This window comes from Bos indicus, chromosome 14 (genome assembly GCF_029378745.1).
Source record: "Bos indicus isolate NIAB-ARS_2022 breed Sahiwal x Tharparkar chromosome 14, NIAB-ARS_B.indTharparkar_mat_pri_1.0, whole genome shotgun sequence".
Classification (NCBI taxonomy): Eukaryota; Metazoa; Chordata; class Mammalia; order Artiodactyla; family Bovidae; genus Bos; species Bos indicus.
This window is the reverse complement of record NC_091773.1, coordinates 1649846-1771741: the sequence shown is the minus strand read 5'-3', so window position 1 is coordinate 1771741 and position 121896 is coordinate 1649846. Positions and strand designations below refer to the sequence as shown.

At 49.7% G+C, this 121896-nt stretch overlaps 4 protein-coding genes and 1 long non-coding RNA gene across 10 annotated transcripts; 2 read left to right on the top strand and 3 right to left on the bottom strand.

The window, feature by feature from the left end:
* Positions 1-2223: 2223 nt before the first annotated feature.
* Positions 2224-7354, bottom strand: LOC109568390 (uncharacterized). Its single transcript, XR_011570457.1, has 2 exons — positions 7282-7354; positions 2224-3118 (listed from the first exon to the last, which is right to left on the bottom strand). It is a non-coding gene; the product is annotated as an uncharacterized lncRNA (long non-coding RNA).
* A 23874-nt stretch (positions 7355-31228) lies between these two features.
* LY6K (lymphocyte antigen 6 family member K) lies at positions 31229-38413 on the bottom strand. 3 transcript variants are annotated; one of them, XM_070802310.1, is made up of 5 exons: positions 38167-38413; positions 37228-37359; positions 33794-33890; positions 32779-32883; positions 31229-31574 (listed from the first exon to the last, which is right to left on the bottom strand). In XM_070802310.1, the coding sequence occupies exons 3-5, from the start codon at positions 33870-33872 to the stop codon at positions 31288-31290; spliced, it is 471 nt and encodes a 156-aa protein (XP_070658411.1). In that variant the 5' UTR covers positions 33873-33890; positions 37228-37359; positions 38167-38413; the 3' UTR covers positions 31229-31287. The 3 variants fall into 3 exon arrangements, with proteins under 3 accessions (XP_070658411.1, XP_070658410.1, XP_070658412.1); XM_070802309.1 differs by lacking the exon at positions 37228-37359 and having other exon boundaries at positions 38167-38408; XM_070802311.1 differs by lacking the exon at positions 38167-38413 and having other exon boundaries at positions 37228-37571.
* A 7931-nt stretch (positions 38414-46344) lies between these two features.
* Positions 46345-54045, top strand: LOC109568372 (cytochrome P450 11B1, mitochondrial). 3 transcript variants are annotated; one of them, XR_011570456.1, is made up of 10 exons: positions 46345-46607; positions 46982-47137; positions 47936-48135; positions 48230-48433; positions 48705-48859; positions 50272-50438; positions 50855-50933; positions 51008-51205; positions 51337-53054; positions 53151-54045. XR_011570456.1 is itself a non-coding variant. In XM_019973621.2 (9 exons), the coding sequence occupies exons 1-9, from the start codon at positions 46369-46371 to the stop codon at positions 51448-51450; spliced, it is 1512 nt and encodes a 503-aa protein (XP_019829180.2). In that variant the 5' UTR covers positions 46345-46368; the 3' UTR covers positions 51451-54045. The 3 variants fall into 3 exon arrangements, 1 of the variants encoding a protein (XP_019829180.2); XR_011570455.1 differs by having other exon boundaries at positions 51337-53150; positions 53339-54045; XM_019973621.2 differs by having other exon boundaries at positions 51337-54045.
* Positions 54046-62707: 8662 nt separating this feature from the next.
* On the top strand, positions 62708-90962 carry GML (glycosylphosphatidylinositol anchored molecule like). 2 transcript variants are annotated; one of them, XM_019973683.2, is made up of 4 exons: positions 62708-62837; positions 83624-83702; positions 84295-84402; positions 90488-90962. In XM_019973683.2, the coding sequence occupies exons 2-4, from the start codon at positions 83642-83644 to the stop codon at positions 90784-90786; spliced, it is 468 nt and encodes a 155-aa protein (XP_019829242.1). In that variant the 5' UTR covers positions 62708-62837; positions 83624-83641; the 3' UTR covers positions 90787-90962. The 2 variants fall into 2 exon arrangements, with proteins under 2 accessions (XP_019829242.1, XP_070658409.1); XM_070802308.1 differs by having other exon boundaries at positions 62709-62827.
* Positions 90963-93624: 2662 nt separating this feature from the next.
* Positions 93625-101276, bottom strand: LOC109568377 (cytochrome P450 11B1, mitochondrial-like). The gene is given in 11 exon segments (XM_019973631.2): positions 93625-94527; positions 94625-96334; positions 96466-96663; positions 96738-96816; positions 97507-97673; positions 99098-99252; positions 99524-99727; positions 99822-99986; positions 99989-100020; positions 100485-100640; positions 101014-101276. Coding segments are annotated over 10 exon segments (1509 nt in total). The 5' UTR covers positions 101253-101276; the 3' UTR covers positions 93625-94527; positions 94625-96220.
* Between the last annotated feature and the right edge of the window lie 20620 nt (positions 101277-121896).

The following is a 121896-nucleotide window of genomic DNA, read 5'->3' as shown; positions in this document are numbered from 1 at the left end:
TTCCGCCTGTCATTGAGACCCAGATTTCACACGTGGACAGCCTCTCTTCAGATCCTGCATTTTACCGACAAGGTTCCTGGGTCCGGGATGATGGGGAACAGCAGCGTGGCCCCTGCGGCAGCCGCGCGGCCTGGGAACTAATGGCACGCTGTCCTCACGTGACCCGAGTGGAGGAGACCTGATGTCTGCTGCTGAGCGAGAAACCTGGACCCGCCCAACCCAGCTGCTCTCTGCTTTGCTTGGGGCCTTGGGGGCCCGGTGCTGGCACCAGCCTAGTCCAGGGGTGTGCGTGTTGTTGCAGCCTGCTCTGGGTGTGGGGACAGGCCCTTGGGCAGGGAGGTGGGTCCCCACCTGGGCCTGTCAGGAGTTCAGTCACAAGAGCTTAGCGGATCAAGGGGTTTGTGTCATCTTAACTTGGTGATGTTACGTAAGAGGGGAGCAGGGGCAGCCCCCTGGGGAGTAGGGGAGAACGTGACTTGTGGGGGGCCCTGGAGCCCCAGGGCTGTGCCCAGGCCAGAGAAGGCAGCTCTGAAAGTAAACCCCAGGACACATGCAGGGCTCAGGGCTCCAGGACCCCCGCTGGCCAGTGGTCTCTCTGAGCTGGTGCCTGCCCTCCCACCGTGGCTCTCCCTTAGGGACATCAGGAATAACAGGCCGCAGCCCCACCCCCACGCCACCCAAAATGCCGCTCCCTAAGCCAGCAGCAGGAGCAGGGGCTCGAGGGTGAGAACCGGCCCCCCACCCCGCTGTCCAGAGCCTGTCCTGTGGGGGCGTCTGCTGCCCGCTCTTCGGCCGCCTGCCGGGGGTCAGTCCTGCCCCCCTCCAGGTTTTTGCACCTGCCACCCTGCTGCCTTCCCGCAGTCAGGATGGCCACCACAGCCTCGCCTCTGAGCCCTTCAGCCCCGGTGGGAAACCACGGGCCCAGCTCGGCCTGTCGGTCTGTGGGCCGTGGCTCCCGTGTGTGTCAGTGTGGGGTCCTGCCATGCGGGAGGCACTCTCCGGGGGTCTGCGGACTTGAGACACGGTGGGGGGCGGGGGCGGGCAGCTGTGGACAGGGTTGGGGAGAACTCAGAGAGGACTCAGGCTTCGGTGCACCACTTGGCCCCCAGGAGCAGGCATAGGGTGGGATGGGCGGTTGGGGGCGGTCCAGAAAGCTCTGAGATCTGAGGACAAGTGAACGACTTCATCCGCAAACAGTCGCCTCGCCCCACCCCCTCTGCCGAACACAGAGGAGGCGGACACGAGTCGTGGGGTGGCGTCCATCGTGGTTTTCCGCTGGGACTTGTAGGGGTGGGGCCTGCCCCAGAGGGAAGGTTGGTCTGACAGGAGAATCAAGGAAGGAAATTTCCACTTTCCTTAAGAAGAGAAACCCCAAGCTTCTCAGGCTGGGCGGAGTGGCCCAGCCCTGAGCTCCAACTTTGCTGCGGGGATGGCCACCCTGCAGGGCCACCTCCTCCTGGGTCTCCAGCCTGGCCTGTGCAGGCAGCTTGCGCCGGAGGCTGGGACGGGCCCCGAGGGAACCCTGACCACCTTGGTTCAAGGCAGGGCGCCCGCAGCCTGTCTTGTCCTCCACACGGCCCAAGATGCAACGGCAGGAGGAAGCCCCATGAGAGGGCAGGCCCCCTACACCCCGCCACTGGCCTGAACCTCTGCTGTCCCACACGTCCTGGGACTGCTGTGACAGAATGGCCACCACTGCCCTGTGACAGGCACAGCGGCCCTGCAGTGGCTGTGGACAAAGGCCCTGGGGCCAGAGAAGGGCCTTCCTCCCTTTGGGGCAGGAAGAGGGCTCCCAGAGGCCCTGGGCAGAGGGGCTGGGGAGCAGACCATCGGGAGAACTGGAGACCTTGGGGCCTGGAAGGAGCCCCAGAGCTCTGGGCGCCTGATGTTCCCCAATCAGGGAGGTAGGGTGGGCAGGGGAGAGGGGCGCAGAGCTGACCACCTGCGCTGGGGGAGGCTGAGGCTCAGACGGGCACCCCACGGGCTGCCATGTCAGCCCCCCAACTCGGGGTTTGTTGAGAGTGTGTTTCTGCCACCCTGGCCAGAGGGCTTGGGGACACCCTGCTCTTTGAGGAGCAGAAGTGCTTCTTCCCCACCTGAGCATGTGCGCTGAAGTTCCCCCACACTTACAGAGTGTCCACCACCCGCCTTCAAGGCACGGGGTTCCCCAAGATGAAGGACGGGAGCCGCCCCCCGCCCCAGACTCAACATCTCAGACTGAGCTGAGAGCAGCCTTGCAGCTTTATTCCTTCTCTCTTGACATCCTGGGGGAAAGCCCCTGGGGAGATAGGTCCATCCCCGCAGTGGTCAGCCAACCTGGCAGGGGCTGGCAGGGGTGCTGATGACTTTCCAGAAACCCCATCCCACCCCTGGACTTCAGCACCCCGAGCCCCAGCGTGAGAGCCCGAGGAGGCAGGCCCACTGGCCCTGAAGATGTCCCCTGGGTCTGTGAGGCATGGGTGCTCCAGCTGAGCAACGAACAGGTGGACGGGTGAGCGAGCGTCCGCATGGGGCATGAATGGCCGGAGGGGCGCGTGCAAAGCCCTGCTCTCAAGTCTGCCTTCGCCTGCACAGGAACGACCAGAGCGGGGGTCGCCGTGGAGCACAGGGGACCCTGAGAGGCAGGGCCTGAGGGAGAGGGGGTCCCCAGGGGGAGCCCCTCAAGTGGGCTGGAGGGGGCTGGGGAGAATCCAGGCGCCCTTCCCACTGCTGGATGGTCAGGGGACCCCCGGAACCCAGGAGAAGGCTGAGTTGAAGGTGTGTCCAAGCTGATGGTTCCCTGTGGCGGGGAGAACTGCTCTTGGGAGGGGGCTGGTGGGGCCTGGGGGAGGCAGGGAAGAGAGACGGGGAGACAAGTGCTGTAGACAGACCCCACACAGGCTGCGAGGGCTCGGGTGAGACTGGGCTCAGCAGGCCGCCCGGAGCAGAGCCCACAGCAGGCTGGCCACAGTGGTGACCCACAGGGCGCCTGGGCCGCCTGGCAGGCCTGTGGCTGCGCTGCTAACGCACTGGCTGTCCCGGCAGCAGGAGACAGAGAGGGCCAGGCCGTCCGAGGTCACGGTGCTGTTGGGGCAGGTCGGGGCGCAGGACTTCATGACCAGGACGCCACTGGGGCTGGCTGTGGAGAGAGGGGCAAGGGCCCGTGGGTGCCTGCTCCACCACCCAGCCGGCCGTCTGGGAGGGCCTGCCGCTGGGGCCCCAGGCACTGCAGGCACAGCTGGCTCCGGGCTCCGGGCTCTCCAGTGTGAGTTTGTGTGTCTCCCACTCACACCGGCTCCTCCAGGATGCCCAGGGCCAGGGACTGACAGTGGCTCCCACGCCCTGCCTGGGACGTCTGACAGACGTCGGGGCGCTTCTCTGCTCTGGGTTTCAGGCTCCAGAGGGAAGGCCAGGCCCTGTGTTCACTGGTCTGTTTGTGGGGCTGGCAAGCCCTAGAAAAGGTGGGTGGGGGCTAGAGGACACGGGGCAGCCTGCACATTTGCCTTCAGAGCTTCACATCCCTCGTGCAGGGAGACAGGGTGAGCTGGGGCCCCGGGGAGTGAGCAAGGCATTTTGGCAAGATGCCTTCCTCCATGGACACTGGCTCAGTTTCTGCACCTGCCCTGGGGGGGATGCTGAGCGGGGCTCCTGAGATGATGGTGCTGGCAGCTCAGAGCCCAGTGGTGCTAGGTCAGCGTGAGTCACTTCTCTTAATGCACAACGCGCTGGAAACTGTGAGCCCGCCCGAAGGGGACTCCCGTTCACAGTCGGCCCAGAGGCTGGAGATTTCCTCGTCTGGAGAGTGTGGATAATCAGAGAACCAACTGTGCAATTGTTCAGGGCTAGATGGGTTCATCTGTGAGGAGCACTGAGAGCAAGCTGAATAAGCATCGGCTTTCGGCTGGCGTGGCTGGGTGCCATGTTTAGGGTGCTGTCATCAGAGCCACCGGTGCCAGGAAGGCTCTCGCTTTCTAAGGCCAAGGCCTTGGCCAAGGAGGACAGAAACGCCTGCTCCCGGAGGGTCAAAGTTGTGCCCTGACCAGGAGGGTCATAGGCCAGTGTGACCCTCTGAGGGGCATCGAGCAAAGACCAGCTTGCCCAGATGGGCAGCTGTCCCTCCCCAGGAAGCCCCTGGATGCGGGGGGCGCCCAGGGCTGCACACTGGATGGGGTGTTTCTTTATCTGTACCCCAGCAGTGGATTCAGTTAATTCAACGATTAATTGCAGCTCTGCTGAGTTATTTGGGTAAGGAGCTGTGTTTCTGTGGGCAGAACATAACAGGAGCGGTCTTGGTGAAACCAGTAGGAACTTGGGGGTCTCCTGGATACAAGCCCATTGGTGTCCTTGCTTCTTGTTTGGCCCTCCTCAAACTCCAAAGAGCAAACTCGAGCAGCTAATGATCAGGACGACAGAGCCAGGGTGGCTGGCTCCTCTGGAAGGGCCACGGATGACACTCTGATGCTTGTCCACAGCCAGTGGGGGATGATGACTACACTGACCAGAAGCACTGGACTCCAGATGGCTTGAAACCAGATGGTCAAAATTCCAGAAAATCCCGCAGTTAAAACTTCTCCACCAACCCATGACCACGCACCTTCCACCCTCGTCCCTAATGTTGCCTTTAAAATTGGCCTTCGGGAAGTTTGGGGCTTTTGAGCACGAGCTGTCCATTCTCCTTGCTAGATCCTGTAATAAATGCTAACTTCCCTTCATCACCACCTGGTGTGAGCAGACTGGCTTTGCTGCGTGTCGGTTGAGCGGACCTGAGTACTGTTTGGTAACTGGCTAACCCATTTCTGAGTTACAACCGAGAAGACACCTCCCAGTGTGGCCACGTCCTCCCCTGAAGGCTCTGAGCTCTAGCTTCCTGGCTTGAGGAATGGTGTATTAGGCGGGGCTGTCAGCGGACTGACTGAGAAGATGACTAATACTCTGGCCTGGCGCCCAGTAGGGGCTGGCTCTTTGCAGCGAGGACCTCTGCGGGGCCACGGTCTCAGGCCCCTCCTCAGCAGATCCACAGCAGTGGAGGCCCAGAAACCACCCCAACTCCCAGGGTTGCCCAGCTGCCGTCCTCATGGTCAGATGAGAAGACTGAGGCTTGGGGAGGACTCACAACCTCCTGGAGGCACGCTGGGTGACACAGGGAGCACAGAGCAGTGACCATCCCACCACCGCCCAGGCCTGACCCGGCCAGAGGGTCCTTGTCCCCCCACTTGCTGCTCCAGGCTCCCCTGCACCACCCCCTCGGGTGGGGTCTCACTGCTCCGTCCCTACTTCTCAGTCCGGGGAACCCCTGACTCAGGTTGGGCTGAGTCTGACTGCTGGCTCCGGAAGGGATACTCAGGGAGTGTGGCCTGGCCAGACAGGGGGATGGACAGACAGAGGGATGGTGAGGGGCAGGTGGGAAGTGGGGTGAAGGCAGAGACAGCAGACCTGGGGTGTCTAAGGGAAGCCCCTGACCCCGGGATGGAACTGTGCACCTTCAGGGTGTCTAGTCCTATCCAGGGTGAGAGAGCTGAGGTTCTTGGGGCGAAGGGAGCACCAGGGGGCATCCTGGGCCTGCTGGGAAGAAGCAGCGTCCACCCCCCTTATTCCTTCTCACTTCAAGGCTCACTATGTCCTGGCCACCTCTCCCTAGCAAGCCCCTTGAAGCCAGCAATCTTGTGGTCCCTGCCTCACACCAGGGCCAGAGGCAGGGGCACCTAGTGGGTACTCAGGGCCACCGGCCAGGTGATTTGGAGGGGGAGTAGCTTGCAGCTGCGGCCCTGGCAGCCGGGGCTCTGCTGGGAGCAGGGTTCGTCCCCTAGTCCCGAGACAGGGACATACTCATGCCTCTGGGTGAGGTCTTTCTCTGCCTGACAGAAGGGGAGGCTCCAAGAGGCATCAGAGGGGTGCCCTGCTCCTGCACGGTGTCTCTGGGCTGAACATGGCTGATGGCCAGCTGGGTTGGGGGAGATAGACCCCAGCATGGGTCCCAGCCCTGCTGTGCACTCACTGGGGCTCTGGGCCAGACCCTATGACCCTGTCATGTGTCCTGGCTGCAAGGGCCTCTGTGTCATTGGGACTGACAAGGGGCGATGGCCCAGAGGGTGACCCCTGTGAGGCTGCCTGGATGCCCTGCTTCATGTGGGGAGCCTGGGGGACTCTGCGGGGCCTCTGCAGACATGACCTCAGTGGCAGCAGCTACCTGCAAGGAGGAAATGGCAGACTACTCCAATATTCCTGCCAGGAGAATCCCATGGACAGACGAGCCTGGCTGGCTGCAGTCCATGGGGTCACAGAGTTGGATATGACTGAGCGACTAAGCACACACTTGCAAGGGGAGAGGGTGCCTCCTTCCCTCCCAGAATCGGACCCAGATGCCCAGCCCGCATCTCTGGGCCCTCACGCAGTGCCCACGTCTGCCCCTGCCCCTCACATCTCTTCTCTCTGAAGGGCCCCCTTCATTTCAGATCTTTACCCAATCTCTGCCACCCATCCAGGCCAGGCATTCCCACTGAGCAGACTCCTGCCATGTGACCTCCTGGGGCCCCACCTGCACCCTGACCCTGCCTGTCATTGGCACCACCCGGCCCGTGGCAGCTCAGACCTGAGGAGGAATCCCAGGAGGTAAGAGGAAGGCGTGGGCCTGCCCTGGGGAAGGCAGGGTCCCGGTGTGGCTGGGCAGGCAGGCGGGGGGCCCGAGCACAGTGCAGGGTGCCCAGGTCAGGGGTCACGGGTCCTGCAGCCCACGGTGCAAGGCAGGCAGCCCGGGAAAGGCACACTGGCTGAGCTGCCGACCAAGGCCAGGCTGTGCAGACGTCCCCTCCAGCCCCCTGTCCCTGTCTTGGTGAATCCATGGGCTGCCTGCTCCCTCCCTCCCAAATACTTTACATTGGTTTGTTCTTAGTCATTCAGTCGTGTCCGGCTCTTGGTGACCCCATGGACCTTAGCCCGCCAGGCTCCTCTGTCCATGGGATTCTCCAGGCAAGAATACTGGATTGGGTTGCCATTTCCTTCTCCAGGGGATCTTCCCAAACCAGGGATCAAACTCCGATCTCCCGCCATGCAGGGACTCACTCAAACCAGGAAGCCGGCACTGGGATCTCAGGGTGACAATGTTGTTGGGTTGCTGAAGGAGTTTCTCTTAACCAGCCCTTGCATGGACACATGAAGTCTACAAAGAAGGATGGGTCCGTCCCTTCCCCTACAGCCCTGGGTGGGCCCCACTGCTGGGTTCCTGCAGGAGGACATGGTGTCCCCGGGGTCCGGGCTGGGCCGAGAGGCCCACGTGCAGGAGGTGGGGCCGGTGTGGGTACTCACCGGCCCGAGTAATCACACAGTACTTGTCGGGCGGGGCACACTCCACCAGAGGCTCGCACTGCAGGGCCCGGGCTGGGAGGGAAGGAAGCACAGGCCCGTGGTCAGTCTGGGCTGGGGGCTCGGGCAGCCACGGGTGGGGGGGGCTCCCTGGGGGCCTGGGGCTGGGCTGGTGCCTCCTCTCCCTCCTCCTGCTCTGGGGGTGTTCCCGGTCAGTCTGGGCCAGGCCTCGGGCAGCCATGGCAGGCAGGGACCCTGGGGGCCTGGGCCTGGGCTGGGCACCTCCTTCTCCTCCTCCTGCTCTGGAGGTGTCCCTGGTCCCCTGAGATGAGCTGTGAGTTCGGGCTCTGCTTCGGGACAGTTGTGCCCCACAGGCCCCCTGCAAGTGCCAGTCTGGCAGCAGGAGTGTGGGTGGAGATGGTGGGCAGGGCCTGCAGGCAGCCCCCAGGACAGAAGCGATCAGAGTGCTCCTTCTTGGCCCCTGTTCCTCTCGGCCACAGTGTCCTCGCCTGGCCCAGGACTGCTGCCTGGACCGGAGGACCGAGGCTCTGAGATTCTGCACACAGCAGTGCTACGGGTTGCTGACTAACAGGCGGGTGGACGGGGCGTCTGCAGCAAAAGTCCTGTCCCGGCCAGCCCCAGAGTGCTGAGCGCCTGGCTTCAAGTCCCACAGACACGGAGATGGGGACAAGGCTCCCAGCCTGGAGACCCCACAGGCCATGCAAGTGTGGCCGACGAAGGGACAGCGTGTAACCCGGAGTGGGCTGGAGTGGGGCATGCACTGGACACGCTGTGGGCACCTGGCCGAGAAGGACTGTGGTCTTCATAGAGGGAGGGGCCGTCTGGGAAGGCTTTCTGGACTGGGTGGCCCCGGAGCTGGGCCGGACAGATGAACGGATTTTTATTTGTCATCCAGGGAAAGAGCTCTCGGGCAGAAGGTACAGCATGGCAGAAGCCAGGCCGACGGGGACCAGGCTGGGAGGGCCCCGGAGCTGTGACAGACAAGTGGGCAGGTGGGACCTCCGGAAGCCCCTTACTGCGGTGTGGGGGCTGTGCTGCAGGAGAGGGCACCTCTCTGCCAGGGTTTTGGGCAGGGGGATCTGTGCGGGTCCCTGGGGGTTTTCTGGGAGGGGTGCCCTATGGGGGTGTCCTTGCACACACGGATCGACTGATGTCAAAACTCTCCCCTCTACATGGAGAGTCGGGGTGCTGGGGGCTGTGCCGTGGGCAAGCAGGAAGGCCAAGCTCAGACCCTCAGAGCCCGAGGCTCGAGGCCATCCTTCCCAGGTCAGTGTTCTGGAACTCCCCAAGAAGAGGCCTCTCTGCCTGAGAGTGAGCCCCAGCCATTCCTAGTCCCCCATGTGCAACCAAGTCCTGGGTGCTGGTGGGCAGGGGACACTCTGAGGTGCCTCGGTTTCCCCCACAGGGTCCAGGTAGTCCCCATAAGCTTGAGCTGTGCTGAGCCTTAATGGGTTAATGCTCCCAGGAAACCCAAGACCAGAGGTCACCCTCCCCTCCTTGATTCCCACCGCTGAACTGGGCCTCCCAGCACCGGCTCTCCACTCCCACTTCCACCTCTGCACCAGGCTCTCTTTTGAGAAGTGAACTTGCACACTGCCTGGGCCACCGAACCAGCCTCACGTCCTTGCACAAATGTCCATCTGTCTTTCCAGGCCTCCCAACCTGGGGCTGATCCCCAAGGAGCCCCCTTCCAACTGCAGCACCCCCTTGCTGCCACCCTACACACCCGCTCACCCCTTGGCCTTCCCCAGACAGCACCACCTCCACACCCACCCCCCAGCCAAGCTGGGGGTGAGGGGAAGCTCACCCCTTGGCCTTCCCCAGACAGCACCACCTCCACACCCGCCCCCCAGCCAAGCTGGGGGTGAGGGGAAGTGTTGGGGCTAATTACCCCTGGGTGATAATTATTCACTTAATAATCACAGGCTGTATCACCCCTCCCCAGGCCCCATTTCCGGTGACCTCAAAAGCTGCAGGCACTGATGTTCAGTGTCATAAAGCCAGGTCATCAGGTAGGGGCAGAGCCGGGGCTGAAGAGGGGTGACCAGTTTCTTTTCCTGGTTTAGCACTGGAGTCCCACCTCCCAGAAATCCCAGGGAAACAGAACACTTGGTCCCCCTGGCTGGAACCCGGGTCCCCTTGCCTGGCCCAGAGCTCTGCAGCCTCAGACTGCTCGCTGCAGTCTTTTGCATCCACAGGAGGCAGATGTTCCAGAAACCATGCCCCAAAGGGTACCAAGGTCTCTGTGTCTGGCTGGTCAGGGAGCAGCCTCAATGGCCTCTCCCCCCACTCTCTAAAGCCTCACACCAGGCTGACGCCACAGACCCTCAGACTGGAGCCAGCCCTGCCCGGCGCCGCCCACCCAGGTCAGCATCCCTTACCCAGGTCAGTGCACAGCGTGGCCAGAAGCAGAAGCACCAGGAGTGGCCTCATTGTGGGGTATCTGCCAGCTAGAACTGAGGAAGAGCCAGCAGCGGGCGCCTTTATATGGCTGGCTTCCCGGCCAGAGCAGACCTAGTAATTTAGCTGGAGATGAGCTTGGGCCAGCCAGCCCAGCCTGACTCACGCCGCCTGGGCTTCCCTTTGCCCTGCCCCCACGGTCCCCAGGGGCTCTCAGAAGGTCCCCTGTGCCTCCGTTCCCCTCTTTCTGTTCGGAACCATCCATCTCCCTGTCTCTGCCATCATCACAAGGCCCAGGTTGAGCCGGGAAGAAAGCAGGAGGCGCAGGCATGGTGTCTGTGGTGACAACCCGCTCTGGGAGTCTTAGGGACAGGGTCCTTTCTGGGGTTTGGGGGACACAGTCCCCCAGAGCTCTTCCAAGTAGGCATAGCCATCTCTCCCATGCTTCTCCCCTGAGCCAGGGCAAGCAGGGAGGCTCCAGACTCATTTTAATGGAGAAACTGAGGCATCACAGGCTTCAAGCTGGCTTTGGACCACCTGGAGCTCTGCTAAATGCTGCTGTGATTAGGAGACCTGGGCGGAACCCGAGCCCGCATTCCTAGCAAGATCCTTGAGGAGCTAGTGCTGCTGGTCTGGGGGCCAACTAACCAGAGGCGAGCAGAGCCAGGGGGCACCTGACACCCTGTTGGGAGCTGTGACACTGCCCATCAGGCTTCCAGGCCAGGCTTGTGGGAAAGTGGGTGACCAGGGTGCCCTGGGGGGTGCAGCCTGCTCACAGTGGGCGGCCCGCGCTTGGCATCTGGTGGAGGGCGCTCACATCTCCTGATGTCTCACTCCACCCGCTCCGGGGGCCACCAGCCTCTCTCCCCTGCAGTCCCCTCCCCAGTGACCACAGCCACCCTTCTGGATGCAGCTCCGACTGGGTCTGTCTGCCCAGAGTCAGCGCCGTCTGCTTTGAGTAACTCTGCCCCCGCGTCAGCCCCCAGAGTGGACCCCCACTCACCTCCTGGCCCTCCCTCACCCAGACCTGCCAGTGCCCATGGCCCTCTCCCCAGCTTCCCCTCCCCGGGAGAAGTGTGTTGTCTAGAGCGCCCTCAGACCCCGCTGCCCTGCCTGTGGCCTCAAGGTGCCCACCTGGAGCCTGTGGCCTTTCCCAGTCTCCATCCTCCTGCAGAGAATGGGCTGAGCTGCTGAGCACAGGGCAGCTGTCGGTGGGGTGGGAGGTGGAGATGTCTGGGCTGGGGGCCACACGCATGCATGTTGGGCCCCTGCAGGGCAGGATGGGTCAGGGCTCCAGCTGGGGCCAGGCTCTCTCTGTGCAGCCAAGGAACCTGGAACCTAAATTCACACTAGACTGTCGTTTCTTTTCTTTCTTTGCACACGTAACCCATGGGATCTTAGTTCCCTGACCGAGGATAGAACCTGTGCCCACTGTGTTGGAAGCGCAGAGTCTTAACCACTGGACCACCGGGGAAGTCCCTGTCCAGTTTGTTTTGATGGTACATTTGTCAATGATATTTTAGCTTTTCTAATGCTTCTTTTAAAACATTCATGTTTTGGGCTCTATGGTGTGTGGGCTCCCATTTGTCCCAGGCCCCAAAAGATGAGGGTGGGTAAGGAACCAGAGCTCTCCTCACTTCCCCTAAGACTGTGGGAGACACTGGCTGAGCAATCCTGGCGTCCACTCCATCCACTCCTCCCACTCCATTTTCCCTCCTAGCTTGGTGACCTCCTGTGGCCATGAGCCATGGCAATGGCCAGGCCTTGCGCTGCAGCCCATGGCTTCCCTGACCTGAAGCCCAGTCTTGCCTGGAGCTGTCCTGACAGACAGACTGGACTCTGAAGCCTGGGTGCCTTTCCAGATTCTGCCTGAGCACTCAGCCCAAGCCTGAGCAAGTTCTTTGATCTTCTTGGAGGAGCATGTGGTTGGGAAGTGCAAGATGGGGCCCAGACTGGAGAGTTCTATTTGGAGCAGTGAGCCAGCCAAAGACCCAGCTTAGGGTCCAGAAGGCGGAGGCCAGACACGGCCTTGGGTCTGTGCACGCAGCAGAGAAGCTGTGGGAGGCAGACAGCACCTGGAGCCCCAGCCCCACTGCTGCAGGTGGCTAACAGCCACTTGTTCAGGTGTTGCTGACTACTGCTCAGTGCCAGGCTTGGGTCTGGGGGTGCAAGGACGAGGGGCTGGGGGTGGGGAACTGGGAGAGCCACAATCAGAGATCAGTCATTCGGGGCACACACAGGGCAGCCGTGTGCATAGCCTGGAACAGATTCCAGGGTGGGCTGCATTTTGAAGTAGGGTGGGGAGGGGGTGCTCTGAGGAGGAGGAGCCAGGGCAGAGCAATAGGCAAGGGAGGCGGACTCCCAAAACCCTCCGACAGGCAAGGTCAGAGGGGTCTCAGCCAGCGGGCACAGCGCTCCTCAAGCTGAGGTTGGTATTCCTGGGGACCTGTGAGAGCTCCTTTCCCCTAGTAGGTCGGCATGGAAAAGCACAGACTCTCTTCTGCAGCAAAGCCTCTGCAGTCCTGTGGGGTGGGGGTCTGAGAGGGTCAGCTACCTGTAGAGACCTCTTCCAGGGAGGGGGTCCTCTCCTCCCCACAAAGAGAGCAGGAGGGCAGAGGCTGCCTGGCCCGGGTGTGGGCAGAGAAGTGTGTCCAAGCACCTGTTCACCCAGGGGCTGGGGTAGGGGGAGAGTCTACCCAGAAGGCATCTAAAATTCACTCTTCTACAAGCTGGGTGCTCTCCTGTTAAGGCTTAGACTCTCAGCACAGGCCAGTTGACATAAGGCCTCCTCAGGCTGGCACTGCCCTCCTCTCCCCAGAGCAGCTGAGAGGAGTCTTGGAGCATCCTGCCCCGCACACCTGTGGGGCAGGCGAGGAGGCTAAGGTGACAGTGAGGCCCGAGGCTGGACACTGCCCAGAGGAGCTTGATCCCACCTCTGGGAAAAGACCTTGGCCCAGGGACAAAGCCCAGGGCCTCCCCATAAACAGGGGGCTGAGGCCTGCTCCTGCCCCTTCCCTGCTTCCTACCCAACCTCCCACCCCGTGCTGGGCAAGGGGCAGTGAGGTCCCAGGTGGGATTCGGACCCCCCAGAGTTCAGAGGTTGGGAAGAGGGTGTTCCTATGTCTATTCCAGCAAGGAGTCTCCTGAGCCCTGACCCTGGTCCCACTCTGGGCCCTGACCCTGGTCCCAGTCTGAGCCCTGACCCTGGTCACACGCTCTGAGCCCTGACCCTGGTCACACGCTCTGAGCTCTGACCCTGTTCACACACTCTGAGCCCTGACCCTGGTCCCACTCTGAGCCCTGACCCTGGTCCCACTCTGGGCCCTGACCCTGGTCCCAGTCTGAGCCCTGACCCTGGTCACACGCTCTGAGCCCTGACCCTGGTCACATGCTCTGAGCCCTGACCCTGGTCACACGCTCTGAGCCCTGACCCTGGTCACATGCTCTGAGCCCTGACCCTGTTCACACACTCTGAGCCCTGACCCTGGTCACACTCTGAGCCCTGACCCTGGTCCCATACTGAGCCCTGACCCTGGTCACACGCTGAGCCTTAGTCCTGGCCACAAAGAATGGAAACTCTTCTCGTCTTAGGGCTCATGAGCAGAGTGCTGGGAAAGGAGAGGAAGGCTGGCTTGCTCAGGGGCACCAGGTACCTCACAAAGGGCTTAAGCAGTCAGTGGAGAGTTCAGGCTGGTGGGTCCTGGAGTGTCCTGAGCAGAAAGCCATGTGTCCTGAGTGACTCTGGCACCCGCCCTGACCAGTCTCGCCTCCTCCCTCCCTTCCTTCTCACAGAGCCTGGCCCCTGCTCCCAGCACTGCAGCCTTCTGTTTTCCCGCAGCAAGGACAATTTCAGCTTCTCCATACCTATCCCTAAGGACCCCTGTCTTGGGGCGGGGTTCTCTGAGTGTCCACGTGGACAGGACTGTCCCAGATGCCTCCTTCCAAGGTGAGACAGAGCGAGCTGCAGGATGAGATCATTCCCTCTGGGTCCCCCCATTCTGGGTGGGCAGGTGCTCCAGTTCCAGCTGGTCTGGGCAGCAAGGAGCCAGGGTGCTAGGACGCCTGGGCCCCTGAGCGTGGGCAGCTGGTATTTTCCAGGAGCGGGAGGGTGATAAACTGGATAAACAGGGGTGTCCCAGCAGCTAGCATCCTGTGCGGCACACCCAGGACAGCCTGGCACTCCCTCCCTGCAGGTTGGGGCTGAGTCACGGAATGGGGGCCCTGGAGGTGGGCCAGGAAGCTCATCAACCAGAGCAGGGGCCAAGGCCTCCAGGAAGTGGTGCATGAGAGAGGCTCCCTGTCTGAGACTGTGCCCTTGGGTTCTGTTGCAGCAGCACGTCATGGAAACTTTGGCACACCCTGGGCAGAGCCTGGCCGGGGAATTTCACTCTCCGTTATCCTGTTAAATGTAATGCGAAGGAACAGCCAAGTCAGAGGCAAGCTCCTACCTTCCAGCGTCCAGCTCCTTCCAGCACCCCCTGCTGGCAAAGTGGGAGTGTGGCAGGCAGTGTGGCTGCCAGAAGCTGTGCACCAGTGGGGTGTGGAGCTGAGCCTGGTTCACCACCAGCAGTGAGAGTAACAAAGGGAAAGTCACTGAATTGGACGGCCTGGGTCGCGGTGGGGCAGGCAGCTCCTGTAGGAGCACTTGCGCCCGGCACGTCGTCTTCAAGGTCAGTGCAGGTCCTGACAGGAAGACATCTACCTCGCCTCTCTGGCGGGCGGTGACTCAGACCAGCAGGAGGAAGGAAGATTTTCTCCCCGCCCGGCAGCAGCACAGCCAATGAAAAGCCACCTCGGTGTGAACTCCCAGTTTCCTCCAGTGGACGTTTGGTTCATAACGGCCCCTCCCCTCTCCCCTTCTCCTCTGCAAAAGCGGTTCGTCTTTGGTTTTCTAGACGTGCAGTGCGTATAGCTCACCAGAGCTGCGTTCTTTGCCAATCCCAAATTGCGATCCTTTGCTGTTCCCGAATAAACCCATTTGGCTGGTAAATAATGGCTGCTTTATTGTTAGCAACCCCTTCCCCTGGCAGAGACCACACGGCCCTCAGGGTTCCATCAAACCTCGGGGAGTGGAGTGGACTGACGCTCCAGTTCAGGACTGGGAGTGTTATAGAAACCGTGGCGTCGGAAAGAGACAAGCGGCACTCAAAGATGCAGAACTGTGGGGAGCGAGCTCCGCCCATGGCAAAGGTCACGAGGAAGGAGGCTCGGCATACGCAAAGGCGGGATCGAGCCTCAGGAGTCCCCCTGAAAATTCTCGAGCATCTACCCCCAAAACCAGAGTCTGCCTACTTTCTGCTTTGTGCTTTCACCTACACCTCTGACTTTACGGGGGGCTGTCCCCCACTACCTCTCTCTGAAAAAAGAGTTAGCTTACAGCTCCAGTTAATAATTCCTGGGTCTGACAGTGTTTCAACCTACAAACTCCTTTGGAAATGCTCTAGCCTGCCTGAATAGGTTTTTCTGGCCACATGTGATTGTTCAGAGCCTCCCAACTGTGAGAGGCATGAGATGTTCTAAACTGTCTAAACACAGATTCCTTTGAGTAGTTAAAAGATTGATTAGAAATTGTATTGGTGAGGGGTTTTTCACTTATTGAGCCAATGTTTGCTGCTAAGTCTCCATACCCCTTACCTACTGTGTCCTTGGCGGTGTATTGATTGATATAATTGATATATATAGAAATGTAAGTAGTAGCCTCAATGTTTATAACCTTGGACCCTTGAGTTAATTCTTTTCTTGATTGAGCCCACCTCACCTTTGCCCTATAGGAATGCAGCTTTGTCCAATGCTTTTTTGGAGGCTGGTGCCTGACTTTGGAATAATCACCTTTAGAGAAAAATAAGTTCCTTAAAATGTTAACAGGCCTCCTGGCCAGAAGATGATGTAAATCACCTGAACTTTTGCATATGATAAGTTTGAAAGCCTGGCTTTGATTAGAACCAGGAACTGCTGTCCTTGCATGACTCCACCCCTTCCCCCATTATCCTCTATGCACAACTTAAGGTATAAAAAACTATTTTGGAAAATAAAGTGCGGGCCTTGTTCACCGAAACTTGGTCTCCCCATGTCGTTCTTTCTTTCACCTTCTAGCTGAATTTTTCATCTGAGGCGGGGAAGCTCGTCAAGCCTACTAATTTTGCCTGGGCTTCTAAGATCCGACCGGGGAGGCCTTAGTATCTCCTCTCCTTTGGGAGAACGGGAGGACGCCTGCGGCCTTCATAGGTGACGTAAATTCCCTGCTTTGGAATTTTATTCAGCCTCTTTTCTCCACTAAATTTTCTCACTGAGCTATCCTCATCCTATTACTCTTTATATCTTTGATAAAATATTTAAATAAATAAGTTGTCGACGCCATCCCCGCTTCGAATACCCTGGATCAGCCGGGGCTGGACCCCGGCACAGAACAGCAGGGTTTATTCAGCACCGGTGCCCGCTCGGCAGAGTTACTTCCAAAGGCTGAGTGTCCTGGCTTTGTTCTGGGTGTCTTTTATACACCAGAAACTTCTAGCTCAAAAAGCTCAGATCCCTCCCCTGCAACAAGCAAGCAAGATCACAGAAGCGAAAGTGGTGATTGATGAGCAGCAGCTGTTTAAAACAAGATAAGGGAAGAGAAAGCAAAAGGTTGTTACTTTCATTGGGGCCTTTGATCTCTCTCCCGTCTCAGAAGACCCCTCTGAGGGCGTCTTGGGGCTGGCCTGGAGCATACTTCTTGTCAGGCTTCTGGGACTCCAGAGGGTGAGGCCACCTAGGGGCAGGAGCAGGATGGCTCCAGGGCCACACTCCCCATCCACGTGAGGATGCAGGGGATAGCTGAGGCCACACTTGTCCAGGGAGTGGGCTGTCTCTGCCAGGTCCAGACCTTCAGCTCGTGCCCCTTCCCAGGTGGGGGAGGGTCTTGAATGGGCACCGACATGGCAGAGTGGGCACAGGGTTGCCACCTGTCTGTCCCCAGCTTGGAGGATGCCAGGAGGAGAACCTTGTGTCTTTAACGCTGCCCTGAGGATCTTCCTCCCCAGCGTTCAGATGCCCTCTCGGCTGGCGAGGGTCCTGCTCCTAGCTCCACCCCACGCAGTTCACACCACCACTGGACCCCCTCTGCCTTCCTCTGCCTGCTGTGCCCATCTTGGGGCCTGCTACCTGGATGGCCCACGTCACTGTGGGGCAGGCGGCTCCTGCAGGACCGCACCTGGGCCTGGAGAAGCCCGCTGGCCCCCCCAAGGGCGGCACCACCTTGCTGGTTCTGCTGCAGAGGTCTAGATGCTGGGCACGCAGGGCCTTGGCACCCCCCGGCCACCAGGACCCTGGCAGCTCTTCTCAGTCTACAGCTGGGAGACAGGTCAGGGAGGACAGGTAAGCTGGAGACAGTGAGGGCCACTGCACACTGTAGTCATGCATTTATTCACTCATCCCACAAATATCTGTTTATGTGCCTCCTACACGCTGGGCACTGTGCCCAGCCTTGGCCCCTGTGTCTCCGAACACACTCCGCACAGTCCCAGGGAGCGGAGAAGATCTAGAGAGGGGTCTGCATGTGGCAGGGGCAGCAGCCCAGAGGCCTGACTGCAGCTGCGGGCCCTCAGCAGTGGGGCCTTAAGCAGGCTTCCTGCTTCGCTCTCGTTCTCACCAAGGAGTCCCACCTGGCCAGCCCTGGAAGAGCTGCACCCACAGCAGCACCCACAGCTGTGCCTGAGGTTCCCAGGCCTGGTCGGCACTTCCTGGCCTGGACCGCATCTCCCCTCCTCAGTCTCTGAGGCCCCAACTACGGCCCCTGGGGTTGGGAGCCTGCATCCCCACCCCCTTGCCCAGCTGGGACGATTCTGAGGATCTCGGGCGCCCGGGACAGTGTGTGGCCTGCCTGTGTGGGCGGCAGCACAGCTGGATGGCGCCCTCCCTCCCTGCCTGCCCTGGAGACGTGCCATCCCCTCCAGAAGAAACCATCAGCCCTCAGCCCTCCTCTCTGGTCTGCTTCTGGGGGGCCTTCGGCACCTGACCCAGAGCTGACCGGCAGCCTGCAACCACAGCCCTGAGGCTCATCATTATTCCAGGAATTACGGAGCCACCAGGGAGGCCCCGGAGACCCAGACAGCAGACCAGAGGTCTGTTTGACTGCCCGCAGCCGAGGACTCAGGAAACCGTGGCTGGATCTGCCCTGGGCTGCTGAGTTCGCAGAGCCTCCCCGAGCGGGAGCTGAGCCGAGTGCGTCCCTCAGACCGTTCCTGAGCTGCTGAGACCCCATGAGCAGGGAAAGCTGTGCACTTAACTTGCTGTTTAAACTATTAGGACACAATGAATGTATTTGCTTGTTTCAGTTTAAAATCTGCAACAAACAGCAAGACACAGACACTTAAGATCTGTTAGGATCATGTCCTGACATCTCCTGGTATTTAAACTCAAATTAATGCAAATTAAATAACGTAAAATCAGTTCCTCCATCACAGCAGCAACCCTTCCTGCCCTAGGCACCTGCGGGCGGGTGGAGTGGAAGTGGCCTGGGTTCAGCGCGGTGCTGACCGTCGGAGAGCCCCAGCCCTGCTCACCGCCGCTCTCCTCCTGCCCCCACCCCCCAGCCACACACAAACCAGCACTCCCGTTGGGTGCACAGTTCTTCTGCTTGCAAAACAACCTTGTCTCTTAAGTTCCACTTGTCCCAGTGGTCCTGTGGGGGGTGACCATGATCCTGTCTTCCTCCGTTTGCCATAAGGGGACAAAGAGCTGTCCAGAGGAGCTGGCAGTGCATGAGGAGGCAGCCCTGCCATAGAACTTTCCAGCCCAGCCCTTGGGCTTTCTGTCGCACCTTCTGAAGCCCTGAGTATGTTTCTCAAAGATTTGACAAGGTAAGCAGAGCCCAGAGCGAGCCACCAGAGCCCGAGGATCAGTGCTGGTCTAACCACTTCTTTTTCCTGTAAAGTGTCCTGGAGAGGAAGAAGGTTTCTGACTTGGCTTGCTCTGGGGCTTTACCCTTGTGGCAAGCTTGCAATATGTGTTCAATATGTGTAGGCTGGAGAAGGTGGGAGTGCCCTTCTCACTGGTGGATCTGTGAGTGGTGAGCTCAGGACAAGAGCCCGCCACATACAACTCACTCGTTCATTGATCACCAGCTGCAAAGACTCAGCTGCCTTCTGATCATGGGGACTCTACTGTGAGATTTCCCTATAAGAAGTCCTGGGCTTCTGGATGGTTTGAGAAAGTCTGTATCATTATGCAGACGAATCTCCATAATGAGATTGGCTGAGGGGGAGATGGGTTGCTTTTCACCCAGCATCGTTCCCTTCAGGTTCATGCATGCTGTTGCCCGTATCACTGGTCTGCTCCTTTTTATTGCTGAGAGGTATTCCGTGACATGGATGGGCCACAGTCGGTTTAACCACTTGCCCCTTGAAGGACATCTGGGTTGTTCCCAGTCTGGGGCTGTTTTGAACGGAGCTGCAATAAACATGTATCCACGGGTCTTCTTGTGAACATGTCTTCAGTGCTCTAGAGTGCAGTGTAGGTCGTCTTGTGGTTGCATGTTGAGTCCTAGAAAAAGCTGTCAGACTGTCTCCCCGTTTCCCGCTATGGCGATGCCATGTTACCTTCTCGCCAGCAGTGTATGGATGATCCTGTTTCTATGCATCCTTATCAGCATTTGGTGCGGTCACTATTTTTAACCTTAGCCCCTTTGAAATGTGTATGGTGCTATGGCATTGTGACTTTAACTTGCATTTTCATAAAGGATAGTGATGTTGAACATCTTTTCATGTGCTTATTTCCCACCTACATCTGCTTATTGGTGACATGTCAGTTCATGTGTTCTAGCCCATTTTCAAATTGGATATTTTTTAAATTGTTGAGTTTTGAGAGTTCCTTAGAATTTTGGATGATATTTTGTTGGATATATGGCTTGCAAATATTTTCTCCATCTGTAGTTTCTCTTTTCATCTTAACAGAGACTTTAGCAGAACATGTTTTTAATTTTAATGAAGCCCACCTTATCAATCATTCCTTTTATGGACTGCTTTTGGTATCAACTCTAAGAACTCTTTGCCTAGTCATGCTACTGCTAAGTCACTTCAGTCATGTCCGACTCTGTGCGACCCCATAGACGGCAGCCCACCAAGCTCCCCCGCCCCTGGGATTCTCCAGGCAACAACACTGGAGTGGGTTGCCATTTCCTTCTCCAATGCATGAGAGTGAAAAGTGAAAGTGACATCGCTCAGTCATATCCAACTCTTAGTGACCCCATGGACTGCAGCCTACCAGGCTCCTCCATCCATGGGATTTTCCAGGCAAGAGTACTGGAGTGGGGTGCCATTGCCTTCTCCGTTGCCTAGTCCTAGATGGTACCTTTTTCCATATCTTTTTAATGTTTATAGGACCTGTAGAAATGTCATCATTTTTATTCCCTACATTGATAATTTGTGTCTTCTCTTAGTCATAATCATTCTTTCTAGGGGTTTATCAGTTTTATTATTTTTTCAAAGAAATAACTTTTGATTTTTATTCTTTTGTGCATTTCTATTTTACTAGTCTGTTTCTACTTCTTTGGGGATTGCTATTCTTTTTCTAATTCTTGAAATATATACCCAGATCTCTGATTTTCAGATTTTCCCCATTAATATATGATTTCAGATCACAAATTTCTCTTTATAAGCATGGCTTTAGCACTATACCACAGATAATAATGTGTCAGACACATTGCAATTTAATATAAATATTTTCTAATTTCTATTATTATTTTTTTTTTAGTCTTAGGCTATTCAAGAATGTATTGCTCAATTTCCAAATATTTGGGAGTATTTTAATTTTTGTTCTTAGTTTCTTATTTAATGTCACTATGGTAAAACACATACATACTCCAGATTTCAATCCATTGAAATTGTTGAGAATTGCTTTACACCCAAGCATATGGACAAATGTTTGGTGACTATTCCGTGTCCCTTGACAACATTGTTTATTTGTTGGATGTAATAATTCACATATGCTATGTGGAATTAAATCTCAGGAGAAGGCAATGGCAACCCACTCCAGTACTCTTGCCCGGAAAATCCCATGCATGGAGGAGGCTGGTGGGCTGCAGTCCATGGGGTCGCTAAGAGTCGGACACGTCTGAGCGACTTGACTTTCACTTTTCACTTTCATGCATTGGAGAAGGAAATGGCAACACACTCCGGTGTTCTTGCCTGGAGAATCCCAGGGACAGGGGACCTGGTGGGCTGCCGTCTATGGGGTCACACAGAGTCGGACACGACTGAAGTGACTTAGCAGCAGCAGCAGCTAAAGTTGTTGCTGGGACAGACCTGAAGTGGGGAGCTCTCCCCATACATGCATAATCACTTACTTCAAGGGGAACAGACAAGGGGCCTACATCCCCACAGGAACTAACCTCTGCTTACTCTCCAGCAGAAAAGACACCTCTCCGCAGCATGCAACTCAGCCAGTCTGCAGCAGCGGAACCAATGGGAAGCCTCCATCAACCATACTCTTAGTTCCTCCAATGGACTCTTCGGTGATCATTGCGGCCCCGCCCATCTCCTCCTTTTTCCTATAAAAGCAAGTTCTCCGTCCTTGTCCTGTGGGTTTGCTTAAGGTCGGCACCAGATTGCTTGTCTGAAGTCGAAATTTCTGTTGCTGTTCCTGAGTAAACTTGCTTTTGCCAGTAAACTATCTGGCTGTTATATTATTGAAGTTGACAGTTACTAGGTCAAGACTGTTAGTCATGATGTGCAAATATTCTATAGCTTTATTAATGTCCTGCCTTGTTCTATTGATGCTTTTGAACTGTGATGTTGGAGGAGACTCTTGAGAGTCCTTTGGACAACAAGGAGAGCAAACCAGTCAACCCTAAAGGAAGTCAACCCTGAATATTCATTGGAAGGACTGATGCTGAAGCTGAAGCTCCAATACTTTGGCCTCCTGATGCGAAGAACTGACTCACTGGAAAAGACCCTGATGCTGGGAAAATTGACGGCAGGAGGAGAAGGCGATGACAGAGGATGAGATGGTTGGATGGAATCACCGACTCCGTGGACATGAGTTTGACAAGCTCCGGGAGATAGTGAAGGACAGGGATGCCTGGCATGCTGCACTCCATGGGATCACAGAGTTAGGCACGACTGAATGAATGAACTGAACTGAAATTGTTCTATCTTACACAAAGAAAAATGTACTGAAATCTACCAACTTGTCTTTTGCTTCTGTTGATGTTTGCTTTAAATTTTGTGGCTATGTTAATAGACGCTTATCCATTTAGAATCATTTCAGCCTCTCGGATTTACCCTTTGGTAATTACGAAAAGCTCTCCACTATAGTAATGCATATTGTGTTGGAATCACCTTTGTCTGACATTAGATGCTCTACCACCCTTCCTTCGTTTACTATTTGAAGCCTATGCCCGTGACTAGCTTCTGATCCAACATCTGCACCAGCCCAGGACACTGCCCACCCTCCACCCCTACCCGCAACCGCCAAGTCTGGAGATCACACTGGAGCGTCCTGGTGCAGCCAAGCGGGGCTGGGCCGCTAGGGGCGCCAGAAGGAGCGGTGGGGCTGGTGCCGGGGGAGCACACACTCCTTCCGCGGTAATTCCGGTTGTGTTTGGCCTGTTCCGGGCCGAGAGCGTGTCTGCCGAGTTTGGGGCCTGAGGCCTTTGCGCAGGTTTGAGCGTTTCCGTCCGCAGTTGCTTAACGAGGCCGCGGTTGTGCTGGCCCGGAAGCCTCGGGCTCCACTCTCCCCGTGGAGGGGGGTCTCGTCAGCTCCGTGAGCTGGCCCGTTCCTTGGCGCTTCTGCGTGTTACCGGTTTCCTGAGGCCGCTTGGTGTTACAGCACCTGGGAGCTGAGAATGTCTTTCCTACACGTAAACGGTGGGGGCGCGGGGGTGGGGGAGGCGGGGCATCTTTTGTGGAAATCTATAAAATGCAGATTTCATTGACCAAAAGTAAAGGTGTCTTTGGAACGCAGCGAGGCTCGTCTGGTGTCGTGTTTACCGCCTCTCGGAGCACTGGCCCCGTGTATTGGTTTCTCGCTGACCTCTGTGCCGCTCCTGCCATAGGCAACTCTCTACACTATTGATATCATTGGGTTAACGATGTATGTAGTTCTTTATATGTAGTGACACCCCAAGACCTCATTATTACTGTTTCAGTATTCATTTAGATTGACTCACATTTGCTGCTTTTCTTTCTTTTTTCTCTGCATTTCTGGGCTTACGTTTGAGATCATTTTTCTAGCTCTTTCGTGTGTGTGTGTGTGTGTGTGTGTGTGTGTGTGTATTTAATGTGGTCCGCTGGGGATAAGTTCTTTGAGATTTTTGTTTCATTGAATTTGCTGTTAACCTTTGCGGACTTACCAAAAAATATTCACAACCTAAAAGTTGAGAGTTATATTTTATTCTGTGGGAAGTTTTAGGACTTTGCAGGAGAGAGCATCTCAAGTAACCCTGAGAGACCGCTGCGAGGGGATGCAGGGAGGAGTCAGGTTATTAGAAGTTTTGCAGCAAAGGGCAGTTAGTCTGAACATCAAAAGATTATTATTAATTAAAATAATTTTTTAAATATCCCAAATTAAGGAGTTTAGTGTTTTATTATGTATGGGAAGATGCAGGAGCCTGGGCTCACCGGAATCATTACTTTCATATGCATCTCAGCTGCCTGAGGCCAGTGCCCTGTGTCCACACCTTGAGCTTCCTCAGAGCTCACCAGCTCACCATGCACGATGGCTGCAGTCCCTGGTGGCTGGGGCGTCATTGGTTACTGATATGGCAGGAAATATTTCATTTCTCACCTTTGAATTTTGAGCAGTATTTTTGCTTCTAGATTGGTAGCTATTTTTTGCCAGTGTTTTGACGGTGTCATTGCATTGTCCCCTTTCATTGCTTACTTTCTGTTTTGGAACTCTTATTTTGTGGCTATTTTGTCTGGCTGCTCTTCAGATTTTCCTTTTATTCTTGGTGTTCATTAGTTTCACTACGATGTGCATAGATATGATTTTTCTTGATCCTACTTCAATTTTGTAAAGAGTTTCTTAAATCTATGGAGTGATATGTAATCAGTTTTGGGAAAGTTTTAGCTCCTGAATCTTGAAATGTTGTGTCTGACCCGTTCTCTTTCTTTTCCACTTAATGGATCCACATTGTCTCAGCTGCTGCTGTGTCACCAGAGGCTCCAAAGTTCTCAGAGTTAAAGCACTGACAGTCTCATCTGTGCATCTGAGGGTAGGCTGGGCCCAGAGGGTAGCTGTGCTTCTCATTCAGAACTGGGCTCAGCTGAGATGATTCAGCCATATGTGTCTCTCATCCTTCCACTACGAGGGTTATAATGAGCAGTTTCTCCTCATGATGGTACATTTGTGCATACATGCTAAGTTGCTCAGTCGTGTCCGACTTTTTGTGACTCCATGGACTGTAGCTGGCCAGGCTCCTCTGTCCATGGGATTCTCCAGGCAAGAATACTGGAGTGGGGTTGCCATGCCCTCCTCCAAGGAATCTTCCCAACCCAGGGATTGAACCCGCATCTCTTGTGTCTTCTGCACTGGCAGGCGGGTTCTTTACCACCCGTGCCACCTGGGAAGCCCCATTCATGATGGTGATAGAGGCATAAATAAGAAAGCAGACCTTAACAAATTAGAAGTTTGAGCCCCAAGTCAAGTCAAAGGAAATAAATCCAGCCTTTGGTTGATGGGGCTGCAAAGTTACATGGCAAAGTATTGGTTAAAAAATGGAGTCCACATTTACATCTGCATTCAAGCATGTTGGACCCTTCACCATGGCCCAGTTATCAAGCTCTTTCCATTCTTTAAAAGTGGTACAGTGTTCAGTCTGATGTTTTCTACCTACTGCTCTTCTCCATTACTGAAATCCCTATCTTTGCTTTTATTTCAAATGCTGCTAATTCAGCTCTTGGTCCTTTCTGTCATACTCTAGATTCTTATTTCATTAATTTTTGCCACTTCATTATTGTCTCATTACTATTTTTTAACTTTCAAAATGGAATGTGTAATTCCTTGATTTTCTGATGTTCTTCTATTATAAAAATTGAGGTTTTAAAATGCTTGTCAGTTTTCCCCCTGGAAGATGCTATAGCTTTATCCCGGTGTTCTGTTGTGTATCGTTTTGTTTTTTGTGGAGACTTTAACTGTCCAGTTCGCAGGACTTGACATTTTTCATTCGGGGTCTTGTTTTTCAGCAGAGCGCCTGCACTGACTGCTGGGTGCAGAGCTCAAGGCATGTTAATTGCGTTGTTCAGTGTTTTTACTCAACTTCTGCCCTCAGGTCTGTCTCTTGTTGGGAGAAGTGTGTCTAAATATTCCACTTTGTTGCTGGTTTTGTCCGTTTCTCCTTGTTCTAACACTTTTTACTTTATGTATTTTGGAGCACTTACATTAGATACACATAAATTTTAATTTGTTAAAAACCTTTTTCTGGTAAGTTGAACATTTTGTTATTTATGTCTGTTAGTGATTTTTGCCTTAAAGTCTGTTTGTTTAACATGGATAGTTTAAGTCTACTGTATCTTCTTCTGTCTTTTATGATGAATTTTTCTGTGGTCTTTTGTTTTGAGTATTTTTCTGGATTAAAACAAAAACTTCAATCTGATAGTCTGTCTCTGAGCTGGTGATTTGATTTATTGTGATTGTTAAGGCATACAGATGCATTTCTATCACCTATTATTTAGTACCTTTAAATTTCTTCTATCCATTTTCTCTCAAGTATTGGTTTCTTTTTTCTATTGCTAGGTAGAAGGTAGCAAACTCCATTTCTGTGACACTTTGGCATTGACCCTTTATGCCTATGGCCATCTCTGATTTCTCTGTGAACCACATAGAAACCAGAGAACATTTCATTGTTAATCATGCCTTTTCACACCATTTGTATCCAGTATGGCCTTATTTTCTTTAACCTTCCAAATGAGAAAATATTATTTTGGGGCTATCTTGTTAGTGTTATTTGGCTTTATCCACAATTGGGCTTCCCTGGTGGCTCAGCTGGTAAAGAATCTGCCTGCAATGCAGGAGACCTGGGTTGGAGACCTGGGTTCAATCCCTGGGATGGGAAGATCCCCTGGAGAAGGGAAAGGCTACCCACCCCAGTATTCTGGCCTGGAGAATTCCATGGACTGTATAGTCCCTGGGGTTGCAAAGAGTCAGACAGGACTGAGCGACTTTCACTTTACATGTCTTAGTCTGCTCCAGCTGCTACAACAAAACATCGTGAACTAGGGGGATTAAAGAGCAGACACTTGTTTCTCAGAGTTGTGTAGGCTGCACGTTCAAGATCGAGGTACCAGATGATTCATTTTCTGGCAAGAGCCCTCGTCCTGGCTTGCAGATGGTGGCCTTCTTGCCATGTCCTCACGTGGCAGAGAGAGAGAGAGAGCTCTCTGGAGTCTCATCTTCTAAGGATATTCATTCTTTTGTATCAAGGCCCAACCATTATGACCTCTTAGCCTTATTTACTTCCTTCCTCCACATACAGTCACACCAGGAATTAGGGCTTCAACACAGGAATTTGTGGGGATACAGTACAGTCCATGGCACCACATATTAACATGTTTTTTAAAAATTGGTTCTTTCTTGCATTCCGTCTTGCTGTCTGGGATTATTTTCACTCCTCTTAATGCTTTTGGGGGAGTTCCTTTAGTAATTACTAGTCAGTGGTAAACCATTTTATTTTTTACTTATTGTAAACAGCCTTTTAGTATTCAAGGCCAAGTTACTTTTTGGCTGTTTTCTTTCAGCGCTTTGAAGTTGCCACTGCCTTGCCCTCTGCCTCCCAGAGCTGTGGCCTGCGCAGGATATAACTGCTGTTCGCTTCCAGATGCGTGTTTTCTCTCTGGAGGCTTTTGTAATTTTCTCTTGGTTTGCAGTCTGGACGTTTTGCTCTGAGTGTGTCTCAGAGCAGCGGGCCTGTTGTGATTGCTTGACCTGAATGCTGTTGCATCGCTTTTGGAAAATCGCCCATTGCTCTTTGTTTGAACACTGCCTGTGCTCTGCTTTCTCTGTCCTCTTCTGGAGTCCTGCTTGTTTTCTGTATTAGCTTCTCTCTTACTCTTCATGTCTTCTAGTTTCGTCTCTGTGTTTCCCATCTCTTTTAACCTCTTGGTTGCAGTGGAATCGTTTGTTCAGCTCAAATTCCAGTGTGTTGTCATCTCGTCATCTGTGTGCGATCTACTGTTTAATTTCTCCCTTGAGTTTGTATAAGGTTACCGAGGTTACATCACTCACTCCCAGCAGTTTCCTGATTTTTTGCCTAATATTTTTGACAGTCTGTCGTTCTTTTCCTCATCTTTTCTATGCTCTTTCATTTCTAAAAGCAAATTTATTTTGTATTACAGACCTGTGATTTCCAACGTTTGAAACTTTTGGTGATCCACTTCTGCTTACTTGTTGTTTCTTGTGTTCTTGTGTCTTTTGTGAATTTTGATTTTTAGCAGATATTTATTGAGATAATACCTCTGGGACTCTATGACTTCTGAGCTGAGTGAGTATTCCTTCAGAAAGGATTTTCCTTTGCTTTTGTAGGTATCACAGGGTGAAACTCATCCATTACCACTTAACATTTATCTTGTGGCTTAGGTTTATTGGAATAAACCAGTAGTGGAAATACAAGCCCCAAGTGATAATGACCGTATCTAATTCTGAGGAAAAACTTCTCTTCATACGTTTTTCTCCATGTGGAGCCAATGCTGACATAGACAAGTTTCCTTGTGCAGAGAGAGTCTTTTCCCCTAGTTTAGTATTTAATTTAGAGCACATCCCCTCTGAAGTGCCTCATTTATGTCTTTTGCTTTCACTTCCTCTCTCATGGAAACCCAGTGCCTTGTCCGCTGCCCAACCTGAGGCTCACGGTGATAGAAAAAGAGCAAATATGCTGAAGCAGCTGCCAGCTTCACTCCTTGCTCACTGTATATGGTAAAGATTATTTTATTTCCTTTCCTTCCCCCCTTCTTTCCTTTCTTCCTCTTCTGAAATGTTCACATTAGGTTGGTGTACAGTTAAAAAGTATTCAGATTTTTTTTTTCACGCGACATTTTTAACTGGTCTGTAATAGGAGGGATTTTAGCTGACAGGGTTGTTGCTGAGAAGAAGCGTTTTTGCAGTCCTTCCTTCATGATGTGCCTGAGCCCCCACTGTCGAGGCTGACCATGTCTGACTAGCTGGGACGGTGCGTGGGCTCGTCACATCCTTGGATTATGTGAGAGCATTTGAATGCTTCGCCACAAAGTATGGTGTTTGAGCTTTCTGGTGGGTAACTTTTATTAAATTATTGACTTTTTCTGTTCCTAGGGGTCACAGCATTTTTAAAAGATCAATTAGTGAATGTTAATGATGCTGTGGTTATCATCCTTTACTTCTTGTTGGACATCATTTTCTAAGACTGAGTCATTCTTACATTTCTGGAGCAAATTGTACTTGGTCATAACCTGTTATTATTTTAATACAGCCAGTTAGGCAGTTTTTGGGTTTTGTTCACAAGTATGTTGGCCTCTAATGTTCCTTTCTTGTACTGTTTTTGTTTTGCTGTAGTTTCAGTTATGTGCTTGGCCTCTAAAAGGAGTGAGTTAGAAGGAGTGCTCCATGTGCTTGAGACAGACAACAGGTGGGTGTGCTCGTTCAGAGACGGAGGCTTTGGAGTGGAACTTGGGAGTCGCTCCGTGTGTCTCAGGAGACAGGTCCTTGGCTGGGTTTGAGGGGCAAGGTTTGAAGGCTGTACTCCCCAGCGCCTCCACGTGTCTTCTTGGGGCCCATCAAGTCCAGTAGTCCAAAGAACTGGCAGCTCATAAAGCTTCTGAAAGGCTAGAAAGCTGCCTTCTCCCTAGAAAGCTGCTTTCAATTAAAGTGGACCCTCAAATTCTCCATTTTGTTTGTTTTTAAAGCCTACATATAGGTGATAGTTTGGGCATGCATGTGTATCTTGTCACTTTGAACAAAAAATGCTGCTTTTACAGCCCCTCAGTTTCGTCCCCTCTAGAGCATGTGCTCTGCGCTGCTGCAGCGCTCACCAGGTGGAGCTTGCTCCCCCGCGACACAGCTCTGGGCTGCTGAGCACTGCGCTTTGTTTACACGAACAAGAAAGAAACACTTGCTACTCTTGCTGAGACCCCCTTGTTTGCAGTTTTCTGTCACTTGCATCACACTTGCTCTTAAAGAGCACAGTGGCCACCTTAGCAATGCCACTTAGAGTAACACGTTTCCTCCCCCTCACGTGAGCTCTCCCTCTCTCTGAATGAAGCTTTGACGTCTCCAGGGCACTGTAAGCCTCTTCCTCTCAGGCCCTTCTGTCAGCTCTGGCCAACATTCTGCTGTCTACCTCCATGTAGCCGTCCAGGCCTGGCCTGGCCCTGCTCACCTTGGTTTGCCCGCCTCTCTCCAGCTAAGTTTTGACAGATCGTTTGTTCCTCAGTTGCTCTCTTGAACCCAAGTGTAGTTCCCTCTTGCCCTTGTGACCTTGGATTGGTGAACACCTAGACCTCATAGAAAATGTTCATCACCCAGTTGTACCTGACTCCTTGTGACCCCATGGAGGGTAGCCCACCAGTCTCCTCTGTCCTTGAAATTTTCTAGGCAAGAATAGTGGAGTGTGTTGCCATTTCCTTCTCCAGGGCATCTTCTGGACCCAGGGATTGAACCCGGGTCTCCCAACTGAGCCACTAGAGGCCCTGCCATTTCAGCTCCTATTCTGGGACTGCTCCTGGGTCCTCTTGCCAGCAAGCTTTTCTGGGTCTCTGCATGGTCTCAGCCATGACCTTCTCTCTCTCTTGCCTTCAGGGCCTATTCCAAGCTGACATCATGCCCAGCTCGTCTGTGCGCTCACTCTTTAGCAGACACCCCTGTCTTCAGCTTCACAGAGAATATGTGACTGTTTGGGAATGAATTCTTTCATTTCCTGGCTGCTTCCAACATGTGAGCTTTCTGTGCACTCCTACTTGTCCCTCTACTCGCTCACAGAAGTGTTTGCTCTCCTGCTGGGGTTGCAGCCTCTGCTTTGGATCCTGTTCCATTCTGTCTGCACCAGCTGGGCCCCCGTTGCCTGTCCTTCACTCAACTGGCTCCCTGCTCTTCACAGATAAAGATTCCCAAGTCTTTACATTCTTGGTGTGGCATCGATGTTGATCCGTGATCTGTTTTTTCTAAACACTATCCTCTTAAAACTTCTTCCTTCCATAGTGACTTCTAGAAAGTGTATCTATCTGGTGACAGCATTTTCCCCAATTCACTTGAACTCCTCATCCTGCAATAATCTGATATCTCTCATCATTTAATCATTGAAAGTACTCTTCATCAGATCACCAAAGACCCACCAGATCGAAACCTAGGGAATTCTCCCTGTCCATGGGTCTTGATGTCCTAGTCATCTTACACTGCGCTAACCATCCTCCTGGTGAAGAGATGCCAGTGTCCAGTTGCCATGGCAACTTTTGAATAGTTGACCTCTTGCATCTCTTGCCTGCCTTAACAAAAGGGATCCTACTTAAAGTCTTGTCCTAGGCTGAGAGTGGGGAGTCCTAGGAATGCCGCTTCTGGACAGGGCATGAGCAGGAAGGCGGGAGTGCAATGCCTACGCTAAAGGGACACGCACAGAGCAGGAGCCGAACAGAAACTGGAAACTGTCAGCTGTGGAGTCACTGGCCAGCACTCGGGGGCCCTTCTGGTTCAGAGGCTCTAGATGTGACAGAGACAGCCCTGCTCCCTGCCTGCCCCACAGTACCCCCTTCTGGGGCCATTGAGACTCTCTGGAAGGTTTCCAGGATGCCCCAAACAGCATTCCCTGAGTCAGACTGGGTGAGGCGGGCCAGAGTATGGGAGGGAGGGGGAAGCAGGAGAGCTGCAGATGGGGCTGCACCCACCCTAGCACCCAGTCGGGGCCACAGGGGAGAGAGCATTTGTTTTGTGCAGAACTGTGGCTCAACTCTCTGGCTGTCTGTGCACGGCTACATCTCAAACAGAGACTGGACAAAGGCTGGAGCGTCAGCAGCAGCGCTGCTGTGTGCCTGCCCAAGCTTCAGATGCTGGACAAACGCACGTGCAAGAATCTGTGAGTCCACACACCTATGCCGGTTGGTGGGGGAAATCCATGCTTACTCAACAGAATTTCTCCTCTTCTGTCTCTTGGAGTCTGGAAGCAAGAGCTGAAGGAGAGAAGCCAAGGGGCCTCCCCTGTCAGAAGAGGGCTGTAATCAGGAGGGGGTCCTACTACCCCACACTGAGCAGTATTTCTTTCACTCCAGAGACACCTTATGCCCAAATCATTCTGTCTCCCCCACTGACCCTGGGCCCCCCCAAAGGTCAGAAGTGTCTGAGGTCTACTCTTCATGGGTGGGCCTCAGGCCCTGCCCTCCATCAATACCAAGGCCCCCCAAGGTGAAGAGGAGTCCAGAGTGATTGTCAGCAATAAACAGTTACAAGGTTTGATTTCAAAGAGAAACAGCGTGTAGACAAATGGCTGTGGGGAAGGTTTGGCCCTGCGGTAATTCAACCTGTGAGGCAGGGCCAGATGGGCTCATTCTCCCCACCCCACGTCAAGGTCCCTGCAAAGTCAGACACCACTGAGCTAATTGATGGAAAACAAATTTAATGCAACAAGTCCCAACCACCTGCAGCCAGTTGACCTCGTCACGGCAGCCTGAGGCCCAGGGGCGCAGAAGCCAGTGTCAGGAAAGGCATCAGCCCGGAGCTGCTGCCCCTGCCCTGCCCCTTGATGAACTTCAAGTAAGCGTCTTCTGTGTTTTCTCTGATGATTGGTTTCTGGATGTTGCACAGGCTGGATGTACAGCACGCCAGGTACAGAAAGGGTGTGGGCTTTACGAGCACGAACGACCTGGCCACCTGTGAAAATGCCTCATTCATCCCACAGTTCAGTGCACACTGCTTGGAAATAAGGAAGAACCGTGGAAATACTCCTAGTGGGAAACAGGACAGAGAGATGGGGGTCTCATGAATTGAAAGCAGCAACGCCAACACCATTTCTGCCTGAAGTCTGCCCAACCCTGACCCTTCTATTGCCCCTTACCAGAGCCCCACTCAAAGAGGGCACCTGAAAGGGATTTGGGAGCCGTCACTGCAAAGGAAGAGGGTCAGGCCTTTGTGTTCAGAGCTGCTTTTGGGGGTGGCGTGGCATCAGATGCCACCATCTCTGACCTGTCTGCACACACCTGTCTGCACTTGAGCCTGGCAGTCTCCATTTGGGAACGCATAGGTTCCCTGGGCCTCAACTTCTCAAACATGGTTGCTCAAGCCTTTGTGACCACAGACGAGACACACAGGAGCAAGGGGCACCTGGCCATCCTGGCCACTGCCCAGGGCTTGGAGCTGGCCTCTCAAGGAGCCACTCCTGCGGCCTGGGTGTAACTGCTGTGACTGTGAGCCTACTGCCGGCACGGCCAGCACTGGGGGCATGACCTGTCTTCTGACTTCACCTCCTCCCATATTTCACTGCGCAGTCATCTTTCCACACTAAGTTATCAAGTCCAGGTGAGGCTGCAGTGGGGCTTATGCCTCGACTGACTCAGTAGCCCACACGCTTCTTGGAACATGGAAGCCCCAGAAGTGGCTGATGAATGGAAAGTGAATTCTCCAGGCCAGACAAGGCCACTGTTGGGTCATGCCAGGGCCTTCAAAGTCACCCTCGGGAGAGAGTTCTTCATGAGGCCAGAAGTGCTTGGGGGAGTTACAGATGGCAGAGCAGTGGTCTCCAAATGTTTTAAAGCATGCATCCTCTTTTCAGGACATATTTTAAGCCCTGATTATATACATCTTTTGTAAAAGCTATTCTTGGTCAGACATTGAAGTCATTAAGGCTCAACTGCTCACCTAGAAGTGAATGAAAAGAACTCTCCTTTACTTTCTCCCTGCACCTCAGTATTTCAGTCTGGCCAGCGGTTGCTGCGTGCCACCCTGCATCGGCTCTGGGGTTACTTATGTAAGCTGAGTCTCCTCAATGGCCTGCTGGCACTCCTGGCTTCACAGGACTTTGCTCTTCAAATTTAAAAAAAGGATCATTTTTATGTTAGTTATTCTTTATTGAGGAAAACTCGACAGGCCCTAAGTCCTGAAAGCATTCTACTGACCTGTGTGTGGAGCCCCACTGGGACCCAGGACACTTACTCACGGCGGCAGAGATACAGTATGTAGAGCCATTGTCACAGTTTTCTGGCCCTTGGCATTCAAAACTGTTCTCCTTCTCACAAACGTGACACCTCAGGACAGCATCTGAAAGGAGGAATAAAAAGAAAGCGGAATGTGGCAGCTCTCAGATCCCATCAGAGCAACACCTGCCATCCTCTCCTTCCTCTGAGTGAGGACAGAGCCCTGGGTCCATCCATCTTTCTGGTGCCTCACAGCCTCCCCTATCCTGCAAGCTCCTCCTCTCCTCTCTGGGCTTCTCTCGTGTGCCCACTGGATGTGTCTCACAGACCCACACCACACCCATAGCATGAACACAGGCGAGCGCAGAGCCTCAGCCCGGAGACATGCACTGTCATATGGAAACAGCCGAGTCCCTGCCTCCCCCAACCCCCACTCAGGACATGCCCACATCACCACACCTCACTGGCGCCTCACATTAGCTGCTCTAGAGAAAGAAGCCCCATGGCTGTGGAGTCTGCACCCATGCACCCTGTCCACCCACCTTCCTGGCTGACCCCACTGCCTCCAGTGCCTGGCTCCACACTCCTTGGCCTGAGACCCTGTGTCCTGCCTGACCCAGGAGCCGAGGTGGCCCACTATGGGGTCTGTGTCAGGGGAGGACTTGTTCCTAGGGAAGAAGCTGGTCACACTCCAGCAGCTCTCCATTTTCAGAGACAGCCCCAGAAGGCTTGAAGATGGCTGGTTCAGGCTTGGCCTCCAGCCCCACCATCCCCAGGAAGGCAGGGCCATGGCAGGGAGAGCTGGGTGCTGGGCAATAAAACCAGCCATCCCTGCCTGCCCTTGGGGACCCCACATCAAGAGGCTCCCCAACTATGTATCCATATCAGCTGACCACCCTCCTAAGGCTGTCTTGCCCACTGAATTCTCTGGGCTACACCTGCCTGGACCCACCTGGGGCCATGGCCACCCTGTGTCTGCACAGGCATTCCAGACCTCCTCCTCCCAGCCCAGGAGGCTCAGGGCCAGAACTGACCTTGTCTTCCAGACACGGTGAGATTGCTCTCCACCTGTGGCAGGCCCAAGACCAGAAGCAAAGCAAGGAGGGTTATCATTTCCAGTGATGCCTGGTCCTGGACATGAGGAACAAGCAGGGCCCCTTGGTCAGCTCTGACTCTGGAGTTAGATTTGACCCCTGTTGGTCTAGTACCATTCAGGGCCCTCCCCACTGGTCACCGGGGCAGACCCTCTCCTCATCCATGGGCCAGGGGCTGGGTGTGGCCTCTCAATGCTGATTGGGGGGGGGCTGTCACCACCACCACCAAGTCCCCTCTGTCCCCAGGGACCCCATCACTCCCTGGAACTCTGCATTCATTCACCCATGCCCCAGCAAACTTGCTTGGCAAGTGTTCCTACCGCAGCTCCCCCAAGGCAGTACCAGGTTTCCCCCACCCCTGATTTGAACTCCTGTTCTCTTAGGAGACACCATGGGGTACTCTCCCACCCAGCGCTACCGCCCTTCCTCTTCCCTCTTCATCTTCCTCTCCATCCATGGCCAGGTCTTCACTGGTGCAGCCTGACCCCAGGGTACAAGAAGGCTTGGCTACCCCTGCACCACCCAGCCCAGCCTCACTGCCCAGATCGGTGCTGAGGCTAGCCCTCTCTCTCACAAGGCCTGCCAGCCTTATGCCCTTACACACTTATATTGTTGATTGACTCTTTTTTGGTTTGTCTGGTTAGGAATTAGAAAGCCAAATGAGAACCTGTATTAACTCTAGCAACCACAAACACAACGACAGCAAGAAGAGAAAATCAGAAAGCTGAATTTGCAATGTCACCAGGTAAACAGAAATCAGAAGAGTAGCAAGCCCTAAAAAAGTGGAATGATATACTGTGTTCCCAGATCAGAAGACTTACTGTTGCTAAGATGTCAGTTCTCCCTAAATTGATCTGTAGATTTAGCACAATCTCAAATTTCCCAGAGATATATTTTCAATGTAGAAATAATCAACTGGGATTCTAAAATTGAAGTAGAAAAGTGAAAGACCTAGAATAGCCAAAATAATTTGGAAATAGAAGAGCCAAGGACTTATACTACTTGATTTTGAGACTTACTAGAAAGCTATGATAACCAAAGACAGCATGATGCTGCAGAAAGCTTAGACATACAGTCAGAAGAATGGAATAAAGAGTCGAGAAGTAGACCTACCCATGTGTGACTGACTGATTTTAGACAAAGATGACAAGCAAAAAAAATGCATTGAAGAAATGGCCTCTCCTGTGACAAATAATGCTGAGACCTTGGAACAAACAGATGCAAAACTGATGCCCCCAAATGCAAAAAAGAAAAAGAAAGACATAAACATGACTTTCCCTTTGAAAAGTGAAAAATGAAAGTGTTTGTCACTTAGTTGTGTCCAACTCTTTGTGATTCCCATGGACTGTAGCCTTCCAGGCTTCTCCATGAAATTCTCCAGGCAAGAATACTACAGTGGGTAGTCATTTCCTTCTCCAGGGGTCTTCCTGACCCAGGGTGGTGTCACCTGGGTATCTGAGGTTATTGATATTTCTCCCGGCAATCTTGATTCCAGTTTGTGCTTTATCCAGCCTGGCATTTCACATGATGTACTGTGCAAATAAATTAAATAAGCAGGGTGACAATATACAGCCTTGACGTACTCCTTTCCCAATGTGGAACCAGTCTGTTGTTCCATGTCCAGTTCTAACTGTTGCTTCTTGACCTGCATACAGATTTCTCAAGAGGCAGGTCAGGTGGTCTGGTATTCCCACATCTTTAAGAATTTTCCAGAGTTTGTTGTGGTCCACACAGTCAAAGGTTTTGGCATAGTCAATTAAGCAAAAGTAAATATTTTTCTTTTGCTTTTTTGATGATCCAACAGATGTTGGATGTTGACGTTTTAGATAAGATGTATAAAGCATGAATCACACAAGTAAAACTGCTACAATTCATAGGGAGATAACGCTGATGCCTGTAGTTAACTTTGAAAGGAATCCAAAAGATAAAGTGAATAACGCATTGTTAGACAGATGGATAGACACATGGGAAAACTAGTAAAATGTTAAGGTGGACAAGGTGGTGGGCTTCCCAGGTGACGCAGTGGTAAAGAACTGCCTGCCAATGCAGGAGACACAAGAGACAAAGGTTCAATCCTGGCTTGGGAAGATCCCCTGGAGGAGGAAATAACAACCTACTCCAGTATTCTTGCCTGAAAAATTCCATGGACAGAGGAGCCTGGCAGGCTGCAGTCCATGGAATCACAAAGAGCAATGACTGAACAATTAACACTTTCACTTGCTTATACCGAACAGAGTTGGACACAACTGAACACACACACACACACACACACACACATCCTTGCACTCACTGTAAAATATTTCAACATTACTGCCTCAGATAATTTATATAAAATGCCAGGGATTTAAAATGTGCTCTACAGAGAATTCCCTGTTGGTAGTCATTAGGACTCCATGCTTTCACTGCCATGGGCCCACGTACAATTATTCATCAGGTAACTAAGATGCAGCCAGCCAGGTGGCATGGCCAATTTTTTTTTTTAATGTGTTCTACATTTTTTTAGCCCAGATTTAACCCATTATGAGAATTACGGCATAGGGCAGAAACTATTTGAACGAGAGTCTTAATTCACCTTCTCAGTTAAAAACTAAAGATCCAGAATTTGACTGCCTAACCCTGCGTGTAGAAATCTAAGGCTTCTGCAGCGTATAGGTTAAATGGGCTGGGAGTGATATTTAGAATGTTTTAACATTGCTAGTCACAGTCTTACAAGCTACAGTAACTTCTATGGGGGTAGAAAAAGGATTAAGAACATCATTAAATGAATGAGAATTAAAACAGGTGGCCTTTTGCATTGCTTCACTTGTCCCTGATATGGCAAAGACTGTCCAAGAAGAAAAACAGCTCATGGGAGACTTGGTCTATGAGGCCAACTTAGCTAACACCTCCCAATTCAGGCAAAAGTTGTATTCTTTGGAAATGGGACTCATCACACATTGAGTTTTCCCACAGAGGTGTTTGAATTTGCCAGCATATGTGAAAAATCGAGCGTGGTGGATCTCAAGAATGATAATGATATGACTTAGTGAGTTGCTACATTGATAACACCATGTGGATGAGTTCCCTCCAAGAAAAGTGTGATAAAGAACCTTATTTGGCGCCAACTGGAAAGAAATCATCTGAAAGAATCTCCGGAAAAAAGATCCTGGAGATTACTCAGGATCCTGGATTATTGTGACACCACCCCCTCCCGATTTTAGCTCCAGACATTACAAAAGATTGTAAAGGGCAAAGTTCAGTGGCATCCCATAACGTCATTTTCCTTTTCTTTTGGTACCACTAGCTTGGCGAAGAAAGTGATGACCTGGTTAAATCTCTGTGCTGGTCGTCCACTGATGGTGTTGACTAACAGAAAGCTAACAGAAATGTCATACCTGTGAATTGCTTTTAGCAGGAAATACCTGATCCTCCTAGGGGTGTGATTTAAATCAATGTGGACTCTGCAGGTGACGGGTATATGAGTTGGGCAGCGTCCAGCCTCAAGGTCGGAGATGCTGGGTGGGGTCCTGGTGGGACGTGGCTTTCAGTGGTGAAGATGCTGTGTGGGTTCCCACGTCACCCATCCCCAGAAGATGATGATGAATGGCCCAGGTGGTGGTGGAAAGGATACCCACAGGAAAGGCTGCCAGGTAGGTAGGGGAAGCCATGGGACCCCAGTAGAGGGATGCATGCTGTCAGAACGGATGGGGATGGTCACAGTTGCATCTGCCATCCCGGCTTCACGAGGGAAGGGCCAAACCACAGAATCTGCAGACACTGACCTGAGACTGAGTCCAAGTCTGAAGTTCTGGGTCCACCACCCTACCTCCTGCCTAGAACTTTTGGAATCTTCTAGCCACCTCCCATCTGTTCCTCCATCCAGCTGTACCCCGCCTGCCATCTCCTGCCCAGGTTTTCTAAACCACCGCCTCCCCCCACCCCCGCTCCCCGCCCCGCCACATTGTGCCCAGGCCTTTGGAACCTTCCCCAGCCCTGTGGTCTGTGAAGACCTTCGGGAACCTTCCACGTCTCTCTCCCCGCCAACCCTTCAGGGTCCTGCCCAGACCTTCTAGAAACGTCTCCTTGCACCTTGTCCTTCCCAGGCCTCCCTAACCTCACCTGAGACCCCATGTCCCGGAGGACCTTTTGGAGCCTTCTTCAGCCTCCCTATTCTGCGAAGACCTTCTGGAATCTTCCCAGATACTCGCGTCCTGCCAAGAACTGTGGAAACTTCCCCACACCCGTGTCCCAGCCAGACTTTGGGATTTCCTCTTCCTCTGCCCCATCCCCAAACCGCCCCCAACCTTGTCTTGTCTAAACCTACTGGAACCTACCAGGACACGAACTCCAGTGGGAACCCACACGAAGCTGCAGGTGTGTGAGGAGAAGTCAATTAGGCTCCGCGACCAGACTCAACCCGGAAGTACTGAGCGGCGTCTCCCATCAGGCTTTGCGCGGCTTCCAGAAGGTTTCGCTGCGGTCGCAAGTGAGAGCGCCCCCAGGGGCAGTCTCGTCAGAGGTAGTCTCGTCTGGCGGAGGTAGATGCCCGAAAGTATTAGAGGACACGGAGCGGGGAGATGGTTCCAGAAGCTCTGGGCAGGGGCAGGGGTGGCGGGGCAGGTTCATGCCGTGACATACCCCAGCATCACAAGTCTCCATGACTGACAGTACTAGCGTTCCTTCTCTGTTACAATGAAACTGAGGGAGAATCATTACTCGAGAGAACCAGCAAATCCCCAAATTCTTGGTAACTAGTCCTAAACCAATTATACAGAAGAGAGGCCCCAGTGGAAACTGGGTAACAGTAAGGTCTAAAGGATTGTGAGGTGATCGCAAGTTAAAAGTGCAGGGAAAGGAGCGGAAAAGGTGCTTAGTGAAAATATATCACGATACAGGCATCTCGTAGAAGAGAGAACAGGGTGAAAATTTTCTCAGCTGCCATTCAGGAAGTTAGATAAGCATAGATTAACTACCCAAAGAAATGAAGGAAATACAAAGAGGAGAGGAGAAATGAATAGGAGGTAAACACACAAAGCCAAAGTTGATTATCTGGAGGCATTCAAAGTATTGGTGAAACAGAAGAGACAACAAAGAAAAATTCTCATTCCCAATATCAGAAATGGAAAGGGAGGCATCGATCAGCTGTTACTGATCTTATAAAGAAAATGAGTGGCTGCGATGAGTAGGCTTCCTGTGATAAACGTCACATTCCTGATGAAATGAACTAAAACCTGAAGAACACTGGGAACCAGAGGTGACTCACAATGCAAGTGTAGGCTGAAATTATCAGACTCTTTTGGAAAAACTAGGTACCAGGTCTTCTATCGAAGTTAAATCCTTGAAACAATAGAAGGATAACCAAGTTTATGAATGCTAAGTCCCAAAAGAGTAAAGATAAATCTACAAATTCAATGCAATTTCAGTAAGAGTCTAAACAGGTGCTGTGTGTGTGTGTGTGTGTGTGTTTGTGTGTGTGTCCGTTTGTGCATGTGCGTGAAGTTGATTCCAAATATTCAGATGTTTCAGAAACGGAAAGGGCTAGGAGTAGCCAAGGCAATATACTGGGAGAAGAAAAGTACTGGAGGACTTGAGCTCCCAACTGCCAAGATATTTATATTTTCTCACTTATTGAGAGAGTATGGTGTTGGCTCAGGGTTGAAAAACAGACCAATAGAGGAGAAAGCAAAGTCAGAAAGCACAAATATCCAATTACAGGCTTTCTGATGAGGCTTCCCCTGCCTTGGCATGGGGAAACGTTCTTGTGTGCCTTGACGAATGGTGAATAGATGAGATATTATACACGGGTACCACACAAAAGAAGCAGTTCAGGACATTTGTGGATCTCAATGAATCCTCAGAAAGGAAAAAGGAAAATGTACAATGCTATCCTGGTGTCCGTTGGAAAATTAAGCATATACAAAATTGAAAAAAAATATTGCTGGTCACATAAGAAAAAGTGATACATGACAATATGTAAAAACTCACAACATCTGCTGTTCTACTGACAAGACAGTGCAAACCCAGGAGAAAGCATGTAGCCCTTATCTCCTTAACTGGTATTCAGGATATAGAACTTCTTCCTAGCAACTGGTAACTAAAATAGCAGATCATCCAATAGAAATTTGAGAGAAAGGCATAAAGGCAGTTTACCAGATAGGAAATTTGTGAGGGTACTAAATATAAGAGAAGTGGCTGAACACAATTTCTCTTGGAGCAAATGATGACCCCAACAGGGATGATTAAACATTCAAAGACAACCACACCATGTGTTGGTGAGATTTTGAAGTGTGTGGGCTCCTGAGGAGTACAAATAGGTATAATCAGTTGAAATGTCTCCCACAGCCTCTGCCAAAGCAATACTTAAGCATATCTGAGCCCCCAGATTACCACTCCTGGGCACTCAGCTCCTGAAATGCTCGCATGGCCACACCTCAAGACAAGGACAAGCACGTTCACCGCAGCACTACTTGGTGTAAATTACAACCAGAACCAGCCTTAAAGTCCGCCAATAATGCCCAACAATAAACTGTCTTCATCAGAGCATACAACTGTGAGAATGAAGAACATACAACCATACACAAAGACAGGGACTCATATCACAAACATCAGTAGAGAAGAGAAGGCAGCAACAAAAACTCACAAAGCAGGATTTCATTGTTAGTGGTTCAAAAGCAGACAAACTCACATATAGGCTCAGGAACCCAGCCCCTTTCTTCTTAGAGTTGCACGGGTCTGCTTCTACTGCCTGAATAGAGGGATGTGGGGAGGAATTTGGGGCTCTCCACCCAGTTCAGTTTCCTGAGATGGATTCTGGTAGGGGCTATGTACATTTGGTGAAAATCCGTAAAGCTGTCCACATAGTGTTATGCACTTTGTGTAGAATGTTGAATTTTAAAGGCCCCTCTTTTGAACAAGGGGGAGGGGAAAGTTCTGGGAGGTGACTGAAGCCCAGGGCATCCATCTCACCCTGGAAATGGGAATAGTGACTGTAGCATGCACCTTCTGGGAAAGCTGCCAGGGGAGGGTGAGACAACTCGTGACCCCAAACTATGGATCGCACAAGCACAGGGAGGGCTCCAGCTGTGTGGCTGCTGGGTCCCTGGGAGAGTGGGGAACCCACAATCACGCTCCTGTCACAGACTTTCCCCACCCTTGGAGCTCATGTTCCTGGAGGAAAGAAGGATGTGGGCCCCTAGCACAGACCCCATGGAGTGGGGCAGGGACCTCTCACCTTTCTGACTGAGAAGGGGCTTGCCGGCCACCCTCCCACTCCCTGCCAGTGACCCTGTCTTCTGGGTTCTCTGCTCCTCAGCTGGATCAGCCAGGCCAGACTGACAGGGCCTTGGCCACATTACTGCCGTGGCTGCCAGTGTGCCAGTGCACTCTCTGAAGTGCCCCCCGTGGGACTGCAAGCCCCCATTGGAAGAGATCTTTGTTGGCTTTGCAGAGTTTAGGTCGCAATCAAGCAGAGTAGGCGCGGTGGTCCCCAGGGTGCGGAGTGTAGCCAAAGCTTGCTGACTCTAGATCGAGCCTTTGTCTGCCACTGGTCTAGTGCCTCAGATTCCGTGTGCTCATTGCACAGTCCGTCCTCAGTCTCTGGTCGGTAACTGAAGCCCTGCTTCAAGCTGCTGCAGGTCAAGGCCGCCTGAGATTACCACTGCAAGATACACTGACTTCTCACCCCGTTTAGAAATAAAACACATGACAAGTACAGCCCGAAGTTGAAGAGGTAATAGAATGAGATGTGGAAATGGCTCTGTTCGTATCAGCTCGTGTGAACTTCAACGTGGAAAAATGCGTGAGAGCTAAAGGAGGATGGAGATTTTGCATTCAGAAGGGATTTTGAAACTCAGAGTACCTTTCCTAACTGGATTAAGCAAGAAAAGAGTCGTTTCTGTTGTTTGCAAATTAAGAACACAATTCTAGATGTCAATGCCCTCCCTACTTCCCACCCTCATCATTCCCAGTAGAAAATAGAAAATATTTGGGAAATGTGATAAGAAAAGTATTACAGAACAAAACCAGACGTGGCAGGATAAGAACGTATACAATCACACAGAAACGCTATAGACCAGGGATCTCATTTTCCAACTCCAAAAACCCGGAAAGTGACAGCAAATTCAACCCAAAACGAAGGGCCTAAAACAGAAACAGCAGAGAATGGAATGGGGACGCATTGCTATGTGTCAGGTGGAGGTTCCTGTACCCAGGGGTGGGGCTGGTAGATGGATTGGGGAAGCCGAGGGACCCCATGGGTGGGAGTGCTTTGGGGCTCGGCTGGCAGAGTTGTGTCAGCGGGATTCTGCAACCTTGTTCTAGGGGAGCAGGGTCAAATGCCAGGATCTGTCAACACTGATCTGAGGCCAAGTCTGGGGCTCTAGCCCCCCACCACCCTTGACCTGCCCAACTTTCTAGAACATTCGACACTCGCCATGTTCTGCCCAGAACTTCGGGGACCTACCCCCTCCCCAAGCCCCTGACTCACTCCCCCCAACCCCTTCCATCCTCTTGTCCAGACCATCTATAATATTTTGTCTCCTTTTTCTGCCCAGATCTTCTGGAAGTTTCCCCATGGCAACCATATCTTGCCCCATATTCTGGAACCTTCCCAGTTGTGTTTGCTCAAGATTACTGACCTTCCCTGTGGCCTTGGCTTCTGCTTAGACCTTCTGGGACATTTGCCACCACACCCTTCCACCCCTACTCCCCTGGGTCCTGCCTGGCCTTCTGAAACCTTCTCCAGGGTCTGTGTTCCTTGAAGACCTTCTGGAGCCTTCCTTGAGACGCATCCTGCCAAGAACTCTGGATCCTTCCTGTAGTCCCATATCCTTCCCAGACTTTAGAACTTCCTACCCCCACCTCCCGCCCTGTGTCTTGCCCAGACCTCTTGGAAATTTGCCTGCCCTTGTGTCCTGCCCAGACCTTCTGGACATGCAAGCCTTCACCGAGCCCTAGAACCTTGGCATTAACTCCACGTCCTCAGCAGACCTGCTTTCCAATTTTCCTTCACAGTAATCATCACGGGATCTTTCCACTCTTCAGCTTCTCAACCTATTTGAAACTGTTTTCTCTGGTGCATATAAGTGTCTAGTTCAGTCCAGATACAAAGTGTATTACAATGCTGCAAACTTCTGATGTGTGTTTCATTCATTTAATATTGTCTTGCTAGCCAGTCCTTCTGTTTTTGGTCATCCTCCTTTTCGTGTGTCCTGCAGTAATTCTGTCCATCATCGTTAGAAATTCAATTGTGTGACTGTAAGCAAAGGGGACATATTCTGTCTGTTCATATTGAGCTAAGTGTGTGAATGAAAGGTAAACCTTCGATTATGTCACTCATACAATTCAATTGGGTAAATGTCCCCCTTTGTAAGAATTGGAGTTGATGTATGATACCACTTAAGTTACAGGTGTAGGATATAGTGACTGAAAGTTTTTAAATGCATAGTCCATTCATGGTTACCGTAAAATATTGGCTCCATCTCCCGTCCTGTACAACATATGTCCCTGTGGCTTCCTGTATACAGAAGAGTCCCCCACCTCTATACTGCCCCTCTCCTTCCCTCTCCCCACTGGTAAGCACTAGTTTGTTCTCTGTATCTGTGAGTTGGTTCTTTTTTGTTGTAGTCGCAAGTTTGTTTTATTTTTCAGCTTCTGCGTATGAGTGATAACATAACAGTGTTTGTCTTCTTCTGTATGACTTCCCTCTCTAGCACAGTGGCCTCCAAGTGCATTCATCTTATTGCACATGGCAAAATCTCATTGTTTTTTATGGCTGAGTAGTATTTCCCACATAGTTCTGGTGGCTCAGATGGTAAAGAATCTGCCTGCAATGCAAGAGACCTAGATTTGATCCCTAGGTTGGGAAGAGGTCCGGGGGAAGGGCATGGAAACTCAGTATTCTTGCTTGCAGAATACCATGGACAGAGGAGCCTGGTGGGCCTCAATCCATGGGGTGGAAAAGAGTCAGACGCGACTGAGTGACTAACACGTTCACTTTCTATATATTCACATATAGACTATGCATATATTCATACATATTATGCATGTGTATATATACATATATATTTCTATATGTTCATATATATCCACGTGTATATATATGGATATACACCACTTCTTCCTCATCCAATCCTCTGCTGATGCACACTCATGCTGTTTCTATATCTTGGCAGCTGTAAATAATGGTTCTAACATCTTCCCAAATTAGCGTGTTTACTTTTCTCAGATATGTACCCAGGAGTGGCCATCCTGGCACATTGCTCGTCTTTTTCTGTTGCACACAGACTGTTACTAACAGCATGGACCTTGCAGATGCTGAGATCTGTGAGGTCCCGTGCATCAAGTAGGGGGCCCCTGCCTCCTCGAGGAGGTGCCCCGTCTATCCTGGCTGGGCTCACACTGCAGTTGGCAGTCCACTCCCCTCAGAGGACGGCAAAGAGTTCAGATATCCAGGCCAGAGGATCCTGTGGTTCGACCTGTGTGGGCATGTTGAGGCAGGGGCTGGGCCACTGCTGGGGTTCCGGTTGACTCCCCCAGCCCAGGGAAAGAGGGGAAGGAGTCTGAGAACTGTATTGGGGCGCAGGCTCTGAGCCTGAAGTGGGAATAGGAAGGACCAGGGATGAAGTGTGGAGAATTCGGTACCCAGCACGCCGGGGAGGAGAAGGGTTCTGCCTGGGAACAGCCTGATACAGATATCAGGGCTCCTGGGCACTGATCTTGCCCTGGGACGCCCACTGAGTGGTACTGTTCTCCCGCAAGACCCAGGCCTGGCCCCACCGGGGGAGACCATCAGGGCAAGGCCTCCCCTCTCAGGGCCCTGGGCCTTCTGGGGCTGGGCTGGGTCCTCAGCCACAGCTGTGCCTCGGGGGACGACAGCTCAGCTGGCCGGCCCTCAGCACAAGAAGAGGTCTGCCGGGGGTGGGCTCAGGGCCCATGCAGAGGCAGAGTCCCACCTTCGGCAACATGGGGACCAGGGGCCCTGAGAGCACTCTCGGGTCTTCCTCTGTGAGGAGTCATTGTTTGAAGATTCCCCTGGGACCTGCACCTTTCTCTGAAGCTTGGCCGGTCTAGGAAGTACCAAGAGCTCGGCCCAAGTTCAGGAGCTTTTGGTGCTAGTGCAGGCAGAGGCCACACAGACAGGAACAGGTTCAGGAGGCTGGCCAGGGTGGGCTGGGCCGAGGCAGAGGCACCCCAAGGGCAGGCTGGGGCTCCAGGCTGCGTCTCAGCCCGAGGACAGCTCTTACGCCACCTGGGGCTGAGGCCCATCGTGCATCTCGGCTTGATGAGGGACCTTGGCAGTTCTGACTCATGGCCACAGCTGAATATCGCCCAAGGAAGTGTCAAGAGAGGGAATGAGTGAAAGTAGAAGAACAAGGAACACTCAGATCTTCAGCCACCCTGCTAGAAGCCCACGCGTTCCCTGTCCTACCTCCAGAGCCTGCACGGCGGTGTCATCAGGGCACCATCCCCAAATCAGGGCTGGGGCTCCTGGGCACCTCTGCAGAGGCCCAAGCATGAGGGCCCTGGGGCCCTGCTGACACAAGGGGGGCCTGGGGAGGGCACAGAAGACCTGCTGTCAATCTCCTGCTTGAAAGCAGGGCCAGGGACAGCAAGACTGACTTCCTGGGAGAGCTGCCAGGGGTGGGTGAAACGACACAGGGTCTGAAACTATGGGTCCCCGAGCACAGGGAGGGCTCCAGCTGTGTGCCTGCTGGGTCCTTGGGAGGGTGTGGGGCCCACGACCACTCCCCTGTCATAGACTTTCCCCACCCTGGGAGCTGCTCATGTTCGAGGAAGAAAGAAGGATTTGGGTCCTGAGCACACACCCCGTGGGGGAAGGGTCCTCTCACCTTTCTGACTGAGGAGGGGCTTGCGGGCCAGCCTCGCCCTCCCTGCCGGTGACCCCGTCTTCTGGGTTCTCTGCTCCTCAGCTGGACCAGCCAGGCCAGACACACGGGGCCTCGGCCACAAACTGCCCTGGACGCCAGTGTGCCAGTGGGGTCTTTGCATCCCCTAAGTGCCCCCTGTGGGACTGCAAGCCCCCATTGGGAGGGACCCTGGCTGGCTCCTGCCTCCACCCCTGGACTCAGCATCCGGCCCTGGCAAGAGTAGGCAAAACCCGGGGCTGCAGGAGATGAGAGCCCAGCCCTTCCCACTGCTCCCCGTTAAGGTCCTTGTAGAAGAGAGACGAACATACCCAAGGTCCCCTTTCATCCCTTGCGAAGATAAGGCACCCATCCATCTTGCGCCTGTCCCATACTGGAGGGGGAGGAGGCCTCTTGCCCCCACCGCCACCCCTTTGGGTCCCTGCTCCAACCCTGACCCATTCCCAAGAGCCACCCACCAGCAGGCCTGGGTCACTGCCGGACCCGGTGCCATCGATCTCCCTCCTCCCGCTGGAGGCCTTCAGCGTGAGCGCAGCCCCAGGCTTCCTGGTCTGGCCCAGAGCCAGTCTGGCCTGTGACGTGATCAGATCGCCTGGGCAAGCAGGCCCGGTGAGATAAAAGGAAGGGGCTGAGGGGGTGGGGAGCAGCAGGATGGCACTGTGGGCAAAGGCCAGGGTGAGGATGGCAGGGCCCTGGCTGTCCCTGCATGAGGCACGCCTACTGGGCACCAGAGGTGCTGTAGCCCCCAAGGCGGTGCTGCCCTTCGAAGCCATGCCCCGGTGTCCTGGCAACAAGTGGATGCGGATGCTGCAGATCTGGAAGGAGCAGGGTTCTGAGAACATGCACTTGGACATGCATCAGACCTTCCAGGAGCTGGGGCCCATTTTCAGGTAAAGCTCTCCCCGCTCACCTCAGCGAGAACACCCTCACGTTCTGTCCCCCTTGGTGCCTGAGTCCCACTGGGCCAGGGCTGTGCCACATCCCACTGCCCACATCCCGGCAGGGGCACCCGGGCCGCAGGGAAGGGGCAGGGAGGGGGCTCCTTGGGGCAGGTGTGCGTCTCGGCCACCGCAGACTGGGGCCCTTGGCGAGCAGGAGCCCTGGGCGGCTCGCTGCTGGGAGCACAGAACGCAGACCCCAGAGGAGAGGAGGCTTCAGTGAGACCGCGGGAGGGCCCGCCTGCTCTGATCCAGCGCCTGGCTCTATGGAGCGGGGACCAGGCAGGACACGGCCCCTCAGCAGACCGCAGAGCTCTGCCCCACAGGTACGACGTGGGAGGGAGACACATGGTGTTCGTGATGCTGCCCGAGGACGTGGAGAGGCTGCAGCAGGCGGACAGCCGTCACCCTCAGCGGATGATCCTGGAGCCCTGGCTGGCCTACCGACAGGCTCGCGGGCACAAGTGTGGCGTGTTCTTGCTGTGAGGGCCGGTGGGGGTGCGGAGGGAGGGGCAGGGCGGCCTGGGTGCAGAGAGCACGTGGGATGGGGAGGGCCTCAAAGCGAGCCTGCCCGAGGCCCACCTGGGTGGGTGGGGAGACGGTGCCCACCGGCTCTGGATCGGGCCCGTGCCCCAGGCAACTTGTGTGCCCTGGAGCCAGGTAAGGGGCGGGCCACAGTGGGAACCCTCCCTGCAGGGCCAGAGGAGGGAGGGTGAAGCCTGCAGAGGCCTCCGAAGGGCCTTCCGGCTGGGTGCATGTCTCACTTCCCTCAGGCCCCCAGGCCCTGCTAGCAGCCCCCCACGGGCACTGGGCCCTGTGTGGGGAACACAAGGAGAGGCACAATTGGATTCTGCCTCAAGGGGCAGGGGCTGTGTGGGGAGGGGAGCGGGCAGCCAGTATGGCAGAGGCCTCGCCCACTCTGGGGCGCGGTGAGAGCAAGCTGGGCCAGCTCCCAGGGGCTCAGCCTCCTTCCTCACAGAAGAAGCCTCCAGGCCCAGAGGTGGCCCAGTGGGGAGGTGCGTGTGGCAGGCAGGGAGCCTGCGATTCTGCAGACACCCCGGCAGCAGTCTCAGCCAGAAGCCCCTGTCTCAGCCTGGGTGAAGTACAGGAAGCTGCCCCGAGGAAAGAGGTGCCACCGGCATCCCAACAGGGTCAGCCTGCCCCTGACGACCAGCAGGCGGCTCCCTGTGTGGCCTGTTTCGCTCTGGAGAGAGGAAGGTGGGGTGCAGGTCAGGGCCACTGCTGACTGACACCCTGACACTCCGCTCCCTACTCTACAGCAATGGGCCCCAGTGGCGTTTGGACCGACTGCGGCTGAACCCAGACGTCCTCTCGCTGCCAGCCCTGCAGAAGTACACGCCCTTGGTGGATGGCGTGGCCAGGGACTTCTCCCAGACCCTGAAGGCGAGGGTGCTGCAGAATGCTCGGGGGAGTCTGACCCTGGACATCGCGCCCAGCGTCTTCCGCTACACCATCGAAGGTGTGGGCTGGGGAGGCAGGCGCACCTCAGGGCGTGGGGGGAGCTGGCCCTGAGGCCCAGGCTGCCTGGGGCTCAGGAACCCCTCATCCCACAGCCAGCACCTTAGTCCTTTACGGGGAGCGGCTTGGCCTTTTGACCCAGCAACCAAACCCTGACAGCCTGAACTTTATCCACGCGCTGGAGGCCATGTTGAAGTCCACCGTGCAGCTCATGTTTGTGCCCAGGCGCCTGTCACGGTGGATGAGCACCAACATGTGGAGGGAGCACTTTGAGGCCTGGGACTACATCTTCCAGTATGGTGAGGGCCGGAGCCCGGGCCGTGCGGTGACTAGGGACCCCGGGGCCCCCTCCACTCACCACAGTCGCAGAAGGACTGAGGTCCCGGGAGGGGCTTGTGGCTTCGTTATGGTCCCAGACCCATCGGCAGTGATGCTGGCCTGGGCGGGCCTGAGAACTGGGGCAGGACGTGGAGAATTGGGGGTATGGAGGAGGGTAAAGGGCAGGAGGATGACAAAGAGCAGTGCTTCCCAGCGCCAGACCCGGGGCTTCTGTCGCTATGCATCCTGCAGCCAACAGAGCCATCCAGAGAATCTATCAGGAGCTGGCCCTCGGCCACCCGTGGCACTACAGCGGCATCGTGGCAGAGCTGCTGATGCGAGCAGACATGACCCTGGATACCATCAAGGCCAACACGATCGACCTCACTGCTGGGAGTGTGGACACGGTCAGGCCAGCACGCAGCCCTTCCCATAGAGCAGGGAGCTCCCCTGCCTCCAGGCAGCCTCCTCCCAGGGCAAATGTCTCCTCCACGCCCCTCCCCAATCTATGCCTCCAGCTTCCCAAAGGGAAGGAGTCTATGGTGACCCACATGAGAAACCAGGCTCCAGACAGAGTGTAGAGTGGCCGGAGGCCTGGGTACCTGCAGCATCAGAGGTCCCCAGGGTCCTGGGGGGAGGGGAAGGGCTGAGGTTCGGCTGCAGAGTCACACTAGAGACCTTTTCCAGGGACAGAGATGATCCTTAGGAGGTGACTGGCTAATGGGAGGGGCAGCAAGAGGTTCTAGCATGTGGGGGAGAGAGCAGGTGGCAGGGAAGCCAGCCCAGGGGGCGGGCCAGGCCCAGGGTGTACAGTGCAGCTGAAGTGTCCTGCCTCTAGACCGAGCCTCCCTCTGCCAGCATCTCTGAGGGCCAGGCACCCAGGCCCTGAGCTGAGGTGCGGGCTTCAGGTGAAGACACTCCCTGAACCGGGGCTGTGATGCAGCCATAAGGTGAGAGAGGGTGGGCCAGGCATGTGCCTGCTTTGGGAAGGCTTCCTGGAGAAGAACAGCTTTCGCTGAAATTGGAGAGACCACACAGAAGAGGAGGCCCGGAGGGCAGCAGGCCAGGCCCTGCAAGAGCCGGCAGCGAGGAAAGGCCATGAGGCTGAGTGGAGGGAACAGGGCAAGCGGGCAGAGGAGGGCAGACAGGGTCAGGGCCTCTGTCAGGAAGGGCCTTGCACACCCGGCCTGTATCCCAGGCTAGAGGAAGCCAGTGTGAGGAGTATCTCACTCAGGCATCGGGTCCCTCACAGGCCACAGGGCAGAGCACAGTACGGACTACAGCTCAGGGAGCCCCAGGGAGGCCCAATCTGCACGGCAGCGGATGCCAGGGGCAGGTTACCTTGGGGACGACATTTAGGAGATACCGAGCTGCCCAGGTCTCCAGCTGGATAGCGGGCACCACTCTTTGCACATGGAAATGATCCAGGAGGAGGCAATGGCTGGGAGTCTGGGTGGCCGGTTCCTGCTAGGACCCTGTGAACCGACCTGCCTGTGGATGCCCAGATAGACCTCAGCTCCTCAACTCTGCCCACTTAGTAGATGCCAAGAGTGAGCCCCTCCTGGACCCAGAGGAGGAAGAGAACCTCAGGTTCTGAGGTGGCCAGAGGAGGCCTGGGTCTCAGTGACGTTGGGGGCGCCTCCCCTGAGGGATTCAGGGAAAGCTGACGAGCTGGTTTTAGAATCTCCAGGACTCCAGGTCTGGGCTTTGTGGTCTCCGAGCATGCAGGTCCCCTGTCCCCAGAGGACCACCATCTTTCTGGGAGAGGCTCTGGAGTGGAGGGGCACGGCCTATACCTGGCCCTCTGCGCCCCCTGCAGACAGCCTTCCCCTTGCTGATGACTCTCTTTGAGCTGGCTCGGAACCCGGAGGTGCAGCAGGCGGTGCGCCAGGAGAGCCTGGTGGCTGAGGCCCGGATCTCAGAAAATCCCCAGAGGGCCATCACGGAGCTGCCTTTGCTGCGGGCGGCCCTCAAGGAGACCTTGAGGTAGGCGAGATGGACCTGGACTTCCCCACGGCCCTGGCCCCGTGCCTGCAGAGCCCTCTTGCTGGGCTTGACGACGGATCCTGGGGCTGACAGCTCCTTTGCCCAGGGGTGCACACCCCTTGTACCTCCTCTTCTTCTCTCTTGGGGGAGCCTGGTGCTTCTTCCTCCGGGATCCCACCTCAGTGTCCTGATGACCTTGTCAGTCACGTCCTCGCTGGCTTGGGGAGCTTTGGCTTACTTGGGAATTGGAAGGGAGGAACGCCTCAGGATCTGGGCTTCCCAGTGCCAGGAGTGACCTGTGAGGGTCCGGGGTTGGGAGGCTGCCCTCAGGCTATATGCACTGGGCTAGGAAGGCTGCAGAGGGTGTCCGGAGCCCGGTCACAGCTGAGGACCCTGCTGGATGCTCCTGTGCGCAGGCTGTACCCCGTGGGTATCACCTTGGAGCGGGAAGTGAGCTCGGACCTGGTGCTGCAGAACTACCACATCCCAGCTGGGGTGAGTGAGGCCCTGGAGCCCCGCCGAACTTCACCCAGGGGCCAGCTGACATTGGCCCCTTCCCGCTGCTGCAGACGCTGGTGAAGGTCCTACTCTATTCCCTGGGTCGAAACCCCGCCGTGTTCGCCAGGCCTGAGAGCTATCACCCCCAGCGCTGGCTGGACCGCCAGGGCTCTGGAAGCAGATTCCCGCACCTGGCCTTTGGCTTTGGCGTACGCCAGTGCCTGGGGCGGCGCGTGGCCGAGGTGGAGATGCTGCTCCTGCTGCACCATGTGAGTGGGCCGCGAGGGGCACGGGTGGACAGCCTGGCCGGGGACCCCTGGCTTCGTTCTGGGGCGCCCAGCCTCAGGGCCCTGGAAGGCAGGGCAGGCTGAGGCCAGGCGGAACCCTGCCTCTGTCCTAGGTGCTGAAGAACTTCCTGGTGGAGACACTGGAGCAAGAGGACATAAAGATGGTCTACCGCTTCATACTGATGCCCTCCACCCTGCCCCTCTTCACCTTCCGGGCCATCCAGTAGTCGTGTCAGCACACTGCCGGGCCATGCACGCTACAAGCCCTCTGCCGGACCCCAGCCACACCTCTTTTCTCCTACAGGCCCTGACTTTTGAGTCACACCACTGTGCAGCCAGCACTTTGCACTCATGGAACAGCACAGGCCCCCGTGGGTCAGGCTTGCTGGCCTGTGCAGCAAGGCCAGGGCAGAGCTGGGGATGAACCTTGGTGGCAGGTCCTGGTCGCATGCCCAGTCCCACCAGCTCTTTCTCCAGCAAGGAGCGCTGTCTGAGGGCCCTTGACCCCAGTCACCCCAGCACTAGCCCCAGGCCCCTCGTGTGGTCATCCAAGCGATGGGCCTCAGACCGTACCGTCTGCCTCCCTGTCCACTCTTTATACCTCCTGTGCTAAACTCTGCTCCAGTGCAAGAGCTGACAACTTGGGCGTGCCCTGTCCTGATGGCTGCCATTTCAAGTGCCGTCCCCTTTGCCTCCAGAGCTCTGGCATGGACTTGCCTTCAAGCTGGGTTGTTATCTGTCTACCTAGCCTCTTGGGCTCACCCTGGCAGTGCCAGTCGTCTGGGATTGTGGCTGAAGTGCCCAGTCCAGGCCTGGACAGGCAGGTCGTGAGTCAGGTTTCCTAGAAGAGACGCTGCCAAAAGCCAACCTGGACATCAGGGTCAATGATACTCATCTGAGAGCACGAGGGATGGTGAACCCCTCTGGCACGAGGCAGGCCGGCCATAGAGAAGCCTCTAGAAGAAGGGTGTGGGGCCACCTCTCACTCCCTTCAGTAGAGCCAGTCTGAAGTGCCCACTACCCTCTCACAGTGACCCACAGTGACCCACAGAGGGACCACCCTGATCTCAAGGCCCGAAGAGGTTTGAACCACTGACAGCCAACTGGGATCCCCTCGTTGGCAGGAGCAGGCAGTCTGTCCCATCCCACCTAGGGCCAGGTGACACCCCAGGTAGAAAGTGGGCCCAGAGGCAGGATGAGGGGCCGTGGGGTCTCTCCACTCTCCCGCCCTCGCCACCCACAGTTCATCTCTGAGGCACAGGCAGGCCGAGCAGGCAGCAAGGTGTGAGGAGTCGTGTTTCTGGCTGTACCAGCCCTGCCCCTACTGAGGGCTGGGGGGTCTCTCCACTCTCCCTGCCCCAGTGAACTGCCCCCCAGGGATCTGTTCAGTGCCAAGATCCCTGGAGGAGGACAAGAGCTGCACACCCCGTCACCACTCCAGTCCATCCGTGGCCAAAGAGGCCTGCGGCCGCCAGTGTGATCTTCTCCCACCCCAGACAGGACTGTTGAAAGGGACCCAGAGATTCATGGAGGAGGGAGGAGGTTCCAGCCTCTGTGGTCACACAGGCACAAGCTGGAGCCCTTGCCCAGCACACAGGTCCAGCCTTCATTCCCTCTGAGCCCTGAGTTCTTCCTATGGCAATTCTATAGTATCACCATTTTGCTGGGCCCCCTGAGGCACCGTGAGATGGGTTTTTGGGAAGTGCTGAGTTTTCTGGCTCAACTGGCACTCAACCTATCCGATCCTTCTCCCACCACTCAGTGGCCCTCCTCTGCAATGAGTGGAGCAAGTGTGGTGACAGGAAAGGAGTGAAAACCTAGTCCCCTCGTGGTGAGTGTGTGTCATCGTGCGGAGCTTGGCACATGTGGATGCTTGATTTTCACGGCAGCCTGAAGAGGCACGTGCTCCCTCATTCCCATTTTGCAGGTGAGAAAACCGGGGCTCAGAGAATTCGCTCATCTGGAAGAGTCTCATGGCACTTCCATGGAAGGGGTACTGCCTGAAGCCGTGAGGACCGTCCGATCTCTAAGGCCCTCGTTAAGGAACTTGGTTTGGTAGTGCTCACGGACATCGTGGAGACAAACTCCAGCTAAGCATCTCTGTCTGCTTTCCAGATCCTCTCCTGGATTTCCCTGTTTCTCCAGATTTCCGCTTTCAAGTCTATGGAGGGGCCCCTTTTTCTTGATCTGGCGTGGAATTTCCCGTCTTGCCGTGTGAGGATCTGTCCGGCTCTTTCTGACAACCTTCCAGGTTATTGCGGTCTCGAGTCTGCTGTGTGATCCTCATGATTCTTGCGCCTCTTCGGGCCTTTCAGTGTAGCTGCAGTAGTGCCTTTAAGAAGCCCGATGCCAGGAACCGGAGCGCCCTCTGTGCTCCCTGCTGCTGGGGTCTGCCTCGGGGCCCTGCCATCTCTTGCCCAGCGCTGTCGCTGTCCTGGAGCCACTCTGTGCTCACTGCTCAGCCCGGGTCTCCTCTGGGCTGACTAGTGTCAAGCCTAAACCCCCTTGAGGGCCTTGTCTCGGTTCTCGGGAGGGAATGGGGATCCGGGGCTTTGTCCTCAATCCACCTTGCAAAGCTAGGCTCGCTGCTCGCCTGATGGTGCTGAGGGCAGCTTGCCGTGTTGGTGTAGTGTTTTCAAGGTCTCACCTCCAGGTGGGGCTCTGTGACAGCCTACAGGGGAGGGAAGGGAGGGGGTGGGAGGAGGTTCCAGAGGGAGGGAACCATGTATACCTGTGGCTGCTTCATGCTGAGATATGGCAGAAGCCAACACAACACTGGAAAGCAATTATCCTCTGATTAAAAATAAATACATTAAACAATACATGCAGTGACAGGTGTTTCAAGTTCAGCCTTCTTTTAAAAGCCTGGCCTCTCCGCGGGGTTCCAGTTGCGATTCCTAATCTCACTCTTGTCCTGTGCTTCAAGCCTTTCCCTGGGAAGTGGGGCCAGCAGACCTTAGGCTCAGTGGCTTGGCCCCAAGCCTCCCCTGGCAGCACTGTACTGGCTTCCGTGCTCCCTCCTCCCTGCTCCTGGTCGCACCTTGCTTCCTGGTCCTGAAGACATCCTGCCCTTTTACAAGCACAGAAGTGCACTTTCTACATGTTCTGGATTGTGTAGAGTTGCTGGAGTGGGGGGATTTTCAGAGTATTAGCTTGAACCTTGCTCGAACCCGAGGACCCTCAGTGGCTCATTTAAGCAGACAGCTGGTGTCTGGAAGCTTTCTGTCTGTGGCTGCCCTGGGGGATGACTGAGCATCCCACAGCTGTCAAGTCTCCACAAGTGTTCCTCAGCTTTCTTGTGGGAGGAGTTGCCTACCTTGCAGGAGGGGTCTTAGGTGCTTGTAGAACCCTGGACACCAGTTGGATTGCGGGCCAGTTTCAAATGGCTAAGTATCCCCTTTCATTGATGACTTAACAGGTGCTTCTGGGACTCTTTATGTGTCAGGCACTGTGCCATACGTTACTGAATAGGACAGGTATTTGACCTCAGTGGGATTATATCCTATGAGTCTCACTATAGAAAGGGGTATTTATTTCAATCTTTTTCATAATGTCAAAAACGTATGCAACACAATTTTCTTTCAAGAGGAGGATTGTTCTCTTTTGTACGTCTTGTCATGAGAACCCTAGCCATCTGTGAAATGGGAAAGTGAGGTACTTCTATATGCAGTTGTATAGGATGATGCTCACCAGGTATCAACTAAGAAGGCAAGGCACAGAGTTCTTCCAGTGTCTGGATGTGCCCACATGTTGCAGATGCACCTGCAGCCCCACACAGACATGCAACCATCGTGGAAACCTGTATCCTACTGTATTTTAGGCAGCACATTAACAGTGAAGAGAAACAGCAAAAAGCCTCCAGAAATCAAAGACAAATGTCCAATAGATTTGTCATGACCACACTATTATGGCAGAAAACAATAGAACAGAATACATGAGGTGTTTTGGGAAAATGGCCATCAATATAGGATTTCAATCTGTTCCGTGTCCATTCGAAAACAGCAGCTAAGTGAAACGTTTTCCAAGAAACCACGAGTGACAAGAGCAGACCTTCACTGAAAGAGCTCCCCAAGACTTGCTTCAGAGAAGGAACGTGGACCCAAGACAGAGATGAGGGATTTGAGGTGGGAGTGTGAGCAAGAAGCTGGTACAATCACATGGCTACATTGGCATCAGCACTGCCTGTGCGCAGGCCCCTTGGCACAGGTCCTGTGAGGGGCAGGGATGTGAGCCCTGTCCCCTCAGGACTTAGCACTGAAATATTTGGGACATTCCCAAGACAGCTCCCTACAGTAATATGTATTCTGCCTCAGCTCTCATAACCAGCCCCTCTGAATGCTCAGCACGTGCCACGCCCCTTTTATACCCAGCACCAGGTACTCCTGGACCACGGTGGATGCCTGCAAGTATGGCCCTGCCTCCTTGCAGCCACACACTTCACTGCTGGGAAGACCCTGGCACCTGAATCTCCCTTTCAGTGATGACCTTGGAAGAGCAGTGAAAAGCGTGTGAGCCTGGAAAAGCAGTGGGACTCCTTCAGGTGCTCTGGATTTTCCTTACTCTGCAGGGACAAGGAAAAACAACAGCATAGTCTTGGTAGTGTGGCAATAACACATCAACTGCTAGCAGGCGGGGGCACTTCCCTGGGACCTGCTCTGTATTTTGTATTAGTCCCATCCAGTCGCTGTGAGTGTGGCGCTGTCGCCATTCCAACTTGTCCATCGGCATAGGGGAGCCCAGAAAACGAGGGTCTTTGTCTGAGGATTCAGGCTACTCCACAAGACAGAGGGTATTGGAACCCTTGTCCCCGGGACCACAGGGCCTGAGCTCCACCCAGCCTTGCCCACAGTGCCTAGCAGGGGAGAGGCTTCCTGTGTGTGGAGGGTCAGAGGTCAGGGAGCATGAGGAGGAACAGTCCTGGGGAAGCTGTCCCCAGGAAGACAGGCTGAAGGACAGCTAGGACCAAATCTGGAATTTGGTGAATCTAGAGGCTGAGTCCAGCATTCCATCTGTGCCTCAGCAGCTGAAAGAGAGGCATCCAGGCTCCCCAGGTCCCAGCAAAAAGGATGCTGCCCACACGATTACACTTCTCCCTGAAGGCTGGCAGCACCCCACACACACGCACAAGGAGAGTCCTGACACCGCCCACACCACGCTCAAGGGCGCTGTGCTGGGAGGATAGGCAGGGATCACTGGTAGCAAAGTCTCAAGCAACAGAGATGGCCACTGGCCTCAGCGCCTCCATCCCTGGAACCCTTTAGGTGCACCTTCAGCTTCTCACACTGGGTGGAGGCTCCAGGTGGCCCTCATCATGGGTCTGGAGCTCAGGAATACAACACTCACGGCCCTCCTTCCAACACCTGCCACACAGCCATCACCCCGAATCCTCCCCTTCAGGCCTCACCCCTCAGGCCTCCTTCCCCTGAGATCTGGGACAGCAGCCAGCACCAAAGCCCAGATCTGCCTGGAAAGCAAGTGCTCACACCCCGCAGGACATGGGGCAGCACGCCTCACCCAACACAAGCCCCTGCAACCCTGACCAAAATGCCCCATGGCAGATACCATCAGGTTGAAGACACAGCTGTGGGCAGGACTGACCTGGTCTCTGCTGAGGTGGTGCGCCTGGCTGGGGCTTGCCTAGTCATCACGGAAGATTCCAGAAGGACCCAGACTGATCTCTGTGGGAGGAGGGAAAGACACCCACGAATCAGCAGCCCTCTACTGGGGAAGGAGTGAACCCTAATCACAGGGAGCCAGATGAGCACGAGGGGCCCTGGTGTTCCAGAACAGTCCAGGCCAGGCACTGGCCTTGGTACAGGAGAAGGACAGGGTGTCCTCACAGTTCCCCACAAAGTGACCTCCCCATCTTGGGACACAGAAGTGCCTGTCCTCACTGAGACACTGGCCGGGCATGGCAGATGAGGCAACATGGACACCCTCTGGGGACCTCAGCCCTGTGGCCACCACTCTGTCCGCCTTGGAGTAGGTTTCAAAGAGGGTGACCAATGCACTCTTTTAGAGACTGGTGACCTGATGCCCACCTGGCTTTGATATGGAGCTCAGAATCCAGTGCAGCCAAGAGACTCAAAGTACTAAGTAAGAAATGTGCCTCTCATCGTTCCCCGCCCCGCCCCACCACCGCCTCCTGCAAAGCATGTGATGCCAGTGGCTCCCCTAGTCAGAGGATAGCTTCTGACCTACTTCCTGATAAATAGCATGTGCTGCATGCTGCAGACACCTCTGAGCACTTTGCAGACACTGACTCCTGTCTTCCCTTCAACCCCGCTGCTCTCCACTTGATGGGAGCAGCTGGGGCCTCCAGTCATGCAACTTGCTAAGGCTGCACAGGCGGTAATCAATCATATTTCTCTTCACTTGTAGTGACAAATCTGAACATAAAATAAAGAAATCTATTCCATCTACAAGACTGTCAAAAAGAGTGAAACAGGGAGGAATTCGTTAAGCAACAGATGTTGAAGATCTGTACTTAGAAAACCACAAAGGGCCATTGAAGAAATGAAAGGAGATATTTAGAGTTTTAAAGCATTCTGCATCCATGGATCAGAAGAGATAGATCACTACGATGACAATATTCCTCATGTCAGTCTCTAGATTTGATGTAATCTCTATGAAATTCCAGCTGCTTCTTTGTAGAAAGTGCCAAGTTGATTCTAAAATTCACATGGAAAGGCAGGAACCTAGATAGCCAGTGTATTCTTTTAAAAAACAACATGGTAGAAGGACTCATGTTTGTCGATTTCTAAGCTTACTGCAAAGCTGTATCATTCAAGACTGGATGGTACTGGCACAAGGACAGACAGACTAATGGACTTGAACTGAGCATCCAGAAATGAAATGATGTGTCTGTGGTCACTTGAATTTTTACAAAGGTGCCAAGACCCTCCAATATGGACCATTTATTTTTCAAGGAATGTTGTTTAGACAACTTTATAGCCACTTGGGAAAAAACGAAATTGGGCCTTTACCTCACCCAGACCATATACAAAAACCAACTCAAATGCCCCAGAGATTTAATCATAAGAGTTAAAATTGTAAAACCCTTAGAACAATACATAAAAATTATTCTTCACGACCCTGGATTTGGCAAAAGATCCTTAAACATTACAGCAAGGGCATGAGCTCCTAAAGAAAAACTCGATAATTTGGATTTCATCAAAATTTAATAAAGTTCGGTCTTCAGAGGACACGTCCAAGAGAGTGAAAAGACAATCCACAGACGAGGAGGAAGTGTTTGCAAATCGTATGTCTGATTAGATGCTTGCTTTCTGAATATGTACAGCATGCTCATGCTAGAAGGCATAAAGCTTTTAGAGGAAAACATAGGCTGTATACACTTTGATATACATCACTGCAAGATCCTGTTTAACTCACCTCCTAGATTAATGAAAATGGAAACAAAAATAAACAAATAGGACTTCATTAAACTTAAAAGGTTTTTCAAAGCAAAGGAAAAAAATAAGCAAGATCAGAAGACAGCCCTTAGGATGGGAGAAAATAATTGCAAATAAAACAATTGACAAAGGATTAATCTCCAAAATATACAAGTAGCTCATGCATCTCAATACAAGAAAAACAAACAACCCAATCAAACAAATGGGTGGAAGACCTAAATAGACATTTCTCCAAAGAAGATGTACAGATGGCCAACAAACACATGAAAAGATGCTCAACTATTAGAGAAATGCAAATCAAAACTACAAAGAGGTAAAAACCTCACATGGGTCAAAATAGCCATCATTAAAAAATCTACAAACAAAAATGCTAGAGAGGGTGTGGAGAAAATGGAACTCTCTTGCACTGTTAGTGGGAATGTAAATTGATACAGCCACTATGGAGAAAAGTACAGAGATTCCTTTAAAAATTAGAAAAGAACTACTCTATGAGCCAACAATCCCACTACTGGGCATATACCCTGAGAAAACCATAATTGAGAGAGACATATACACCCAAACATTCATTGCAGCGCTTTTTATAATAGCTAGAACATGGAAGCAACTTAGATGTTCATCAACAGATGAATGAATACAGAAATTGTGGTACATATACAGTGGGATAGTACTCAGCTATAAAAAAGGATACATTTGAGTCAGTCCTAATGAGTTGGATGAACATAGAACCTATTGTACAGAGTGAGGTAAGTCAGAAAGAGAAAGACAAGTACTATATACTGACATCAGTGTGTGGAATCTAGAAAGATGGCACTGATGGATCTATTCACAGGGCAGCAGTGGAGACGCAGATATCGAGAACAGACTTGCGGACACAGTGTGGGAAGGAGGGTGGGACGAGTTGAGAGTAGCATGGAAACATATACATTACTATGTATAAAATAGATAGGCAGTGGGAATTTGCTGTGCGACACAGGCAGCTCAACCCAGGGACCTCAACCCAGTGCTCTGTGACAACCTAGAGGGGTGGGATGTGATGGGAAATGGGGAGGAGGGACAAGAGGGACGGGACACATGTATACCTGTGACTGATTCACGTAGATGTGTGGCAGAAACCAGCACAATATAAAGTAATCAACCTCCAATTAAAAGAAAAAGTTTTAAAAAAAGAATGCTCAAAACTCGATCATAAAAAGACAACAATTTTTAATTGGGCAAAGCATTTGAATGGATATGTCTCCAAGGAAGATGCACTCACAGATGACCAACACACATGTGAAAAGATGTGCCACTTCATGAGCCATCAGCAAAATGCAAATCAAACCACAATGAAATGCTACTGCACACTCACTGGGAGGGCTAGAATCATAAAAAATCAGAAAATAACAAGTACTGCTGAGGATGTGGTGAAACCAGAGCCCTCATGCACTGCTGGTGGGGACGCAAAATGGTGAAGCCACTTTGGGAGCAGCCTGACAGTTCTTCCAATGGTTAGAGAGTGGTGGTAGGACCCACAACTCCTCTACTAGGCATTTTCCCAGGAGAGGTAAAAACGTAGCTCCACAGAAAGATATTTATGTAGATGCTGACAGCAGTATTATCTGTAATGACCAAAGGTGAAAACAATCCAAAAGTCTATCAGCTGATGAACAGATAAACAAAATGAGGTGTAATGACACAATGAAATATTATTAAGCAAGGAAAAGGAAATTCTGAAACACCACAACACAGATGAAGCTGGAAAGCACTGCAACAAGCTAAAAAAGCCAGGGTTATACAATTCCATTGACAGAAAATGTTCAGAATAGGGGACAGAAAGTACACTTGTGGTTGCCTAGTGCTGGGGGTGGGGTGAGGCTGGGCAGTGTAAAGGGATAACCGTGAATGGCTATGGGGTTTCAGTTCAAGGTTAAGTCATTATTGGACTATAGCGATGGTTGGCATAGCTGTGAATATAACAAAAATTATTGACCTGTGCACATTAAATGAGTGAATCCCATGGTATATAAATTAATATCTCAGTAAATTTATTTAGACACACAAATAAACAAGGTAACGACACATGTTACAACATGGAGGAAACTTGAAATATGACACCAAGTGAAGCAGCCAGGCACAAAAGGCCAAATAACGTAGGAGACCTTTTCTTTGAAATATCTAGAGTGATGGGTGATTTTGTGTGTCAATTTACCTAAGCTATGGTGTTCAAATTCTTGGCCAAACACCAATCTAGATCTTGCTATGAAGAGATTTTTCAATGTGATGAGCTCTTTCATCAAGAGACTTTGAGTAAAGCCAATTATCCTCCATAAAGTGGGTGGGCCTCATCTAATCAGTTGGAAGTCTAAAGAGTAAAGGTCCAGAATCTCCAGGGTAGAAGAAATTCTCCTTGGAAGACTATGGCACAGACCCCTGCCTGAGTTTCAAGCCTTCAGCCTTGTGGAATTCAGGCTCAAGGCTGCAAGAGAGCTCTTTGCTGAATTTCTGCCAGCCTGCCCGACAGATTCTAAACCTACCAGAGCCTACAACTATAAGAACCAATTCCTGAAAACAGTTGTCTCCTTCAAAGGTCTTCTTTTTCTCTCTCCTGTCATCACTCTCTCCCTCCCTTCCTCCCTGCATCAGAAAGCCTGTAACTGAACATTCATGCTTTCTGACTTTGCTTTTCTTCTCTATTGGTCTATTTTTCCACCCTTAGCCCAACACCACACTCTCTTAATAAAGGAGAAGGCATAAATGCTCTTGGCAGTTGAGAGAGCAAGTCCTCCAGCATTTTCCTTCTCATAGTAGATTGCATTTGCTACTCCTAGCCCTTTTCATTTTCATAAACATTTGAAATCAACTTCATGCACATCCACAAACACCCAGACACACAACACACACACACACACACACAAAATACACATGTGCACACACGTGCCCACACCACCAGCTGAGATGTGGACTGAATTTCATTTAACTTGTAGATTAATCTTCACTCTGTTGGGAATCAGCATTCATAAACTTGGTGTATCCTTACTGTCTTAAGGATTTAATTTCAATAGAAAACCTGGTTCATAGGTTTTTCAGAAAGATTCAGGGTATTTTAGTCTCCTGATCTCACTGAGTCAGTTAAAGTTCACAGTGTTTTTCAGGTTTTAGTCATTTCATCAAGATTGTGACATTTGTCACATTTATAACATTTGACTTTTCACAAATAAATAATAAACTCAGGGAAAGGGCTAATCGATGCCTCCCATTCCATTTCTGATATCGGTTTTGAGAATTTTATTTTTCTTATTTGGTGGCTCTTTTTCTGTTTTACCATACTATGATTCCCTCCTATATAACCAACTTCTCTTTATATTTCCTTTGTCATTTCTTTGGGTGGATAATCTATTCTTTTCCTAACCTCTTGAACACGACTGAGCAACTTCACTTTCACTTTTCACTTTCATGCATTGGAGAAGGAAATGGCAACCAACTCCAGTGTTCTTGCCTAGAGAATCCCAGGGATGGGGGAGCCTGGTGGGCTGCCATCTATGGGGTCGCACAGAGTCAGACACGACTGAAGCAACTTAGCAGCAGCAACAACCTCTTGAATGGAACTTGAGAAAAATTTCACCCTTTTCTCTCTTCTGCTAGATGCCTGTGATGTGATATATTTTCACTAAGCACCTTTTCCGCTCCTTTCCCTGCACTTTTAACTTGTGATCACCTCACAATCCTTTAGACTTTACTGTTATCCAATATGCACTGGGGCCTCTCTTCTGAGTAATTAGTTTAGGACTAGGTACCAAGAATTTGGGGATTTGCTGGTTAACTCTCAAGTAATAGATTCTCCCTCAGTTTCACTCTAACAGAGAAGGAACGCTAGTACTGTCAGTCACGGAGACTTGTGAAGCTGGGGTATGTCACGGCATGAACCTGCCCCGCCACCCCTGCTCCTGCCCAGACCTCCTGGAACCATCTCCCCGCTCCGTGTCCTCTAACACTTTCAGGCATCGACCTTCGCGAGGCGCTCTGACGAAGAGTGCCCCTGGGGGCGCTCCGAGCGCGGAGAAACCTTCTGGAAGCCGCGCAAAGCCCGTTGGGAGACGCCGCTCAGCTTCCGGGTGGAGGGTGGGTGCCGAGCCTGGGAGGCCTGTCCTCACACACCCGCGGCGGTCGCACTACCTATAGCCTGTGGAACCCCTTGGAGGTCGTGTCCGGGAAGGTGCCAGAAGGTTTGGACAAGACGAGGGTGGGGTCGAGAGGCAGTGGAAAGGAAATTCCACGGTCTGGCTGGGACACGGGGGCGGGGAAGTTCCACGGTTCTTGGCAGGACGCGCGTGTCAGGGAAGATTCCAGAAGGTCTTCGCTGAGCACGGGGACTGAGGGTTCCAGAAGGTCTGCCGGCACATGGGATGCCCCCGGGGAACGTTGGGGACGCCTGGGAAGGACATGGAGCACGGAGACGTTTCTAGCAGCACACGACAGTTGTAGCCCAGAACAAGACGACGGGTGGAGAGTGAAGTCAGGGGCTTGTGGAGGAGATAGGTGTCCGGAGCTCTGGGCCAGACACGGGGAGTGTTGACGCTTCTGGCAGGTTGGGCAAGGAACGGGAGGTGGGGGCTGTGCAGAGGCCCGGAGTCGGCCTGAGAGCAGTGTTGGCAGATTCTGGGATTTGGCCCTGGGCCCTAGAACAAGGATGCGGGATCCTGCTGGCGCCACTCACACCGCAGAACCCCAAAGCACCCGGCGCCCATGGGGTGCCCCAGTCCATCTAGCAGCCTCGGCCCTGGGTACAGGAACCTCCACCTGGCACATAGCACTCCCTCCCCTTTGCGTTCTCGGCTGATTTTGCTTTAGGTCCTTCGTTTCGGGTTGAATTGGCCGTCACTTTCTTGGGTTTGGAGATGGAATACGGGACCCCGGGTCTGCAGCATTTCTGATGGATGCTTGTCTCCCTACTTTTCCTGCCGGGTCTTGAGGCTGTTTAGGTCTGGTTTTGTTTTGTAATATTTTTATTATCGTGGCGCCCAAAATAGGTTGTGTTTTCTACGGGGAATGAAGGGGGTGGGAAGTAGGGAGGGCATTATTATTTTGGAACTGTGTTCTTAATTTGCAGACAGGGGAGGTGACTCCTATCTTGCTTAATATCCCTGTAGTTAGGAATGGTACTCTGATTGAGGTTCACGGTCCCTTATGGACATGAAATCACCATCCTCCTCCATCTCTTACGGTCTCTTTTCCTGTTATCTTTTTTGCCTTCAAGTTCACACTGACTAATGCGAATGAGCCGTTTCCACATCTCGGTTCTATTACACCGTCTGCTTCGGGCTCTAGTTTCACGTGCTTTATTTCTAACTGGGATGTGCAGCTAACATGTCTTGTAGTGGGACCTGCCGGTAAGTAGACAGGGGAAGTCTTCTTGTGTTGAAGCATATTCATTTTACCTTCATTTTTGAAGTATCATTTCCCTTCATTAGAGTAGAGGTCCTGGTGCACAGTGTCTTCACTCTACAGCATTTGGAAGCGATTGTCCCTGAGGATTGTGGCAAGACCAGACATGGCTGCTGCCCGGAGGTACTGCCTGGGTATCCTCTGGCTCACGTTCACATTGTCCCTGACTAAGAATCGTTTTCCACTGTTCAGCTGTGGTCCGTCTAAGATTGATCTTCCTTGTGTGAGATTTCCTATTGACCTGCCACACTGAACTTTCTGGGCTGTGGGCTGATGGCCCAAGTCATCTTGGGAAATTGTCGTGTCTGGCATTATTTCTTCAGACACTGGCGCTCTCTCTTTCCTCTCATTCCAGGACTCTGGTTAGGTGGATACTAGGTGTGGGACTCTGACCTATGAGTCCCGCTTTGGCTGTTCTGTTCATTCCTTTGTTTGCGTTTCTCTGGGTATCAGTTTGGATATTTTGTGTAAACCTTTCTTCACATTTCCTATTGCTCTGTTTTGTAGCATCTGCTTATCTGTTTGTCCCGTTCAGTGAGTTTTCATTTCAGATATTTTGTGTTTCTGTCTTAGGATGTTCGTTTCTTTCTCTTTCTGGAGGTTGTAATGCCTTCTAGGTTCCTTTGCCTGGTCTAATCAAGTTGATGTCAGCCCTATTAACAGAAGGAAAACCAATTTAATTTTGTATGTATGGAGGCCCCACAGCTATAGGACCTAAGAAGCAATCACAGGAAACTGTTTATGTGACCTTCTAGATAAAGGATTAATTATTTGAGAAGAATTTATAAGAAAGAGGGATTTTTCCCTGTGGTACCACATTAATGAAGAAGTAACAAAGTTTGTTTATGCCCCCATTCAGCCTCAGTATCTCCCTGTCTTCCACCATAAGGATGCTCTCCAATCCTCCTCACACAGGTGGAATACCTTCCCCTGGGAGTTTTGCCTCTTCCTTTCAGGGGAACAAAGTAGGATCAGAGCGTGTCCTCTTGTACTGGGTGTTTGTTAAGTCATATTGAAGCAAAGTAATCATTATGCAGAGTTGGTGTATTTTGTGGAGGCGTGCCTCGTGCCCTCTTAGTGTCCTCTTCAGCTTAACCTGGAATGTTCACACGTTAAAGCTGAGGTGGCAGGTGTCCCCATTTTTCATTGAATTACACGCTTAGTCTTGAACAGAGGTCAGGTAAGTAATTGTGTCTCATTCTAGGGGGCAGTGATGCAGCTGACGTTCTTAAGTTAGCCCTACATTGTGGGAGAAGCTGGGTATTTAATGAGGCATTGCCATGGAAAAAGAAGGAAGTAACGGTGAATGATGGGAGCCAGTGGTAAACCAGTTTCTGAGTGTTGAGTGCGGCCAGTATAGCAGAGCTCTCATGTCAGATTTGAAGTGTTTACCTAGAGGGCAGGTGGTGGCAAATTGACAGACTTTCCTGGTTTGCGGTTTGAAGGTCTGGAGTGATGGTCCTGAGTGGCCCACATGGCAACAGGCACCATGACTGTCTATACATGAGCTGTTGTGGTAATTGCTGAGAAGTTTAGACAGAGTTGTCCACCTGTATTGCATGGCTTTCAAAAAAGGACAGCTTTAGTTCTTAATGACCGCAAGTCAAGAGGGTGGGAAGAAAACAGGAAATTTTAGTTTGGAAGGATGTAGCCAAATTATGAGGGAACAGGACTAGAATTCAGGGTTTAGTCCAGTTTACAGTTCAGAAACATAACCTCAAAGGTAGACAGCAGAAGTAGAACCTGATATTCATTCAGCGGTATTACCAAAACATAATTTTTTCTCTCCTCGGATACCCCCATTTCTGTTGGAGACAACCATAGTGAGACTGCGTTTGCCAGTTAGTCTAGTTGCAGTCAACTTGGCTTGATCATTCCAATGAGTGCAACAAGAATCGAGGTTGACCATGTAAAATTTAAAACACTGCTGGAACTTTTCATGAGGAGTGACTGATTGGACTTCTGAAGCCCGCTCGAGGCTGAGGAGCCAGTTCAGTTATTTGCCATCAGATGTTGTCTGCAATACCTAAGGTTTGGGTGAATTTGTCCTTTCTCGAGGGTCCCATACCACCCTGAAGTTCCTGTGCTTGTCAGGAAGTGACCTTCCTTAGTGACCTGGGAGGACTGCCAGAAGCCTGTAAGCAAGCTGGGTATGTGCTCAGTCGCTCTGACACGTGCGACTCTTTGCAGTCCTGTGGACTGTGGCCCCCCAGGCTCCTCTGTTCATGGAATTTCCCAGGCAAGAATTCTGAAGTGGGTTGTCATTTCCTTCTCTGAGGGAAGCTTCCTGACTCAGGGATCAAACACACATCTCCTGCATTGGCAGGTGGATTCTTTTCCGCTGAGCCACCGAGGAAGCCTCATGATCATCTCTAGGTCCATCCATCTCTACTGCTGAAGATGGCATTATTTAGTTCTTTTTATGGCTGAGTAATATTGCATCATCTTTTTCACCTCTTCCTTTGTCAGTGGACATTTAGGCTGCTTCCATGTCTTAGCTATTGTAAATAGTACAGCAGTAATCATTGGGGTACCTGTGTGTCTTTGACTTACGAGTTTTCCCAAATCTATGCCCAGAAGAGGGATTGCAGGATGATATGCAGCTGTGATAGTCACTGTTTAAGGAACCTCCATTCTGTTCTCCCGAGTGCTTCACCAATTTACATTCCCATCAACAGTGTAGGAGGCTTCCGTTTTCTCCACAGCCTCCCCAGCATGTATTATTTGTAGATTTTTATATGATGGTCCTTCTGACGAGTGTGACGTGATATTTCTTCACTAGAGTTTTGGTTTCCATTTCTATAATAATTAGTGATACTGAACATCTTTCATGTGCCTTTTGGCCACCTTTATTTATTTTTTTTAAATGAATACCTATGTGGGTCTTCGGCCCACTTTTCATCTTTTAATATCTATATTGTGATGTTGATTCTGTTTGTACATTTTGGAGATTGACCCCTCGTCTGTCTCATTGTTTCCGAATGTTTTCTCCCATTCTCTAGATTGTCTTTTCATTTTCTTTATGGCTTCACTTGCCGCGCAAAAGCTTTTAATGTGACCTGGTTTAATTTTGTTTTATTTCCATTACTCTAGTAGACAGATCCGCAAGGGATCGCTGTGATAGATGTCAAAAGTGTCCTGCCTATGTTTTCTTCTGGAAGTTTTATAACGTCCGGTCTTATGTTTAGGTCGTGAATACATTTTGAATTTATGTTTGTATGTGGTATGAGAAATGTTCTAACTCCATTCTTTTACGTGTAACTGTCCCGTTTGCCCAGCACTGCTTAGTCAAGAGACTGTCTTTTCTCCATTTTATATTCTTGCCCCTTTCACTGTACATTAACTTACCGTAGATGCATGGCTTTATTTGGGGATTTTTATCCTTTCCCACTGATCTGTATTTCTCTCTTTCTGCCAGTACCTTACTCTCTCTGAGGACTGTATGAAGTATGGCTACAGTCTGGGAGTGTGGGAAGTCTGGGAGTGTGATTCCTCCAGCTCCACTATTCTTTCTGAAGATTGATTTGGCTGTTCCAGAACTTGTATATTTCCATGCAGATTTCAAACATTTTTTGTTCTAGTTCTCTGAGAAATACCATTAGTAATTTTATAGGAATTGTATTGAATACGTAGATGGTTCTGAGTATGAGAGATAATTTGACAATATTGATTCCTCTGAAGCAAGAACGTGGTCATATCGTTCCCTCTGTTTGTGTCATCTTTGATTTCTTCCATCAGGATCTTACAGTTTTCAAAGTAGAGGTCTTTTTTCTCCTTAGGTATGTCTATTCCTAGGGTTTTCACTCTTGTTTTCTCACTGTTATGTGATTATTTATTTCTGACTGTGCGGAGTCTTCTTTCCTGTGCAGACTTTTCTCTAGTTGCATCACGGGGGGCTGCTCTCACGTTGTGGTGCATGGCTTCTCATCACACTGGCATCTCTTCTTACAGAGCTTGGGCCCCTGGGCTGGATGAGTTCAGGAGTTGCCGCTTCTGGACTCTTGATCGCAGGCTCAGTAATTGTGGCACACACAGGCTTCGCTGTTCTGCGGCATGCGGGATCTTCCTGGACCTGGGATTGAAGTGGTGTCTCCTGCACAGGCAGGTGGACCATTTACTCTGTAAGCCACCAGGGAAGCCCTGGGGTGTCATTGTCTTTTTTTTTTTTAACTTTTTTTTTTTTATTAAAGGATAATAGCTTTACAGAATTTTGCTCTTTTCTGTCAAACCTTAACATGAATCAGCTGTCGGTTTACATATATCCCCTCCCTTTTGACACTCCCTCCCATCTCCCTCCCCATGCCACCCCTCTAGGTTGGTACAGAGCCCCTGTTTGAGTTTCCCGAGCCATACAGCAAATTCCCGTTGCCTGTCGATTTTACATATGGTAACATAAGTTTCCATGTTGATCTGTCCATACACCTCACCCTCTTCTCTCCCAATGTCTATAAGTCTATCCTCTATGTTTGTTTCTCCGTTGCTGCCCTGTAAAAAGTTCTTCAGTACCACTTTTCTAGATTCCATGTATATGTGTTAGGATAGGATACTTATCTTTCTCTTTCTGACTCACTTCACTCTGCCTAATAGATTCTGAGTTCATCCACCTCATCAGAGCTGACTCAAGTGTGTTCCTTTGAATGGCTGGATAATATTCCATTGTGTATATTTACCACAACTTCTTTATCCATTCATCTGTCGATGGACATCTAGGTTGCTTCCATGTTCTAGCTATTGTAAATAGTGCTGCAGTGAACAATGGGGTACATGTGTCTGTTTCAATTTTGGTTTCCTCAGGGTTCACGCCTGAGGAAGGAGTGGGATTGCTGGGTCATATGGTGGCTTCATTCCTAGTTTTTTAGGCAAGCTCCATACCGTCTTTCATAGTGGCTGTATCCATTTAAATGCCACCAACAGTGCAAGAGCGTTCCCTTTTCTCCACACCCTCTCCAGCATTTACTGTTTGTAGACTTTTTGACGATGGCCATTCTGAGTGGTGTGAGGTGATACCTCAGTATAGTTTTGCTTTGCCTTTCTCTTATAATGAGCGATGTTGAGCATCTTTTCATGTGTTTGTTAGCCATCTGTATGTCTTCTTTGGAGAAATGTCTGTTTAGTTCCTTTTCCCACTTTTTGATTGGGTTGTTTGTTTTTCTGGTATTGAGTTGTATGGGCTGCTTGTATGTTTTGGAAATTAATTCTTTTTCAGTTGTTTCATTTGCTGTTATTTTCTTTCCATTCTGAGGGTTGTCTTTTCACCTTGCTTATAGTTTCCTTTGCTGTGCAAAAGGTTTTATGAGGTCCCACTTGTTTACTTTTGTTTTTATTTCCGTTACTCTAGGAGGTGGGTCATAGAGGATCTTGCTTTGATTTATGTCATCGAGTGTTGTGCCTATGTTTTCCTCTAAGAGTTTTATAGTTCCTGGCCTTACATTTAGGGCTTTAATCCCTTCTGAGTGTATCTTTGTGTGTGGTGTTAGGAAGTGTGATAATCTCATTCTTTTGCATGTAGCTGTCCAGTTTTCCCAGCACCATTTATCGAAGAGGCTGTTTTGTCACCATTCTATATTCTTGCCTCCTTTGTCAAAAACTAAGGTACCCATAGGTGCATGGGTTTATTTCTGGGCTTCCTATCTTATTCCATTGGTCTGTATTTCTGTTTTTGTGCCAGTACCATACTGTCTCGATGACTGTGGCTTTGTAGTTTAATCTGAAGTCAGGAAGGTTGAATCCTCCAGCTCCATTCTTCTTTCTCAAGGCTGCTTTTGCAACTCGGGGTCTTTTGTGTTTCCGTATGAATTTGTTGTTCTAGTTCTGTGAAAAAGTGCCATTGGTGATTTGGTAGGGATTGCAGTGACTGTGTAGTTTGTGTTAGTAGTACAGTCATTTTCACAATATTGATTCTTCCTCCCCAGGAACATGAAATATCTCTCCATCTGTTGATGTCATCTTTGATTACTTTCATCAGTGTGTTACAATTTTCGGTATAGAGTTTTTTGTCTCCTTAGGTAAGTTTATTCCCAGATACTTAATTCTTTTTGTTGCAATGGTGCATGGGATTGATTCCTTAATTTCTCTTTCTGATTTTTCATTGCTAGTGTATAGAAGTGGAGTGATTTCTGTGTATTGGTTTTGTATCCTGCAACTTTGCTAAAGTCACTGATCAGCGGTAGTAGTTTTCTGATACTATCTTTAGGGTTTTCTATGTACAGTATTATGTCATCTTCAGACAGTGAGAGCTTTACTTCTCTTCATATCTGTTTCCTTTCCTTTTTTTTCCCTTCTCTGACTGCTGTAGCTAGGACTTCCAAAACTATGTTGAATAATAGTGGTGAAAGTGGGCACCCTTGTCTTGTTCCTGATCTTAGGGGAAATGCTCTCATTTTTCACCATTGAGAATAATGTTTGCTGTAGGCTAGTCATATATGGCCTTTACTATGTTGAGGTAGGTTCCTTCTGGGCCCATTTTTTGAAGAGTTTTCATCATAAATGGGTGCTGAATTTTGTCAAAGACGTTTTCTGCGTCTATTGAGATGATCATATGATTTTTGTATTTCAGTGTGTTAATATGGTGTATCACATTGATTTGCATATATTGAAGGATCTTTGCATCCCTGGAATAAACCCAGCTTGATCACAGTTTATGAGGTTTTTGATGTGTTGCTGAATTCTGTTTGCTAAAATTTTGTTGAGGATTTTTGCATCTATGTTCATCAGTGATATTGTCCTGTAGTTTTCTTATTTTGTCTTGTCTTTATCTGGTTTTGGTATCAGAGTGATGGTGGCCTCGTAGAATGAATTTGGAAGTGTTCCTTCCTCTGCAATTTTTGGAAAGTGTTTTAGAAGGATAGGCATTAGCTCTTCTCTAAATGTTTGATACATTCTGCTGTGAAGCCATCTGGCCCTGGGCCTTTGTTTTTTGGGAGATTTTTGATCACAGCTTTAGTTTTAGTGCTTGTTACTGGGTTGTTCATAATTTCTATTTCTTCTTAGTTCAGTCTTGGAAGATTGAAGTTTTCTAAGAATCTGTCCGTTTCTTCCAGGTTATCCATTTTATTGCCATATAGTTGTTCATAATAGTCTCTTATAATCCTTTGTATTTCTGCATTGTCTGTTATAACCTCTGTTTTTTTTTCATTTCTAATCTTATTGATTTGATTCTTCTCTTTTTCTTTCTTCTTGAATCTGGCTAAAGGTTTCTGAATTCTGTTTATCTTCTCAAAGAACCATCTTTTAGTTTTGTTAATCTTTACTCTTGTTTCTTTCATTTCGTTTTCATTTATTTCTGCTCAGATCTTTATGATTTCTTTCCTTCGACTAATTCCTGGGGGCGGGGGTTGTTCTTCTTTTTCCAGTTGTCTTAGGTGTAAATTTAGTTTGTCTATTCGAGGTTTTTCTTGTTTCTTGAGGTAGAATTGTATTGCTATAAACTTCCCTATTAGAACTGCTTTTGCTGCATCCCACAGGTTTTGAGTTGTGTCTTCAATTGTCATTTGTTTCCAGAAATTTTTTGATTTCCCTTTTGATTTCTTCAGTAACCTGCTGGTTATCTAGAAACGTGTTGTTCAGCTCCGAGTGTTTGTGTTTCTTATAGTTTTTTTTTCTTTTTGTAATTGATATCTAGTCAAGCGTCCTGGAGAATGTTCTATGTGTCCTTGAGAAGAAGGTGTGCTCTTCTGCATTTGGATGGAATGTCCTGAAGATATCAAGGAGGTCCATCTCATCTAATGTATAATTTAAAACTTGTGTTTCCCTATTAATTTTCTGTTTCAATGATCTTTCCATTGGTGAGAGTGGGGTGTTAAAGTTTCCTAGTATTCTTGTGTTCCTGTCAATTTCTCTTTTATGTCTGTTAGTGTTTGTCTTATGTATTGAGGTGCTCTTATGTTGAATGCATAGATATTTACAATTGTTATGTCTTCCTCTTGGATTGAGCCCTTGATCACTATGTAGTGTCCTTCTTTATCTCTTGTAATCCTCTTTAATTTAAAGTCTATTTTGTCTGACATGAGGATTGCTACTCCAGCTTTCTTTTGCTTCCCATTTGCATGGACTATAGCTTTCCATCCTCTCCCTTTCAGTCTATATGTGTCTTTAGGTCTGAAGTGGGTTTCTTGTGGACGGCATATATATGGGTTTTGCTTTTGTGCCCATTCAGCCAGTCCGTATCCTTTGGTTGGAGCATTTAGTCCATTTACATTTAAAGTAATTATTGATATATATGTTCCTATTGCCATTTTCTTAATTGTTTGGGACTTTGTAGATCTTTTTTCCTCTTTTGCATTTCTTGGCTATATAAGTCCCTTTAACGTTTGTTGTAAAGCTGGTCTGATGGTACTGATTTCTGTTAAGAAATGAGATCCTTGCTGGTTGGGTAATCTTGGTCGTAGATTATTTTCCTTTCAGTACTTGAAATATATCCTGCCATTCCCTTCTGGCCTTCGGAGTTTCTGCTGAACAATCAGCTGTTAAGCGTATGGGGTTTCCTTTGTATGTTACTTGTTGCTTCTCCCTTGCTGCATTTAATATGCATTCTTTGTGTTTAGTCTTTGTTAGTTTGATTAGTATGTGTCTTGGCATGTTTCTACTTGGGTTTACCCTGTATGGGACTCTGTGCCTCTTGGACTTGATTGACTATTTCGTTTTCCGTGTTGGGAAAATTTTCAAGTATAATCTCTTCAAAAATTTTCTCATATCCTTTCTTTTTCTCTTCTTCTTCTGGGACCCCTATAATTCGAATGCTGGTGAGTTGAATATTGTCCCACAGGTGTCTGACACTGTCGTCAGTGGTTTTCATTCTTTTTACTTTATTCTGCTCTTCAGAAGTTATTTCCACCATTTTATGTTCCAGCTCACTGATTCGTTCTTCTGCATCAGATATTCTGCTATTGATTCCTTCTAGAATACTTTTAAAATCAGTAATTGTGTTGTTTGCCTCTGTGTGTTTATTCTTTAATTCTTCTAGGTCTTTGTTGATTGAATCTTGCATTTTCTCCATTGTGTCTTCAAGGTTTTTGATCATCTTTACTATCATTATTTGTAATTCTTTTTCAGGTAGTTTGCCTAGTTCTTCTCCATTTATTTGGACTTCTGTGTTTCTAGGTTGTTCTTTCATATGTGTAGTATTTCTCTGCCTTTTCATTACTTTTTAAAATTTATTGTGTTTGAGGTCTCCTTTTCCCAGGCTTCAAGGTTGAATTCTTTCTTCCTTTTCATTTCTGCCTTCCTAAGGTTGGTCCAGTGGTTTGTGTAAGCTTTTCTTGGGGTGAGATTTGTGCTGAGTTTTTGTTTGTTTGTTTTTCCTCTGATGGGCAAGGCTGAGTGAAGTGGTAATCCTGTCTGCTGATGATTGGGTTTGTATTTCTGTTTTGTTCATTATTTAGATGAGACATGTTGCCCAGGGTGCTACTAGTGGTTGGGTGATGCTGGGTCTTGTATTCAAGACCTTTTGTTTCTTTTGTGTGACTTTTCACCATTTGATACTCCCTTGGGCTAGTTCTCTGGTAGTCTAGGGTCTTGGAGTCAGTGCTCCCACTCCAAAGGCTCAAGGCTTGATCTCTGGTCAGGAACAAGATTCCGCAAGTGGTTTGTTATGGCATTCAGTGGGATTAAAACAAATATCCCAAAACAAGAAACCAAAGATGAACCCCACACAAATGGGGTTTGGCAGTTACAAAATCAGGCAAATAAGGATTAAAATATGGAATGTACACACATACACCCATGAGCTAATGAAAATAGTCCAGCAAAAATAAAGTACAGTAGATTAACCTGGCAAACAAAGGAAATTAAAAATTATATTTAGCAGTTAAGAACAAAACTAACTAGAGCACGAACTGGAAAACAAAACTAAAGCAAGGTGCCGAGTGGGGAATAAAGCAATGAAAACACAACCCACAGATATGTTGAGAGGAAAGGAAAGAAAGAAAAGAAGGAATAGTTGTGCGGAGTTAAAAAGAGGTAGATGAAGATTTACATACATTAAAGGTTAACTGCAAGGGGAACAGAATAGTCAGAAAGGCAAAGAAAGGAATACATGTAGAAAATATATGATATGTTTCAAAAATTGAAAATTGAAAATTGGAAAAAGAGGAAAGTAAAAAATCGAAGAAGAATGAAAAAGGAAAAAAATAAGGAAATCTCCACAGAACTGCAGAAGCCCATCGTAGAGGCAGAGGTTTATAACACTAAAAAGTGTGACTGAATATGCATGTATACATATACACCCATCAGTTCAGTTCAGTTCAGTCACCCAGTCGGGTCTGACTCTTCGCGACCCTGTGAACTGCAGCACGCCAGGCCTCCCTGTCCATCACCAACTCCCGAAGTTCACCCAAACTCATGTCCATTGAGTCAGTGATGCCATCCAGCCACCTCATCCTCTGTCGTCCCCTTCTCCTCCTGCCCCCAATCCCTCCCAGCATCAGAGTCTTTTCCAATGAGTCAACTCTTTGCGTGAGGTGGCCAGAGTATTGGAGTTTGAGCTTTAGCATCAGTCCTTGCAAAGAATACACAGGACTGATCTCCTTTAGAATGCACTAGTGGAACTCCCTGCAGTCCAAGGGACTCTCAAGCTTCTTCTCCAACACCACAGTTCAAAAGCATCAATTTTTCGGTGCTCACCTTTCTTCACAGTCCAACTATCACATCCATACATGACCACTGGAAAAACCATAGCCTTGACTAGACGGACTTTTGTTGGCAAAGTAATGTCTCTGCTTTGGAATATGCTATCTAGGTTGCTCATAACTTTCCTTCCAAGGAGTCAGCGTCTTTTAATTTCATGGCTGCAGTCACCATCTGCAGGGATTTTGGAGCCCCCCAAAATAAAGTCTGATACCGTTTCCACTGTTTCCCCATATACACACATAAACAAAATCAAAACAGTCCAACAAATATAAAGTACAATAGATTGACCCAGCGAACAAAAGAAACCAAAAATTATATCTACCAGAAAAAAACTAACTAGAGAACGAACTGGAAAGCAAAACTAAAGCAAGGTGCCAATTGGGGAATAAAGCAATGAAAATAAAGCTATCAAATATGTTGAGAGGAAAGAAAGAAAGAATAGATGTGCAAAGTTAAATAGAGGTAGTTGAGGAAGATTTATATACATTTAAGATGAACTTCAAGGGGGAAAGAATAGGAAAAGCAAAGGAATAATGAAAAAATAATAATAGGTTTTAAAAATTTTTTTAAAGAAAAAAACTGAAAACTCCACAGAACTGCAAAAGCCCAATGTAGAGGCAGAGGTTTATAACAACTATAAAAAAAAGTGACTGAGGAAAAAAAAAAAGCTCAACAGGTTAACCACATTTCATAGTGCAAAGAAAATGGACAACTACAGTGGTGAGGGGGGGTGGAGGGAAAGAAGAAAAATCCAAAAGAATATACAGAGGAAGTCAAAACATAAGAATAATAAATGTTTTTCCATTACTTCTTTTTCTGCTCTGATTGGTGTGGCCAAAATTTCCAAAACTATGTTGAATAGTAGTGGTGAGGGTGGGCACCTTTGTCTTGTTCCTGACTTGAGGGGAAATGCCTTCAATTTTTCACCATTGAGGATAATGTTTGCTGAGGGTTTGTCATATATAGCTTTTATTATGTTGAGGTATGTTCCTTCTATTCCTGCTTTCTGGAGGGTTTTTGTCATCAATGGATGCTGAATTTTGTCAAAGGCTTTCTCTGCATCTGTGGAGATAATTATATGGTTTTTATCTTTCAATTTGTTAATGTGGTGTATTACATTGATCTGTGGATATTGAAGATTCCTTGCATCCCTGGGATAAAGGCCACTTGGTCATGATGTATGATCTTTTTAATATGTTGTGCGATTCTGTTTGCTAGAATTTTGTTAAGGACTTTTGCAGCTATGTTCATCAGTGATATTGGCCTGTAGTTTTCTTTTCTGGTGGCATCTTTGTCGGCTTTTGGTATTAGGGTGATGGTGGCCTCATAGAATGAGTTTGGAAGTTTACCTGCCTCTGTAATTTTCTGGAAGAGTTTGAGTAGGATAGGAGTTAGTTCTTCTCTAAATTTTTGGTAGAATTCAGCTGTGAAGCCGTCTGGTCCTGGGCTTTTGTTTGTTGGAAGATTTCTGATTACAGTGTCAATTTCTGTGCCAGTGATGGGTCTGTTAAGATTTTCTAGTTCTTCCTGGTTCAGTTTTGGAAAGTTGTACTTTTCTAAGAATTTGTCCATTTCTTCCAAGTTGTCTATTTTATTTGCATATAGTTTCTGATAATAGTCTCATGATCCTTTGTATTTCAGTGTTGTCTGTTGTGATCTCTCCATTTTCATTTCTAACTTTGTGGATTTGATTTTTTTCCCTTTGTTTCTTGATGAGTCTGGCTAATGGTTTGTCAATTTTATTTATCTTCTCAAAGAACCAGCTTTTGGTTTTGTTGATTTTTGCTATGGTCTCTTTTGTTTCTTTTGCATTTATTTCTGCCCTAATTTTTAAGATTTCTTTCCTTCTACTAACCCTGGGGTTCATAATTTCTTCCTTTTCAAGTTGCTTTGGGTGTAGAGTTAGGTTATTTATTAGACTTTTTTCTTGTTTCTTGAGGTAAGCCTGTATTGCTATGAACCTTCCCCTTAGCACTGCTTTTACAGTGTCCCCTAGGTTTTGGGTTGTTGTGTTTTCATTTTCAGTCATTTCTATGCATATTTTGATTTCTTTTTGATTTCTTCTGTGATTTATTGTTTATTCAGCAGTGTGTTGTTCAGCCTCCATATGTTGGCATTTTTAATAGTTTTTCTCCTGTAATTGACAGCTAATCTTACTGCATTGTGGTCAGAAAAGATGCTTGGAATGATTTCAATTTTATTGAATTTACCAAGACTAGATTTATGGCCCAGGATGTGATCTGTCCTGGAGAAGGTTCCATGTGCGCTTGAGAAAAAGGTGAAATTCATTGTTTTGGGGTGAAGTGTCCTATAGATGTCAATTAGGTCTAACTGGTCTATTGTGTCATTTAAAGTTTGTGTTTCCCAGTTGATCTGTCCATAGGTGTGAGTGTGGTATTAAAATCTCCCACTATTATTGTGTTACTGTTAATTTCCCCTTTCATATGTGTTAGCCTTTGTCTTACATATTGCAGTGCTCCTATGTTGGGTGCATATATATTTATGATTGTTTTATCTTCCTCTTGGATCGATCCTTTGATCATTATGTACTGTCCATCTTTGTCTCGTTTCACAGCCTTTGTTTAAAGTCTGTTTTCTCTGGTATGAGTGTAGCTACTCCTGCTTTCTTTGGTCTCTGTTTGCGTGGAATATCTTTTTCCGGCCCTTCACTTTCACTCTGTGACACAGAGTGACACTCTGTGTCCCTTGTTTCGAGGTGGGTCTCTTGTAGACAACATATATAGGGGTCTTTTTTTGTATCCATTCAGCCAGTCTTTGTCTTTTGGTTGGGGCATTCAACCCATTTACATTTAAGGTAATTATTGTTAAGTATGATCCCGTTGCCATTTACTTTATTGTTTTGGGTTCGAGTTCATATACCCTTTCTGTGTTTCCTGTCTAGAGAAGATCCTTTAGCATTTGTTGGACAGCTGGTTTGGTGTTGCTGATTTCTCTCAGCTTTTGCTTGTCTGTAAAGCTTTTGATTTCTCCTTTGTATTTGAATGAGATCCTTGCTGGGTACAGTAATCTGGGCTGTAGGTTATTTTCTTTCATTACTTTAAGTATGTTCTGCCATTTTCTCCTGGCCTGAAGAGTTTCTATTGAAAGATCAGCTGTTATCCTGATGGGAATCCCCTTGTGTGTTATTTGTTGTTTTTCCCTTGCTGATTTTAATAGTTGTTCTTTGTGTTTGATCATTGTTAATTTGATTAATATGTGTCTTGGGGTGTTTTGCCTCGGGTTTCTCCTGTTTGGGACTCTCTGGGTTTCTTGGACTTGGGTGATTATTTCCTTCCCCATTTTAGGGAAGTTTTCAACTGTGATCTCCTGAAGTATTTTCTCATGGCCTTTCTTTTTGTCTTCTTCTTCTGGGACTCCTATGATTCGAATGTTGGGGCATTTAACATCATCCCAGAGGTCTCTGAGGTTGTCCTCATTTCTTTTAATTGTTTTTTCCTCTCTGTTTCATTTATTTCTACCATTCTATCTTCTACCTCCCTTATCCTATCTTCTGCCTCCATTATTCTACTGTTGGTTCCCTCCAGAGTGTTTTTGATCTCATTTATCGCATTATTCATTATATATTGACTCTTTTTATTTCTTCTAGGTCCTTGTTAAACCTTTCTTGCATCTTCTCGATCCTTGTCTCCAGGCTATTTATCTGTAACTCCAATTTGTTTTCAAGATTTTGGATCATTTTCACTATCATTATTCGGAATGCTTTATCAGGTAGATTCCCTATCTCTTCCTCTTTTGTTTGGTTTGGTGGGCATTTATCCTAATCCAGATTGGAAAAGAAGTAATACTCTCACTGTTTGCAGATGACATGATCCTCTACATAGAAAACCCTAAAGACTCCACCAGACAATTACTAGAGCTAATCAATGAATATAGTATAGCTGCAGGATATAAAATTAGCACACAGAAATCCCTTGCATTCCAATACACTAACAATGAGAAAACAGAAAGAGAAATCAAGGAACAATTCCATCCACCATTGCAACGAAAAGAATAAAATTCTTAGGAATATATCTTCCTAAAGAAACAGAAGACCTATATATAGAAACCTATAAAACCCTGATGAAAGAAATCAAAGAGGACACAGACAGATGAAGAAATATACCGTGTTCATGGATCAGAAGAATCAATATAGTGAAAATGAGTATAATACCCAAAGCAATCTATAGACTCAATGCAATCCCTATCAAGCTACCAATGGTATTTTTCAGAGAACTAGAACAAATAATTCACAATTTGTATGGAAATAGAAAACACCTCGAATAGCCAAAGCAATCTTGAGAAAGAAGAATGGAACTGGAGGAATCAACCTGCCTGACTTCAATCTCTACTGCAAAGCCACAGTCATCAAGACAGTATGGCACTGGCACAAAGACAGAAATATAGATCAATGGAACAAAATAGAAAGCCCAAAATAGAAAACACACCTATGGACAGCTTATCTTTGACAAAGGAGGCAAGAATATACAATGGAGAAAAGACAATCTCTTTAAACAAGTGGTGCTGGGAAAACTGGTCAACCATTCATAAAAGAATGAAACTAGAACACTTTCTAACACCATACACAAAAATAAACTCAAAATGGATTAAAGGTCTAAACGTAAGACCAGAAACTATTAAACACCTAGAGGAAAACATAAGCAAAAGACTCTCCGACATAAACCACAGCAGGATCCTCTATGACCCACCTCCCAGAATATTAGAAATAAAAGCAAAAATAAACAAATGGGACCTAATTAAAATTAAAATTTTCTACACAACAAAGGAAACTATAAGCAAGGTGAAAAGACAGCCTTCACAATGGGAGAAAATAATAGCAAACGAAGCAATGGACAAAGAATTAATCTCAAAAATAGACAAACAACTCTTGCAGCTCAATTCCAGAAAGATAAACGACCCAATCAAAAAGTGGGCCAAAGTACTAAACAGACATTTCTCCAAAGAAGACATACAGATGGCTAACAAACACATGAAAAGATGCTCAACATCACTCATTATCAGAGAAATGCAAACCAAAACCACAATGAGGTACCATTTCACGCCAGTCAGAATGGCTGCTATCCAAAAGTGTACAAGCAATAAATGCTGGAGAGGGTGTGGAGGAAAGGGAACCCTCTTACGCTGTTGGTGGGAATGCAAACTAGTACAGCCACCGTGGAGAACAGTGTGCAGATTCCTTAAGAAACTGAAAACAGAACTGCCATATGGACCCAACAATCCCACTGCTGGGCATACACACCGGGGAAACCAGAATGGAAAGAGACACATGGACCCCAGGATTCATCGCAGCACTGTTTATAATAGCCAGGACGTGGAAGCAATCTAGATGTCCATTGGTAGACGAATGGATAAGAAAGCTGTGGTACATATACATAACGGAATATTACTCAGCTGTTAAAAAGAATACAATTGAATCAGTTCTAATGAGGTGGATGAAACGAGCCTATTATACAGAGTGAAAAAAGCCAGAAAGAAAAACACCAATAGAGTATACTAAGGTATATATATGGAATTTAGAAAGATGGTAATGATAACCCTGTATGCAAGACAGCAAAAGAGACACAGATGCATTGAACAGTCTTTTGGACTCTGCGGGAGAGGGTGAGGGCGGGATGATATGAGAGAATGGCATTGAAACATGTGAATTATCATATGTGAAATGAATCTCCAGTCCAGGTTCGATGCACGATACAGGGTGCTCGGGGCTGGTGCACTGGGATGACCCAGAGGGATGGGATGGGGAGGGAGGTGGGAAGGGGGTTCAGGATGGGGAACACATGTACACCAACGGCAGATTCAAGTCAATGTATGGTAAAACCAATACAATATTGTAAAATAAATTAATTAATTAAAAAACAGAATAATAAATGTTTTTCTTGAGTGGCTGCTGTCAGAGTCCTTTCCCTCACTGGGAGTCACAGTCCACCTCACCTTCCTAGGATGCCCTCCAACACTGTGCTGGTCTCTGGACCTGCTGCAGGGGCATCTCATATTCTAATCTGGTCCTACTCCTGTGTGTTCTTGTTTTCAGTGTCCACAGCTATCAGAACTAGTGCATTTTCTTTTGTGAGAGCTCTCAATGTCTTTTTATGTATACTGTAGACACAGAGTCTGCCTAGTTGATCCTGTGGATTTAATCTGCAGCTTGTAAGGCTGGCAGGAAGGTTTTGGGTCTTCTTCCTTAGCCACACTGCTCCTGGGTTTCAGTTGCGGTTTTATTTCCACCTGTGCATGTGGGTTGTCCTTTGGGGTTTGCTCCTGAGGCTGCCCTAGAGGACTTGGGATTGCCCCTGAGAGGGCCAGGTGTGGAGGTGGTGCAGCTGCTTGGTTCACAGGGGTTCTGGCAGCACAGGTACTCAGGGGAATTGGCAGCTAGGGCAGTGGAAAATATAGTGCCCTAGAAGGGTATGGCAACCAGTATTAGCCCATCTGCTGCAGTATTCTTGCCTAGAGAACCCCCTTCCCTGACAGAGAAGCCTGGCAGGCCACAGTCTACAGGATCGCAAAGAGTTGGGACTCTACCGAAGCGCCCCTGTGTGTGTAGATACAAGACTTTTTTGCCTGCGGCAGCTCTGCCCCAGTTAGAGTTGAACGTGAAGGTGGCACAGCTGCTTGGCTTGCGATGACCCTGGAGCACCAAGTGTGCAGGGACATGGACTGCCTCTGCCACAGGAGTTATGGCCCTATCAGAGTCTTTTTTCAAGCCTCTTGTAGCTGGCGATCAGAAGGCCTCTTTGGCCAGTCTTTCTCCGTAGTTCCGCCCATTCAGGCACTTAGAGGATTCCCTTGCCTGGGGTCCTTCTCTGTTGTTTGGCGCATCAGGCACATAGAGGGGCCCCCCTGCCTGGGGTCTACTTTGTAGATCGGCACATTAGGCACTTGGAGAGGCACCCTGGGCGGGGTCCTCCTCTGTGGTTCAGTGTGTCAGGCGTTTGATGGACCAGCCTCGCTATTGTTCAGCTGCCGATGCTGGTGTGTGGAGAGAGAGAAGCTATGGTGATGGCTTCATGCCCTGCACGTGACTCAGCAGTATCGCCTTGCTTCCATGGCTGCCTGGCTTTCTTGCACAGGCATTTCCCACCACAGTCTCCCTGCTCACATCCCCTCGCTGTGTCTCGCACAGTCAACAGCAGCCGTTGCCCTGGGGTTGCTCCACAATCCCTAAGGTCCAGCTACCAGTCGATGCGCCTTCCAGGGGACCTGCGTCCCTGTCTGGGGTATGTATGGCTGTGGAAAGGACTCTCTGGTTCTCATTCCATTTAGGTGGCCAGGAACAGCTGTTTCACTCTGAGCCTTAAATGTTTCTGGTCTGGCTCAGACAATCGCCCCAGTGTTGAGATCAGACCCCTGTTTCAGTTCCCCCACTGGCTGAGGGCAGGTCCAGTCCTGCTAACAGTCCTGTTTATCCCTCTAGTTCCTTTGTCCTACTGAGTTTTGCGTGGCTTTGTATATTGTTTTCCACTGGTCAGGCGCTCCTCTCCACTCTCAGCTGGAGTTCTGGATGCATTTCTGTGTCTAAAGGTGTATTCCTGATGTATCCGTGGAGAGAGACGTACTCCATGGCCACCTACTCCTCCACAGTCTTGTTCTCTCCCTCGCTGTCCTAATGAGATGGGTGGATACGACAGTCTCCTCGGTTTCTCTATCTGAGGCTCCTCTTCCGGGAGCACTTGGGGTGGTTCTGGGTCTGAGCTGCCCTCGAGACTGGCAGTGGGAGCACGGGTGGCTTGAAGGAAGGGACAGATGTAAGAAGAGCAGACAGGATGGGTGGGAAGGGGTTTGGACATGGAGACGGTGGTACCACGTGGGAGGCTGACTGGCTGGGCAGATCAGCAGCCCCTGCAGGGCAATGACTCGGATCCCCTCCTCAGTCTTGGTCCTCTGCACCTGCTGCTTTGACCCAAATTCACCTCGAGTGGGAGGACCTTTGTCCATAAGCAGGTTGAGGCCCAGCCATCCCAGAGAGAGCATGCGTGAAGAGAGCCAGGGACCCAGGGGCAGGACACTGATGGTCCCCACCCAAGGAGCATGGCTGGCTGATGCACAGTCAGCCCCCATCCTGGGCTTCAGCTGGTCCCATGGCAGGTACCTGTCAGGGGCTGCCCCTGGGTCTCCTCAGGGTGACAGGCAGCAGCAGGCGAGGCATGTCCCTCAGACAGGAGCCCCTGAGCAGAAAGGGCAAATCCCCTGGTTGACAAGGGAGACAGGGCCCCTGGGGACGGGGAGGCAATATCCGGAAGGACCGTAGACATTGGAGGCTTCAAGGTTGCTGATGAGTCCCCACAAGGAAATGTTTCAGGTGCGGGCACTCCTGGTGCTGGGGGGCTTTCCCTCCAGCCAGTGCTGGTGTGTGGGCTTGGGTGACGAGCCGCAGGGCCTCCCCTCTAGAAATGTGGAGCCGTGTGACCCCCAGTCCCCGGGAGACATGATGGCATGTGGTCCATGCTTTCTAGCACAGGCACTGGGCTTCTGGCTTCTTCTCCACTAGTTCCTCTTCTCTTGTCACTGCCCTCTACCTGTCTCAGAGCTCATACAAGTTAGAAGTAGTTGAATGGAGCATGTTCCATGTGACCTCTTCACACAGGTCAGCCTTGAGGTCGGGACACCACAGGGAGATCAGGGGTTCTTTGTGGAGTGTGAGGGCCACGAGGAGACAGCCCCAGACCACTCTGAGCCTCACGCTCTGCCTGATGGAGAGTAGGAGCATGTCTTCATCTAGGATGAAGGCTTGAGCGAGGTGAAGCCACTGTGTGTAGGAAAGGGCTGCAAGCTCGTCACTACCCAGAGCCATGCTCAGCCGAGAGCCAGAGGTGCTGGAAGGTGGGAAGGGTGGCCAGGACTCGTGCTGCTCAGATGAGAGACCAGAAGGGGCTACAAGAGCCACACACTTGCTGACTTGTGCCCTGGCTTTCCTCACCTACAGGTTCAAGCCCTCACAGGGATGATGCTCCTCTTTGCCTTCCTCCTCTTCATGGGATTGCCACTGGGCTTCGTCGAGCCCTGTGAGTATCAGTGCTTCTGTTTCTTGAAGAGGATGAGACTTGACTTTATTGGGGTCATTTTAAGGGTCTGAATGGAATTTTCACCATTTTAGCCAGCTGAGATCTCCATCTTAGCAATTGTGCAGTTGGTGAGCACAGGGTGTCCAGGAGCAGGGGGAGGGTCAGGATGGAGGGAAGCCCCTCTAAGGACCAGTGGATGCAGGGCCGCAGGGTGGGCACGGGGGAGTCTCTGGCTGTGGCCCTTCCTCTTTGGAACAGGCGGGCATGGCTGGGTGCAGGGAACTCAGGGAGGCTTTGGTCCCTTATGACTACATAAGGGACCTGTGAAAAGGTGGGTCCATCAACAGAGCAGAGGCTCACAGTCCTGACAGCTGGGAGCTTTCCTGAGAACCTGTCTCTGAGAAGAAAAAACTCCTGGGTGTACCTGGCGTCCTGGTGTCCAGGAAGCTCATGCTGCCCAGGCTCGGAGCCCACTGAGGACTGAGCTGTGTAGCCTCAGGGAGTCCTTGAGGCTGAGGGAAGGGGCCGGCTGCTGGGCAGATGCAGTGAGTGGCAATGAAGGTGGAGTCTGACTCTGTTCTCTTTTATCTAGGGACCTTTAACGTACAATGCCATGAGTGTATCGTGAAAAACACCTTCCATTGTCCAGTTAAGAGAACGTGTCCTTATGATATTAGGCGCTGTTTTACTGTCTCCATGCGTAAGTACCAGATTACCTTCTTACTCCTTAACGAGTCACCCCATCAATGCAGTTTCAGGGGACAGCGCCACTCTTTTCTCTCTCTGTACCCATCCCGAGAGCGTGTTTCTATGTTGAGGCTCAGCGCCATTAAAGGGCAGGCAGTAATAGCCTCTTGCAGAGACACATAGCCTGCCACGTGGGCCCATGTGTCCACAGGTGTCCTGCCGTGTCTTCAGGGGCTGGAAGGACTGCTGCTACTCAAGGCCTCCACTCCTTGGCCATCCCTGGTCAATGAGGTAGATTCCCCAGTGCAGCTTAGGCAATTCCTTGTTTCCCACAGGAGCGTGGTCCTCCGGCAAGGTTTTCCAACAAAGCAGGCCCAAAACGTGGATGCACCTAGATCCCTCAGGAAAGTGCTTACCACACAAGGAGCTGATGTAGAAGGGCCATGGCAACTGCAGATTATCAGCAGAAGACCGTGCTATAGGCGCTTTCTTGTTGAGGGTCTGTATGATCTTTGGGACATCAGCAAAAACATATTTCCTGGTCTCCATTCATTTCTGGGTCCCTAGATTCCTTATGACAAGTAATGAACAGAGTGACTCCTTTGTATAGCTTCCTTACAAGGGACTGTAAACTTACTTAGGGAGGCCAGGTGCCTAGATAAGTTGGCAGTGTAGATGGAAAATCATCCCCAGGTGAAGTTGTTGATGAGGTAATGAAAATTCTAGTGGACCTGAATATTCTTGCTTACTCGAGAAGTTTAGGCACTGGGGACTTCCCTGGTGGTCCAGTGTTAAGAATCTGCCTTTCAGTGCACGGGACGTGGGTTCAACCCTGGTTGGGGAACTGGGATCCCACATGTGGCAGGGCGGTTAAGGCCATCTTCTACAACTAATGATCCCTCATGCTCTGGAGCCCGTGGGCCACAAGGAGAGAGAAGCCTGGGTGCCACAAGGAAAGCTCCCACATCCTGCATCTAAGACCTGATGTGGCCAAAACTATGGAATACATAAACATTTTTCAAAAGAATTTAAGGCCTTGTAACAAAGAGGAACTGGATATCAAATTGTCAACATCCATTGGATCTTCGAAAAAATTAGAGTTCCAGAAAAACATCTACCTGTGCTTTCTTGACTATGCCAAAGCCTTTGACTGTGTGGATCACAGCAAACTGTGTAAAATTCTGAAAGAGATGGGAATACCAGACCATCTGACGGGCCTCTTGAGAAATCTGTATACAGATCAAGAAGCAACAGTTAGAACTGGACATGGAACAACAGAGTGGTTGGTTCCAAATCAGGAAAGGAGTATGTCAAGGCTGTATATTGTCACTCTGCTCACTTAACCTATACGCAGAGTACATCACGAGAAACGCTGGGATGGATGAAGCACAAGCTGGAATCAAGATTGCCGGGAGAAATATCAATAACCTCAGATACCCAGATGACACCACCCTTATGGCAGAAAGTGAAGAAGAACTAAAGAGCCTGTTGATGAGAGTGAAAGAGGAGAGTGAAAATGCTGGCTGAAAACTCAACATTCAGAAAACTAAGATCATGGCATCTGGTCCCATCACTTCATGGCAAATAGATGGGGAAACAATGGAAACAGTGAGAGACTTTATTTTGGGGGGCTCCAAAATCACTGCAGATGGTGACTGCAGCCATGAAATTAAAAGACATTTACTCCTTGGAAGAAAAGCTGTGGCCAAGCTAGACAGCATATTAAAAAGCAGAGACATTACTTTACCTACAAAGGTCCATCTAGTCAAAGCTATGGCTTTTCCAGTAATCATGTATGGATGTGAGCTTTGGACTATACAGAAAGCTGAGTGCTGAAGAATTTATGGTTTTGAGTTGTAGTGTTGGAGAAGACTCTTGAAAGTCCCTTGGACTGCAAGGAGATCCAACCAGTCCATCCTAAAAGAAATCAGCCCTGAACATTAACTGGATGGACTGATGCTGAAGCTGAAACTCCAATACTTTGGCCACCTGATGTGAAGAACCGACTCACTGGAAAAGACCCTGATGCTGGGAAATATTGAAGATGAGTGGAGAAGGGGACGACAAAGGATGAGACGGTTGGATAGCATCACCACTCAGTGCACATGAGTTTGAGTAAACTCTGGGAGGTGGTGATGGACAGAGAAGCGTGGCATGCTGCAGTCCGTGGGGTTGCAAAGAGTCAAACATGACTGAACTACTGAACTGAACAAATAAAAGTTTGTGTGCACCAGGACTCATGTGAAAGGAGCAGTGACCCCACAAGAGACCAAGGCAGACTTGCTTGTGAATGTTTGAGAGTCTCTGGCAGAGGTGTGGGTTGACAGCGGCCTGCTGTGGGGTCAAGGGCACAGGCCACAGCAGTCCTGGGAGGTGTAGCATGTTGGCGTAAATCCTCTTGGAGGAGATCACCATTTGCCTGACCATAGAGCCTGCAGCCTATCATAGACACTACAGACTCCAGGACTGGGCTGCCTTAGACCAAACTACAGCGAGGGAGCACCACCCCACCCATCAGCAGAGAATTGGATTAAAGGTTTACTGAGCAAGGCCCTGCCCACCAGAGCCAGACCAGGTCTTCCACAAAGCCAGTCCTTCCCATCAGGAGGTTTGCACAAGCCTCTCATCCCCATCCATCAGAGGCCAGACAGAATGAAAACCACAATCACAGAAAACTAATCAAAAAGGTCACATGGGTCACAGCCTTGTGTATTTCAATGAAACTCTGAGCCACGCAGTGCAGGGCCACCCAAGGCAGATGGGTCATGGTGGAGAGCTCTAAGAAAACGTGGTCCACTGGAGAAGGGAATGGCAAACCACTTCACCATTCTTGCCTTGAGAACCCATGAACAGTATGGAAAGGCAAATGATACTGAAAGATGAACGTCCTAGGTTAGTATCCAATATCCTACTGGGAAGAGCAGAGAAATAGCTCCAGAAAGAATGAAGAGGCTGAGCCAAAGCAGAAACAACCCTGCGTTGTAGATGTTTGGTGGTGAAAGTCTGAAGCTGTAAAGAACACTATTGCATAGGAACCTGGAAGGTTAGGTCCATGAATCAAGGTAAATTGGATGTTGTCCAACAGGAAAGTGGTCAAACCGGAGATGGCAAGAGTGAACATTGACATTTTAGGAATCAGTGAACTAAAATGGACGGGAATGGGAGATTTAATTCAGATGACCATTATATCTACTACTGTGGGCAAGAATCGCTTAGAAGAAATGGAGTAGCCCTAATAGTCAACCAAAGAGTCCAAAATGCAGTACTTGGGGGCAGTCTGAAAAGTGACAGAATGACCTTGGTTTGTTTCCAAGACAAACCATTCAACGTGACAGTAATCCAAGTCTTATGTCCCAGCCACTGATGCCAAAGAAGCTGAAGTGGAACGATTTTATGAAAACCTACCAGACCTTCTAGCATGTGTGCATGCTAGTTGCTTCAGTTGTGTCCGACTCTCTGCAATTCTGTGGACTGTAGTCCGCCAGGCTCCTCTGTTCATGGGATTATTGAGGCAGGAATACTGGAATGGGTTGCCGGGCCCTGCTCTAGGGGATCTTCCCGACCCAAGGATCAAACTTAGATCTCTTACATCGCCTACATTGGCAGGCAGGTTCTTGACCACTAGTGCCATCTGGGAAGCCCCACAGACCTTCTAGAACTAACGCACACACCGAAAGATGTCCTTTTCATCATGGGGAATGGAATGCAAAAGTAAGAAGTCAAGGGATATGTAGAGTAATAGACAACTTTGTCCTTGGAGTACAAAACAAAGCAGGGCAAAGGCTAACAGAGTTTTGCCAAGAGAATGCACTGGTCATAGCAAACACCCTCTTTCAACAACACAAGAGGTGAGTCCACACGAGGACATCACCAGATGATCAATACCAAAATCCAATTGATGATATTCTTTACAGGCAAAGTTGGAGAAGCTCTATACAACAGTAAAAACAAGACCCAGAGCTGACTATGGCTCAGATCATGAACTGCTTATTGGAAAATTCAGACTTAAATTGTAGAAACTAGGGGAAACCACTCGGCCACTCTAGTGTGAGTTAAATAAAATAATTTGTACAGTAGAAGTGACAAATAGATTCAAGGGATTCGATCTGAAAGACCGAGTCCCTGAAGAACTATGGATGGACGGACGTTCATAACATTGTACGGGTGGTGGTGACCGAAACAATCCCCAAGAAAAACAAACGCAAGAAGGCAAAATGGTTGTCTGAGGAGGCCTTGCAAATAACAGAGAAGAGACGTGGAAGACAAAGGAGAAAGGGAAAGATGTATCCACCTGAATGCAGAGTTCCAGAGAATAGCAAAGAGAGATAAGAAAGCCTTCTTAAGTGAACAGTGCAAAGAAATAGAGGAAAACAATAGAATGGGAAAGACCAGAGATCTCCTCAAGAAAACTAGAGATACCAAGGGAACATTGCAGGCAAAGATGGGCTCCATAAAGGGCAGAAATGGCAAGGAGCTCAGAGACGCAGAAGAGACAAAAAAGAAGCATCAGGAACACACAGAAGAACTATCCAAAAAAGGTCTTAATGACCTGGATAACCACAACGGCATGGTCACTTACTTAGAGCCAGACATCCAAGAGTGGGATCCAGTGGGCCTTTGCAACCATTGCTAAGAGCAAAGCTAGTGGAAGTGATGGGATTCCAGCTGAGCTCTTTCAAACCCTAAAAGATGATGCTGTTGAAGTGCTACACTCAATATGCCAGCAGATTTAGAAAACTCAGCAGTGGCCACAGGACTAGAAAAGGTCAGTTGTCACTCCAGTCCCAAAGAAGGGCAACACCAAAGAATGTTCAAATTGCTGCACTATTTCACTCATTTCACATGCTAGCAGGTTGATGCTGAAAATCCTTCAAGCTAGGCTTCAACATTACAGGAACCCAGATCTTCCAGATATACAAGGTGTATTTAGAAAAGGCAGAGGAACCAGAGATCAAATTGCCAACATCTGTTGGATCATCGAAAAAGCAAGAGAGTTCCAGAAAACCATCTCCTTCTGCTTTATTGACTACACCAAAGCGGTTGACTGTGTGGATCATGACAAACTGTGGAAAAATCTTAAAGCGATGGGAATACCAGACCACTTTACCTGCCTCCTGAGAAACCTGTATGCTGGTCAAGAAGCAGCAGTTAGAACCAGACTTAACAACGAACTGGTTCAAAATTGGGAAAAGAGTACATCATGGCTGTATATTGTCACCCTGCTTATTTAATTTATTCAAAGATTACATCATGCAAACTTCCAGGCTGGATGAATCACAAACTGGAATCAACATTGCCAGGAGAAATATCAGCAACCTCAGATATGCAGATGGCACCACCCTAATGGCAGGAAGTGAAGAGGAGGAACTAAAGAGTCCTGATGAAGATGAAAGAGAAGAGGGAAAAGGCTGGCTTAGAACTCAACATTCAAAAAATGAAGATTATGGCCTGCAGTCCCATCACTTCATTGCAAATAGATGGGGGGGAAATGGAAACAGTAACAGATTTTATTTTGTTGGGATCCAAAATCACTGAGAATGGTGACTGCAGAATGGTGAAATTAAAAGATGCTTGCTCCTTGGGAAAAAAAGGTGTGACACATCTAAAACAGCACATTAAAAAGCAGACACATCACTTTGCCGACAGAAGTCCTTATAGTCAAGGCTATGGTTTTTCCAGTAGTGGTGTATGGATGTGAGATCTGGACCAAAGAATTGATGCTTTTGAACTGTGGTGTTACAGAAGATCTTGAGAGTCCCTGAAGCTCCAGTACTTCGGCCACCTGAGGCAGAGTCGGTTTATTGTAAAAGACCCTGAAGCTGGGAAAGGTTGAAGGCAGGAGGAGAAAGGGGATACAGAGGATGAGATGGTTGAATGGCATCATCAGTCAGTGGACACGTGTTTGAGCAAACTTCAGGAGATAATGAAGGACAGGGAAGCCTGGTGTGCTGTCTTCATGGGGTCGAAAAGAGTCAGATATGACTGCACGACAGAACAACAACAATATTTAGGGATGGAGCTAGTTAAGATAACTGTGCTTCGATATTTGGATGTTGAAAGCATGAAATCTGTGATTTTCATTTCTGTTTCTTTTTTAGGTTTGAATTCTCGGGAAATACTCGTTTACAAGAACTGTACATTTAACTGCACATTTCTGTATAGAGCCGAAGAGCCTCCGGAAACCCCCAGAAGAAAGACGACTCATAGATTTAACAGTTTCTATTGGGTTCATTGTTGTGGTTCGAACATGTGCAATTTTGGAGGACCTACTAATCTGGAGAGGGACATCACACTCGATTATCCACTTGAAGAGGATATCGAAGGAAATGCGCAATTGGTGCAATCCACTGTGTTCCTAAGCATCGTCTCCATCCTGGTCAGGAACACACTGACGTGAGAGGCCTCCTTTGGGGGGGCTGACTATCTCCCCATCTCTCACAAGGTAGCTGTCCTTTACTGTCTTGTGAGCCAGACACTGACCCCTGGAGCCCCGAGTTGATGAGTTCCCCATTTAGGAATTGTTTCCAGAGAGAAATAAACACCAGAATCGTTCAGGTTCTGTGGACTCAGAGATTTCTTTGTGGTTTTAACGTTTGATCTTTCTTCCCTTCGGTAGGTGTCACCTCACACAACCTCTTGCCACTTTAGTGAGCAGAGGTGGAGTATTTTAGTAACAGCAAAAGCGTCACAGGGCCTGGTCTACATGCCCACCTAAAGAGCGGCCCCAGGTTTGCTCAGACCACATGCCCCTGAGGCACCCGAGCCTGCACGCTCCCAGTCTTCAGGTGGGGATGGCGGAAGTGGAGAGTGTGCTTGGCAGAGCAGTGGAATGAGGACAGGCAGAGCTGCCATGGAGACTGTGCATCGCCCTGCACATCGCCCTGTTGCCGTCAGACACCTGCACGACTCGAGCCGTCTCCCGCGGTGGCGCCTGGCTTCCTAAGAGTGACGGAAGGTTTCTCCAGATGCTGCCTATTAGGAGGGTGAGGGCCCTAAGGCCAGCCTCTGACTGCCTTGAAGTGGCAGGTACAGAAGTCCAGGCGACTGCTGTCACGCTCCGTGCTCCCAAGGTCAGCATCAGAAAAAGGTGTTGACGGAACAGAAACTCAGACCATCGTTGCTGTCTTCCTCCTTCTACTCCTTTAAATCACCCTGAATTGAAATGACTGAGATAAAGCAGTGCCTCAAATTCACATTTTTAACAGCACTCGCTGCCAATTTAAGAATCTCGCCAAATCCAGGATCATGAAGAGTTCGCTTCGTGTATTCTTCTGAGGCTTTTACACTGTTAGCTCTTATGATTAAGTCTTTGGGCATTTGAGTCGGTTCTTGTCTGAATGAGGTAGAGGTCCACCTTCTTTTTTTCCCACGTGGCTAGAAAGTTGTGCCAGCAACATTCCTCGAAAACAGATGCTCCCTGTTGAATGGCCTTAGCCCCTCTGTAAAAACTCAAGTGACCACAGACATATCATTTCATTTCTGGACGCTGTGTTCAAGTCCATTGGTCTGTCTGTCCTTGTGCCAGTAGCATCCTGTCTTGAGCAGTTTGCTATGCAGTAAGCTTAGAAATCAGCAAACGCGAGTCCTCCTGCCTTGTCATTCTTTTTTAGGATTACACTGGCCATCTAGGTTCCTTGCATTCATGTGAATTTCAGAATCAACTTGGCACTTTCTACACAGATGAACATGGAGTTTTCAGAGCACGCATGTGTGCTCAGTACTTTCCGTCATGTCTGACTCTTTGCAGCCCTATGAGCTGTAGCCCATCAGGCTCCTCTGTCCATGGGATTCTCCAGGCAAGAATGCTGGAATGGGTTGCCATGCCCTCCTCTAGGGGATCTTCCCAGACCAGGGAATTAACTTGGATCTCCTGCATTGCAGGTGGATTCTTTATCCCTGAGCTGCCAGGGAAGCCCGGAAATTTCACTGGGATTACATCAAACCTGAGAGTGATGTGAGGAGAATTGTCCTGGTAGCAATATGCTCTCTTCTGACCCATGGATGCAGGAGGCTTTACAACTCTAGCCGTCTTTCATTTCTTCAGTGGTGCTTTGTGGTTTTCCCAGGACAGATTTGATCATCTGTTGCTGAACTAATTCCTAGGTGTTTCCCTCTTTTTGACACTCTTGTAAATGGAATGTGTTTCCTTCGTCATTACAAGTGAAGAGAAATGCAATAGATTTTTATACCCGGCACTTGGATCTTGAAATACTGCTGCAAGCTTTCTTAGAAATCATCCTTTGAAGTGATTTCCTTCGGGTGGTCTGTAAGCAGGATCATCTGATCCATCCGTAGAGACAGTTTTCCTTCCTCTTCTGTCTGGATGACTTCTAGTTGCCAAACTGCTCTGGTAGAACCTCCAGGACTGGGCTGACTGGCAGTGGTGAGAGCAGACCTCGTGTTCCTGGTCTGAGGAGGAAAGCAGCCTGTTTTTCACAATGAAGTATGGTGTTAGCCCTGGGTTCTCATAGATGCCCTTGTTCCACTCCTGGTTTGTGCCGTAGCTCTTAGCACAGCAATGGTATTGAATTTGGTTAAATGCTCCTCTGTGTCTATAGAGGTGGGGAGGATGTGAATTTTCTTTTCTATGCTACTAATGGGCTCATTGTCCTCTTACGATGAACGGACTTTTGGCTATTGATAAGCACGTGTTAAGTGATCAATGAAAGGGGATACTTAGCCATTTGAAACTGGCCCGCAATCCGACCGGTGTCCAGGGTTCTACAAACACCTAAGACCCCTCCTGTAAGGTAGGCAACTCCTCCCGCAAGAAAGCTGAAGAACACTTTGTGGAGACGTGACAGTTGTGGGATGCTCGGTCATCCCCCAGGGCAGCCACAGACAGAAAGCTTCCAGACACCAGCTGTCTGCTTAAATGAGCCACTGAGGGTCCTCAGGTTCAAGCAAGGATCAAGCTAATACTCTGAAAATCCCCCCACTCCAGCAACTCTACATAATCCAGAACATGTAGAAAGTGCATTTCTGTGCTTGTAAAAGGGCAGGATGTCTTCAGGACCACGAAGCAACGCACGACCAGGAGCAGGGAGGAGGGAGCACGGAAGCCAGTACAGCGCCGCCAGGGGAGGCTTGGGGCCAAGCCACTGAGCCTAAGGTCTGCTGGCCCCACTTCCCAGGGAAAGGCTTGAAGCACAGGACAAGAGTGAGATTAGGAATCGCAACTGGAACCCCGCGGAGAGGCCAGGCTTTTAAAAGAAGGCTGAACTTGAAACACCTGTCAGCTGCATGTATTGTTTAATGTATTTATTTTTAATTGAAGGATAATTGCTTTCCAGTGTTGTGTTGGCTTCTGCCATATCTCAGCATGAAGCAGCCACAGGTATACATGGTTCCCTCCCTCTAGAACCTCCTCCCACCCCCTCCCTTCCCTCCCCTGTAGGCTGTCACAGAGCCCCACGTAGAGGTGAGACCTTGAAAACACTACACCAACACGGCAGCTGCCCTCAGCACCATCAGGCGAGCAGCGAGCCTAGCTTTGCAAGGTGGATTGAGGACAAAGCCCTGGATCCCCATTCCCTCCCGAGAACCGAGACAAGGCCCTCAAGGGGGTTTAGCCTTGACACTAGTCAGCCCAGAGGAGACCTGGGCTGAGCAGTGAGCACAGAGTGGCTCCAGGACAGCGACAGCCCTGGGCAAGAGATGGCAGGGCCCCGAGGCAGACCCCAGCAGCAGGGAGCACAGAGGGCGCTCCGGTTCCTGGCATCGGGCTTCTTAAAGGCACTACTGCAGCTACACTGAAAGGCCCGAAGAGGCGCAAGAATCATGAGGACCACACAGCAGACTCGAGACCGCAATAACCTGGAAGGTTGTCAGAAAGAGCCGGACAGATCCTCACACGGCAAGACGGGAAATTCCACGCCAGATCAAGAAAAAGGGGCCCCTCCATAGGCTTGAAAGAGGAAATCTGGAGAAACAGAAATCCAGGAGAGGATCTGGAAAGCAGACAGAGATGCTTAGCTGGAGTTTGTCTCCACGATGTCCGTGAGCACTACCAAACCAAGTTCCTTAACGAGGGCCTTAGAGATCGGACGGTCCTCACGGCTTCAGGCAGCACCCCTTCCATGGAAGCGCCATGAGACTCTGCCAGATGAGCGAATCCTCTGAGCCCCGGTTTTCTCACCTGCAAAATGGGAATGAGGGTAGCACGTGCCTCTTCGGGCTGCCGTGAAAATCAAGCATCCACATGTGCCAAGCTCCGCAGAATGACACACACTCACCATGATGGGACTAGGTTTTCACTCCTTTCCTGTCACCACACTTGCTCCACTCGTTGCAGAGGAGGGCCACTGAGTGGTGGGAGAAGGATCGGATAGGTTGAGTGCCCATTGAGCCAGAAAACTCAGCACTTACCGAAAACCCATCTCACGGTGCCTCAGGGGGCCCACCGAAATGGTAATTCTATAGAATTGCCATAAGAAGAACTCAGGGCTCAGAGGGAATGAAGGCTGGACCTGTGTGCTGGGCGAGGGCTCCAGCTTGTGCCTGTGTGACCACAGAGGCTGGAACCTCCTCCCTCCTGCATGAATCTCTGGGTCCCTTTCAACAGTCCTGTCTGGGGTGGGAGAAGATCACACTGGCGGCCGCAGGCCTCTTTGCCCACGGATGGACTGGAGTGGTGACGGGGTGTGCAGCTCTTGTCCTCCTCCAGGGATCTTGGCACTGAACAGATGCCCTGGGGGGCGGTTCACTGACGGCAGGGAGAGTGGAGAGACCCCCCAGCCCTCAGTAGGGGCAGGGCTGGTGCAGCCAGAAACACGACTCCTCACACCTTGCTGCCTGCTCGGCCTGCCTGTGCCTCAGCAGATGAACTGGGGGTGGTGAGGGCGGGAGAGTGGAGAGACCCCACCACCCTTCATCCTGCCTCTGGGCCCACTTTCTACCTGGGGTGTCACCTGGCCCTAGGTGGGATGGGACAGACTGCCTGCTCCTGCCAACAAGGGGATCCCAGTTGGCTGTCAGTGGTTCAAACCTCTTCGGGCCTTGAGATCAAGGTGGTCCCTGTGTGGGTCACTGTGAGAGGGTAGTGGGCACTTCAGACTGGCTCTACTGAAGGGAGTGAGAGGTGGCCCCACACCCTTCTTCTAGAGGCTTCTCTATGGCCGGCCTGCCTCGTGCCAGAGGGGTTCACCATCCCTCGTGCTCTCAGATGAGTATCATTGACCCTGATGTCCAGGTGGGCTTTTGGCAGTGTCTCCTCTAGGAAACCTGACTCACGACCTGCCTATTCAGGCCTGGGCTGGGCACTTCAGCCACAATCACAGAGGACCGGCACTGCCAGGGTGAGCCCAAGAGGCTAGGTAGACAGATAACAACCCAGCTTGAAGGCAAGTCCATGCCAGAGCTCTGGAGGCAAAGGGGACGGCACTTGAAATGGCAGCCATCAGGACAGGGCACGCCCAAGTTGTCAGCTCTTGCATTGGAGCAGAATTGAGCACAGGAGGTATAAAGAGTGGACAGGGAGGCAGACGGTACGGTCTGAGGCCCATCGCTTGGATGGCCACACGAGGGGCCTGGGGCTAGTGCTGGGGTGACTGGGGTCAAGGGCCCTCAGACAGCGCTCCTTGCTGGAGAAAGTGCTGGTGGGACTGGGCATGTGACCAGGACCTGCCACCAAGGTTCATCCCCAGCTCTGCCCTGGCCTTGCTGCACAGGCCAGCAAGCCTGACCCGCGGGGGCCTGTGCTGTTCCATGAGTGCAAGTGCTGGCTGCACAGTGGTGTGACTCAAAAGTCAGGGCCTGTAGGAGAAAGAGGTGTGGCCGGGGTCCGGCAGAGGGGCTTGTAGGGTGCGTGGCCCGGCAGTGTGCTGACACGACTACTGGATGGCCCGGAAGGTGAAGAGGGGCAGGGTGGAGGGCATCAGTATGAAGCGGTAGACCATCTTTATGTCCTCTTGCTCCAGTGTCTCCACCAGGAAGTTCTTCAGCACCTAGGACAGAGGCAGGGTTCCACCTGGCCCCAGCCTGCCCTGCCTTCCAGGGCCCTGAGGCTGGGCGCCCCAGAACGAAGCCAGGGGTCCCCGGCCAGGCTGTCCACCCGTGCCCCTCGTGGCCCACTCACATGGTGCAGCAGGAGCAGCATCTCCACCTCGGCCACGCGCCGCCCCAGGCACTGGCGTACGCCAAAGCCAAAGGCCAGGTGCGGGAACCTGCTTCCAGAGCCCTGGTGGTCCAGCCAGCGCTGGGGGTGATAGCTCTCAGGCCTGGCGAACACGGTGGGGTTTCGACCCAGGGAATAGAGTAGGACCTTCACCAGCATCTGCAGCAGCGGGAAGGGGCCGATGTCAGCTGGCCCCTGGGTGAAGGTCGGTGGGGCTCCAGGGCCTCACTCACCCCAGCTGGGATGTGGTAGTTCTGCAGCACCAGGTCCGAGCTCACTTGCTTCTCCACGGTGATACCCACGGGGTAGAGCCTGCACACAGGGGAATCCACCAGGGTCCGAAGCTGTGACCAGTCACCAGACACCCTCTGCAGCCTTCCTGCTGCTACTGCTGCTAAGTCACTTCAGTCGTTTCCGACTCTGTGCGACCCCATAGACGGAAGCCCACCAGGCTCCCCCGTCCCTGGGATTCTCCAGGCAAGAACACTGGAGTGGGTTGCCATTTCCTTCTCCATTGCATGAAAGTGAAAAGTGAAAGTGAAGTCGCTCAGTCGTGTCCGACTCTTAGCGACCCCATGGACTGCGGCCCATCAGGCTCCTCCGTCCATGGGATTTTCCAGGCAAGAGTGCTGGAGTGGGGTGCCATTGCCTTCCTAGCCCAGTGCGTATAGCCTGAGGGCAGCCTCACAACCCCGGGCCGTCACAGGTCACTCCTGGCACTGGGAAGCCCAGATCCTGAGGCGTTCCTTCCTTCCATCTCCCAAGTAAGCCAAAGCTCCCCAGGCTAGCGAGGACGTGACTGATGAGGGCCCCGGGACACTGAGGAGGGATCCCGGAGGAAGAAGCACCAGGCTCCCCTCCAGGGAGAAGAAGAGGAGGTACAGGGGCATGCACCCCTGGGCAAAGGAGCTGTCAGCCCCAGGATCCGTCGTCAAGCCCAGCAAGAGGGCTCTGCAGGCACGGGGCCAGGGCCGTGGGGAAGTCCAGGTCCATCTCGCCTACCTCAAGTCCTCCTTGAGGGCCGCCCGCAGCAAAGGCAGCTCCGTGATGGCCCTCTGGGGATTTTCTGAGATCCGGGCCTCAGCCACCAGGCTCTCCTGACGCAGGGCCTGCTGCACCTCCGGGTTCCGAGCCAGCTCAAAGAGAGTCATCAGCAAGGGGAAGGCTGTCTGCAGGGGGCGCAGAGGGCCAGGGCTCAGAACTCGGCATAGGCCATGTCCCTCCACTCCGGAGCCCCTCCCAGAAAGATGGTGGTCCCCTGGGGCAGGGGACGTGCATGCTCAGAGACCACAAAGCCCAACCTGGAGTCCTGGAGATTCTAAAACCAGCTCGTCGGCTTTCCCTCAATCCCTCAGGGGAGGCGTCCCCAACGTCACTGAGACCCAGGCCTCCTCTGGCCACCTCAGAACCTGAGGTTCTCTTCCTCCTTTGGGTCCAGGAGGGGCTCACTCTTGGCATCTACTAAGTGGGGAGAGGTGAGGAGCTGAGGTCCATCAGGACATCCACCGGCAGGTCCGCTCACAGGGTCCTAGCAGGAACCGGCCGCCCAGACTCCCAGCCGTTGCCTCCTCCTGGATCATTTCCACGTGCAAAGAGCAGTGCCCGCTATCCAACCGGAGACCTGGGCAGCTCGGTATCTCCTAAATGTCGTCCCCAATGTAACCTGCCCCTGGCATCCGCTGCCATGCAGATCCGGCCTCCCTGGGGCTCTCTGAGCTGTAGTCCGTACTGCGCTCTGCCCTGTGGCCCGTGAGGGACTGGATGCCTGAGCGAAACACTCCTCACACTGGCTTCCTCTAGCCTGGGATACAGGCCGGGTGTGCAAGGCCCTTCCTGACAGAGGCCCTGACCCTGTCTGCCCTCCTCTGCCCGCTTGCCTTGTTCCCTCCACTCAGCCTCATGGCCTTTCCTCGCTGCCAGCTCTTGCAGGGCCTGGCCTGCTGCCCTCCAGGCCTCCTTTTCTGTGTGGTCTCTCCAATTTCAGTGAAAGCCCTCCTTCTCCAGGAAGCCTTCCCAGAGCAGGCACATGCCTGGCCCACCCTCTCTCACCTTATGGCTGCATCACAGCCCCAGCTCAGGGAGTGTCTCCACCTGAAGCCCGCACCTCAGCTCAGGGCCTGGGTGCCTGGCCCTCAGAGATGCTGGCAGAGGGAGGCTCGGTCTAGAGGCAGGACATTTCAGCTGCATTGCATACCCTGGGCCTGGCCCGCCCCCTGGGCTGGCTTCCCTGCCACCTGCTCTCTCCCCCACAAGCTGGAGACTCCTGCTGCCCTTTCCCATTAGCCAGTCACCTCCAAAGGATTGTCTCTGTCCCTGGAAAAGGTCTCTAGTGTGACTCTGCAGCCGAACCTCAGATCTTCCCCTCCCCCCAGGACCCCGGGGACCTCTGATGCTGCAGGTACCCAGGCCTCCGGCCACTCTACACTCTGTCTGGAGCCTGGTTTCTCATGTGGGTCACCATAGACTCCTTCCCTTTGGGAAGCTGGAGGCATAGATTGGGGAGGGGCGTGGAGGAGACATTTGCCCTGGGAGGAGGCTGCCTGGAGGCAGGGGAGCTCCCTGCTCTATGGGAAGGGCTGCGTGCTGGCCTGACCGTGTCCACACTCCCAGCAGTGAGGTCGATCGTGTTGGCCTTGATGGTATCCAGGGTCATGTCTGCTCGCATCAGCAGCTCTGCCACGATGCCGCTGTAGTGCCACGGGTGGCCGAGGGCCAGCTCCTGATAGATTCTCTGGATGGCTCTGTTGGCTGCAGGATGCATAGCGACAGAAGCCCCGGGTCTGGCGCTGGGAAGCACTGCTCTTTGTCATCCTCCTGCCCTTTACCCTCCTCCATACCCCCAATTCTCCACGTCCTGCCCCAGTTCTCAGGCCCGCCCAGGCCAGCATCACTGCCGATGGGTCTGGGACCATAACGAAGCCACAAGCCCCTCCCGGGACCTCAGTCCTTCTGCGACTGTGGTGAGTGGAGGAGGCCCCGGGATCCCTAGTCACCGCACTGCCCGGGCTCCGGCCCTCACCATACTGGAAGATGTAGTCCCAGGCCTCAAAGTGCTCCCTCCACATGTTGGTGCTCATCCACCGTGACAGGCGCCTGGGCACAAACATGAGCTGCACGGTGGACTTCAACATGGCCTCCAGCGCGTGGATAAAGTTCAGGCTGTCAGGGTTTGGTTGCTGGGTCAAAAGGCCAAGCCGCTCCCCGTAAAGGACTAAGGTGCTGGCTGTGGCAGGAGGGGTTCCTGAGCCCCAGGCAGCCTGGGCCTCAGGGCCAGCTCCCCCCACGCCCTGAGGTGCGCCTGCCTCCCCAGCCCACACCTTCGGTGGTGTAGCGGAAGACGCTGGGCGCGATGTCCAGGGTCAGACTCCCCCGAGCATTCTGCAGCACCCTCGCCTTCAGGGTCTGGGAGAAGTCCCTGGCCACGCCATCCACCAAGGGCGTGTACTTCTGCAGGGCTGGCAGCGAGAGGACGTCTGGGTTCACCGCAGTCGGTCCAAACGCCACTGGGGCCCGTTGCAGTAGAGCAGGGAGCAGAGTGTCAGGGTGTCAGTCAGCAGTGGCCCCGACCTGCACCCCACCTTCCTCTCTCCAGAGTGAAACCAGCCAGACAGGGAGCCGCCTGCTGGTCGTCAGGGGCAGGCTGACTCCGTTGGGATCGTGGTGGCACCTCTTTCCTCGGGGCAGCTTCGTGTACTTCACCCAGGCTGAGATGGGGGCTTCTGGCTGAGACTGCTGCTGGGGTGTTTGCAGACTCGCAGGCCCCCTGCCTGCTACACGCACCTCCCCTCGAGGCCCCCTCTGGGCCTGGAGGCTTCTGTGAGGAAGGAAGTCGAGCCCTTGGGAGCTGGAGCCGGTGGGCACCATCTCCCCAGCCACCCAGGTGGGCCTCGGGCAGGCTCGCTTTGAGGCCCTCCCCGTCCCACGTGCTCTCTGCACCCAGGCCGCCCTGCCCCTCCCTCCGCACCCCCACCGGCCCTCACAGCAAGAACACGCCACACTTGTGCCTGCGAGCCTGTCGGTAGGCCAGCCAGGGCTCCAGGAGCATCCGCTGAGGGTGACGGCTGTCCGCCTGCTGAAGCCTCTCCACGTCCTCGGGCAGCATCACGAACACCATGTGTCTCCCTCCCACGTCGTACCTGTGGGGCAGAGCTCTGCGGTCTGCTGAGGGGCCGTGTCCTGCCTGGTCCCCGCTCCATAGAGCAAGGCGCTGGATCAGAGCAGGCGGGCCCTCCCGCGGTCTCACTGAAGCCTCCTCTCCTCTGGGGTCTGCGTTCTGTGCTCCCAGCAGCGAGCCGCCCAGGGCTCCTGCTCGACAAGGGCCCCAGTCTGCGGTGGCTGAGACGCACACCTGCCCCAAGGAGCCCCCTCCCTACCCCTTTCCCACGGCCGGGTGCCCCTGCCGGGATGTGGGCAGTGGGATGTGGCACAGCCCTGGCCCAGTGGGACTCAGGCACCAAGGGGGACAGAACGTGAGGGTGTTCTCGCTGAGGTGAGCGGGGAGAGCTTTACCTGAAAATGGGCCCCAGCTCCTGGAAGGTCTGATGCATGTCCAAGTGCATGTTCTCAGAGCCCTGCTCCTTCCAGATCTGCAGCATCCGCATCCACTTGTTGCCAGGACACCGGGGCATGGCTTCGAAGGGCAGCACCGCCTTGGGGGCTGCAGCACCTCTGGTGCCCAGTGGGTGTGCCCCATGCAGGGACAGCCAGGGCCCTGCCATCCGCACCCTGGCCTTTGCCCACAGTGCCATCCTGCTGCTCCCCACCCCCTCAGCCCCTTCCTTTTATCTCACCGGGCCTGCTTGCCCAGGCAATCTGATCACGTCACAGGCCAGACTGGCTCTGGGCCAGACCAGGAAGCCTGGGGCTGCGCTCAGGCTGAAGGCCTCCAGCGGGAGGAGCGAGATGGATGGCACCGGGTCTGGCAGTGACCCAGGCCTGCTGGTGGGTGGCTCTTGGGAACGGGTCAGGGTTGGAGCAGGGACCCAAAGGGGTGGCGGTGGCGGCAAGAGGCTCCCCCTCCAGTGTGGAACAGGCGCAAGATGAATGGGTGTCTTATCTTCGCAAGGGATGAAAGGGGACCTTGGGTATGTTCATCTCTCTTCTACAAGGACCTTAACGGGGAGCAGTGGGAAGGGCTGGGCTCTCATCTCCTGCAGCCCCGGGTTTTGCCTACTCTTGCCGGGGCCGGATGCTGAGTCCAGGGGTGGAGGCAGGAGCCAGCCAGGGTCCCTCCCAATGGGGGCTTGCAGTCCCACAGGGGGCACTTAGGGGATGCAAAGACCCCACTGGCACACTGGCGTCCAGGGCAGTTTGTGGCCGAGGCCCCGTGTGTCTGGCCTGGCTGGTCCAGCTGAGGAGCAGAGAACCCAGAAGACGGGGTCACTGGCAGGGAGGGCGAGGCTGGCCTGCAAGCCCCTCCTCAGTCAGAAAGGTGAGAGGACTCTGCCCCCATGGGGTGTGTGCTCAGGGCCCACATCCTTCTTTCTTCCTGGAATATGAGCAGCTCCCAGGGTGGGGAAAGTCTATGACAGGGGTGTGGTCATGGGCCCCACACCCTCCCATGGTCCCAGCAGGCACACAGCTGGAGCCCTCCCTGTGCTTGGGGGCCCATAGTTTCAGACCCCGTGTAGTCTCACCCACCCCTGGCAGCTCTCCCAGGAGGTCGGTCTTGCTGTCCCTGGCCCTGCTTTCAAGCAGGAGATTGACAGCAGGTCTTCTGTGCCCACCCCAGGTCCCCCGTGTGTCAGCAGGACCCCAGGGCCCTCATGCTTGGGCCTCTGCAGAGGTGCCCAGGAGCCCCAGCCCTGATTTGGGGATGGTGCCCTGATGACACCGCCGTGCAGGCTCTGGAGGTAGGACAGGGAACGCGTGGGCTTCTAGCAGGGTGGCTGAAGATCTGAGTGTTCCTTGTTCTTCTACTTTCACTCATTCCCTCTCTTGACACTTCCTTGGGGGATATTCAGCTGTGGCCATGAGTCAGAACTGCCAAGGTCCCTCATCAAGCCGAGATGCACGATGGGCCTCAGCCCCAGGTGGCGTAAGAGCTGTCCTCGGGCTGAGACGCAGCCTGGAGCCCCAGCCTGCCCTTGGGGTGCCTCTGCCTCGGCCCAGCCCACCCTGGCCAGCCTCCTGAACCTGTTCCTGTCTGTGTGGCCTCTGCCTGCACTAGCACCAAAAGCTCCTGAACTTGGGCCGAGCTCTTGGTACTTCCTAGACCGGCCAAGCTTCAGAGAAAGGTGCAGGTCCCAGGGGAATCTTCAAACAATGACTCCTCACAGAGGAAGACCCGAGAGTGCTCTCAGGGCCCCTGGTCCCCATGTTGCCGAAGGTGGGGCTCTGCCTTCTGCATGGGCCCTGAGCCCACCCCCGGCAGACCTCTTCTTGTGCTGAGGGCCAGCCAGCCGGGCTGTCGTCCCCCGAGGCACAGCTGTGGCTGAGGACCCAGCTTAGCCCCAGAAGGCCCAGGGCCCTGAGAGGGGAGGCCTTGCCTGATGGTCTCCCCCGGTGGGGCCAGGCCTGGGTCTTGCGGGAGAACAGTACCACTCAGTGGGCGTCCCAGGGCAAGATCAGTGCCCAGGAGCCCTGATATCTGTATCAGGCTGTTCCCAGGCAGAACCCTTCTCCTCCCCGGCGTGCTGGGTACCGAATTCTCCACACTTCATCCCTGGTCCTTCCTACCCCAACTCCAGGCTCAGAGCCTGCGCCCCAATACAGTTCTCAGACTCCTTCCCCTCTTTCCCTGGGCCGGGAGAGTTAACCGGAACCCCAGCAGTGGCCCAGCCCCTTCCTCAGCCTTCCCACACAGGTCGAACCACAGGATCCTCTGGCCTGGATATCTGAACTCTTTGCCGTCCTCTGAGGGGAGTGGACTGCCAACTGCAGTGTGAGCCCAGCCAGGATAGACGGGGCACCTCCTCGAGGAGGCAGGGGCCCCCTACTTGATGCACTGGACCTCAGAGACCTCAGCATCTGCAAGGTCCATGCTGTTAGTAACAGTCTGTGTGCAACAGAAAAAGACGAGCAACGTGCCAGGATGGCCACTCCTGGGTACATAGCTGAGAAAAGTAAACACGCTAATTTGGGAAGATGTTAGAACCATTATTTACAGCTGCCAAGATATAGAAACAGCATGAGTGTCCATCAGCAGAGGATTGGATGAGGAAGAAGTGGTGTATATCCATATATATACATATGGATATATATGAACATATAGAAATATATATGTATATATACACATGCATAATATGTATGAATATATGCATAGTCTATATGTGAATATATAGAAATTGAACGCGTTAGTCGCTCAGTCGCGTCCGACTCTTTTCCACCCCATGGATTGAGGCCCACCGGGCTCCTCTGTCCATGGTATTCTGCAAGCAAGAATACTGAGTTTCCATGCCCTTCCCCTGGACCTCTTCCCAACATGGGGATCAAACCTAGGTCTCTTGCATTGCAAGAGATTCGACCTGGTTTAATTTTGTTTTATTTCCATTACTCTAGTAGACAGATCCGCAAGGGATCGCTGTGATAGATGTCAAAAGTGTCCTGCCTATGTTTTCTTCTGGAAGTTTTATAACGTCCGGTCTTATGTTTAGGTCGTGAATACATTTTGAATTTATGTTTGTATGTGGTATGAGAAACGTTCTAACTCCATTCTTTTACGTGTAACCGTCCCGTTTGCCCAGCACTGCTTAGTCAAGAGACTGTCTTTTCTCCATTTTATATTCTTGCCCCTTTCACTGTACATTAATTTACCGTAGATGCGTGGCTTTATTTGGGGATTTTTATCCTTTCCCACTGATCTGTATTTCTCTCTTTCTGCCAGTACCTTACTCTCTCTGAGGACTGTATGAAGTATGGCTACAGTCTGGGAGTGTGGGAAGTCTGGGAGTGTGATTCCTCCAGCTCCACTATTCTTTCTGAAGATTGATTTGGCTGTTCCAGAACTTGTATATTTCCATGCAGATTTCAAACATTTTTTGTTCTAGTTCTCTGAGAAATACCATTAGTAATTTTCTAGGAATTGTATTGAATACGTAGGTGGTTCTGAGTATGAGAGACAATTTGACAATATTGATTCCTCTGAAGCAAGAACATGGTCATATCGTTCCCTCTGTTTGTGTCATCTTTGATTTCTTCCATCAGGATCTTACAGTTTTCAAAGTAGAGGTCTTTTGTCTCCTTAGGTATGTCTATTCCTAGGGTTTTCCTTCTCGTGTTCTCACTGTTATGTGATTATTTATTTCTGACTGTGCGGAGTCTTAGTTCCTGTGCAGACGTGTCTCTAGTTGCATCTCGGGGGCTGCTCTCAGGTTGTGGTGCGTGGCTTCTCATCACACTGGCGTCTCTTCTTACAGAGCTTGGGCCCCTGGGCTGGAGGAGTTCAGGAGTTGCCGCTCCTGGACTCTCGATCGCAGGCTCAGTAATTGTGGCACGCACAGGCTTCGCTGTTCTGCGGCATGCGGGATCTTCCTGGACCTGGGATTGAACTGGTGTCTCCTGCACAGGCAGGTGGACCGTTTACTCTGTAAGCCACCAGGGAAGCCCTGGGGTGTCATTGTCTTTTTTTTTTTTTTAAACTTTTTTTTTAATTAAAGGATAATAGCTTTACAGAATTTTGCTGTTTTCTGTCAAACCTCAATATGAATCAGCTGTCGGTTTACATATATCCCCTCCCTTTTGAAACTCCCTCCCATCTCCCTCCCCATGCCACCACTCTAGGTTGGTACAGACCCCCTGTTTGAGTTTCCCGAGCCATACAGCAAATTCCCGTTGCCTGTCGATTTTACGTATGGTAATGTAAGTTTCCATGTTACTCTTGCCATACATCTCACCCTCTTCTCTCCCAATGTCCATAAGTCTATCCTCTATGTTTGTTTCTCCGTTGCTGCCCTGTAAAAAGTTCTTCAGTACCACTTTTCTAGATTCCGTGTATATGTGTTAGGATAGGATACTTATCTTTCTCTTTCTGACTCACTTCACTCTGCATAATAGATTCTGAGTTCATCCACCTCATCAGAGCTGACTCAAGTGTGTTCCTTTGAATGGCTGGATAATATTCCATTGTGTATATTTACCACAACTTCTTTATCCATGCATCTGTCGATGGACATCTAGGTTGCTTCCATGTTCTAGCTATTGTAAATAGTGCTGCGGTGAACAATGGGGTACATGTGTCTGTTTCAATTTTGGTTTCCTCAGGGTTCACGCCTGAGGAAGGAGTGGGATTGCTGGGTCATATGGTGGCTTCATTCTTAGTTTTTTAAACAATCTCCATACCGTCTTTCATAGTGGCTGTATCCATTTAAATGCCACCAACAGTGCAAGAGCGTTCCCTTTTCTCCACACCCTCTCCAGCATTTACTGTTTGTAGACTTTTTGACGATGGCCATTCTGAGTGGTGTGAGGTGATACCTCAATATAGTTTTGCTTTGCCTTTCTCTTATAATGAGCGATGTTGAGCATCTTTTCATGTGTTTGTTAGCCATCTGTATGTCTTCTTTGGAGAAATGTCTGTTTAGTTCCTTTTCCCACTTTTTGATTGGGTTGTTTGTTTTTCTGGTATTGAGTTGTATGGGCTGCTTGTATGTTTTGGAAATTAATCCTTTTTCAGTTGTTTCATTTGCTGTTATTTTCTTTCCATTCTGAGGGTTGTCTTTTCACCTTGCTTATAGTTTCCTTTGCTGTGCAAAAGGTTTTATGAGGTCCCACTTGTTTACTTTTGTTTTTATTTCCGTTACTCTAGGAGGTGGGTCATAGAGGATCTTGCTTTGATTTATGTCATCGAGTGTTGTGCCTATGTTTTCCTCTAAGAGTTTTATAGTTCCTGGCCTTACATTTAGGTCTTTAATCCCTTCTGAGTTTATCTTTGTGTAGGTGTTAGGAAGTGTGCTAATTTCATTCTTTTACCTGTAGCTGTCCAGTTTTCCCAGCACCATTTATTGGAGAGGCTGTTTTGGCCCCTGTCTATAGTCTTACTTCCTTTGTCAAAATAAGGTACCCATAGGTGCATGGGTTTATTTCTGGGCTTTCTATCTTGTTCTATTGGTCTGTATTTCTGTTTCTGTGCCAGTACTATATTGTCTCAATGACTGTGGCTTTGTAGTATAATCTGAAGTCAGAGAGGTTGATTCCTCCACCTTCACTCTTCTTTCTCAAGACTGCTTTTGCAACTCGGGGTCTTTTGTGTTTCCGTATGAATTTGTTGTTCTAGTTCTGTGAAAAAGTGCCATTGGTGATTTGGTAGGGATTGCAGTGACTGTGTAGTTTGTGTTTAGTAGTACAGTCATTTTCACAATATTGATTCTTCCTCCCCAGGAACATGAAATATCTCTCCATCTGTTGATGTCATCTTTGATTACTTTCATCAGTGTGTTATAATTTTCGGTATAGAGTTTTTTGTCTCCTTAGGTAAGTTTATTCCCAGATACTTAATTCTTTTTGTTGCAATGGTGAATGGGATTGATTCCTTAATTTCTTTCTGATTTTTTCATTGTTAGTATATAGAAATGCAAGTGATTTCTGTGTATTGGTTTTGTATCCTGCAACTTTGCTAAATTCACTGATTAGCTGTAGTAGTTTTTTGATACTATCTTTAGAGTTTTCTATGTACAGTATTATGTCATCTGCAGACAGTGAGAGCTTTATTTCTTCTTTTCCTATCTGTTTCCTTTCCTTTTTTTCCTTCTCTGATTGCTGTAGGACTTCCAAAACTATGTTGAATAATAGTGCTGAAAGTGGACACCCTTGTCTTGTTCCTGATCTTAGGGGAAATGCTTTCATTTTTCACCATTAAGAATAATGTTTGCTGTAGGCTAATCATATATGGCCTTTACTGTGTTGAGGTAGGTTCCTTCTGTGCCCATTTTTTGAAGAGCTTTCATCATAAATAGGTGCTGAATTTTGTCAAAGAATTTTTCTGTGTCCGTTGAGATGATCATATGATTTTTTTATTTCAGTTTGTTAATATGGTGTATCACATTGATTGCTTTGCATATATTGAAAGGTCTTAGCATCCCTGGAATAAACCCAACTTGATCACGGTGTATGAGCTTTTTGATGTGTTGCTGAATTCTGTTTGCTAACATTTTGTTGAGGATTTTTGCATCTATGTTCATCAGTGATATTGGCCTGTAGTTATCTTCGTCTTGTCTTTATATGGTTTTGGTATCAGGGTAATTGATGGTGGCCTCGTAGAATGAGTTTGGAAGTGTTCCTTCCTCTGCAATTTTTTGAAATCATTTTAGAAGGATAGGCATTAGCTCTTCTCTAAATGTTTGATAAATTCTCGTGTGAAAGCATCTGGCCCTGGGCTTTTGTTTTTTGGGAGATTTTTGATCAAAGCTTCAGTTTCAGTGTTTATTTCTGGGTTGTTCATAATTTCTATTTCTTCTTGGATCAGTCTTGGAAGATTGAAGTTTTCTAAGAATCTGTCCATTTCTTCCAGGTTATCCATTTTATTGCCATATAGTTGTTCATAATGGTCTCTTATAATCCTTTGTATTTCTGCATTGTCTGTTGTAACCTCTGCTTTTTCATTTCTAATTTTGTTGATTTGATTCTTCTCTTTTTCTTTCTTGTTGACTCTGGCTAAAGTTTTCTTGATTCTGTTTATCTTCTCAAAGAACCAGCTTTCAGTTTTGTTAATCTTTACTCTTGTTTCTTTCATTTCATTTTCATTTATTTCTGCTCAGATCTTTATGATTTCTTTCCTTCTACTAATACTGGAGGGGTGGTGGGGGGGGGTTGTTCTTCTTTTTCCAGTTGTTTTAGGTGTAAATTTAGTTTGTCTGTTTGAGGTTTTTCTTGTTTCTTGAGGTAGAATTGTATTGCTATAAACTTCCCTCTTAGAACTGCTTTTGCTGCATCCCATAGGTTTTGAGTTGTGTTTTCATTGTCATTTGTTTCCAGAAATGTTTTGATTTCCCTTTTGATTTCTTCAGTAACCTGCTGGTTATTTCGAAATGTGTTGTTCATCTCTGAGTGTTTGTGTTTCTTACGGTTTTTTTTTTTTTTTTTTTTGTAATCGATATCTAGTCTCAAGCATCATGGTCAGAGAAGATGCTTGATACAATTTCAATTTTCTTAAATTTACTGAGGTTTGATTTGTGACCCAAGATGTGGTCTATCCCGAAGAATGTTCCATGTGCACTTGAGAAAAAGGTGTACTCTTCTGCATTTGGATGGAATGTCCTGAAGATATCAAGGCGATCCATCTCATCTAATGTATCATTTAAGACTTGTGTTTCCTTATTAATTTTCTGTTTTGATGATCTGTCCATTGGTGAGAGTGGGGTGTTAAAGTCTCCTAGTATTCTTGTGTTCCTGTCAATTTCTCCTTTATGTCTGTTAGTGTTTGTCTTATGTACTGAGGTGCTCCTATGTTGAGTGCATAGATATTTACAATTGTTATGTCTTCCTCTTGGATTGAGCCCTTGATCACTATGTAGAGTCCTTCTTTATCTCTTGTAACCCTCTTTAATTTAAAGTCTATTTTGTCTGACATGAGGATTGCTACTCCAGCTTTCTTTTGCTTCCCATTTGCATGGACTATAGTTTTCCATCCTCTCACTTTCAGTCTATATGTGTCTTTAGGTCTGAAGTGGGTTTCTTGTGGACGGCATATATATGGGTTTTGCTTTTGTACCCATTCAGCCAGTCCGTATCTTTTGGTTGGAGCATTTAGTCCATTTACATTTAAAGTAATTATTGATATATATGTTCCTGTTGCCATTTTCTTAATTGTTTGGGACTTTGTAGATCTTTTTTCCTCTCTTGCATTTCTTGGCTATATAAGTCCCTTTAACGTTTGTTGTAAAGCTGGTCTGATGGTACTGATTTCTGTTAAGAAATGAGATCCTTGCGGGCTCGGTAATCTTGGTCGTAGATTTTTTTCCTTTCAGTACTTGAAATATATCCTGCCATTCCCTTCTGGCCATCGGAGTCTCTGCTGAACGATCAGCTGTTAAGCGTATGGGGTTTCCTTTGTATGTTACTTGTTGCTTCTCCCTTGCTGCATTTAATATGCGTTCTTTGTGTTTAGTCTTTGTTAGTTTGATTAGTATGTGTCTTGGCGTGTTTCTCCTTGGGTTTACCCTGTATGGGACTCTGTGCCTCTTGGACTTGATTGACTATTTCATTTTCCTTTTTGGGAAAATGTTCAAGTATAATCTCTTCAAAAATTTTCTCATACCCTTTCTTTTTCTCTTCTTCTTCTGGGATCCCTATAATTCGAATGCTGGTGAGTTGAATATTGTCCCAGAGGTGTCTGACACTGTCGTCAGTGGTTTTCATTCTTTTTACTTTATTCTGCTCTTCAGAAGTTATTTCCACCATTTTATGTTCCAGCTCACTGATTCGTTCTTCTGCATCAGATATTCTGCTATTGATTCCTTCTAGAATACTTTTAATTTCAGTAATTGTGTTTTTTGCCTCTGTGTGTTTATTCTTTAATTCTTCTAGGTCTTTGTTGATTGAATCTTGCATTTTCTCCATTGTGTCTTCAAGGTTTTTGATCATCTTTACTATCATTATTTGTAATTCTTTTTCAGGTAGTTTGTCTATTTCTTCTTCATTCATTTGGACTTCTGTGTTTCTAGCTTGTTCTTTCATATGTGTAGTATTTCTCTGCCTTTTCATGATTTTTTTTTTTAATTTATTGTGTTTGAGGTCTCCTTTTCCCAGGAGAATTCAAGGTTGAATTCTTTCTTCCTTTTGGTTTCTGCCTTCCTAAGATTGGTCCAGTGGTTTGTGTAAGCTTTTCTTGGGGTGAGATTTGTGCTGAGTTTTTGTTTGTTTGTTTTTCCTCTGATGGGCAAGGTTGAGTGAAGTGGTAATCCTGTCTGCTGATGATTGGGTTTGTATTTCTGTTTTGTTCGTTATTTAGATGAGACATGTTGCCCAGGGTGCTACTGGTGGTTGGGTGATGCTGGGTCTTGTATTCAAGTGGTTTCCTTTTTGTGACTTCACACCATTTGATACTCCCTTGGGCTAGTTCTCTGGTAGTCTAGGGTCTTGGAGTCAGTGCTCCCACTCCAAAGGCTCAAGGCTTGATCTCTGGTCAGGAACAAGATTCTGCAAGTGGTTTGTTATGGCATTCAGTGAGATTAAAACAAAAATCCACAAACAAATAACCCCACACAAATGGGGTTTGGCAGTTACAAAATCAGGCATATAAGGATTAAAATAATGGAATGTACACATATACACCCAAGAGCTAATGAAAATAGTCCAGCAAAAATAAAATACAGTAGACTGACCCGGCAAACAAAGGAAATTAAAAATTATATTTACCAGTTAAGAAAACTAACTAAAGCACGAACTGGAAAACAAAACTAAAGCAAGGTGCCGAGTGGGGAATAAAGCCATGAAAACACAACTCACAGATATGTTGAGAAGAAAGGAAAGAAAGAAAAGAAAGAATAGATGTGCACAGTTAAATAGAGGTAGATGAAGATTTACATACATTAAAGCGTAACTGCAAGGGGAACAGAATAGTCAGAAAGGCAAAGAAGGAATACATGTAGAAATATATGATATGTTTCAAAAATTGAAAATTGAAAATTGGAAAAAGAGGAAAGTAAAAAATCGAAGAAGAACGAAAATGGGGGAAAAAAAAAAAAAAGGAAATCTCCACAGAACTGCAGAAGCCCATCGTAGAGGCAGAGGTTTATAACACTAAAAAGTCTGACTGAATATACACGCATACATATACACCCATCAGTTCAGTTCAGTTCAGTCGCTCAGTCGGGTCTGACTCTTTGTGACCCTGTGAACTGCAGCACGCCAGGCCTCCCTGTCCATCACCAACTCCCGAAGTTCACCCAAACTCATGTCCATCAAGTCAGTGATGCCATCCAGCCACCTCATCCTCTGTCGTCCCCTTCTCCTCCTGCCCCCAATCCCTCCCAGGATCAGAGTCTTTTCCAATGAGTCAACTCTTTGGAATCAATCTGAGGCTATTGATATTTCTCCCAGCAATCTTGATTCCAGCTTGTACTTCTTCCAGCCCAGCGTTTCTCATGATGTACTCTGCATAGAAGTTAAATAAACAGGGTGACAATATACAACCTTGACGTACTCCTTTTCCTATTTGGAACCAGTCTGTTGTTCCATGTCCAGTTCTAACTGTTGCTTCCTGTCCTGCATATAGGTTTCTCAAGAGGCAAGGTGGTCTGGTATTCCCATCTCTTTCAGAATTTTCCACAGTTTATTGTGATCCACACAGAAAAAGGCTTTGGCATAGTCAATAAAGCAAAAATAGATGTTTTTCTGGAACTCTTTTGCTTTTTCCATGATCCAGCAGATGTTGGCAATTTGATCTCTGATTCCTCTGCCTTTTCTGAAACCAGCTTGAACATCTGGAAGTTCACGGTTCAAGTATAGCTGAAGCCTGGCTTGGAGAATTTTGAGCATTACTTTACTAGCATGTGAGATGAGTGCCATTGTGTGGTAGTTTGAGCATTCTTTGGCATTGGCTTTCTTTGGGACTGGCATGAAAACTGACCTTTTCCAGTCCTGTGGCCACTGCTGAGTTTTCCAAATTTGCTAGCATATTGAGTGTAGCACTTTCACAGCATCATCTTTCAGGATTTGAAATAGCTCCACTGGAATTCCATCACCTCCACTAGTTTTGTTTGTAGTGATGCTTTCTAAGACCCACTTGACTTCACATTCTAGGATGCCTGGCTCTAGGTGAGTGATCACACCATCGTGATTATCTGTGTACATGTTCCTAAACTTCACTTGGTTTTTCTCCAGTTAGTCTGTCTTTCATTACAGTGTTCTCTTCCCAGAACCTGGTAAGGGAGGAGAATTATTTCTCCTCTCCTGCAATGTGTTCCAGTTGTTGCACCTTAGTCCAGTGCTTGGCAGAGGAATCTGTCTCTAGATTGTAGGGATCCCTGGGTCTGTGCCAAGCTCTGAGGGCATGGGGATAGTGTTGCCAAGTTTAGCAAAAATAAAGAAACTGGGGGACTTCACTGTGGTACAGTGAGACTCTGCACTCCTAATGCAATGGGCGTGGGTTCCACCCCTGGTCAGGGCACTATATCTCCCATGGCCCAACTAAGAGTTCACATGCTGCAACTGAAGATACCACGTGCCCACGTGAAGACTGAAAATCCCATGTGCCACAACTAAGACCTGGAGTGGCCAAATGAATAAACGTGTTTTTTAAATGAACAAAATAAGCTGGGGTGCTCCATTAATTTTGAGTTTTTAAAATGCTGTGTGAGACACTCATATTAAAAAGTTGTCTGTTGTTCATCTGAAATTCAAATTTAACTGGATGCCTCATCTCTGACCACCCAGCTCATTAAAGGCAGCACTCAGGGGGTCACTCAGTGGTCCCAGTCCTCAATCCTTGCAGGAGGGGGCCCAGGAGCTAAGTCTTGAAGGTCAAGGCACAGAGGCACTCTCCATCCCCCAGGCTCTGCCCTACTTGGCCAAGGCCAGCCCCCATGATTTCAGGACTTGCATGTTGAGGCATATGATGCAGAAAGGGGTTTCAGAAAAGACAGCTCAAATTCTTGAGCTTGCCTTTCAGAACAGCCCTCTGCTTGTAGCCTGTCTTCACTGATTAAGCTCACATTAACTATTTTCTCCCTGTCTTTAATACCACAGCCTCCAAGTTTCAAGTAGCCTAGGTAATATTAATATATCACAAGACTCCTTAATTACCCCAGTAGATAACACCTCTGACATACGTTTGCTGTAGTAATGGGGCTTAAGTTGTTCTTTAGGAACTTAAGAGTCAACTCTTGACCAGTTTGAGCTGGCTAAGACTGGTTGGTGCCACAGGCCCTAAAACTGGGTCTGCACAGGTATCCATAGAACAATCTTTGATACCAGAGGGTCAAAAACTCCACCTTTGGATAAGGCTAAGTGCCGGAGTCCAGCTCCAGCAGCCAGGGAATCAGCCTAAAGGGATAAGCGGTGTTGGCAAAGAATGATGTAATCTCTGACTCGAGGTACAGGACTACATGTTTATTTCAAGCATCAGGTCTTCTTTTATACTTTGACAAAAGCATTAGGTCAGAGGTTTGACATTTTCAGTTCCCCCTCACCCAGATTTGTTGTCTCATTGTTGCCCTTCAAACAGAGTTCCTGCTTCTGTGATTCTGTCAGAATCCTGTTTACTTGTGATTACATTGTAACTCATGCTTATGTCTGGGCTGCATACCACATTCCTCAGTTTATTTCTTATCTTTCTAAATCCTGCTTGCCCCTAGTATCCTAAGCTCACTATCTCCTAAAAAGGCTTCTAACTATTCTTAATTATTCCTAAACCCTAAACTCAGCAAACTTCCTTTGCCATAAACATTTCCCTCACACAGGTCTCAGATAACAATCCTTCCCATGGCCTCAAGCTACGGCCTATGTGCTCATCCCGGGACATTCTTTGTAAAAATCCTTGAACAAATGTCAATGGTTGCTTTATATATTATTTTCTGGGCACAACTGCAGAAGGCTTTGTGCTTTCTCATGCTTCTCTCAAGAACATTAAGTACCTTAACATTCTTTCCAGCCAACTCAACCAAAGAAAGGAAAGAGCAAGTCAGAATCACAAAACCTAACTCCTTCATCCCGGGACCGTGCCTGTGGGATGAGGAGAGGGGGTTGGGGCTGTGCTTCCATTTTGTCAGTAATGCCTAACACGGCTCCCAACAGCTAAGCACCTCCATTTGTAAGCATGCATCCCACGAAAAAGCAAGTAATTCAGATATACCTGCGCAGAGCACCAATCACCTCACCATTTCCCTGCTTCCATCACCTCTCCCCACACCTAAGACCACCCTGCTTCTTTACTCCACAAATATCCCAACTTCCTTACCTTTGAGGAATGTGATCTGAAACTTACCCTCCCATCTCTTCACTTGACTACACTGTGGATAAACTCTTCTCTGCTGCAAACCTTGGCATCTCATCATTTGGCTTGCTGTATGTCAGATGTTAACACAGGGCTCTGTCAAAAATAAAACTCAGTGCATCGAGTAAAATAGAGCAGAAAGATGAGTTTGCTGCCAAGATTTTGACCTGTGAGCCAAGAGATTCAAGGGCACAGGAGCCTTGAGCTCTGAGTAGCTCACAAGCTGAGAGACTTTTGTAAGGTGAATACAGAAGTTATTTGTCTTTTCCAGCTAACTGGCTGCCTAATGGCCTTCTTTCTTATTGGGATCAGGTTCGCTGAGTCAGGGAAACAGGAGACCCAATGGCATGAACAGACTTGGTGTTGGGGATTGGTTGATGTCCTTTGTTGATCCCAGGGAGAGTTGTAAATTCCTGCAACTTACATCCAGTGAGATGAGGTTTCATTTCTTTAATGTACCTGCACTGGCCAACTCCATTTTGTCCCCGACAAAAGTGACTCCTTCTTAGTTTGGTTCTGCAGCCAATGTCCCTTGTCCAGGGGCCCCTTTAGAGGGAATCCCACTCCTGCCTGATGGGGGCCATTCTTGTGAACAGGTGTCTTGGACTCTTGCCCAGAAGAAGAGCAGACCCTGAGGGAAAAGGCACCTGCGTGGGAGGCCCCAGAGGCAAAATCCCCACCTGCAACCTCTGTTACCAAAACATTTGCCTGACATACAGCAAGCCAATTGGTGAGATGCTGAGCTCTGCAGCAGAGAAAGGGACTTATTCATGAGGAGACAAGAGAAAAAGTCTCAAACCCACTTCCCTGAAGGTGAAGAGGCTTGGGATGTGTTCTCAGTGTATTCTCTGAGAGCAGAAATAACTGCAACAAAAATAGACAAGAGTAGCCTTAACACTAATGGCTCAATTAAGTGTCCCACATATACTAGTGAGGTAGAAATTACTAGGCAGTCAGTGTAGAACTCTGAGACCTTGGTCTTGTTTTCAGTAAACATCCTGCTCCATTGTCCTGAATTCCTGGAATGTGTCTTTCAGTTCAGTTCAGTCACTTAGTCATGTCTGACTCTTTGAGACCCCATGGACTGCAGCATGTCAGGCTTCCCTGTTCATCACCATCTCCCGGAGCTTGCTCAAACTCATGTCCATCGAGTCAGTGATGCTATCAAACAATCTCATCCTCTATAGTCCCCTTCTCCCACCTTCAATCTTTCCCAGCACCAGGGTCTTTTCTCTTGACTTCCTACTTTGCATTCCAGTCCCCTATGATGAAAAGGACATATTTTTTTGGTGTTAGTTCTAAAAGGTCTTGTAGGTCATCATAGAACTGTTCAACTTCATCTTCATCAGCATTACTGGTTGGAGCACAGACTTGGATTACTGTGATATTAAGTGATTTGTTTGCCTTGGAAACGAACCAAGATCATTCAGCTGTTTTTGTGATTTCACCTAAGTACTGCATTTCGGACTCTTTTGTTGACTATAAGGGTTACTCCATTTGTTCCAAAGAATTCTTGCCCACAGTAGTAGATTATAATGGTCATCTGAATTAAATTTGCCATTCCGGTGCATTTTAGTTCACTGATTTCCTGAAATGTTGATGTTCACTCTTGCCATCTCCATCTCTCGGACCACTTCCAATTTACCTTGATTCATGGGCTTAACATTCTAGGTTCCTATGCAATATTGCTCTTTACAGCATCAGACTTTACTTTCATCACCAGTCACATCCACAACTGGGCATTGTTTTTGCTTTGGTTCCGTCTCTTCATTCTTTCTGGAGGTATTTCTCCACTCTTTTCCAGTAGCATATTGGGCACCTACTGACCTGGGGAGTTCATCTTTCAGTGTCCTGTCTTTGCCGTTTCATACTGTTCATGGGGTTCACAAGGCAAGAATACTGAAGCTGTTTGGCATTCCCTCCTCCACTAGACCATGTTTTTTCAGAACTCTCCATGACCTTGGTTGGCCTACACAGCATGGCTCATAGTTTCATTGAGTTAGACAAGGCTGTGATCTATCTATGTGATCAGTTTGGTTAGTTTTCTGTGACTGTGGTTTTCATTCTGTCTTCTCTCTGATGGATAAGAAGCTTGTAGAAGCTCTCTGATGGGAAGGACTGGCTCTGGGGTAATCTGGGTCTTGTTCTGTTGGGCAGGGCCATGCTCAGTAAATCTTTAATCCAATTTTCTGTTGGGCAGGGCTGTGCTCCCTCCCTGTTGTTTGCCCTAAGGCCAAACTACGGTTGGGGTAACGTGGTAATGGCGACCTCCTTCAAAAGGACTATGCTGGCACTGTTGTATTCAGAGCCTCTGACCCCACAGCAGGCCACTGTCCACCCATGCCTCTGCCAGAGACGCCTGGACACTCACAAGCAAGTCTGGCTCAGTCTGTTGTGGGGTCACTCTCCTTTCTCCTGGATCCTGGTGCACACGAGGTTTTGTTTGTGCCCTCCAACAGTCTGTTTCTCCAATCCTGTGGAAGTTCTGTAATCAAATCCCACTGGCCTCCAAAGTCAAATTTCCTGGGGGTTTTCAGTCCCTTTGCCAGATCCCCAGGTTGGGGAATCTGTTGAGGGCCCTAGAACTTTTGTAACAGTCTGAGAACTTCTTTGGTATAATTGTTCTCCAGTTTGTGGGTTGTCTGCTCAGTGGCTCTATGGTGGGGCTAATGGCAATCTCCTTAGAGGACTAGGAAGACTTAGGCCACGTGCTGTGCCTCCCGGGTCTGCTGCAGACCTGGGAGAAGATACACAGGACAAAGTTCTCACCTTGTGAGCAGAAACATCACTTTCCCAGCATATCAGTGAGTTCAACAACCAGGAAGGTCTCCCCACTTCAACTTCAATAAAGCTGGAGATTTCATTGAGGTTTTGTTACACACACATAATTGATTAACTCGTTGTCATACAATTGAGCTCAGTTTCTGGTCCATCTTCTCTCCCCGGAGGTCAGGGATCTGGTTAAAAGTTGTGACCCTTTAACCATGTGCTTGGCCTTCCTCGGGTGGCCAGCCACTTGCTTGAAACTATCTAAGGGCCCACCGTAAGTCATCACATTAGCACAAACTCAGGCATGATGGAAAAGAGTTCATTATGAATAACAAGACACTCCTATCACTCAGAAATTTCAAAGGCTTTTGAAGCTCTGTACCCGGAACTGGAGCCAGAGACCAGATATATTCTTTCCTGTATCACAGGCTACCTTACCTTTGACCATGGATCTCTTATGGCAAAAAGAACATACTTGTGAGAGCATAATAGAGCAACATTTGGTGAAGGCAGGAGGGGTAGGGCTAGGAAGCCTTTACCTCAGTTTCCTAATACACTTTACTATCGATATTCATATTATAATTTTACAGCAATATCAGTATAATACTATATTGCATTATGGTAGATGTGTTAAATAAAAATTATTCTGATGCTTGTTAAAATGGTAAGGAAGATTTTCTCTAAGACTATTGCAATAAGGGTTAAGAGATGGAATTCAGCTTCAAATGTAGCAAAGACAGCTGGAGATTTATAGTCAATGAGCTGAGTGAGGGGGTCAGTGGATGGAAAATTACTAAGAGAGATTCTGAGGGAGGGGGGATTTTTGCTAAATGAGCTTACCATGATTCTTTGGTAAAACGACTTGGCAGGCCAAAGACAGGACTAGGGTTAGGGTGAGGCCTGGTCTAGAATTTGGTCAAAGACAGAGTCTTTGTGAGATCCTCCTCTTGTTCAAAGAATAAGAGACATTTTTCTTTCCTCTGAACACTATGTATCCATTTCCCATTCAATTATCTTTTGTTTATTAAGGATCAGCTAAGACTAGCATTGGAGAAGGCAATGGCACCCCACTCCAATACTCTTGCCTGGAAAATCCCATTGATGGAGGAGCCTGGTAGGCTGCAGTCCATGGGGTTGCTAAGAGTCAGACACGACTGAGCGACTTCCCTTTCATTTTTCACTTTCATGCATTGGAGAAGGAAATGGCAAGCCATTCCAGTGTTCTTGCCTGGAGAATCCCAGGGACGGGGGAACCTGGTGGGCTGCCGTCTATGGGGTCGCACAGAGTCGGACATGACTGAAACGACTTAGCAGCAAGACTAGCATGTTGAGACTTGTTAGTAGAGAATATATGATGGGTGGCATGAGCCATTAGGTATTTAATGAGGGGGATCTCTATGAAAATAAAAGAAAAAAAAGGCTAATGGTTTGAGCAGACTATAAACCCAGTTCCAGAGGACACTTAGTAGAGATGATTTCTAGATGCTGGGCCAAATCTCCAAATCTCTTTAGATGGTGGAATAAGCATGTCAGTGGCAAACTGGCAGATTTACTTGTTTGCAGTTTGAATGCTTTTGGTGGCAGCAGAAACATCAGAGAGGTTTTGGTAGAATTGCCCACGGTCCCAGGGTTTTTCCTGGAGTGGAAGGCAGAAGATGTGGTGCATTCCCAGAGATCCACACGGCAGCAGCTAAGGATGAAAGGTGCCCATCCATGACTGGCTCCAGTGCTGAGCTTTTGGCATTTAGCTGTCTGGCCTCCTTCACAAAGCTTTGCTAGATTTTGAGGGAGAAGTTTAGCTCCAAGACAATCTAGAGTCTTAGTAAGGATCTGGGCAGTCAGCTTTTAGTTCTCAGAGATGAGGGGGAAGAAAAATTGGAAATATTTGAAGAACTGTACCCAGATATTGAAGGAAACTAGAAAAATCAAGACTCTGGTAGGGTCTGACAAACTTGGCAGGATTCCATCCAGTTAGCAGGTATCTTTCAAAGCCTCAAAGATGGTGAGCAGGACCAGAATCTGATAACCCATAGGGTGTGATATAGTTTTCCACCGAAATGTGAAATTTCTCTCCAAGTCACTCCCCTTCTCAATCAAAGATAATCAAAGTTAGATTATTCTCATTTACAAAAGTCTGCTCTCGTTAGATTTGGCCTGATTGTTCACAAAAGTGCAGCAAAAATGGTAACTGGTCACATGGGCCTGTTGGGGTTTGCTTTGCTGGAACCTTCCACATGTGATCTCAAGTTAAACTTTTAAAAGCTCTTGAAGCTAGGAAGCTAAGCAAAGAACTTGATGTCAGGGGGTGTACCTGATGGTCCAGTGACTAAGATTTCACACTCCCAGTGCAGGGGACCCAGGTTCAATCCCTGGCCATAACTGAAAATCCCTTGTGCTACAGTGAAGATCAGAGATCCCACATGCTGCAGCTAAGATCTGGCTCAGCCTAATAAAAATAGTTAGAATACATATTTTTTTTAAAAAGAGAAAAAAAAATAACTTAACACCAGAATTTGCCTGCAGTACCTGTAGAGGTGGGTGAATCCTTCTTTGAGAACCCCAGAATATCCTGCTTCCTGGGCCTCCCAGGAAATGATCTCCCCTCCAACCCTGTGAGCTGGAGACCAGGAATGTTCTCCCAAGAGGGCTTCGTGAGCATTGGTCCATAAAGTCAACCTTGTGTGTGTGCTTAGTCACTCAGTCATGTCCAAATCTTTGCAAACCCATGGACTGTAGTCTGCCAGGCTCCTGTGTTCACAGGGGTTCTCCAGGCAAGAATACTGGGGTGGGTTGCCATGCCCTCCTCCAGGGGATCCTCTCAACCTGGGAATTGAACCCAGGTCTCCCTGATTGCAAGCAGATTCTTTACTGTCTGAGCCACCAGGGAAGCCCAAAGTCAACCTCAGTTCCTTCAAATTGGCCACATGTGAATCTGAGCACATTATTTCATATGACATTCCAGTCAATGTCTTGACTTGGTTCTGTAACCAATGTTTTCAATTATGTCCTGTTACAAGGAGGATAGACTCTTATTGAACTTATGTAAATAATTATCTTGCCATGAAAATAAGAATATCTGACAGGAGTTTTTTCAGTCTGCGAAGACCAGTCAGGCAGAAAAAAATAAACGTTTCATTTCTGTTTATAAAAGTACAGTCTTCCAAATTGTTACGAGCCGCAGATAAAGAGGAAATAGAAAATAGTTCTTCCTTATGTCTAGAAACAAAACCATAATAATTTTTGTTTGTCCATTCTGTCCCATGTCATAATTAAAATATATATATATATATATATATATATATATATTTATTTATTTATTTATTCGGTTGTGCCGGGTCTTAGTTGGGGCATGCGGGATCTTTAGCTTTGGCATTTGAACTCTATTTGTGGCATGTGGGATCTAGTTCCTTGATCAGGGATCAAACCTGTGCTCCCTGCTTTGGGAGCTCAGAGTCTTAGCGTCCTCATGTCAGAATTTTTTGCTCTGCCTAACAACGAGGGATGGCATTAGAAATCCATGGAAAGGACGCTAACAGGTGCACTGGGTAGGGGTCTGAAGGCATCCCTTGCCTAACGGAGACAGTACCACGTGGCTGAGTGGAGCTCTCCAGAATTCTTGTGGAGAAGCCGGTGGGTTTATAAAATGTCTAAGGCCATCGTTTTTATTGAGGACAAAGCACTTTGGCCTGTAGTTGATTAAAGATGCTTCCAGGAAAGAATAGAGTGAAATAAAAACTGTCAGTGGAGGACAAAGACGTAGAATAGCTATCGGAGACCTGGTGAGAGTGCATTACAAAAACTGACACAAATGACAGGAAAATATAGTTATTTTTGTGGCGTAAGACCTTTAAAAATAGTGGCAGGAATTATGACTGATAAGATTGTATTGTAGTTGTCTAATAGGCAAAGAAGCACCGGGGCATGTGACAGACAGGGAAGTAATTTCCTGGCAAACTTCTAGAAATATCAGAAAATTTCTAAATTATTTATGTTAATAACATTTTATCCATACAGATATAACCTAGGGTAGGTTAAATATCTCTTTTTATTTGACAATGCTTTTGTGCAACTTAACATATCAAATAAATTTCATTATTTTTGGCACCTCTTTTTTTATAATTGGAAAGAATCAACCCATTCTGATTTTTCTGGGAAATTGCAATGTCTGTTTGAGAGCCACAGGATTTCTTTATGATTCGATTTGAAAAGGCAATGTTATTAAAAATGTCAGTCAAAAGGTTTGAACACTTGATTAACTAGGCTCAAAAGTCTCTATGAAACAATACTTAGTTACTTGTTTAACCAAAGTGACTACTCAAGACTTTACAAATAAATATAGGAAGTAACATAAATGTAAAGAAAAAAAAACTCCCATGTGTGAAACAGTTAGTGGGAACCTGCTGTATAGCACTGGGAGCTCAGCTCGGCACTCTGTGGTGACCTAGATAGGTGGGATGGGGTAGGGTTGAGGGAGGTCCAAGAGGGAGCTATATGTATACATATAACTGATTCACTTCGTTGTACAGCAGAAACCAATTCAATAGTATAAAGGAACTATACTCCAATTAAAAAAAACAAACAAACAAACAAAGAAAAACCTAGCTCTTAAAATGAGAGGACTTCATTCTCTTAAATAGTGAAGAACATGATAAGGTCAGAAAACTAAGATCATAGCATCTGGTCCCATCACTTCATGGCAAATAGATGGGGAAACAGTGGCAGACTTTATTTTTGGAGGCTCTAAAATCACTGCA

What these genes read in the sequence shown, in the direction of transcription:
- LOC109568372 (XM_019973621.2), top strand. Translation starts at nt 46,369, where the DNA reads ATGGCACTGTGGGCAAAGGCCAGGGTGAGGATGGCAGGGCCCTGGCTG. An exon ending in GAGCTGGGGCCCATTTTCAG is followed by an intron (nt 46,608 to 46,981) that starts GTAAAGCTCTCC and finishes TCTGCCCCACAG; the next exon opens with GTACGACGTGGGAGGGAGAC. An exon ending in GGACTACATCTTCCAGTATG is followed by an intron (nt 48,434 to 48,704) that starts GTGAGGGCCGGA and finishes TGCATCCTGCAG; the next exon opens with CCAACAGAGCCATCCAGAGA.
- LY6K (XM_070802310.1), bottom strand. Translation starts at nt 33,872, where the DNA reads ATGATAACCCTCCTTGCTTTGCTTCTGGTCTTGGGCCTGCCACAGGTG. An exon ending in CACCGTGTCTGGAAGACAAG is followed by an intron (nt 32,884 to 33,793) that starts GTCAGTTCTGGC and finishes TCCTCCTTTCAG; the next exon opens with ATGCTGTCCTGAGGTGTCAC. An exon ending in CTGTATCTCTGCCGCCGTGA is followed by an intron (nt 31,575 to 32,778) that starts GTAAGTGTCCTG and finishes GTTTCCCACTAG; the next exon opens with GAGTATTTCCACGGTTCTTC.
- GML (XM_019973683.2), top strand. Translation starts at nt 83,642, where the DNA reads ATGATGCTCCTCTTTGCCTTCCTCCTCTTCATGGGATTGCCACTGGGC. An exon ending in ACTGGGCTTCGTCGAGCCCT is followed by an intron (nt 83,703 to 84,294) that starts GTGAGTATCAGT and finishes TCTTTTATCTAG; the next exon opens with GGACCTTTAACGTACAATGC. An exon ending in CTGTTTTACTGTCTCCATGC is followed by an intron (nt 84,403 to 90,487) that starts GTAAGTACCAGA and finishes TTTCTTTTTTAG; the next exon opens with GTTTGAATTCTCGGGAAATA.